The following is a 144179-nucleotide window of genomic DNA, read 5'->3' as shown; positions in this document are numbered from 1 at the left end:
AAAAATGAAATAACCACAAGAGCTATGTGGTAGCCGGGCAGTAACTCCATTTTGGTGCGAGATGGGCAAACATAGACGCTTATGCAGCTTAGTAAAAGGGCCCCATAATGTGTACAAGGGTTCTTTTCATTTTTTTGTGTGTGATTCCATATTAAACAATAGACCTGACACAATGCAGATTCACTTATAATATGGTCTAATATCTTAGACTCCAACATCCATGTTTTCCGCCTAAGAATATAATCTTAATGCCAAAATGTAAGTGTCATTTACATTCAAAGGTTATATAACACTAACACATATTCCCATGGATGTAACATTCATGCATGTAAGGGCCGGATGAATGCTAAGTGTTATTCTATAAGGGGGGTGTATATGTGGGTGGAGTATGGGTGGATCCCACTCTTAGGTGCTTAACTTTTTGAATTCTATAAGGGACCCTTTTACAAAGCGGCGGTAGGGCTAACACACATGTAGTGTGTGCCAAATCGATACTACCACCCAGTTACTCCCATCTTTAGATCATTTATAAATATGTTAAAAGCAACGGTCCCAGCACAGCCCCCTGACGAACCCCACTATCTACCCACCTCCATTGAGAATACTGACCATTTAACCCTACTCTCTGTTTTCTATCCTTTAACCAGTTTTTAATCCACAATAGGACACTACTTCCTATCCCATGACTCTCAAATTTCTTCTGGAGTCTTTCATGAGGTATTTTGTCAAACGCCTTTTGAATATCCAGATACACAATATCAACCAGCTCGCCTTTATCCACGTGTTTGTTCACCCCTTCAAAGAGATGTAATAGATCGGTAAAGCAAGATTTCCCTTCACTAAATCCATGTTGGCTTTGTCTCATTAATCCATGCTTTTTGAATATGCTCTGTAATTTTGTTCTTTATAATAGTCTCTACCGTTTTGCCCAGCACCGACGCCAGGCTCACCGGTCCATAATTTCCCAGATCCCCTCTGGTACCACGCTTGATTTTAAAGATAAATTACATATTACTAACAATACTTCCACAAGTTCATTTTTCAATTCTCTCAGTACTCAGGGATGAATACCATCCAGTCCAGGAAATTTGCTACTCTTCAATTTGTCAAATTGACCCATTACATCCTCTAGGTTTATAGAGATTTCATTCAGTTTCTCCGACTCGTCAGCTTTGAATACCATTTCTGGCATCGGTATCTCTCCCAAATCTTCCTTGGTGAAGGCTGAAGCAAAGAATTCATTTAATCTCTCCGCTATGGCTTTGTCTTCTCTGATTTCCCCTTTTACCCCTTGGTCATCTAGCGGTCCAACCGATTCTTTTGCCATCTTCTTGCTTTTAATATACCTAAAAAAAATTTTTACTATGTGTTTTTGCCTCCAACGCAATCTTTTTTTCAAAGTCCCTCTTTGCATTCCTTATCAGCGCTTTGCATTTGACTTGACATTCCTTATGCTGTTTCTTATTAATTTTAGTCGGTTCCTTCTTCCATTTTCTAAAGGATTTTCTTTTAGCTATAATAGCTTCCTTCACTTCACTTTTTAACCATGCCGACTGTCATTTGGTCTTCCTATCTCCTTTTTTAATACATGGAATATATTTGGCCTAGGCTTCCAGGATGGTATTTTTGAACAGTATCCACGCCTGATGTAAATTTTCGACCCTCGCGGCTGATCCTCAAAGTTTTTTTTTCACCATTCTTATTTTATCATAGTCTCCATTTTCAAAGTTAAACACTAATGTATTGGATTTCCTGATAATACTTACTCCAAAGCTAATATCAAATCTGATCATATTATAATCATTGTTATCAAGCGGCCCCATCACCACTACCTCCTGCACCAGATCATGTGATCCACTAAGGACTAGGTCTAGAATTTTTCCTTCTCTTGTTGGCTCCTGTACCAGCTGCTCCATAAAGCAATCCTTGATTTTGTCAAGGAATTTTACCTCCCTAGCATGCCCTGATGTTACATTTACCCAGTCAATATCGGGGCAATTGAAATCACCCATTATTATCATGTTGCTCAGTTTGTTAGCCTCCCTAATTTCCGATAACATTTCTACATCCGTCTGTTCATCCTGGCCAGGCGGACAGTAGTACACGCCTATCACTATCCTTTTCCCCTTTACACATGGAATTTCAATCCACAGGGATTCCAAGATGTGTTTTGTTTCCTGCAGAATTTTCAATCTATTTGATTCAAGGCCCTCCTTAACATACAATGCTACCCCTCCACCAATTCAATCCACCCTATCACTACGATATAATTTGTACCCCGGTATGACAGTGTCCCACTGGTTATCCTCCTTCCACCAGGTCTCAGAGATGCCTATTATATCTAATTTTTCATTTAGTGCAATATATTCTAACTATCCCATCTTATTTCTTAGGCTTCTGGCATTTCAAATTAATTAAGCAATAAAGTCCAGATAATAGATATAATAGGTAGCTAAACTTGTAGCCAGAAACTTGAGAAATTAGTAATAAAAATAACAGAACCCTTAGCAGTATTATGGTTCAGGTTCAGTACATGGGATGCTTCAAAGTAGTCTGTGTTTCTCTGTGAAGAGCCCTTCCCTCTTCTCCTGTGTAATGATTACCTCTCAGTGAGTCAGCCAAGTCCTCTATCAAAAACGTTCTGGGGCAAGCAATGCCACAGTTTGCTAAAATAATCAAATTCAGTTTGATACTACAGTCAAATTCAGCTAGAAACTAACTTTTCTCCTGTAAATTTAAATGTTTCCAATAATAGAACATTCCCTCACTCAATGTATGACTTACATAGTATACATAGGAAATCAAATACGTTAGCGTTTAACTTTAAAAAAGGAGACTATGATAAAATTAGAACGGTGAAAACAAAACTTAGAGGAGCAACTGTGAGGGTCATAAATATACATCAGGCGTGGATGCTGTTCAAAAACACCATCCTGGAAGCCCAGGCCAAATATATTCCGCATATTAAAAAAGGAGGATGGAAGACCAAACGGCAGCCGGCGTGGTTAAAAAGTGAGGTGAAGGAAGCTATTAGAGCTAAAAGACAATCCTTCAGAAAATGGAAGAAGGAACCGACTGAAAATAATAAGAAACAGCATAAGGAATGTCAAGTCAAATGCAAAGCGCTGATAAGGAAGGCAAAGAGGGACTTCGAAAGAAAGATTGCGTTGGAGGCAAAAACACATAGTAAAAATTTTTTTTAGGTATATTAAAAGCAGGAAGCTGGCAAAAGAATCGGTTGGACCGCTAGATGACTGAGGACTAAAAGGGGCGATCAGGGAAGACAAAGCCATAGCGGAGAGTTTAAATGAATTCTTTGCTTCGGTCTTCACCAAGGAAGATTTGGGTGGGATACCGGTCCCGGAAATGGTATTCGAAGCTGACGAGTCGGAGAAACTTAATGAATTCTCTGTAAACCTGGAGGATGTAATGGGGCAGTTCAACAACTGAAGAGTAGCAAATCTCCTGGACCGGATGGTATTCATCCCAGAGTATTGATAGAACTGAAAAATGAGCTTGCGGAGCTATTGTTAGAAATATGTAATTTATCCTTAAAATCGAGCATGGTACCGGAAGATTGGAGGGTGGCCAATGTAATGCCAATTTTTAAAAAAGGTTCCAGAGGAGATCCGGGAAATTATAGACTGGTGAGTCTGACGTCAGTGTCGGGCAAAATGGTAGAGACTATTATTAAGAACAAAATTACAGAGCATATTCAAAAGCATGGATTAATGAGACAAACCAGCTTATTTTTGAAAGAGAAGGATGCCCATCTTTCGACACAAATCGGGAGATGGGCGTCCTTCTCCCAAATCGATATAATCAAAAGCCAACTTTGGGCGCCCCCAACTGCAGTCCATTGCGGGGATGACCAAATTTCCCAGGGGCGTGTTGGAGGCGTAGCGAAGGCGGGACTGGGGCGTGTTTATGGGTCGAGGAGAGATGGGTGTTCTTGGCCGATAATGGAAAAAAGAAGGGCGTCCCTGGCGAGAACTTGGTCCACTCTATTTGGTCCCTTTTTTTTCAGGTCCAAGTCCCAAAAAAGTGCCCAAACTGACCAGATGACCACTGGAGGGAATCGGGGATGACCTCCCCTGACTCCCACAGTGGTCACTAACCCCCTCCCACAAAAAAAAAAACCAACTTAAAAAACTTTTTTTCCAGCCTCAATTGTAATACCCAGCTCCATGACAACAGTATGCAGGTCCCTGGAGCAGTTGTGGTGGCTGCAGTGGACTTCAGGCAGGCAGACCCAGGTCCATCCCCCACTACCTGTTACTTGTGGTGGTAAATGGGAGCCCTCCAAAACCCACCCGAAACCCACTGTATCCACATGTAGGTGCCCCCCTTCACCCCTTAGGGCTATGGTAGTAGTGGATAGTTGTGGGGAGTGGATTTGGGGGGGGGCTCAGCACTGAAGATAAGGGACCTATGTACCTGGGATCAATTTGTGGAGTCCACTGCAGTGCCCCCTAGGGTGCCCGGTTGAGTCCTGGCATGGGAGGGTGGCCAGTGCACTACGAATCTTGGCCCCTCCCACGACCAAATGCCTTGGATTTGGTCGTATTTGAGATGGGTGCCCTCGGTTTCCATTATCGGCAAAAACCGAGAGCGACCTCAGCATTTAGGTTGACCATCTCTTCGGTCGACCTAAATGTTGAGATTTGGGCATCCCCGACCGTATTATCGAAACAAAAGATGGACGCCCATCTTGTTTTGATAATACGGGATGCCCCGCCCCTTCACGGGAACATCCTCAGAGATGGGCGCCCTTAGAGATGGCCGTCTCCATTCGAAAATGCCCCTCAAAGTCAACATGGATTTAGTGAAGGAAAATCTTGCCTCACCAATCTACTACATTTCTTTGAAGGGGTGAACAAACATGTGGATAAAGGTGAGCCGGTTGATATTGTGTATCTGGATTTCCAGAAGGCGTTTGACAAAGTACCTCATGAAAGACTCCAGAGGAAATTGGAGAGTCATGGGTTAGGAGGTATTGTTCTATTGTAGATTAAAAACTGGTTAAAAGATAGAAAACATAGAGTAGGGTAAATGGTCATTATTCTCAATGGAGAAGGGTAGTTAGTGGGGTTCCCCAGGGGTCTGTGCTGGGACCGCTGCTTTTTAACATATTTATAAATGACCTAGAGATGAGAGTAACTAGTGAGGTAATTAAATTTGCTGATGACACGTTAAATCGCAGGAGGATTGTGAAAAATTACAAGAGGACCTTACGAGACTGGGAGACTGGGCATCTAAATGGCAGATGACGTTTAATGTGAGCAAGTGCAAAGTGATGCATGTGGGGAAGAGGAACCCGAATTATAGCTACGTCATGCAAGGTTCCACGTTAGGAGTCACAGACCAAGAAAGGGATCTAGGTGTCATCGTTGATGACGTTGAAACCTTCTGCTCAGTGTGCTGCTGCGGCTAAGAAAGCAAATAGAATGTTAGACAGTATTAGGAAAGGAATGGAAAACAAAAATGAGCATGTTATAATGCCTTTGTATCGCTCCATGGTGCGACCGCACCTCGAATATTGTGTTCAATTCTGGTCGCCGCATCTCAAAAAAGATATAGTGGAATTAGAAAAGGTGTAGAGAAGGGCGACGAAAATGATAAAGGGGATGGGACGATTTCCCTATGAGGAAAGGTTAAAGCGGCTAGGGCTCTTCAGCTTGGAGAAAAGGCAGCTGAGGGGAGATATGATAGAGGTCTATAAAATAATGAGTGGAGTTGAATGGGTAGATGTGAAGTGTCTGTTCACGCTTTCCAAAAATAATAGAACTAGGGGGCATGCGATGAAACTACAATGTAGTAAATTTAAAACGAATCTGAGAAAATGTTTCTTCACTCAACGTGTAATTAAACTCTGGAATTCGTTACCAGAGAATGTGGTAAAGGCGGTTAGCTTAGCAGAGTTTTAAAAAGGTTTAGACGGCTTCCTAAAGGAAAAGTCCATAGACCATTATTAAATGGGCTTGGGGAAAATTCACTATTTCTGGGATAAGCAGTATAAAATATTTTGTACTTTTTTGGGATCTTGCCAGGTATTTGTGACCTGGATTGGCCACTATTGGAAACAGGATGCTGGGCTCGTGGACCTTTGGTCCTTCCTGGTATGGCAATACTTATGTACTTACAGTGCAGTCCATACACCTTTTTGGTGGATATTCTTGATTGAATTCCCCCTACCTTGTCAGTGCCCTTTTGTATTTGGTTCCAGAACAGAACATTGTGCTCTCAGGAGATCTGTAGAGAGGGAATATTACTTTCTTACATCTGTTAGTGAAGCATATTGTATATACCCAGTTTATTATAACTTTCTCAATTGCTTTGTCAGAGATGATGACCTTGAAATATCTTTTTTTGTTTGGTGTGTGTTAGTTCATTATCTCCAAAAAGTTAAACATACTTTCATTCCATCCCTTCATCTGTCCCACTGTGTACAGAAAGCTTTGTGAGAAACACACTTTCTACTGTCCTTATTTGTTGAGGGAATCAACTTGATTGATATGGACCTTAGTTTGCCTATAATCTTAGTTGTCATCTAGACACTTACCAAACTGGAAATTTGTAGTAAGGATGAAATGGAAGGAGGTTGTTTGGATGTATGGCCTGTTCTCACAAAATAGTCTTTTTTTCTAAATTTATAAGTGTGTGTGTAAGTGTTATACTGTATATGGAGAAACAGAGACAGCCCACTGCTGGGTGCTGACTCTCTCCCTGATCCGGAGGAAGACGATCAATGTCTAAGCAAAGCTAGGCACCAAAGGCCACCCCTCCCTAATCTGTTGACTTACACACGTCCTAGCATGACCCCAGTGGCAAAATATTCATGGATAAGATGTACATGCCAACATTATATCCCTTCCTCCACAAAGCAGGGCAACTGGTCATTAGGGGTTCCTATTTATTCTCACTATCTACATTACATTTGCAACACCCCCTCTGACATTCATCCCAGGGGCTACTATCTATCATAAGGGGAGCCTGTTTCTGTGCTACATATGTCCTACCTCCATAACCGCCCCGCACCCAAGCTGTTTAACTTTTACAGGGGTGGCCTCTGTGTCAAACCTCCATAAGTTACCCCTCCCCTCAAATCAGAAAGTCTCACCTTTAAAGAAACATCTCAACACTGAATGTAGGTGTGGGCTCATCAGTTGTCTATGGATAGGAGAATAACCACCTGATAACTTCTGATCTTGGCAAGTCACTTAATCCCCCCTCCTCACCCCCGCCCGACTGCCTGAGGTACAAACTTAGACTATAAGTCCACTGGGGACAGGAAATACCTAGTGTACGTGAATGTAATTCACCTTGAGCTACTACTGAAAAGATGTGAGCTATATCCAAGTTTCTTTTTCCTCCAGCAAGGACAGCAGGTTGAGGTTCTCCTGGATGGTTTTATTGAAATTTGAGGAATGAATCTGTAGCTACGGTTACAGATGACTATCCTTGTTCAAGGGTTAGAGGTCCTCCTGTACCATCAAGGTACTAAGTAATAGCTAACTGATGTTAAGCAATCTATGATATCTGTAATTGTATATTTTAATATATGTTTCTTGTGAAACCTGCCCTGAATCTCTTGGGAGAAAGGGAGAATATAGTTGACATTTTAAATACAATTTAATTATATCATATTCAATGGGGAATACAGAAGAAAGGAGACACATAGGAACTAGTGGGAATCCAAGCCCTTGCCAATTTGCTTATGGAGAACTATAATCTTGTACCTTGTCTGGTAGCTAATCTTGTACCAGAGTGCAGGATTTTTTTTTGTTAGTTACTATGTTTTTTTGTTAGTTACTATGTTACTACTGAAAAAGGTGTGAGCAAAATCTATATAAATAATAATAATAATATGCACCCTTTTGCCTTCATAATTCTTTTGTATTTTTAAACTGAAAATTATCTTCTGAGTGCTTCTAGGTTTACAAAGCAAAGGGTAGGGTGAGGTTGGAAAGGGGAAGGAAGGGTTCATTTTTGAAAACAAACAAAAATATGACCTGCAAGTTGGAAAGCTATTGAAGCAGTGTGCATTCGGGTACTGTAGGTTCCATTGGGGCTCACAAGCTAAACCCCCCTGTTTACTAAGCCACATTGGCGGCTGCTGGTACGCTAATGCCAACACAGCCCTTTCACTTTGAATGGGCTGTGTCAGCATTGCTGCATGACAGCCACTAGTAAGTGTGTAACTGAGGCAATGGAGAGTTAAGTGACTTCCTCAAGATCCTAAGGAGCTGCAGCCAGATTTGAATTGGGCTTTTCTGGTTCTTAGCCATTAGGTTACTCATCCACTCAATTTTATCTTAACCCATTTTTCATCCTCACTCTTTTCACTCTGGTTACACAATGCTAGGTGGAGAATCTAGCTCATGGCACAATCAGGTTTAGGAAGTCTCATCACATCCTTGACATGGACAGATATAGCAATATTTTAGACCTGTCACAAATGAGTCAAGGAGTTCCCATGCTTAAGGTACCTTTGCCCATTGCTGCCTGAATAGGCAGTAAAAATGTTCTCAGGTGTTAATTATTAAACGCACAGCTGCAATCCTTAAGTATAATTCATGGGTGAGGTTAATTAGTTTACATTACATAAAGTAAATTTGATGTACAGTGTTTTAACAGTATAAAAGGTATTTCCAAATCCTTTGTATTGATTGTGAGCTTAAATTACTGGAATGCATTCCATTCAAAGGGCAGCTAGTAAAGTATTGTAACATTCCTTGGCAGGGAAGGAGGGGGAGATGATTAGATTATATGTCACTGAGCTCTCAGGAAGAAGAAGCCATGAAATAGGACAACAGCAAGAAGAATGTCTGAAAAGTGAAGTGTCATATTGCATGCAAAACACCCAGCTATAAGATCAATCCAGTTAGGAACTTCATTTGTTTTATGGCGAACAGAATACTCTCTCTGATTCTACCCTCATTGGTTGGAATATAGACATTGACTGGTCATATTCAAGGATTTTAAGGTAATCAATAAGTAGAGGAGTGTGGTAGCCGTGTTAGTCCACTCTTAAGGTTATCAATAGAAATCAAACAAAATAAAACATGGAAAAGAAAATAAGATGATACCTTTTTTATTGGACATAACTTAATACATTTCTTGATTAGCTTTCAAAGGTTGCCCTTCTTCGTCAGATTGGAAATAAGCAAATGTTGGTACAGTATATATAAGGATTTTAAGGAATTCTTTGCAGGCAGAATGTGAGACTTTTTTATTGCATCAGTATAAGAATTAGCCAAAGATGACTTACACGAGTTTTTTTAATTCATATTAGTCATCTCTGGATAATTCTCAGGTTGGTTCTTTAAAAGAATTCACAGGGCCAGCCCACTAGCTTAGTGTCAGCATTTTGCTAGGGTGGCTTAGTGTCAGCGTTTTGCTAGGGTGAAGGTCCCTGCTTTGATTTCCAAATCATACTTTCCACTCTGTGGGGTGTCTGTGGCCAGGGCTGCTGTGGAGCAGCATTCACAGCTTCCAAGGGAACGTTGATGCCCCTGTACAAGTCATTAGTGAGGCCCCACGGAGCACTGTATTCAGTTTTGGAGGCCGTATGTTGCTAGGGACATATAAAGACTTAAACAGTTCAAAGAAAAGCAAAAAAAAAAAAAAAATGATATGGCGTTTGAACCAAAAGACATACAAGAGACTCAAGACCCTGAATATGTATACCCTAGAGGAAAGGAGGGATAGGGGGAATATGATACAGACATTTAAATATTTGAAAGGTATTAATATGAAAAAAAAACTTTTTCGGAGAAGGATAAATGTAGAACTACAGGACATGAATTGAGGCTGCGCGGGGGGAGGGTCAACTTAGGAGGAATGTCAAGAATTACTTTTTCATGAAGAGGGTGGTGGATGCCTGGAATTCCCTCCCGTGGGAGGTGGTGGAGATGAAAATGGTAACGGAATTCAAGAATGTGTGGGATAAACACAGGATTCCTATATGGAAAGAGAATGTAATCAAAACAACTTAACTGTGCTCAAGTAGCAAAACCAGTAATTGAGAAGTAAGGCTAGTGCAGGGCAGACTTCTATGGTAGGTGCCATGATTATGGCTAGATAGATCTGGTTGGACTGGACTGGAGCAGGCTTTGACAGCAACTCCATTAGATGAAAATTAAGCCAATGCTGGGCAGACTTCTATGATCTGTGCCCTGAAAATGGCAAGGACAGCTCAAGATCAAGTATGCATTTATTATCATATATACTAGGAGTTTATCTTGTTGGGCAGATCTACTATTCAGCTCATTTTCGAAAGTGATCACCGGCCATCTTCTGACACAAATCGGGAGATGGCCGGTGATCTCCTGAACCCAGCCAAATCGGTATAATCGAAAGGTGATTTTGGCCGGGTTCAACTGCTTTCCGTCGCGGAGCCGGCAATACATCAAGGGGGTGTGTCGGTAGGGTAGTGAAGGCGGGACGGGGGCGTGCTCACAAGATGGCCGGCTTCGCCCAATAATGAAAAAAAAAGCCTGGCTTGTAGAGCATTTTGCTTGCTGTACTTGGTCCCTTTTTTTTGATGACCAAGCTTCAAAAAGGTGCCCCAACTCACCAGATGACCACCGGAGAGAATGGGGGATGACCCCCAGTGGTCACCAACCCCTCCCACACTAAAAAAATAAAAATAAAAACCTTTTTTGTCAGCCTGTATGTCAGCCTCAAATGTCATACCCAGCTCCCTGACAGCAGTATTCAGGTCCCTGGAACAGTTTTTGTTGGTTGCAGTGAACTTCAGGCAGGCGGACCCAGCCCCATCCCCCCTACCTGTTACACTTGTGGTGGTAAGTGTTGAGCCCTCCAAACCCCTCCCCAAAAACCCACTGTACCCACATGTAGGTGCCCCCCTTCACCCATAAGGGCTATGGTAGTGGAGTAGAGTTGTGGGTTTTAGGGGGGATTTGGGGGGCTCAGCACCCAAGGTAAGGGAGCTATGCACCTGGGAGCTATTTGTATATATATATTTTTAATTTTTAGAAGTTCCCCCTAGGATGCCCGGTTGGTGTCCTGTAATGTGAGGGGGACCAGTGCACTACAAATGCTGGCTCCTCCCACGAGCAAATGCCTTGGATTTAGCCGGGGTTGAGATGGCCGCTTTTAGTTTCCATTATCGCTGAAAAACAAAAATGGCCATCTCAAACCCGGCGAACTCTGGAATTTGGCCGGTCCAAACCGTATTATCGAAACAAAAGATGGCCGGCCATTTTTTTTGACAATACGGTTCCGGCCAGCTGTTTGCGGCGCCGCCAAAATAGATCGCTGGCAATCTATTTTGCCAGCGCCGTTCAATTGTTCCCCTCTATGTGCCTTAGTAAAAGGGCTCCTTAATGTAGCAACCACTAAAAATCAGCCTCATGTTGTAACTGAGGCAATGAAGGATGAACGTAGCTGTCCAAGGTCACAAAACGCATTAGCTGGAAAAGTGGGATCTGAACCATGGTTTTACTGGTTCTCAGCCTACTGTTCCAATTACAAGGTTATTCTTTCCCTGCACCAGAAGTGGCATTCTATAACCTCTGGATAGACTGACTCAACACAAACTACAAGACGTGAATGGATGGACTGAAAATCAACACTTAGCCTGTCCAGATGACACAGAATGAAGAGGTGACATTACCTAATGCCCTTAAACATGAGCTAAGGAGGGGGAGCGGGAAACATTTCCTTCCTGACTCAAACTTTGAACCTCCCTTTTCCAATAGATCATGTAAGAGATTTCCTTTTTACAGTAACACAAGGAACACCCATTCCTTCAAACCTTATGTTAATTACGAAATTCCAGTGCACTCCCAAGACATGTGTTCATCAAATTCTTATCACAAGCCCATAATTTCATTTTGTTTGTCCTGGGTGCAGAATTCCCCTATCTGCACAGGCTGTAGTGCTTTGTTCTTTGCAGTTGTAGAATTCATCTTTGGTTCAGTCAATCATTTGTACAGTGCCACAAAACTGCTTTTGAAAGTCTGGGTCTTATTTGGTGACTATGGAAAAACATTTGTGGTTTTAGTCCAATTCCCAATACACGAATATTCAATCACGAGAATTGCCATCATAATGAAGTTGGGTCTGTTTATCCCACTCTATAAGTATTTGTTACTATCAGTTTAACCTTTGCTTCCTACAGTTATCCCACCTAATGGGTCTATCTGGAAGAAAATCCACAAGGATATTCCAGACTTAGGTAACCCCTTTTCACTACAGAGTAACTACTAGCCTTGGTTTCTCAGGCCCTTCATATATAGAAGCCAGAAGCAGAATATGGAAGGAATCACCTACTGCCTGCAAAATCTTCTGAAATAATTATTGTATTTTATCTTATTTAATTCTTGTCAGACACCATTGTACTGTCAGAGGTGTAGTTATCAACATGGGCTACCATTAATATGGGTAATTTTACCACTAACTGGTGCTATTTTAGCATTGTTTATATAGTGAGACCTAGTTATTGATAACTGGGATTGTCTTAACACAGAAAAATGAAGGCAGATGAAGACCACATGGCCTATCCAGTCCTGCTTATCCATATAATCTCTTATCCCTTCCTCTCATCTCATGCTTTCTTGAATCCAAATACAGTCTTCATCTCTACCACCTCCACAGGGAGGCTGTTCCATGAATTAACCACCCTTTCCTTAGAATACTCCTGAGTTTGTCCCCTTTCAGCTTCATTCTATGCCCCCTTATTCCAGTACTTTCTTTCAATTGAAAGAGACTCATCTCCTGTGTATATATGCAATGGAAATATTTAAACGTCTTTATCATCTCCTCCTCTCTCACTTTTCTTCCAAAGTATACATATTGAGATCTTTAAATCAGTCCCCATATGCTTTATGATGAAGACCGTTGATCATTTTAGTAACCACCTTCTTTTTGAAGTTACGGTCTCCACAACTGAACACTGTACTCTAAATGAAGTCTCACCAGAAACATACAAAGGCATTATCACTTCCTTTTTTTCTACTGACCATTCCTCTTCCTATGCACCCAATCATCCTTCTGGCTTTTTCCATCACCTTTTCTACCTGTTAGGCCGCCTTAATGTCATCACTTATGATCACACCCAAGTCCTGCTCCTTTATTGTGCACAAAAGTACTTCATCCCCTAAAGTATACCATTCCCCCCCTGTTTTTGTAGCCCAAATACATGATCTTACATTTTTTAGTATTAAATTTTAGCTGCCAAATTCTGGACCATTCTTCAAGCTTTGGTAAGTCCTTCCTCCTGTTATTCAGAACATCAGGGGTCTCTACCTGTTGCAGATTTTGATAGCATCCACAAAGAGCCCTTCAGCAATATCGCTTACAAAAATGTTGAGTAGAACAGGATCCAGATCTGAACCACTGGTAACATCCCCTTCCTCAGAGTGAGCTTCATTTACCACTGCCCTCTGTCACCTTACACTCAACCAATTCCTAACTCAGTCAGTCACTTTAGGGCCCATACTGAGGACACTCAGCTTATTTATAAGTCATCTATGTAGAACTGTGTCAAAGGCTTTGCTAAAATCTAAATACAACGCATCTAGCGATCTCCCTCAATCCAACTCTGTAGTCACCCTGTCAAAGAAATTAATCAATGCCTCTAGTGAAACCATGCTGCCTCTGGTCCTGAAATCCATTGAATTCCAGAAATCTCACTATTCTCTGTTTTGGAAGCACTTCCATTAATTTCCTTACCACTAAGGTCAGACTAACTGGACTGTGGTTCCCAACATCCTCCTTTCTTCCGCTTTTATGAGAAGGACCACATATATCCTTCTCCAGTCCTCCAGGACCACTCCTGACTGTAGAGAAGCATTGAAAAGGTCAGCCAACAGAGCTGCTAGAACGTTTCTAAATACCTTCAATACCCTTGGATGTATGCCATCCGGACCCATTGCTTTGTCGACCTTTAGTTTTAACTAGCTCCTCACAAATGAAGTCCTCTGAAAATCATTCAGGGTGTACCACACTTCTGTTCCTATTTGTGTTTTTCTTCTGTGGTCCTTCTCCCTGCTCTTCATCTGTGAACCCAGGACAGAAATATTTATTAAGCAACTCTGCCTTGTCCTTATCAGCTTCTAAATAATCCTCTTCACCCCTGAGCCTCACAATGCCACCGTTGCACTTCCTCCTATCACTAACATATCTAAAAAATGTCAAACCCCCATTTTACAGTACTGGTTACTTTTTCTTCCATTTGCATATTTGCTTTCCAGATTACCAGCATCTTTTAGCTTTTCTCGACATTGTTGCCTCTCTTCCTCTTTCTGCAATCTTTTGTATTTATGAAGGATAACCTCTTTTCCTTACTTTTTACTACTATTTTTGAGAACCAAAGCAGCCTTCTTTTTCTTTTACTTTCCTTACAAAATGATTTGTTGTTCTTAAATTAGCTCATTTCAGTTTTGCCCATACAAGATCTTACTGTAAATCAGGAATGGGGTATACAGGACAGAAAGATCAGCAAGAAACATGGAAAGTTCATCAATAGAGGCAGAAGAAGAGGGAGGAGAAGGGTAATAAATCTGAGCAATGAATAAAGTGGAGGCATTGGAACTAAGTCGAATAAAGCAGGTATCAGAATGGGAGAGGAGGACAAGAGATAAAAGGAGACACAAAAGAAGTTAGAATAGAAACAAAATGTCCTTCTCCCCCCCCCCCCCCCCCCCCCCCCCCCCCCCCCTGTGCTTGGAAGGTCTATTATCAAAAAAGAAATTGAAGGAAGGGGATGCTTCAAGTAGGGGTATAGTTTCACTCAGACAGGTTTCTGTGAGACAAAGTAACGCAGACTATGGCAAAGAGAGTGAGGGCTTAGCAACCCAACATTGATGGGAAGATTGGAGACAGCATATGCTAGGGAAACAGGTATGAAAGAAAGCAATGGAAAACAAAAGTGAGAATATTATTATACATTTATATAGCTCCATGATGCGACCACATCTCGAATATTGTGTGCAATTTAGGTCTCTGCATCTAAAAAAAGATATAGAGGAATTAACAAAGGTACAAGTAAAGGGGATGAGATGTCTTCCCTATTAGGAAAGTTTAAAGAGGCTAGGGCTCTTCAGCTTGGAGAAGAGATGGCTGAGGGGAGATATGATACAGGTCTATAAAATACTGGGTGGAGTGGAAATACATGAATTGCTTGTTTATTCTTTCCAAAAATACAAGATCAAGGGGGCGTGCAACAAAACTGTTAAGTAGTAAATTTAAAACAAATCAATTTCTTCACTCAATGTGTAACCAAACTCTGGATTTTGTTGTCAGATAATTTGATAAAAGCAGTTAGCTTGGCAGGGTTTTAAAAGATTTGGATAATTTCCTAAAAGAAAAATCCATATCATTATTAAGGTGGACTTGGGAAAACCCACTACTTTTTTTCCCCCTACGGTAAGCAGCATAAAATCTGTCTTACAGTTTTGGTATATTGCCAGTTACTTGTGATCTAGATTGATCACTGTTGGAAACAGGATATTGGGCTTGATGGATCTTTGGTCTGTCCCAGTAAGGCAGGGCTTATATTCTTATGTACTTAACTGGCAAGAAATGGCTTCCATCCAATTAAATAGCTTGTTTGGTTGGTGCTGCTCAATATCATCACAGGCTGCTAAACTCAAAGCTGACAATTTTGGGGGTAGACTAGGGGCGTAGTCAGCACTTATGCAATTAATTGCCAATATTCAGCATTTAGGGCTCATTTTACCAAGCTGCGGTAAAAGGGGTCCTGTGGTAGCATTGGCATGTGGATCTGCTGTGCATTGAGACACCCTTTTACTGCAGCAGGTAAAAGGCTTTTTTTTAAAGGAAATGACCGTGAGGTAAGTGAACCACTTGCCGAATGGCCATTTCCCAGGGGAGCCCTTACCACTACCTATTTAGGAGGTGGTAAGGGCTCCCACGCTAACCCGGCTGTAACTGGGCAGTGTGTAGGGCTGCCCAATTACCACAGGTAAACCCCTGCACTAAAAAAATGAACATATTTTTTCAGCACCAGAAATGGTTCATGTTGGGGGCAGGCACTACCGCTGGACTCTTGCGGTAGCCCATTGGCACATGGCAAAGTGGTGGTACAGGTGCCGCCATTTTGTAAAAGGGGCCTTTAATGTCTAAGTTTAGCAGTTAAATCAGACCACATAGAACTCTGTCCTGTCTTTCTATGTCGCTTAGGCAGTTAATTGCTGAATATCGCACTAAGGGGGTCTTGTACTAAAGCTTAACTCGAGTTATCTGCAGCAGGGCCTGTAAGAATAAAATGGGCCCTGCTGCAGATAAGCTAAGCTTAGTAAATGACCCCCCTGTAATAAAAGTGAATTTTAAAAATTGTTTTTCAACTCTGCCTTGACCGACCAGTGCACTCGGGGTCTGTATCTTTTATTAGAAGTAATTCTGTTTAACTTTGTGTGAAAATAAGTTGGAATGTAGAAGATAAGACACAGCTCTAATTAATTTGATATTTATTTATTATATATTGTATCCAAGTAACAAAAATCAATGGGAAAAAAGAGCTCCGCTTGATTTGATAATATTCCAACAAAGAATAGCGGATCAAATCATACTATTGCAAGAAAATGAATTGATCATAAATGAAGGAGAGGACCTCAGACTGGTGACAACTTAATCTTGATCTTAATTAATAAGATTACATATATTGTCACCGTGTTTTAATCATAGGTCCCTGCCAACCTCCTTCCTCAGTGTTCGCACAACTATAAATGCATAAGATCAAGATTAATTGTCACCAGTCTGAGGTCCTCTCCTTCATTTATGATCAATTCATTTTCTTGCAATAGTATGATTTGATCCGCTATTCTTTGTTGGAATATTACATTTGTATCCCACATTTTCCCACCTATTTATAGGCTCAATTTGGCTTACATATTTCTGGAGCATCACTTGCGGACTCCGGTGTAGACAAAGTGATGTTGTGGTTAACTAGTTCGATATGTGAAGAGGAGGATGGTGCTTGTTTTCGAGTTCAGACTGACCACCTGGACTTGGAAACATGTGACCACATTTCCACAGTATGGCTTGTTTACCTATTCTTAAGCATTCTGTAATTTTCCTTAGCTCTGAACATGAGTCCTAAGCCTAATAAAAAGGGGAGTTTCTTTCAGTGAAATTGGGAGCTCGTCTGTGAGTAACGTACGAACTGCACAGAGAACCTTGTTTCCTGGTCAAAGAAGTTCCTCGCTTTTACTGTGAACAGGGCCCCCCAAGCTGATGATAAGAGCCTGGATGATATAAGGACCAGTGATGATTGTATATAGTGTATTATTGCTTCTTTTCTTGGTCTAGGAACTCTTAGCATTGCTTAGTTGTAGAGACCAGTGATGTAATGATTGTTTATAGACAGGTATTGTTTCTTTTTAGTTATATAGCTAATCATTGTATATGTCTTAATCACTGTATATATCTTAATCATTGTAGATTTTAGCACCTCTAATAAAGGTCTCATTTACCTAATACGAATCCAAAAGAATCCACAGTAATTACTGAGTAGTCTGTGTCAGTGAAGCAGGCTGTAAATCCATAGCAATATACCCCCTTAATTGTATAACAGATAGCCAGCTGCATTAACCTGGATATTCATTTCCAGTGAGCAGACATGGCCCAGTATTGAATATCCAGGAATAAAACCGTCGGCGGTGAAAAACAAATGCTCACTGACTGACTGAATATCGACCCCTTAGTTTTTTGTAGAATCCGTGACTTGCCTGTATAAATAGTGCAATAATTGATGCTTAGGAGTGGCCTAGTGGTTAGGGTGGTAGACTTTGGTCCTGAGGAACTGAGTTCAATTCCCACTTCAGCCACAGGCAGCTCCTTGTGACTCTGGGCAACTCACTTAACCCTCCATTGCCCCATGTAAGTTGCATTGAGCCTACCATGAGTGGGAAAGCACAGGGTACAAATGTAACAAAAAAATGCAGCTTTTTTTGTTTGCGTATCTTTATAACATGATTGTTCCTGCACACATTTGGGGGAAAATAGGCATGTATTTCATGTGCTCATATACTCGTCTTACTAAGGATTCTGAGTTAGTGAACCTTTTGTAAACCAGGCTGGTAATTGTGAATGTCCTGACCTGGATGTTCCATTTCTAGCCTAGATGCCCTGCACAAAATGCACGTGTGATAAGCAGGAATGTTTGGGGAAAAGAGGTTAAGGAAATACGTCTCAGCTCTAGTACATGATAAGCCAGTCTGAGCGACTTCAAAGTCCTCTGTGATTACACTATTGGGTCTGACCACAACCTTTCCAGTGGGTTGTGTTGCCTTTTTATTTGGCGTGATATGTGTATATGTATCGTAATATTACTGTTTATGTTGATGATTGCAAACTGCCTCAGATATATTTGATAGCTGAAGAAACAATATATAAATATTTAAAAATAAATTATATTAAACTTTTATTGGACCAATGTAAGAACAAGCCAGTGCTGAATGTTTGAGACTACTAAGGACCACTTTTACTACTACTACTACTTATCATTTCTATAGTGCTACTAGACATACGCAGTGCTGTACACTGGACATGAAGAGACAGTCCCTGCTCGACAGAGCTTACAATCTAATTAGGACAGACAAACAGGACAAATAAGAGAGAAGGGAATTACTAAGGTGGGAATCATAGGCGTAGTTTGACTGTTTCATTTGGGGGGGCAAAGAATGGGCGGAGCATATTAGCATATCATTTGCATATATACATATGCAAATGAATATGCTAATGTGGAGGAAGGAATTGAATTTACAGGCAAAATATCACAGATGCACATTTCAAAAAGCTGACACATTTCAATTAATAAATTATGAATAAAATACTTTTATCTACCTTTGTTGTCTGATCATTTAGTTTTTCTATTCGCTTTGGTCCCAGTGTCTTCTGTTTTATTCAGTGTCTTCTTTCCAGTAGGCTTCCCTCTGCTCCCCACCCCTCGCAGTCCCATCCATCTCTTGCTCCTTCCCTCTGCTCCCCACCCCTCGCAGTCCCATCCATCTCTTGCTCCTTCCCTCTGCTCCCCACCCCTCCCAGTCCCATCCATCTCCTGCTCCTTCCCTCTGCTTCCCACCCCTCCCAGTCCCATCCATCTCCTGCTCCTTCCCTCTGCTTCCCACCCCTCCCAGTCCCATTCATCTCCTGCTCCTTCCCTCTGCTCCCCACCCCTCGCAGTCCCATCCATCTCTTGCTCCTTCCCTCTGCTCCCCACCCCTCGCAGTCCCATCCATCTCTTGCTCCTTCCCTCTGCTCCCCACCCCTCCCAGTCCCATTCATCTCCTGCTCCTTCCCTCTGCTCCCCACCCCTCCCAGTCCCATTCATCTCCTGCTCCTTCCCTCTGCTTCCCACCCCTCCCAGTCCCATCCATCTTCCCTCTGCCCTGCCCCCCCCCCGCGAGGTCCAAGATGGTGACTCCGTTTACCCCCTCTCTTCCTCCCTCCCTCCGCCGCAGGCAACAGTCTTCAGCTTTTTCAGCGTTCCTGGCAGCGGTAGCGATGTACACGCTGCCTTCGGTCTGCCCCGGAAGCCTTCTCTTCAAGTTCCTGTTCCCACCTATGCGGGAACAGGAACTTGAAGAGAAGGCTTCGGGGCAGAGCCAAAGGCAGCGTGTACATCGCTACCGCTGCCAGGAACGCTGGAAAAGACTGCTGCCTGCGGCGGAGGGAGGGAGGAAGAGAGAGGGGTAGACGGACACGCTCCTCTCCGTCCGCTACTCCGCTTGGCTTCCCTGCCCTCTCTGTCTGCGTCCCGCCTTCCTCTGACGTCAGAGGAAGGCGGGACGCAGACAGAGAGAGCAGAAAAGCCAAGCGGAAGGAGAGGAGCGCGTGCGTGTATGTGTTTTTTTTTTTTAACTAATGGCGCGGCGGCGCCTCATCGTCGTTTGGGGGGGCATTGCCCCCCCTCGCCCCCCCCAGTCTACGCCTATGGTGGGAATGATAAAACATGGATACTGAACAAGTGAGTAATAGTACCAGAACCTACAAGGACTCCATTTTTCTCCAGAACCAAGTCACCAGCTAGAATTCTGTTAACTGAAGGAAGATAAATTCTGAAGAGTTTTCATTATTCCTGTTTCTTCTCTTAATAATTAAAACTGCTTTAGAATGGATAAAAACAAGCCATGGAATGGAAGCAGTGGTGTAGCCAAGGGTGGTCCCGGGTGGGCCCAGGCCCACCCAGTAGCAGCACACCTATGAAGTGTCTAGCAGGGATCCCCAAGCACCACCAGCCGAAAATTCCCAACAACTGTCCTTCCTGCATACCAGCCTTCCCTCTAATGTATTCCTGCTTATGCGGAAACAGGAAGTTGCATCAGAGGGAAGGCTGTGGAGCCAACATGAGCAGTTTGTATTATTTGCTGCTTGCTGCCAGTGAAAATCTGCTCTTTAAAAGGTATGGGGGGAGGGGGATGTTTGAGAGACCATATGGCATGCAGGGGAAAGAGGAAGAGACCAATTCACTTGTGGGACAGGGTGGAGTTCTTCTGCCCACCCATCTTGGGCCCAGGCTCACCCAAAATTGGGTGTCTGGCTACGCCCCTGTGGAAGAAACTGGCCCCTGTACCTTTTTAGTTAATGCTATATGTAGCTTGGTTTGTTTTATGAATGTTTTGCCTGTTAATACTACTACTACTTATCATTTCTATAGTGCTACTAGACGTACGCAGCGCTGTACACTTGAACATGAAGAGACAGTCCCTGCTCAACAGAGCTTACAATCTAATTAGGACAGACAAACAGGACAAACAAGAGATCAGGGAATGTTAAAGTGAGGATGATAAAATAAGGGTTCTGAACAAGTGAACAAGGGTTAGGAGTTAATCAGATAGTTGTGATGTTTTCTCATATTAGAGATGTGCAAATGGTAACATGACTAGAAAAATGTAGCACACACTAAATCAATTTAACAGCATGTTAAAATGTCTTATTAATAGGAATGTGTGAAATGAACAGAAAAATGTCCAAAATTTGAGACCAAATTCCTAAAATTACTCCACATTTTTTTCCATTCACACCCATGGTATTATAGTCATCTGCCATTTTGACCTGCACTAGGTGTATTGCAGCAGAAATATCAGCATTTCAAAATGATTTGGAGTATCAGACACAATACAAATAGCCCCTTCCATCCTGAACACAATGAAGGAGCTTCCTCAATATTGGGGGTGCTCAGCACCCACTGGATCCGTAGAGCTGGCTCTTGTGTACTGTACTGTGATATTCTGTATGATGCAATGAACATTTATTACAAAAAGAAAAAAAGCTGCTATAATTTGTCTTCTATAGACATCAGTGTAAGTTGCTAGACTTCCTTTCTGTGCCTGAGCTGCTGAGAAATCCTTGGGGAGAAGAATTCCAGGGACTCCAACTTCCTGGTTTATTTGAAGGCCAAGAAAAATGCCCGAGGGAGACTGGAATGGAATGAAGTAAGAGTCCCAGCCAACCACTCCCACCTAGCACCGCCTTGGTTAGCATTTATATACTGCTCCAGCTTAGTACTGGGGATTCAGACACAGCTCCTGACAGCATCATGATGGCAGCGGGCAGCATCAGTCTTCTCCTGGCTCTGCTTGTACTCTGCACGGACTCCTATCCTACCACACCTGACGCAGGTGAGTGAACAGGCTGAAGTCACGAAGACAGGGAGTTCTGGCTCAAATCATCTAAATGTGAGGTGTTTATCATTTGTGACCCTAATTGAGTCTTTGCCGGTGATGATATCTTTTATTGTAATGAGATGAGATTAGTCCAAATCATAGGATCCAGCTCTGGGTGTGCTTGAGCACCCCCTAATATTGAACAAACTCCTTGACTGTGTTCAACAACAGCTCCCTTTCCTACTTGTTCCAGCTGACGTCAATGTCTACATGCCGCCGTCGTGCTGGCCTTCCCCTGCCACACACACTCAGTTTTCATGCACGCATGCATGAAAACTGAGCATGCACAAAGGGGTGGGACAGCAGCATGTGGACAGTACTGCCAGTTGCAGCAAGAAGGAGAGGGGACTGTTCTTGCCTCCGGAGGACCCCCGAAGCTGGTGGGGCTTGGGGATCCCCACCAGCATAGATATTTACCGTAAAGTTTTGACTTGGCACCGGGGTGTGTGGATGTGGGGAGTGTGACTACAGTATATGTGCCCACCCAATTTGCCCAGTGGCCCATCCAAAATTTGAGGTCTGCCTAGCCTCTGAGTCCCACCTTAGTAATTCCATTATCCCTTATTTGTCCTGTTTGTCCTAATTAGATTGTAAGCTCTGTTTAGCAGGGACTGTCTTTTTATGTCCAGTGGACAGCACTGCGTACATCTTGTAGCGCTATAGAAATGATAAGTAGTAGTAGTATTCTTCCCACTATCTTCCACAACCTGATGCTCAGAACTGTCGCGGTAAGCCAACAGCGCAGAAAAAATACTGCCGGAACACAATTAACTTGTCACTGCTCAAAGGAAATGGTATGCAAATTATATGCATGCTGTTAAAGCGAAAGCAAGGAGGGGGGAACATGCTTGGTGCAGTTTCACGGTAAGCCTAGCTCCTGTGCACAAGCGCTAAGCCCTGTTTTCTGCACTTTTAAATATAAGCTTTTCAAATGTATTTAATTGGAAGGCTTATATTTAAACGCAGGAAACAGGTGTCAATGTTGTGCTTTCATGTCATGTGCAGGACGTCACTCACAGAAACAGAAGCCTGCCCTTGCAGATCAGCAACGCGACCGCGCTGGAGAAGTGGGCTTCGGCTGGCGGGGGTTAGGGACCCCGCCAGCAAAGGTACCCAACGACGGTGGCGGCAGGGGAGGGTTGGTGGCAGGGGAGGGATCGAAGGGGTTGGCGGGGGGGGGGGCCAGGGCCAAATCTACAGGGGCCCATGCCCCCGTGGCCCCACTTAGCTACGCCCCTGCTGGCACTTAGGGGCTTGCACAGCAGTGGCATAGCTATGTGGAGCCATGGGGACCTGGGCCCCCCCCCCAATTTGCTCTGGGCCCTAGTTGGCTGGCAGAGTCCCCAACCCCTGCCAGCTGAAGGCTTCATCCAGCGCTGGTCTGCAGCAGTGCTGCCACATTGCCTGCCCTGCTCTCTCTTCCCCTCATGTCCAGCACGCACCTTTTAGTGAAATTGAGCAGTTTCACTAAAAGGAGCATGCCGGATGTGAGGGGAAGAGAGAGCAGGGCAGGCAATGTGGCAACACTGCTGCAGACCAGCGCTGGATGAAGTCTACAGCTGGCGGGGGTTGGGGACCCCCACCAGCCAAGATGCACAGCGGTGAAGGAGGGTAGCTAGGCGGTGGAGGAGGGGCGGCGAGGTGGTGGTGGGGGCAGCATGGGGTGGCGACCAAAACGTGCCCCCCCCACCTTGGGTTCTGGCCCCCTCCCACCTCGAGGTCTGGCTACGCCCCTGTTGCAGGGCTTCCTTCTGCGTCCAAATTATATAACGCTTTGTAGCTATATAAATCCGATGCATTTGCCCGGCACCAACCGTATTATCGAAACAAAAGATGGACGCCCATCTTTTTCAAAAATACAGTCTGTCCCGCCCCTTCGTGTACCCGTCCTCGGAGATAGTCGCCCATGGAGATGGGCATTCGCGTTCGATTATGCCCCTCACTATGTTTTACAGTGGTAAGTCGTCTTTATTTTGTGCACTGTTCTCTGAACATTGAGAGGGAATAGGAAATGACCACATTAACATGCGTTTGACCACATTAGAATGCTATTTGCGCTAATCTCTGGCATAGTCGTTTCCCACGCCAGAGTGAATATTCTGTGCTCACTAATGCGATTGCTAGTACGGTGCGAATTTATTTATTTATTTGTTACATTTGTATCCCACATTTTCCCACCTATTTGTAGGCTCAATGTGGCTTACATAGTACTGGAGAGGCCTTTGCAGGCTCCGGTGTGAACAAATATAGGGTGATACTGTGGTAAGATCAAGTTCATGTGGCACAGCCACATTAGGGAATCGGAGAACGGAAGAGTTGTGTTATGTCCATTACGTGCTTTAGTTTTGTTGTGTTGCAGAGATCAGGCATTTATGTTGGATCGGTAGGGTATGCCTTTTTAAACAGGTTGGTTTTTAGTGATTTCCGGAAGTTTAGGTGATCGTACGTTGTTTTCAAGGCTTTTGGTAATGCGTTCCACAGTTGTGTGCTTATGTAGGAAAAACTAGATGCATAAGTTGTTTTGTATTTAAGTCCTTTGCAGTTTGGGTACTGCAGATTTAGATAAGATTGTGTTGATTCGGATGTAATGGCCGCGTTTTTGCTTCTGAGCACCAGGGCCCCATCCTCCCTCTGGTCCCATTTTTACTGTTCCTCTCTCCTGTCCACCCTTGCTCCCTAAACAGTTGTTCTCTCCTCTCACTCTCCCTTCTCATTCCCCTCTTGCTCCCTCTCCCCCTCCCCCCTTGCAGTGTTGTTCATTGCAGCAGAACCGCTTCTGCCATATTTCATTGTTTTCCGTTGTGGAATTCGTGTTTAGTCAGTGAATCATTTGCAGATTGCTACAGAATAGCTGTTGACATCCAGTGCTTATTTGGTGGCTATGGAAATAAGCTGGTGGCATTAGTCCAGTTCCCAATAGGCAGATATCCAAAGTATTACAATTCACTGCTGCTTCCCTGCTTCCCACCATTAATTGGCTCATTCTGCTCATTTGAATCAGTCAGGGACAGAGGCAAGGAAACTATAGAGAAGCTTTTGCCCTGTTGCTGCCTCTGTAGTACTGGAGGAAAGATAACAGCCACAAGGCTTGGAGATCTTGGGATCTGTTCTAGAGACAGGGCTAGTGTAAATACGCTGAAGCTCAGCGTAGAAATTGGGGATAGGGCACTTAAACTAAGGCTGTCAACTGGATCCAGATTCGCAGGACAGGGTTGATCCAGTCCTGGGTTTACTTTGTTGCATGCTGGGATTTGTTATCTTGCTTTTCATAAAGAATGCAATGGGGAAATTAGAACTACAAGTCCCTGCATGCAACAGGGTAAACCCAGGACTGGATCAACCCTGTCCTGCGAATCTGGATCCAGTTGGCAGCCTTAACTTAAACCTACCACCAGTTGGTATCTCCTTCAGCCTCATGCAGGCTTGGAGCTCACAGTTGCATGGGGGCCCAGGTCAATCGTTCTGTTTGCACCCCTATAATGCCAGACCTGCCCGGAGATCTGGAGATGAGTAAACACAGAGCTGCCAACAGTTGCAGAAGGGAAACTTGTTTTGGCCAGTCCTCAATTTAAATTTACCTCCTAAAGCAGTGGGGGATTTGCAATCCCTGTGCTGCAGGTCCCATAATGCATCAGGCTGGGGACAGGCCTAAAATCTTGTTCCTGTAACTGGGCAGCTCTGGTAACTCCAGTGAATTCCTAGGTATGCCGTAGGGTTTCAGGTCCTTCTGTGTGTTCTTTACAGGGTCTCATGTTTATCTCGGTTCCTTGGGATGAAGAGAAACTTGTTGAATAGCGGAGACCATATTTTGTTTTTCCAAGGTAGTATCCCATGATTACATCTTAAGACTTTTCTCTTTCAGAACATCCTGGTGTGTGCCCAGAACTCAGAGAATGGGAGCTGGGGAACTGTGCTATACGCTGCAAATCTGACTCTGATTGTCTGAATTATATGAAGTGCTGTGGGACAGGATGCGATGGATCCTTATGCAAACTTCCTAATGGTAATGGTCACATTTAACATAGTCCTCTATAATAGGCTACGGTAATAGGACAGGGGAAAGAGCAATGTTGGTGGGTAGGGAAGAAATTCAGATGTACAACTAACTCAGTTAAGGAAACCACTCCCTTAGCCTAGAAGTAAATATGATTTACAGAGCAGCCAAGTTACCCAGTTTTAGAAGGGAGACTATATGGCTAGTCCTGGTTTTAAACTTGCCTCGTAAAGCAATGTGGGATTTATAGTCGCTGATTCTATCCATTGAAATAGTGCTAAAAGTCCAGTGTGTGTGTGTCTCCCTCCTCCCTCCTCATAATATGATCGGATTTGATATCAACCTTGAAGTAAGTATACATAGGAAATCAAATACATTAGCGTTTAACTTTAAAAAAGGAGACTATGATAAAATGAGAAGAACGGTGAAAAAAAACTTAGAGAAGCGGCTGCGAGGGTCAAAAATTTACATCAGGCATGGATGCTATTCAAAAACACCATCCTGGAAGCCCAGGCCAAATATATTCCATGTATTAAAAAAGGAGGACGGAAGACCAAACGACAGCCGGCGTGGTTAAAAAGTGAGGTGAAGGAAGCTATTAGAGCTAAAAGAAATTCCTTCAGAAAATGGAAGAAGGAACTGATTGAAAATAATAAGATACAACATAAGGAATGTCAAGTCAAATGCAAAGCACTGATAAGGTATATTAAAAGCAGGAAGCTGGCAAAATAATCGGTTGGACTGCTAGATGACCGAGGAGTAAAAGGGGCGATCAGGGAAGACAAAGCCGTAGCGGAGAGATTAAATGAATTCTTTGCTTCGGTTTTCACCGAGGAAGATTTGTGTGATATACCGGTGCCAGAAATGGTATTCGAAGCTGAAGAGTCGGAGAAACTTAATGAATTCTCTGTAAATCTGGAGGATGTAATGGGGCAGTTGTACAAACTGAAGAGTAGCAAATCTCCTTTGTCCAGATGGTATTCATCCCAGAGTACTGATAGAACTGAAAAATGAGCTTGCGGAGCTATTGTTAGTAATATGTAATGTATCCTTAAAATCGAGCATGGTACCAAAAGATTGGAGGGTGACCAATGTAATGCCAATTTTTAAAAAAGGTTCCAGAGGAGATCCGGGAAATTATAGACCGGTGAGTCTGACGTCAGTGCCGGGCAAAATGGTAGAGACTATTAAGAATAAAATTACAGTGCATGTTCAAAAGCATGGATTAATGAGACAAAGGCAACATGGATTTAGTGAAGGGAAATCTTGCCTCACCAATCTACTACCTTTCGTTAAAGGGGTGAACAAACATGTAGATAAAGGTGAGCCGGTTGATATTGTGTATCTGGATTTTCAGAAGGCGTTTCACAAAGTACCTCATGAAAAACTCCAGAGGAAATTGGAGAGTCATGGGATAGGAGATAGTGTTCTATTGTGGATTAAAAACTGGTTAAAAGATAGAAAACAGAGAGTAGGGTTAAATGGTCAGTATTCTCAATGGAGAAGGATAGTTAGTGGGGTTCCCCAGGGGTCTGTGCTGTGATCGCTGCTTTTTAACATATTTATAAATGACCTTGAGATGGAAGTAACTAGTGAGGTAATTAAATTTGCTGATGACACAAAGTTATTCAAAGTCTTTAAATCGCAGGAGGATTGTGAAAAATTACAAGAGGACCTTACGAGACTAGGAGACTGGGCGTCTAAATGGCAGATGATATTTAATGTGTGCAAGTGCAAAGTGATGCATGTGGGAAAGAGGAGCCCGAATTATAGCTACGTCATGCAAGGTTCCACGTTTGGAGTCACAGACCAAGAAAGGGATCTAGGTGTCGTCATTGATGATACGTTGAAACCTGCTCAGTGTGCTGCTGCGGCTAAGAAAGCAAATAGACTGTTAGGTATTATTAGGAAAGGAATGGAAAACAAAAATGAGGATGTTATAATGCCTTTTTATCGCTCCATGGTGCAACCGCACCTCAAATATTGTGTTCAATTCTGGTCGCCGCATCTCAAAAAAGATATAGTGAAATTAGAAAAGGTGCAGAGAAGGGCGACGAAAATGATAAAGGGGATAGGACAACTTCCTTATGAGGAAAGGCTAAAGCAGCTAGGGTTGTTCAGCTTGGAGAATTGGTGACTGAGGGGAGATAAGATAGAGGTCTATAAAATAATGAGTGGAGTTGAACAGGTAGATGTGAAGTATCTGTTCACGCTTTCCAAAAATACTAGGACTAGGGGGCATGCGATGAAGCTACAATGTAGTAAATTTAAAACGAATTGGAGAAAATTGTTCTTCACTCAACGTGTAATTAAACTCTGGAATTCGTTGCAAGCGAATGTGGTAAAGGCGGTTAGCTTAGCGGAGTTTTAAAAAGGTTTGGACGGCTTCCTAAAGGAAAAGTCCATAGACCGTTATTAAATGGACTTGGGGAAAATCCACTATTTCTGGGATAAGCAGTATAAAATGTTTTGTACTTTTTTGGGGATCTTGCCAGGTATTTGTGACCTGGATTGACCACTGATGGAAACAGGATGCTGGGCTTGATGGACCTTTGGTCTTTCCCAGTATGGCAATATTTATGTACTTATGTACTTATATTCAAGGTGTCTTTCTGGGGACTTTCTTCTGCTGGAGAGCACCAAATAAAAGTGCAGTATTTATGCTTATGTTCTTCTTATAAGAACCTTTATGTCTACACTTTTTTGAAGGACTCTCTTGGCAGAATTTTCATATGTCAGTTTGATTTTCTGTGTATTGTTGCCACTTTTGAGATTTTAACCCACATCTGCTTACTTGTACAAATCGGATCCTGTTACCCCTGAGGCAGGCGTGTTTGATGAAACCCAGATCTGTGTGAGGTACTTGGATAACATTGCAACATCCTCTGTGGACATTTATACAGTTTTTGCTCACAGTATATGGACAATTTATGCTGAATCTATGGCTTTTTAATGATTGGCTGTTTATGGTTGTGTTCATTAAAGATTTTATATTCTCTATTCACGGTTTGGATTCCCTTGGTCCACCCCTACTTGGTTGTTTTGCTGATTACCTCTGACATAGGATGGGCATATCCTGTTTGTGCTCTTGGACTTCTGCTAAAATTTTTAATACATGCAAATCATTAACTTGTAGCTGTATGGTGGTAGCCACTGAGGGTCATCAATAATGCCCTCACAATTCTGGGAACTGCTGGGCAGGAGGAGCTTTGAGGAATTTTCAAGGAACCAGGAGGGCTAGAAAGACTTTCACTGAGAATGTAAGAAAACTAGAGATGCCAAGTTTCCAGGTGCCTTATCAAAGACCTGATCAGAGAACTCAGGGCACCAAGACACAGTGTGAAGGGGCAGGAGAGGGAGAGCTGGCTGCTAGAACAAACAAAATCCAGTTTGTGCAGCCCTTGTAAAATACAAAGGAAAACTATCTTTTAGATCAGTAATACTGAAAAAACAGGCTCAAGCAGCAGAGGGATTTATCTAAGATATCTAGTTTCTTGTTGCTTTTCTCTGCTTCATTTATTTTGAGCTTTTCAGTAAATTTCTTTTATCGTCCTAAACCTGTGTTCTATATAAACTTAGATTGCTGTAGGAGAAATGTGAGAATTTGCTGGAAGGACATGATCTCTAACAGAGTGTAGGAGACAGTGCCTGAAGTCTAAATTAAGAGCCAACAAGCAAAATATCTGAAGTGTGTACTGAAGGTAGCCCTTCTTTCTGATCTGACGAAGAAGGGCTACCTTCAAAAGCTAATCAAAAAAACGTATTGTTAGTCCAATAAAAAAGGCATCAACTTATTTTCTTTTCTATGTTTTATTTTATTCTATTTCTATTGACTGCTTTTAGAAGTGGACTAACACGGCTACCACATCTCTCTACTGGGAAAAGTTGGAATAGAGGATACATATATCATTTCCATATAAAATTTTAAATAATGTCTAGTAAAATTAAAAAATTGTTCTTGCTTCTATTGGAAGCCGGTGTAATTTAATCAGAAATCGAGTAATTCTATCACCTTTGGTCAGAGAGAACAGCAGACATACTGCTGTGTTCTGTATAGTTTGTAATGTCTTCAATAGCGACCTAGGACAATCTAAATAGATAATAATGCAATAATCTATTTGGGATAGCAATACTGCTTGCACCAAAAGACAAAAATGATATACTTTTAAATATGTATGAATATGTCTTAACTTTCTCATCAAATGATTTGGAGGAGGAGGAGGAGGAGCCCAGTGGTTAGTGCAGTGGACTTTGATCCTGGGGAACTGGGTTCAATCCCCCTGTGACTCCAGGCATGTCACTCAAACCTCTATTGCTCTATGTACAAATAAGTACCTGCATGTATTATCTAAACTGCTTTGAATGTAGTTGCAAAAAAACACAGAAATGCAGTATAGCAAGTCCCATTCCCTTTATCAATAAATTGATACAAGGCTCCAGTGATAATTTGCAATCAAATAAGACCCTTAAGATTCCGATTACAAGTGATAGAGTGTAAGCAATGCCCTTTATAGTGAGGATATGATCATAATCCACAGTGCCAGGTCCTCCCACAAATAAAAATGCTATTTTTTCTTTATTTAATTTTATTTTATATTGGGCCATCCAATTTTCAATTAAATCAACATAAGCTATCTCAGAAGATACAAGAGCCTCTTCCATCAGCGTCACTTTCTTGGAGTTCTGACAGAGTGCCTGCAAGTACCTCTCCGTAATGCCACAAGAAAGGGACTCTGACGTTTTAGCTCCTGAAGAAGCATATTGTGAAACGGAGGCGCTCTGTGAGCTAACCGAAGAAGCAAAAGTAGAATCTTTTGGAAACGGATAAGTGCCTTTTAAGTCCTAAGACTTTAATCTGAAAAGGGGGATTTGGTTTAATTAACAAGTACAAATAATGAATATATGATCAGTAAAGAAGTAAAGAAAAATATTTTGAGAAAAGGAAAAATGGGGAGGTTTTTTTAGACCTGTGAGGACAGTCGTACAGCTTTTTTGTTGGAAAACCGGAAACAACAAGCTGAGCATCTCAGATCTTTTCCTCCCTCAAAAATATTAGCCTTTTGTAAATTTAATATGAAATGACTATCAAGTAAAATCAAATGAACTTGCTATTTTTGATGATGTAAGTATCCTTAGCAGCAAGATAATTGTCATAATAGTTTTCAATTGGATTGGTAACATATAGATAGGTAAGAGAGTAAGAGGAGTTAGAAAGTAAGATTTAAAGAAAGTTGCACATGAGGTCAGAGAGATGGTTAAATATTATCTCAACTAGGATAGGAGTGGATAAACATGTCCTGCTGCAGTATGTGCAGACCGAGTCACTCCTTGTGTGTGTGAGTGAGACTAACATGTTAGTTACGTCTTTCATTAAAGCCCTGGTTGAACAGTCAAGCTTTCACCTGCTTCCTGAAGTACAGATAGTCTTGTGTTAAGTGCAGCCTTTCAGGCAGTGCATTCCAGAGTGTGGGGGCTACTCCAGAGAAGGCTCACTTGCGGGTATTTTTTTGGAGAGGGTGTGGTTAGTGGTAGTCCTTGAGAGGACCTTAGTGTCCTTAGAGATGTATAGAGGGTCACCCTGTTCTTCAAGTACTTGGGGCCATTTTCTTTAAGGGCCTTGAAGATCAGACATACAGTTTTAAATTTAGCCCTGCATTGTACTGGTAGCCAGTCTGGATGCTGAAGGTTCTGTTACTATCCCTACACCAGTTTGCCAGAAGATTCATCCATGATACTTCTCTATAAAACATTTATTTTCTGTCACTGCTTCAGATAAACCTGGTTTGTGCCCAGAAGCAATTCAAGCAGAATCGTGCCCTTCGGCGAATCAGTGCAAATCAGACAACCAGTGTCAGGGCACCCTGAAGTGCTGCCAATCCGGATGTTCTCAACTTTCATGCCAAAGCCCTACTGGTAACTATACAACACGGGTCCTATATGCTGTAGCTTATCTGATTATTATCAATAGCCAAAATGCACTAATTGATAAAGCAGTCACAAAATATTTTGAATAAATCAAAATAAAACAAGCGAAAAGAAGGATCCTCAGAACATTTGCACACCCCTTGTGCAACCAAAAATTTTAAGTTGCTAAGGGGGTTTTCTACTAAAGCCACGGTAGTGTTTTAGCTTGTGGTAGAAATCAGCTGGTGGTAAATGCTGAGCCAACCATAGGAATATAATGGGCATCTCTGATTTTACCACCAGCTGATTTCTACCTTGAGCTAAAAATGCTACCGTGGCTTAGTAGAAAATCTTCTAAATCAGGTGGCCACTTTTCAGTCACTGGTACCCTCTGAAATGTAGTGTCCTGAAAACATAAGCTCTGCAAAAAAATGTCCACATAATCATAAGCCCAGCATCCTGTCTTTGACAATGGCCAATCTGAGTCACTTGGAATAGAAAAATCTGACTCAAAAAAGATATAGTGGGATTAGAAAAGGTACAGGGAAGTGCGACAAAAATGATAAAGGGGATGGAACAACTTCCCTGTGAGGAAAGGCTGAAGCATATAGGGCTCTTCAGCTTGGAGAAAAGACAGCTGAGGGGAGATATGAATGAGTGGAGTGGAATGGGTGGACGTGAATCATTTGCTTACTCTTTCCAAAAATACTAGGATTAGGGGGCATGCGATGAAGCTACAAAGTAGGAAATTTAAAACGAATTGCAGAAACTTTTTCTTCACTCAACGTGTAAACTCTGGAATTCGTTGCCAGAGAATGTGGTAAAGGCGGTTAGCTGAGTGGGGTTTAAAAAAAAGGTCTGGATGGCTTCCTAAAGGAAAAGTCCATAGACCATTATTAAACGGACTTACGGAAAATCCACTGGGATAAGCAGCATAAAATGTATTGAAATTGTTTGGGATCTTGCCAGGTATTTGTGACCGGGATTGGCCACTGTTGGAAACAGGATGCTGGGCTTGATGGACCTTTGGTCTGTCCCAGTGTGGCAATACTTATGTACTCCCAGAACTAAGGGCCCATTTACTAAGGTGTGCTAAGCCTAATGAGGGCTAAGTTGTCAAAAAAAGACTTACTGTAGGAGGCACTACAGTGTCTTGTGGTAATTTCCTTGTTTACGAGCAGTAATCAAGTGTAAACTATTTTAAAAATATTTTTTGAGTGGGGCATGTCATGGGCAGAGAATGGACATGGACCTCTATTTGGATACAGTGCTCATATTAGGCAGTGCTAATTGAATAATGCAGGGTTAATGTGGGAGCCGTACAGCCTCCTAAATAGGAAGCAGTAAGTGCTCCCCTGTTAATTATTTGTAGTTACAGCATCGTAATGACAAAAAAATGAAGAAATGCCCTAGTTTATGGACACACTAGAAATGGGCTTAGCAAGCATGGAAAGTCTCACATTAGGACATGCTAAGCCCATTTTGTAGCAATTCTTAGTAAAAGGGACCCTAAGATGTTTATTTATTTTCAGCACTTCATATACCGCATGTGATCCCTGAAGTGACTATCAGGCTCATTTTCAAAAGAGATGGACGTCCATCTTCCGACATAAATCAGTACTTGGACGTCCATCTCTCAGAGATGTCCAAATCGGTATAATCGAAACCCGATTATGGACATCTCTAACTGAAGTCCGTCGCAAGGATGTCCAAATTTCAAGGGGGCATATTGGAGGTGTGGTGACGGCGGGACTTGGGCGTTCCTAAGACTTGGATGACTTTAAGAGTCATAATGGAAAAAAGCAGAGACGTCTATGGACGTTTTCACCCGGACCTGTTTTTATTACGAATAAGGCACAAAAAGGTGCCCGAAATGACCAGATGACCACCGGAGGGAATCAGGGATGACCTCCCCTTACTCCCCTAGTGGTCAGTAACCCCCTCCCATCTGCAAAAAACATCATTACAAATATTGATTGCCAGCCTCTATGCCAGCCTCAAATGTCATACTCAGGTCCAAGACAGCACATGCAGGTCCCTGGAACAGTTTTAGTGGGTGCAGGGCACTTCAGACAGGCAGACCCAGGCCCATACCCCCCCCCCCCACACCTGTTACATTTGTGGAGGAAACAGCGAGCTCTCCAAACCCACCAGAAACCCTCTGTACCCACATAGGTGCCCCCCTTCACCCATAAGGGCTATGGTAGTGGTGTACAGTTGGGGCTAGTGGGTTTTGGAGGGCTCAGCACACAAGGTAAGGGAGCTTTGTACCTTGGAGCATTTTATGAAGTCCACTGCAGTTCCCCCTAGGGTGCCCAATTGGTGTCCTGGCATGTCAGGGGAACCAGTACACTAGAAATGCTGGCTCCTCCCAAATGGCTTGTATTTGGACGTTTTTGATTTGGACATCTTTGGTTTCGAAAATCGCCGAAACTCGAGGACGTCCAAATCTAAGGACGTCCTTGGTATTTTCGAAACAAAAGATGGACATCCATTTTTTTTTTTCAAAAATACGGTTTTCCCCGCCTCCGGATTTGGATGTTTTACAAAGATGTCCAAATCCATTTCTTTTGAAAATGCCCCTCTATGTGGTTTACACTTTCTATTACACGTCCCTAATGGGCTCACAATATGACAGCCCAATGATCAAAACTCCAGCGTTGCATGAAACACAGATAGAGTTTACCACCACAGCAGTGCCCTAAACTAGCTCCCTCATGAACTAAGCTAATGGTATGCAAATAATATGCAAAGCAGTTGGATGGCGCCTGGCACATGCGTTCAATGGTTGTGCATTAAGCATGCCCAGGATGTGGGTTCTCAGTGTCAGCCTGGGCAGTGTCACTGGGCAAGGCACTGCCATTTTGAGGTGGTGACCGCTAAGAAGGAGAAAGTGTTATTCCCTCCTTCTCCAACTTTGAAGGTATTGGGGAGGGGGTTGGGTTGAGAGGACCCCTCCATCACTAGCCCACAAAGGGGGGGGGGGGAGGTCAGGTCAGGTCGAGCACCCTGTCATGGGCCACCCTGGACCAGTGGTGACTGGGGGTGCAGTGAGGTACAGGAAGAGCAGGAGGACAGGGGTCCCACTGGATTGTTTTTTTGTATTTGCAGATGGGGGTCCTGGCTGCATTGCCAGAGCAGGGAGATGCTCTCCCTTAACCCTAACACCAGCTCCGAGCTAATATAGGGTTAAGGCAGTAGGAGCACCAGAGTGCAGTTCTCTGATCATGGGGGGGGGGGGGGGGGGGGGGGGAATCCCAATGAGCTCATTTAAATGAACTCTGTGAAATTTCCTGGTGCGCTTGTTGTTTGCCGCACTAGAGTCCTCTGGTCATTCTGCGCAGGCAAATGCAGGTGCCTCTAGCACCCACGTTTACGTATGATCATCTGGGCCTAAGTTAGTTATTTATTGTACCTGGGGCAATGGAGCTGCAGAGGGAATTGAACCTGGTTCCCCAAGATCTGAACCCACTGCTGACAGTCGGGCAGCAATGGGAATTAAACCCGGTTCCACAGGTCCTGTAAATAATTTTCTTCAGTCCACAACCCCACCACAACCACCACTACTTAATAATGAATTAAGATCCTATCCACCAGGAAAGGGAACTGGGACTTGATATACCACCTTTCTGAGGTTTTTGCAACTACATTCAAAGCAGTTTACATATATTCAGGTACTTATTTTGTACCAGGGGCAATGGAGGGTTAAGTGACTTGCCCAGAGTCACAATGAGCTGCAGTGGGAATCAAACTCAGTTCCCCAGGATCAAAGTCCACTGCGCTAACCACTAGGCTACTCCTCCACTCCAACACTGCCAAACCCTTTCAAACTCGCCTATATTGTTAGCTTTGATCACATTTTCTACCAACAAATTCCACAGCCTGTCTGTTACATGAAAAAATGCTTTCTTAAATTTGCTTTAAGTCTGCTACTTGTTAGGTTATTGGTGTCCTAGTGATAGCACAGTTTCATAGACTATCTGCTTGTTCCATGCCACCGTTATGTTCTCTTCTATTTTGCTTTAAAATAACATTTTTCTAAAAATAAAGATCAATTATGAAATAACTCGGTTACAATTATTTTATTTATTTATTTATTCATAATTTACTATACTGCTTCATCTGATGAGGCAGGGCTAGGCGGTTCACAGACTAAAAAAATAAAAGGAAAGGAACTCTAAATAATTAACAACAGAGACTTAGTCAATCCACATGAGTTCCTCAATTATTCAATAAGCTTGGGAGTCCTTCATTGTGATTGGATGCTCAGATCCCAGACTCTTATACTTTTCATATACTTTATATACTTTTTTATATACTTTATATACTTCATATACTTTTTTATACTTTATTTTTGTCTTGGCATTTATTGAGTGAACAGGGAGAGTAAAGTGTAGTGGGCCAAGATGGGAACAAATGAAAATGTGTTAAAGGCGGTTAGCTTAGTGGGGTTTAAAAAAGGTCTGGATGGCTTCCTAAAGGAAAAGTCCAAGGATCATTATTAAAATGGGGAAAATCCACTGCTATTTCTCGGATAAGCAGCATAAAATGTATTGAACTTTTTTGGGATCTTGCCAGGTATTTGTGACCTGGATTGGCCACAGTTGGAAACAGGACGCTGGGCTTGATGGACCTTTGGACTGTCGCAAAGAGGCAATACTTATATACTGATGCAAAACAGCAGAGCTTCAAAATCAAAGGAAGAAACAATTTATTCAAGGACCTGACACGGCCCATGTTTCAGCTAATTGCCTGTGTCAGGGGTCATACGCTATCTTGAGAAGAGATGTGGACAAAAGGAAAAATACATTTAACTTTATATTTGGAGATCTTCAGACTAGTTTATTTAAGGAGGTTAACATCATACGACCCCTGATGCAGACGATTTGCTGAAATGCAAACCGTGTTCAATCCTTGAATAAATTGTTGTTTCCTCTGATTTTGAGGCTCTGCAGTTTTCATTTGCTCCCACCTGGACTTCCTACATTTCACTTTCCCTGCCAATTGATTTGTGTTGCTGTTTCCCTCGTATTTATTGAGTGGGCTACATCATAACTCGTTAAGTATAAGGGCAAAGTATTAGTGCTGATGCTCCTGAGCCAGAATTTATATGTGGAATTCATTTTGCATCACTGCTTTCTTATCGATGGTTGTTTTTCTTTACCAGCAGGGTCCAAACAGCTGTAATTAGTGTGACACCCAAACTGGAAGAATCTCCACTGACCAGAAGCATCACCCGTCCCAGGGGGTTGAAGTGTGAGAATCAGACTCTGTATTTTGCCATATGCATGAGTTAGGCGCTGTCCCTTACCTGCCAGAAGGTATTCAGCAAAACCAGCATGGATCTTCAGTGATCAAGCAGTTATTTTGCCTTGTTAATTATGAAAAGAAAGGTCCTCTGTGCATATTGGGAAAACACAGAGCAGCTCTTCTGTAGAGACTTCCTTATGTTCTTGTTCCTCTCCGACATTTAGGGGTGTGCTGCCAAAATATTATCATTTTATTTAGTTTCCTGTGTCACTTACAGGAATTTTAATTTTAATACTTTTTTTTTTTGCGGGACAATATCATAACTCTTTGCAAACAGGAAACACTATTTGCAATGAGTGTGCAGTATTGGAGAATAGTGTGCATGCTTCTGAAACAGTGCACACTATTTATAACATATGAAAAAAACCCCAAAACTTGATTTTTTTTCCTGTGGCAAAAAACAATATAACATGGGACATGCCATTGACATATCCCATGTTATTTCAAACAAATGTCCAATATGTTTTATGCAGGGGCGTAGCTACGTGGGGCCACGGGGGCATGGGCCCCCACAGATTACGCCCTGGCCCCCTCTACATCTGACCCCCCCCCCCCCGCCCTGCCACCGCATCAGGTACCTTGTTTGCTGGCGGGGGTCCCCAAACCCCACCAGCCGAAGAGTTTTCTTCAGCGCCAGTCGACTCCGGCGTCTTCGTTGTGGGATCATCTGTTTCTGACACCTTACATCCTGCACCGTGCATGTAAGGCACGTAAGGCATCATAAACAGATGATCTCACAACGAAGGTGCCAGAGTCGACTGGCGCTGAAGAAGACTCTTCGGCTGGCGGGGATTGGGGACCCCCGCCAGCAAACAAGATACCTGATGCGGCGGTGGGGCAGGCGGGGATTTGGGTTTGCGGTTGCAGCGGCGGGGGGGGGGGTCCAAGGTGGCGGGGGGAGGCGGCTAAACAGTGCCCCCCCATCTCGGGCTCTGGCCCCCCCTCCCGCCGAGGTCTGGCTACGCCTCTGGTTTTATGTGGGTAAAATGTTCTCTTTGCCTTCTTACAATGGGGCCATTTTACTAGGATATGCTAATGGATTAGAATGCATTAAGTGCTATGCAGCTCATAGGTACAATGGGCTGCGGGGCATTTAGCATGCACTAAATCCATTAGTGCATTTTAATAAAAGGACCCCGTGTGATTAGTTAGATAATACAGGCTCTGATTCCAGGAAGATTTCTCACAGTGTCTGAAAGCTTTTTTTGTACCCTAGCCTATGAAGCTTACAGTGAGAGACTGCTTAAAAGGAGTGGGAAAAATAGCTTAGTGGTTAGAGCACTAGACCTGACACCTAGAGGTGTGTGCTTCAAATCCTGCTACTCCTTGTGATCTTGGCCAAGTCACTTAGAGGTCCTTTTACAAAGGTGCACTGAAAAATGGCTTGTGGTAGTGTAGGCGTGGGTTTTGGGCACACGTCGATCCATTTTTTAGCACACCTGTAAAAAAAGGCCTTTTTTGCCGAAAATGGACGTGCGGCAAAATCAAAATTGCCATGCGTCCATTTTGGGTCTGAGACCTTACCGCCAGTCATTGACCTAGCAATAAAGAATCCGGGCGGTAATGACCTAAGCGCGTCAAATGCCACTTTGCACGCGTCCGTTACGCGCGCCCGAAAATAAAAAAATATTTTTCAGACACACGAATCGGATGCGCAACAAAAATGAAATTAGCACAAGAGCCACACGGTAGTCGGGCGTTAACTCCATTTTGGCACACGTTGGGCGCTCGTAGATGCTTACGCGGCTTAGTAAAAGGGTTCTTTAACCCTCCGTTGTTTCAAGTACAAAATTAGATTGTGAGGCCTCTAGGGACAGGGAAATAACCAGTGTGCCTGAATATATAACTCACTTTAAGCTGCTACTGAAAAAAATATGTCAGCAAGATCCCAATATATAAAATGGTCTGGTCACATTCAACAAGGGATGGCACTTTTCTGTCCTATAGACAGGCAGGGCTCACACATCCCTCAAGCTGCTAGCCCCCTTCCCCTCAGCCATTATCAAGAACAACTTCTGTAACTTCCACCAGTAATTATGGAGGGTGGGGATTAAAAGGAAAGTGATTATTACATTTCAGTTAAACAGTGTGTCCTCCAGAAATAGTCGATGTTACTTCCTAGGGTTGCCTAGTCTCTTTTTTTAATATTATAATCTGCACAGATCTGGTAACGGTATATAGCAGAATATAAATTTTTTTTATTGTATTGTATTTCTGTCTCCATTTTTACCCTAGTTGGGGTAATACTGATTTTCCAAAAGTATTTAATAAGAACAAGATTAGCTTATTGGGCAGAGGCCAAAGCAGAGAGATTAAGAAACTTGTAGAGTTAGGGATCTTTGCTGACGGCGGATGAGTTTAAGGAAAAGTTGGCGAGTGGTACTCTGCCAGTTGCATATTTATAAATGAAGAGCTTCTCTAACACATGCCAGTTGGGTGGGTGCAGTGGGTGTTGCATTTAGTTCAGCACTCCACGCACTTTCGGAAGATCCAAGGACCTAGGCAAAAAGAAATAACAAAGGTTGAGAAAATTGTGTCTTGGACAGGAGGGTTTCAGGGGATTGATTTCTAAGTTACATGATCAGCGGATAAAGGAAACACAGAAGAATAGAAGAGACACTGGAAGTTTAAAATGATTCCTGCAGTAGCTTAGCACTTCTAAAAATAATCGCATTAGTGCATCTGTTCAAGAAACAGGATCTCAAACAATGTATGGGGAGAAGGACCAAAATGTAACCTCATGCAACAGACAGATGTTAGAGAAAAGCTGGCGAAAAGGGAATAATCTTTCATATTTTGTGCAGTTGTTGGGGAAGCTTGGGTTTTTTGGAGGGATGATAAGAATGGAGACGAAACATGGAGTCGTCACTGGGGTAACTTTCCCTCGCATTTGTTGGTTATTTTTTAGGGGGTTAAGCTGTCAGGAGTGTGGGGGATCGCTTGCTTGTTTCTTACCTCCTAGTGGTATGTAGGACTAAAGTTCCCCCTCCCCCTAAACAGACCAAAAGTGGAAACGCAGTTGAACTGTGTTTGGTATATGCTAGAAATGGAAAAATTAACATCCTGCTATAGGAGAAAGATCCTTGTTTTGATTATTTGAATGGTCTTTGGACAAGTGGGATAAACCTCAATTTTGCCAGTTTGCAGCTTTTTGGATCCAATGCATCAAGATATCAATATTTATCTATAGACACTAAAGTCAATGAATTTCTCAGATTTGTGCACATGATTGAATGGGCTATCCCCACTGGCACATAAGCACCGCCATACTGGGGAAAGACCAAGGGTCCATCAAGCCCAGTATTCTGTCTCCGACAGCGGCCAATCCAGGCTTCAAGAACCCGGCACCCCCCCCCCCCCCCCCCCCCAAAAAAAAAAAAAAAAGAATTTTTTTTTTAATAATGTTCAATGGACTTTTCCTTCAGGAATCTGTCTAAACCCCCCTTAAACTCCATAAGGCCAGCTGCTGTCACTACATTCTCCGGCAACGAGTTCCAGAGTCCAACTACATGCTGAGTAAAGAAAAACTTTCTCCTATTTGCTTTAAATCTACCATATTCTAGCTTCATCTTGTATCCCCTCAGGGCCGTGCCTAGGGTCTCCGGCGCCCCCTGCAGTTGGCCCCGCCGGCGCCCCCTGCAGTTGGCCCCGCCGGCGCGCCCCCCGAAAACGATCGCTACACTACCCGCCCTCTTCTCCCCAGATCCTTTTCCTTTTTGTTTAAATTTATCTCTTCGGCACGCGGCAGCGTAGCGTTAGTGAGAAGGAGGCGGCGCTCCCCCGCCCCGACGTGTCTTCTTCCCTTTGCTCAGTGTCCCGCCTTCTTCTGACGTCATTTCTGACGTCAGAAGAAGGCAGAACCGAGCGAAGGGAAGAGACTGACACGTCGGGGCGGGGGAGCGCCGCCTCCTCACTAACGCTACGCTGCCACGCGCCGGAGAGGTAAATTTAAACAAAAAAAAAGGACAAGGATCTGGGGAGAAGAGGGTGAGGTAAGCATGGTGCGGCGGGGCGCCCCCCAAAGGATGGCACCCTCCTGCCATGCTTACCTCGCTTACCGTGTCGGCACGGCCCTGTATCCCCTGGTTCTATTATTGTTTGAAAGTGTAAACAAACGCTTCACATCTATCCACTCTACTCCGCTCATTATCTTGTAGACTTCTATCATATCACCCCTCAGCCACCTTTTCTTCAAGCTGAAGAGCCCTAACCTTCTTAGCCTTTCCTCATAGGGAAGTCGTTCCATCCCTTTTATCATTTTCGTCGCCCTTCTCTGCACCTTCTCCAATTCCTTTATATCTTTTTTGAGATGTGGCGACCAGAATTGGACACAATATTCGAGGTGCGGTCTCACCATGGAGCGATACAATGGCATTATAACATCCTTGTGTTTGTTTTCCATCCCTTTCCTAATAATACTAAACATTCTGTGCGCTTTTTTAGCCGCCGCAGCACACAGAGCAAAATTTTTCAACATCTTATCAATGATGACTCCCAGATCCCTTTCTAGGTCTGTGACTCCTAACGCGGAACCTTGCATGACGTAGCTGTAATTCGGGTTCCTCTTATCCATATGCATCACTTTGCACTTGTCAACATTGAACTTCATCTGCCACTGGCCTCACAGACAACTGTGCCAACCATCTCGGATGTGAAAAATAGGTTAATCTACTTGTTCGTAAGACCATCCATTTATCCTTGCAGCCCTTTTTACATTTCATGTCAGAGAACTTGAGACTGTTCTGATGCTTAGCATGTTCATAAGGTAATCTGATCTAAGTGACTACTCTCATAGCCAATCTGTACTCATAACACTCATGTGTTTAAAGATCTGAGATAGACACAATTAGGAAGGAGATTTATACGAATTTCATTAGGTGTTTTGCTAGTTGATTGTACAAAGATTGATTTTTGATTGTGAATGTTTAACTTAATTATTGTGTATGTATACTTACAAATTATTTAATAAAGTACAAATTAAAAAAAAAAAAGAAAATCGTGCCTTCTTTTTCAGGCAGCACACATACACTGACTCTGATTGGTCAATAGTCTGTGATGTCACCATGATACAACACAATTCCTGAACAGAACTGATTGCACACTAGGAATTTAAAGAAAAGACACCTAAGCAGAGATATTTAGAGTGCTATTTTCTAAAAATAAATTATTTAATTGTTTTGTGGAGGAGTAGCCTAGTGGTTGGATCCTGGGGAACTGGGTTCAGTTCCCACTGCAGCGCTTTGTGACTCTGGGTAAGTCACTTAACCCTCCATTGCCTGAGGTACAAATAAGGACCTGTATATACCATGTAAACTGATTTGAATGTAGTTGCAAAAACTACAAAAAGGTGGTATATCATGTCCCATTTCCCTTTCCCCTTGTCTGTCTGTGTACATATTGGGCCTGATATTCAGATTGTGGGAGGAATCCCAGCTAACTCCTGCAGTCAGCCCGGATATTCAATGCCTGGCTGTTTCCAGTGACCGGCATTGTATATCCGGGTGTTTTTTGGTCAGTTTAAATTTAACAGGCCAAGCTGATATTCAGCACTGCCTGGTTAAATTTAAACATGCCAAAGATATACCTGATATTTCAGCAGCCTAATTTGGCTGCCACACTTAGCCGGCGATGCGCTGAATATTAGCAGATAGCTGGTTATATCGTGTGATATAATTAGTTATCCACTAAGTGCTAACCGGCAGTATTCAGCAGGAGATAACTGGCAATCTCCCACTGACTATTGCTGGATAGCCGGTTAGGCAACAATTAACTGGCCAGAAGCCATTGCTGGCTGGTTAAATGGTTTTGTATATTGAGGGGAACAGCTTCCTAGCTATTCAACTTATAGCAGCCAAACTCGTAGGATAGGTGTATTTATATAAAAACTAGAAACCATAATGAAATAGTGGGCTAGCCCTGTATAAGAGGAATTAAGTGACCCTATTACTAAAGCACTAATGCATGCTTTTTACACAGGAAAAAATGCTTTAGTGTTTGGCGGTAGTTTGCCTGACAACATCAGGGCTGCCGAGAGACTAGGCCGGGCCCGGGGCAAGGCCGCCCCGCCTCCGCCCCTCGTTGCTCCCCTTGCCGCTATCGCTCCCCCTGTCGCTGCAGTCCGCGGTCTCGCCTGCCTGCCTCCACGGCTCCGGGCACCCTGCATTCAAGGCGGCAGTCGCAGATCGCCTCTCTTTTGACCTTCCCTCCCTGTGTCCTGCCCTCGTCTGATGTAAGTTCCCGGTTTCCGTGAGGGCGGGACACAGGGAGAGAAGGCCAGAAGAGAGGCAATCTGCGACTGCTGCTTCAAATGCAGAGGGCCCGGAGCCGAGGAGGCACGCAGGTGAGACCGGGAACTGCAGCGCCGCGGCCTGACCCCGGCGCCAGGCCCCCCCTTGGAGGCCCGAGGAATTTTGTCCCCCCTGCCCCCCCCTCTCAGTGGCCCTGGACAGCATACACTGATTGTGCATTATTTTGGGTTTTTTGGAAGGGGACATTCCATGGATGGAGAATGGGCATGGAAACATTATCCGCCTCTCGAGTTCACATTAGCGCAGGGTTAATGCAGGAATACTTAGCCTTAGCCTTCTTACATAGGAAACAAAATGGCTCATGGGACTTCGATTTAAGGCATGGTGAGTTGTGCATAAGTGTTAAAGTGGACATGCACCCAATTTCAATGCATAACTTAATTGAGTAACAAGCCAATCAGCACTCACAACTAGCTGACAACTATCAATTGTCAGCACTAATTGGCAATAATTAGAATTTAGAGGTGCATCTTTTTAGGTATATTATAAAAAGAGGCATGCGTAAATTCCGTGTGTAGCTGAAAAGGAGGTGTGGCCATGGGAAGTGTGTGGGCGTTGGGGGCAGTCCTCAAATTTACACAGGTGGTTATAGAATTCAGGGGAACTGCGCCAAATTTAGACATGGGTATTTACATGGGTATTTTCAGAGGTACTGAAACCTTCAAAGAGGCCCACTCCAAGAGAGTCCATTCATCCTCATCAACCTCAATCCCCAGTTCTTGCCACCGAGCTCAGTGTGCCCCCAAGTTCTCAAACATTTGTATAGACAGGAAATACCCTTCGTACCCCTAGAGTCCTCGCAGAAGTCCTCCAAAAAAGACTCCTCAGAAAGAATCTGTTTTAAAAAATACTTTAACTGGAGATAGGCAAAATGCTCATGGGGCTGCACTGAAAATTCCTCAACCAAGTCCTCAAAGGATTTAAAGACCTCATCCTCATATAACTGACCCCACATGGAAAGCCCCACTGAAGCCCAATGGAGAAAAGGCCCCGGAACGAGACCCAGTGGAAATAATGAATTGAGAGCTAAGGGGGACAAACGAGACAAAACCAAATCAGGTTTAGAAAACATACCACACCTACATGAATCACCTTATCGACCTCCCAACCAGGAACAGTTTGATGTCGTCCCGTACCTACCTTAATCTACACCTACCCAACTGGCAAAGGTATTAAGTACAAATCCTTCTACGCATCCAATTTTTCCTTTTCAGGTAGCCAGCTTTGGAATGCTCTACCAAGACCCATCCGTACCATTAACGGCCGTTTGCCCTTCAGAAAAGCACTGAAGACCCATCTCTTCAAGATAGCCTACCCTAACGATTCAAACTAACCAAAGCCTGCCCACATGATTCTTATTGATGATTATTATACATTGACCATGTTTCCCATTATCCTTATTGCTATCCCATATCCATTCCTCTCTCTCTTCCTACGCCTACCTCCCAACGCTCATTTCCTTCTGCACCCTGTTCCTTCCATGTTCAATTTACTTATCCGTTAACCCCATTAATGTTGTGTTTACCACAAATTGTATATTCTTCTTACGACTTTGTAATTATTTATATTGTTAATATGTAAGCTGCATTGAGCCTGCCATGTGTGGGAAAGCGCGGGGTATAAATGTAATAAATAAATAAATAAATACATATTTACAAGGGTATTTACATGGGTTTTCAGTGGCCTAAATGGACATGTCACATGCTTAAATGTAAGTGCATTCCCCGGACCTATGTGCTGTTCTACAAACGGTGCCTAACTTTAGGCATGGTTTATAGAATAGCACTAAGTGTTATTTTTGGATGTGTCTATGTTTTAGTTGTCATTTATAGACTCTGGCTCTTAGTGCATGGGAAGTCCTGCATTAAAATGCACTAAGCCCTAGCGTGTTTTAGTAAAAGGGTCCCTAAGGGAGTTATCCTCCTTAATCCCCCATTGTTTATTTTGCCCTCCAGACTGAAAACAAAGATTGCTGCCTCTGTAGTCAATTATTTGCATTACATATATAGGTTGACAAAATGGCCAATTTACTCATGTAAGCTAAGTGAAAAAACCACAGTGCGGCTCCAAGGAAGGGTTGACATTAAAGCAGGAGTTTTCAACCCAGTCCTTGGGGCAGGCAAGGGGTTTTTAATGGGGATTTCCATATCATCAAGCTGATCAATCCATAGACTGGTGGGTTGTGTCCATCTACCAGCAGGTGGAGATAGAGAGCAAACTTTTGCCTCCCTATATGTGGTCATGTGCTGCCGGAAACTCCTCAGTATGTTCTCTATCTCAGCAGGTGGTGGTCACACACAGCAGCAGCTCTGGCTAGGCCTCCAAGCCTAATTTTTAGGTTTTGTTGAGTGCCTGGGGTTGAGGGCTCTTTTGAGCAAGTGCAACCTGGTGGTGCCAGGTCCCTCCTTTTCTCCCCCCTCCCGCTGGCTCCGTTAAAAAAAAAAAAAAAAATTTTAAACGTCCTTAAAGGCGTTTATTTCGACGTTTATTTAAACGTTCATTGCAGCTACTCACTGGGACACCAGTTCGTTACAGCTCGGAGCGGACAGCAGGTAATTTTTACCTTTTTATAGCGGGCAGGGGGTTCCCCGATTCTTCTCCTTGTGGCATATGGCGTCGGAGGGCGAGGGCGCAAAGGGTCGCTCCCCGGATCACTTGAGCGCTTCTAGAGGGGATGCGGGGGTCTTACAGCCTGATTCGCCCTTGTTGGGTGACAGTTTCGTGACCGATGAATGTCCCGGTCCTTCCTCCGGCGTGGCGGTTTTTCCCGCCATAAACGCCCATCCCCCGCTCCTCGCCTCCGCCATCTTGGCCGGCCACGCGGCTCGGACGGCTTCTTCGTGGGCCGCCCTTGAGGTTGGAGACATTAATGCCATGAACGCCCTTAATTTGGGCGACGGCACAAAAGCGGCTAAAGTTAAGCGCCGTTCTTCCCGCGCGGCTCCTTCGCAGAGTGTCGCGCCGGACGCCATTTTGGATGCGCAGCATGTCTCTCCCCCGCTCTTGCGAGCGCCGGTTGAGGGTGCGTCTAGGGCTGTTGCCCAGGCTGCGGAAGTGCACAGTCTGGGGGGTTTCTCCCCCCGAGTTTGTTTTGCTGCTGCATCAGGCTTTCCTCATGCAAAACGCTGCCCCTGCTCCCTCGTCTGGTAAAGAGGTTGAGGTTCCCAGAGGCAAACGCCCTCGGGTTGATTCCCAGGCCTTGGAGGAATTTGTCTCCTCCGATGTAGATGAGGGCAGCGTGTCTGAGGTCTCCCAACGGTCCTTTGCGGATTCCTTGGAGGAGACAGATCCCCGCTCGGATGGAGCAGATGACCCCTCTGCAGCGCGGCTTTTTAGCCCAGAGGATTTGCCCAACCTGTTGTTACAGGCCATGGACACTTTGAAGATTTCTTCTCCGGAGGACGTCTCTCCCTCAGCCCCTGTTGGCTCTGCCATTATGCTGGGGACGAAGCGCCCGCCTAGAACCTTCCACGTGCATGATGCCATGCACACCTTAATTTCGGCTCAATGGGATGTCCCGGAAGCGAGCCTTAAAGTGGCTAGGGCTATGTCCCGCCTCTATCCTTTGGCTGTGAGTGAACGTGAGGCCTACCTGTGGCCTACCGTGGATTCTTTAATCACTGCGGTGACTAAGAAAACGGCGTTGCCGGTGGAAGGTGGCACGGCCCTAAAGGACGCCCAAGACAGAAGATTGGAGGCGGCCTTAAGGTCGTCCTTTGAGGCGGCTGCTTTAAGTTTGCAGGCCTCAGTTTGCGGCTCCTATGTGGCCAGGGCGTGCCTGACTATGGTGCAGCGGGCTTCCCCCTCGGATCATTCCTTGAGGACTGATTGGCCGGCCCTGGAATCGGGCTTAGCCTATTTGGCAGACTTGCTGTATGATGTCTTGAGGGCCTCAGCTAAAGGCATGGCTCAGACAATCTCTGCGCGGCGGTGGCTTTGGCTGAAACATTGGTCTGCTGACCACGCCTCTAAATCCCGCCTGGCTAGATTGCCTTTTAAAGGCAAGCTGCTCTTTGGGGTCGAGCTGGACAAAATCGTGACCGATCTCGGCACGTCTAAGGGCAAGAATTACCAGAGGTCAGGGCTCGGGCTAGTACTCGTCCCGGTACCTCCAGAGGACGGTTGCAGGAAGCCCGTCGGTATCGCCCGGGCAAGTCGGGTTCCTCTGCCCCCTCTTCCTTCAAGAGGAATTTCTCCCCCAAGCAGCATTCCTTTCGCAGAGACCGCCGTCCCGGAGGTGCTCACTCCGGTCCTCCCCCAGGGTCTCGTACCCAATGACGGGGCCTTGGTCCACCCCCCAGTGCAGATTGGAGGACGGCTGTCCTCGTTTCTGGGCGAGTGGACCACAATAACTTCAGACGCTTGGGTGCTGGAAGTCATCAGAGACGGCTACAAGCTAGAGTTCTGCCGACCCTTAAAAGACGGGTTTGTACTCTCCCCCTGCAAGTCTCCGGTCAAAGCTGTGGCAGTGCAGCAGACCTTGGACAATCTGATCCGCCTGGGCGCGGTCGTTCCTGTGCCAGAAAGTCAGCTTGGCAAGGGACGTTACTCCATTTACTTTGTGGTACCAAAGAAAGGAGGTTCTGTCCGGCCTATCCTCGACCTCAAAGGGGTCAATCGGGCCTTGAAAGTGCGGCACTTTCGCATGGAGACTCTCCACTCTGTTATAGCGGCAGTGAAGGCAGGAGAGTTCTTGGCTTCCCTGGACATCAAGGAAGCGTACCTGCATATTCCCATCTGGCCTCCTCATCAACGCTTTCTGCGTTTTGCAGTCCTGGGACGACACTTCCAGTTCAGAGCCCTCCCATTCGGGTTGGCTACTGCTCCGCGGACCTTTTCCAAAGTAATGGTGGTCATCGCGGCCTTCCTACGAAAGGAAGGGGTACAAGTCCATCCTTATCTGGACGACTGGTTGATCCGAGACCCCTCTTATGCAGAGTGCGGCAAAGCTGTGGACCGGGTAGTTGCTCTTTTGAGCTCCCTTGGATGGATCATCAACTGGGAGAAGAGCCAGCTGCGCCCGACTCAGTCCCTGGAGTACCTGGGAGTTCGATTCGACACCCAAGTGGGCAGAGTGTTCCTGCCAGACAATCGGATTGTCAAACTTCAGGCTCAGGTGGACCAGTTCCTGGTAGCCTCTCCTCTTCGGGCTTGGGACTATGTGCAGCTGTTGGGCTCTATGACGGCCACGATGGAAGTAGTGCCCTGGGCCAGGGCTCATATGAGACCACTTCAACACTCTTTGCTGCAGCGCTGGACTCCGATGTCGGAGGATTATGCTGTGCGACTTCCCTTGGACCCAGCAGTGCGCAAGGCGCTGAGCTGGTGGATGCAGACAGACAAGTTGTCTGCGGGAATGCCTCTGGTGACCCCAGAGTGGATTGTCGTCACGACGGACGCCTCCTTGTCGGGCTGGGGAGCCCACTGCTTGGGAAGGACAGCGCAGGGGCTCTGGTCTCCTGCAGAGGCAAAGTGGTCTATCAACCTCCTGGAACTCAGAGCCATTCGGTTGGCGCTTTTGGAGTTCATCCCGGTACTGGTGTTGAAGCCTGTACGGGTACTGTCGGACAATGCCACGGCTGTGGCCTATGTCAACCGCCAGGGAGGTACCAAGAGCGCCCCTCTAGCCAAGGAGGCTATGAATCTTTGCCAGTGGGCGGAAGCGAACCTGGAGCAGCTTTCAGCGGCCCACATTGCCGGAGTAATGAATGTCAAGGCGGACTTTCTCAGTCGCCATACCTTGGAGCCCGGAGAGTGGCAGCTATCGGCTCAGGCGTTCTTGGACATCACGAAGCGCTGGGGCCAGCCGAGCCTAGATCTGATGGCGTCATCGGCCAATTGCCAAGTGCCGAGCTTCTTCAGCAGAGGACGGGACCCTCGATCCCTGGGAGTAGATGCTCTTCTCCAACAGTGGCCGACACAAGAGCTCCTCTATGTGTTCCCGCCCTGGCCCATGTTGGGCAGGGTGCTAGACCGGGTGGCAAAGCATCCCGGCAGGGTAATCCTGGTGGGTCCGGATTGGCCCAGACGTCCCTGGTATGCGGACTTGATCAGGCTCTCAGTCGACGATCCTCTGCGGCTGCCAGTGGAGCAGGGCCTGTTACATCAGGGTCCTATGGTGATGGAGGATCCCTCCCCCTTTGGTCTTACGGCCTGGCTATTGAGCGGCAGCGTCTGAGGAAGAAGGGCTTCTCAGACAAGGTCATCGCCACTATGTTGAGAGCGAGGAAGCGCTCTACTTCTACTGCTTACGCCAGGGTTTGGCGTATCTTTGCAGCGTGGTGTGAAGCAGGCTCACTTTCTCCCTTCACTGCTCCAATTGCTTCAGTGTTGGCGTTCCTGCAAGAAGGTCTGGAGAAAGGCCTGTCGCTCAGTTCCCTTAAAGTCCAGGTAGCGGCTCTGGCTTGCTTCAGGGGCCGCCTGAAGGGTGCTTCCCTGGCTTCACAGCCAGATGTGGTGCGCTTTCTCAAGGGAGTTAATCACCTGCGCCCTCCTCTGCACTCAGTGGTGCCTGCGTGGAATCTCAACCTGGTGCTAAGAGCATTGCAGAAGCCGCCTTTTGAACCCTTGTCGAGGGCATCTCTGAAAGACCTGACGTTGAAAGCAGTCTTTTTGGTGGCTATCACTTCAGCCAGAAGAGTTTCCGAGCTCCAGGCGCTCTCATGTCGAGAGCCTTTTCTGCAGTTCACTGAGGCAGGAGTGACTATTCGCACAGTGCCTTCCTTCCTGCCCAAGATTGTTTCTCGCTTCCATGTGAATCAGCAGCTCTGTCTCCCTTCCTTTCGTAGGGAGGACTACCCAGAGGAGTACTCTGCTCTTAAATATCTGGATGTGAGACGAATCATCATCAGATACTTGGAAGTGACCAATGATTTCCGGAAATCGGATCATCTGTTTGTCCTGTTTGCAGGTCCTCGTAAGGGTCTGCAGGCTGCTAAGCCTACAGTGGCAAGATGGGTCAAGGAAGCCATTGCAGCGGCTTATGTGGCCGCGGGGAAGGTGCCGCCTATCCAGCTGAAGGCTCACTCCACGAGAGCTCAGGCGGCCTCGATGGCAGAGGCCGGATCCGTCTCCTTGGAAGAGATATGCAAGGCGGCAACTTGGGCTTCGGCTCATACATTCTCCAAGCATTACCGTTTGACTGTGGCTGCACGGGCGGAGGCCCGGTTTGGAGCTTCAGTGTTGAGGTCATGGATTTCTATGTCCCGCCCTGGGTGAGTACTGCTTCGGTACATCCCACCAGTCTATGGATTGATCAGCTTGATGATATGGAAGGTAAAATTATGTATAATCATACCTGATAATTTTCTTTCCATTAATCATAGCTGATCATCCATAGCCCCTACCAGATATCTGTACTGTTTTTATTCTGGTTGCATTTCAGGTTCAAGTTTAGTCTTCAGTTACTTCAGAAAGACTTCGCGTTCAAGTTCTTCCTTCACTTGGATTCTTCAAGAGTTGAGACGAGTTTGTGTTACAGTGAGCTGCTGCATTCCTCTCCCCTCCATTTTACGGGGCTGGATTGAGATTTAAATTCTGCCGGCACTCCCTCCCGCTTCGTGCGGCTGTAGGGCAGCTTTGTACCCCTCCCGCTTCGGCGGTGTTCGGGTCAGTCAGCTCCTCCCGCGGTTGCGGTTGCAGGATAAGCCAGATCCCCCCGCATCGGCGGGTGTGGTGTCCCTCCCCCGCTCCGCGGGGATGAGCTGGACGGATTCCCCTCCCCCACTTGTGTGGGGATGAGCTGGGTTACTTCCCCTCCCCCGTTTCGGCGGTGGTGAGCTGGGCAGAGTGTCCCTTTGTGGGTGTAATTCTCTAAGTGCTGAGTCCTGCGGATGGAGCTTTGATATCGACATACTGAGGAGTTTCCGGCAGCACATGACCACATATAGGGAGGCAAAAGTTTGCTCTCTATCTCCACCTGCTGGTAGATGGACACAACCCACCAGTCTATGGATTGATCAGCTATGATTAATGGAAAGAAAATTATCAGGTATGATTATACATAATTTTACCATTCTGTACATAAGTATTGCCATACTGGGACAGACCAAAGGTCCATCAAGCCCAGCATCCTGTTTCTAACAGTGTCCAATCCAGGTCACAAATATCTGGCAAAATCCCCCAAAAAGTACAAAACATTTTATGCTGCCCATCCCAGAAACAAGCAGTGGATTTTCCCCAAGTCCATTTTAATAATGGTCTATGGACTTTTCCCTTAGGAAGCCATCCAGACCTTTTTTAAACTCCGCTAAGCTAACCGCCTTTACCACATTCTCTGACAACAAATTCCAGAGTTTAATTACACATTGATTGAAGAGACATTTTCTCTAATTTGTTTTACATTTCTTATTTTGTAGCTGCATCGCATGCTCCCTAGTCCTAGTATTTTTGGAAAGAGTAAACAAACGATTCACATCTACCCGTTCCACTCCACTCATTATTTTATAGACCTCTATCATATCTCCCCCCAGCCGTCTTTTCTCCAAGCTGAAGAGCCCTAGCTGCTTTAGCCTTTCCTCATAGGTAAGTCGTCCCATCCCCTTTATCATGGGGATGGGACTGTGTGTGTGCTCCGAGGACTGGGTTGACAACTTCTGATCTAAAGTTTATTAAAGGATCCGGCTTGGGCTGCTCAGTAGGGTAGATGAACAGTCTGTTGTTAGACAGTCTTGGAAACATTTTTTTTTAGTAGCTGTACAGATTATTTATTTGCACATTTATACCCCACATTTTTCCACAGGGATGCAGACTCAAAGTGGCTTACAAGGGTGTACAAATACAATTACATGAAATAGGAGGGAAGGAACAGAGTTAGAAGGCACAGGGAAAGGGTAAGAGAGACTATCTGAAGATGGCAGTCAGAGATAGGCTGGTCTGTGTAGGACTCCAGATGCTGAGACGGCGCAGAGTAGCTTGTACATCTGTATGCAAGGCAATCCAGATTAGCCACATTATTTTAACTTGTTTGTATTGGCAACACTTATTGATCTTTGAAGAAACAAAGGGCTTACCTTGACAACCCCTGCCACAGATGCTTTGCTGAAACACGGTCTGTGTCGGGTTCTTTTACAAACTTTAGATATCAATCCATCCTTGAAGGCCCACTGTGCTTTTTTCTCTAGGCTTGATTTCTTGTGCTTTGGACTCCCTCTTTCCTGTTCAATACACATGTAAGTGCCAGCTACACCTGTACGTGTCAAAGCTTCCTCTGCTGATTTATTTCCACTTCCATATTTGTAAAATGGCTACTCCTGATGCTCCTGCTGACAAACACACATCACTCCTGCAGGTACTTGGCTATATGTTAGCAGATCCTTTGCTAAAACATCACCAGAATTGAATACACCCCAGCGTGGATGTCACAATTTCGAGCTCTACATTCTAGATGTTCTCAATGAAGGCAACATCAACAAAAACATGAAGGGTAAATTTATAACAGGATTTATAAAGACACATAAGCACCAAAATGTCGCCATAAAATATTAGCATAAGTCCTGCAGAAATTGTGTCTAGAGATTAAGCCATGGCCATGCAAGCCTGCTTGGGAGCAGGTGTAAGTATGAATATATGTGTGTATTTTTGTATAAAAATCGCAACACTGTCCAAAACCCACCCCTGAATACATAAGCACCCTAGTCAATTAAAAGCACACACCTTCTTGTCCCTACACACTCTTTTGCAAGTGTTAGGCCTGAGCCCTTTTATGTGTGTAAAAAGGCCTTTTATATGAGAAAAATCCTTTGCCGGCCAATCATTAATTTATACCTTCAATTTATAATCAGCACAGAAAGAATGAGGCCATATACAAAGATAAATTATTAAAATTCAATCAAAAGTCATAAAACCAGGCACGGCCATGTTTTGACACATGCCTTTCTCAGGGGTATATAAAAAGTTGGTCAAATCTTCACAGTAAAACAAATCTACTATGGACTTTTCAGACAAAATATTTTTTAATGTAAACCAGCAATAGGTGGACCAAATCATCTGAACCAGATACCTCAAGCACAAAGGTTGTCCCCATTGAAACATAGAAACATGACGGCAGATAAAGGTCATATGACCCATCCAGTCTGCCCATCCTCTGTAACCCCTAATTCTTCCTGTTCCTAAGCGATCCCACATGCTTATCCCATGCCTTTTTAAATTCTGGAACAGTCCTCGACTCCACTACCATGCCCCCACCACCCTTTCTATGAAATAATACTTCCTTAGGTTACTCCTAAGCCTATTCCCTCTTAACTTTGTCATATTGGAACTGAGTTCGATTTCCACTTCAGGCACAGGCAGCTCCTTGTGACTCTGGGCAAGTCACTTAACCCTCCATTGCCCCAGGTACAAATAAGTACCTGTATACAATAAGTAAGCCGCATTGAGCCTGCTATGAGTGGGAAAGCGCGGGGTACAAATGTAACAAAAATAAAATAAATAAAAAATATGCCCCCTCATTCCAGAGCTCTCCTTCATTTGAAAAAGGCTCTCTTCCTGTACATAAATGCCCTTGAGATATTTAAAGGTTTCTATCATGTCTCCTCTCTCCCTCCTCTCTTCCAGCGTATACATGTTGAGGTTCATAAGCCTGTCCCTATAATTTTTGCATTCAAGACCGCTTACTAATTTCGTAGCCACCTTCTGGACCGACTCCATCCTGTTTATATCTTTCCTACAACATGTCAGGCAGTTACACACACGGGTTACAGAATGCTATCTTTTATGTACCTGTCGGCATGAGCATTTACACCAGCAGACTGACACTCCTATTTTATTTTATTAAGGCAGATGTGTCATTATAGAACGCACGCTTAGCGCTTGTATTTCTTCAGGTTAGAGATTTAGTAATGCAGCTAAACTTTCACAATCAGAGCTCTAGCTTTATGGGAGGTAAGGTTCAAATATTTACAGATAGATTTACGTAAGGAAACACAGTAGAGGAAGAAACCATTCCTGGCTTTGTGCCCAACGTTTTATCTCTTGTAGGTAACTTTGTTCTACATTTTCCTTGTAAGCTTTTAAAGTAGCAGAGTAATTCCTGCTGTGCTTTTCCCTGTATGGTGTACAGCGCTGCGTGTGCCTTGTAGCGCTATAGAAATGATAAGTAGTAGTAGTAGTGATAGCAGAGAGTGAGGCCCTAGCAGGTTTCTAATGAATGGGTTTTGCTGGCTTGAGAAATTGGAGGTAAATGGGTTGCTCCTTTCTCCCCCCATCTATCTCAGTCACCCACATTGCAGGCTAATCCCTCTTTCTATAATGCGAGAGCCTAAATGTAAATGCTACTTGTACACTCAGCCAGAAGCGAAGCCAGGTCGAGGGCACAGGGGGAGCGGAAAGTGGACTGATGATGGCGCCAATGTGTATTTTAAATGTGACTAATCACGTGAAAAATAGGCGCCGGTGCCTTCGGAAGTCCGTTTGGGGGAGCGGCCGCTCCCCTGGTGACCCACCTAGCTATGCTTCTGCACTCAGCACTTATGCTTGAATGCGTAACATTCACACTTGTAACTGCTAATTGAGTGCCAAGCGGTAATTTTTTATTCTTTAGCATGCAACTTGCAGACCATTCAAATGTTAAGGGTGTTGTTCACGTAGGTAGGTCATGAGCATCTCCCACAATTACTTGAATTTAGGCACATGCATTTACACATGACATAAACATGGCATACATAAGCATGCCTAAATGTTGGCAGATATATGCCAACTTATGCTAGTATTCTATGCATACATTAATTCTAGATATGACTATCATCTATGCAGGAATCACAAAATTCATCTTAAAACATCTACAAACTCTCCAAAATCCAGCTGCTAAAATACTTTGTTGGGCCAAATGTTTACGATCATGCTACCCTATTATTGAAATATCGACATTGGTTACCTATAGAATACAGAGTTCAGTACAAAGTACTGACACTAACCCATAAGGTTCTCCATACTGGTACACCAATGTATTTATCTTCACTTAATATTCCCTATACACCTGCACATGCTCTTCGGTCTTTGAATGACAATAGACTTATAATTCCTCACGCTCATAAGCAAATTGGGCCTCTACTTGAAGGTCAGCATTTTATTTTTTGGCGCCGGCATTATGGAACTCTTTGGCTAAGCACTTACATTTGGAACATTCTTATAATACATTCCGTTCTGAATTAAAGACTTGTTTGTTTGAGTTAGCTTTTACAGCTCCTTATATTTGATCTGGATTGGGAGTCATGGCAGCGTATAGTGATGAGACTACAGTTTGTAAATGAACAAGACTTTTATCTTTTGGATTTTCCAGAGAAGGGAAAATGGTAAAACTAGAGGTCATGAATTGAGGTTGAGAGTGATACTTAGGGGTAATGTCAAAAAATTCTTTTTTTTATGGTCGTTGATGCCTGGAATGTCCTCCTGAGGGAGATGGTGGAGAAACTGTGGTGGAATTCAAAAAGGCATGGGATGAACACAGAGGATCTCTAATTAGAAAATGAATGGTATAAAAAACACAATTTTACATGTCAAATGGTGCTTAGATGGCAACTCTGGCTGATGCTGGGCTGGATTCTATCATCTGAGTCTCGCACATAGCAATCTGGTTGTAGGATATAACTTAATTGGCCCTTGTCAGTTAACTGGCACTAATTTACAGCTATGTGCATAACCCTATTCTATAAACTGTGCATGTAAATAAACTGACAAAGGGCGTTTATGTAGGATGCACATGCAAGGGTCAGGTCATTCTGACTAGTCTTGCACGCACTTTCTAGAATGTTCTCATTTACATGTGCAACTGCTGCATTTAGGCAAACATTTACACCTGCCATAGGGAAGGTGTAAGCCTAGCTTTAAGTGCATCATAACTGACTCAGGGTAGAATTCTGTAATGGCTTTGGTACGTAAATTTGCCAGCGCCCTTTTACTAAAGGGTGATACAAAGGCATTATAACATTCTCATTTTTGCTTCCCAATCCTTGCCTAATTCCTAACATTCTGTTTGCTTTCTTAGCTGCCACCACTGCACACAGAGCAGAGGGTTTCAACCTATCATCAATTATGACACCTCAATCCCTTTCCTGGTTGGTGACTCCTAGTGTGGAACATTGCATGACGTAGCTATAGTTCGGGTTCCTCTTTTGCATATGCATCACTTTGCACTTGCTCACATTAAACATCATCTGCCATTTGGATGCCCAGTCGCCCAGTCTCATAAGGTTCTCTTGCGATTAACAACTTTTAATAACTTTTAGTAGTCAGCAAATTTAATTACCTCACTAGTTACTCCCATCTCTACATCATTTATCATTTATGTAAAAAGCAGTGTTCCCAGCACGGAACCCCACTATCTACCCTTCTCCATTGAGAATACCGACCATTTAACCCTACTCTCTGTTTTCTATCTTTTAACCTGTTTTTAATCCACAATAGAACACTACCTCCTGACTCTCCAATTTCCTCTGGAGTCCTTCATGAGGTACTTTGTCAAATGCCTTTTGAAAATCCAGATACACAATATCGACCAGCTCACCTTTACCCATATGTTTGTTCACCCTTCAAAGAAATGTAAAAGATTGACGAGATGAGATTTCCCTTCACTAAATCCATGTTGGCTTTGTCTCATTAATCCATGCTTTTGAATATGCCCTGTAATTTTGTTCTTTATAATAGTCTCTACCATTTTGCCTGGCACCGACATCAGGAAACCTAAGGGGAATAAAGTTGGCTGTTAATTAGGAAAATTCATAGCTATTTTTCCCATCTTAATAAAGGGGATAGAGTTGTCAGTTTATGGTGGATGCAGGAAGTTTACAGGTGAGAACTGGGAGTGATAGGAATCAATGGTTAGTGACTAGTCCAGGAGCAACACTAGTGGGGAAGAAATGGCTTATAACTAGCTGTTGCTATATGGTTTGAGGGGGGGGTGGGGGGGTGGGGGGTGTTTTCTGTTTTATTGTAAAATTTGAATGAGAATTGTATTTGTTTCTATGCTATATTTGTGAGGATATAAACTGCTTTGGTTGGATTCACAGTCTGTGTATAAGCAAACTAAGCAAGGAAATAAAAGAATATTAAATTAAATTCAAAAGTATTTGCACAGTTCCAAATCTGCCTAAACCCATCCCCCTAGGACCACCTTCCTCCTAGCAGCTACTGTGAAACAAGGGTGTACTCATATCCTATATAATAATTCTCACCACCAACTTTCTAAAGTAGCTGCCTGTGTCTGTGGCTCCTGTAGTTGCTGAGCTAGGCTCCATAGGTCACTCACAGCTGATTCCCAGGCAGGGGGAGTAGTAGGGAAAAACATGGAGCGTGTTTCCCTACTCCTCCCCTTGCCTAGGAATCAGCTGTTAGTGCCCCCCCCCTTGGCGCATCAACCAAGCCCCCCCCCCCCCCCCCCCGGATACATCAACCCTCTCGCCACCCGCAGCTGCAAATGGTAACGCTGTCCGGCCGCTGCTGCTTCTCCTGCTGAGCAGCAGCGGCTGCTACAAAAACCCCCATCCCCACCGCAGACAACCCCCCCCCTGCCAACATCAACCCCCTCACCACACGCAGCTACCAATGGTAACGCTGTCCGGCAACAGGAGAAGCAGCAGCGGCCGCTACAAAAAAGAAAAAAACCCAAAAATGTTTTTAAATCTGAAACGCGGCACCGTAGACAGCCATCTGGCATTGGCTGTCGTCTCTGCAGCCGCTCCTCCTCTCTCCTCCACGTCACTGCCCCTGGAGTAAGACCCTGGAGGAGCGGCCAGATGGCTGTCTACGGTGCCGCATTTCAGGTTTAAAAACATTTTTTAGGTTTTTTCTTTTTTTGTACCGGCTGCTGCTGCTCAACAGAAGCAGCAGCGGCCGGACAGCGTTACCATTGGCAGCTGCAGGTGCCGAGGGGGTTGATGTGCTGAGGGGGGGGCAGGGGGGAGGGTCGATGGACATGGGTGGCTGCAGGGGGAGCAGGGGAGAGGGAGGTGGGAAGGAGGTCCTGAGACCAGATGGGTGGCTGCAGGGGAGACAGGAGGGACGCTACACATGCGTGTCTGCAGGGGGAGAGGAGGGTCACTGGACATGGGTGGCTGCAGGGGGGCAGGGGGAGAGGAGGGTCGCTGGACATGGGTGGCTTCAGGGGGGGCAGGGGAGAGGAGGGTCGCTGGGTGGCTGCACGGGGGGCAGGGGGAGAGGAGGGTCGCTGCACATGCGTAGCTGCAGGGGGAGAGGAGGGTCGCTGGACAGGGGTGGCTGCAGGAGGGGCAGGGGGAGAGGAGGGTCACTGCACATGGGTGGCTGCAGGGGGGAGGAGGGTCGCTGGACACGGGTGGCTGCAGGGGGGCAGGGGGAGAGGAGGGTCGTTAGACATGGGTGGCTGCAGGGGGGCAGGGGGAGAGGAGGGTCGCTGGACATGGGTGGCTGCAGGGGGACAGGGGAGAGGAAGGTCGCTGGACATGGGTGGCTGCACGGGGGGCAGGGGAGAGAGGAGGGACACTGCACATGCATAGCTGCAGGGGGAGAGGAGGGTCGCTGGACATGGGTGGCTGCAGGGGGGGCAGGAGGAGAGGAGGATCGTTGGACATGGGTGGCTACAGGGGGGGCAGGGGGAGAGGAGGGTCGCTGGACATGGGTGGCTGCAGGGGGGGCAGGAGGGTCACTGCACTTGGGTGGCTGCAGGGGGAGAAAGGGGTCGAGACCAGTCACTCACTCACTCTCTGTTTAAAAATGTTTTTATAGAGCAGTGTTATTTGTGTTCTAAGTGAGACAAAGCCTCACCAATCTACTATATTCCTTTGAAGGGGTGAATAGAGCCGGTTGATATTTTCCAGCTGGATTTTTAAAAAGCATTTGACAAAGTATCCCATGAAAGACTCCAGAGAAAATTGGCGAGTCATGGGATAGGAGGTAGTGTTCTATTGTGGATTAAAAACTGGTTAAAAGATAGAAAACGGAGTTAAATGGTCAGTATTCTCAATGGAGAAGGGTAGACAGAGGGGTTCCCCAGGGGTTGGTGCTGAGACCACTGCTTTTTAACATACTGTATTTATAAATGATCTAGAGATGGGAGTAACTAGTGAGGTAATTACTACTACGACTACTTATCACTTCTCTAGCGCTGGGACCGATTCTGTTCAATATATTTGTGAGTGACATTGCCGAAGGGTTAGAAGGTAAAGTTTGCCTATTTGCGGATGATACTAAGATCTGTAACAGAGTGGACACCCGGGAGGGAGTAGAAAACATGAAAAAGGATCTGAGGAAGCTAGAAGAATGGTCTAAGGTTTGGCAATTAAAATTCAATGCGAAGAAATGCAAAATGATGCACTTAGGGAATAGAAATCCTCGGGAGACGTATGTGTTAGGCGGGGAGAATCTGATAGGTACGGATGGGGAGAGGGATCTTGGGGTGATAGTTTCTGAGGATCTGAAGGCAACGAAACAGTGTGACAAGGCAGTGGCCGTAGCTAGAAGGTTGTTAGGCTGTATAGAGAGAGGTGTGACCAGAAGAAAGGGGGTGTTGATGCCCTTGTATAAGTCGTTGGTGAAGCCCCACCTAGAGTATTGTGTTCAGTTTTGGAGGCCGTATCTTGCTAAGGATGTAAAAAGAATTGAAGCAAAGAAAAGCTACGAGAATGGTAAGGGATTTGCGTTACAAGACGTATGAGGAGAGACTTGATGACCTGAATATGTATACTCTGGAAGAAAGGAGAAACAGGGGTGATATGATACAGACGTTCAAATATTTGAAAAGTATAAATCCGCAAACGAACCTTTTCTGGAGGTGCGAAGGAGGTAGAACAAGAGGACATGAAATGAGATTGAAGGGGGGCAGACTCAAGAAAAATGTCAGGAAGTATTTTTTCACGGAGAGAGTAGTGGATGCTTGGAATGCCCTCCCGCGGGAGGTGGTGGAAATGAAAACGGTAACAGAATTCAAACATGCGTGGGATAAACATAAAGGAATCCTGTTCAGAAGGAATGGATCCTAAGGAGCTTAGCCGAGATTGGGTGGTAGAGCCGGTGGCGGGAGGCGGGGATAGTGCTGGGCAGACTTATACGGTCTGTGCCAGAGCCGGTGGTGGGAGGCGGGGACAGTGCTGGGCAGACTTACACGGTCTGTGCCCTGAAAAGGACAGGTACAAATCAAGGTAAGGTATACACAAAAAGTAGCACATATGAGTTTATCTTGTTGGGCAGACTGGATGGACCGTGCAGGTCTTTTTCTGCCGTCATTTACTATGTTACTATGTTACAAGGCATAAGCAGCGCTGTACACCATACATGAAAAGACAGTCCCTGCTCAGAGAGCTCACAATCTAAATAGGACAGACAGAACAACTAAGAGGTAAGGGAATTAAGGAGGTGGGGATAAAAGGGTACAGGGCAAGTGAGTAGTGGTTAGGAGTCAAAAGCAGCGTTAAAGAGGTGGGCTTTTAGCCTGGATTTGAAAAAGGCCAAAGATGGGGCTAGACATACAAGCTCGGGAAGTCTATTCCAGGCGTGAGGTGCAGCAAGATAAAAAAAACGGAGTCTGGAATTAGCAGTAGAGGAGAAGGGGACAGACAAGAGAGATTTATCCACAGAACAGAGTACCCAAGGGGGGAGGGGCGTAGGGAGAGACAAGAGTGGAGAGCTACTGGGGAGCGGTAGAGTGAATGCACTTATAGGTCAGTAAGAGAAGTTTGAATTGAATGCGGAAACGGATAGGGAGCCAGTGAAGTGACTTGAGGAGAAGGCTAATGTGAGCATAGTGACTCTGGCGAAAAATGAGTCGCGCAGCAGAGTTTTGGACTGATTGAAGAGGAGAGAGATGGCTAAGTGGAGGCCAGTGAGAAGCAGGTTGCACTAATCTAGGCGAGAGGTGACAAGTGTGGATAAGGGTTCTGATAGAGTGCTCAGAGAGGAAGGGATGGCTTTTGCTGATGTTATAGAGAAAGAAAGGTTTTGGCAAGCTGCTGAATGTGAGCAGAGAAGGAGAGAGAGGAGTCGAAGATGTTAATTAATGGGCAGATGATCAAAAGCCCCACGCTGTTCCAAACAGCACTCTAAAATTAGTGCTGGAAGAGCACAGGGCTTTACCGCCCCTATAATCAGAGATACTATAATGCAAATTTAAGCCCACTATTCACTCAGATCATAAGGTAAAAGTGCGGGAGGATTGTGTCTGAGCACGCACTCAGGACACAGTCCTCCCGCAATTGTTTGACAGGTCTAGGCTGTCAAAAGCCCAGACCTGTAAAAAACACTGGGGCTGGTCCTTGGGACTACCAGACCCCTCCCCCCAAAGTACCCCCACCCTGAGTCAAGCGACGTGGGGGGCTGGAGGTCTGGCATGTGGGAAAGAGGAACCCGAACTATAGCTACCTGATGCAAGGTTCCACATTAGGTGTCCTCATTGACAATATGTTGAAACCCTCTGCTCAGGAAGCTCTAGAAGGAGGGATCATGGGATAAAGGCGAAACTAACCTAAGGAAATCTTTCTTTACAGAGAGGGTGGTGGACAATGGACCAGGCTCCCAGGGAGGGTAGAGGAGAAAAGGATATCAGAATTTAAGAAAGCACACAGGGTCTCCGACAGCCCAATGCTTAGAACTACTGCAGTAAGCCAACAGCTCAGAAAATTAGTTTGCTAATGCTCAAAGGACATGGTATGCAAATGAAATGCACATTGTTAAAGTAAAAACAAGGAGGGGGGGGGGGGCGTATTTGGTCCACACACAGAAAGAGTTTTGCAGTACGCCTAGCTCCTGTGCACATACTCCAGGCAAAACACAAACATGAAGCACACATTTGTATCTGTATTCTACAACTTAAAAAAAAAAAAAATGAAAAGCTTATATTTAAATGCAGGAAACAGGCCTCAATGTTCGCTTTCACGTTTGCTCGGACTCGCGCACAGTTCTCACGATTGGTGCTTAGGGGCTTGCAAAGGCTTCCTTCTGCATCCAACTTATATAAAAACTGGCAGATTTTAAAGAAGGAATCACAAGAAATCGTCTCTTCAGACACCTTAACGCCTGCCACAAACTGGAATTATTTTATTACAGCAGTAAGGCAGCTTTATTTTGTGTGCTGTTCTCTGAGCATCAGGAGGGAATAGGAAATGACCTCATTAACATGCATTTGACTACATTAGAATGTTATTTGTGCTAATCTCTGGCATGCTTGTTTCCTGTGCCAGAGCATTTTGTGCTTACAAATGCAGGCGCTAACAGCCTCTAGCACCCGTATTTGCTTCCGAGCATTGCAGCACAAGAAAATGAGATTGTAGAACTGAGCAGGCAATATGGATGGGTAGACTGCATGGGTTGTATGTTCTTTAGCTGCCATCATGCTCTCTGATCTGATGGATTCGTTATCATTGAATATGCCTAGTGCCAGGGTTGGAGGGGTGTTGAAGCATTTAAAATTGAATTAAACTTGCTCTATAGCCAGAGAGTATGAGCACCTCCAGTTGTATGGTATGAATATTACCATCATGGAATAATTGGAGGGGGGGTGATAAAAAGCAGGTGCTTGGCATCTTTTGAGTAGAATCACATGAGAAGATGGGTTTGAACCAAGTCTATTTAATTTCTGTTTGTTTAACAGGCCTTAGAGTTTTTTCTGGGCTGTTTTTTTTTAGCAATGATATCACATACAAGTCTCGAGTGATTACTCCTTCCCAAAAACCCAACGCATAACTTCAGCATTCATTTTCATTACGATGAGTTTGTTTCTAAGGCTTGAGTAGTGGCACAAAGCGTAAGGGTGAGCGTGAACTTTGTTTGGAGTCACAACTCAAACCAGGCACCCTGGAGCCTGGTTCAAATTTCACAAAATTGGTGGTTTGTCAGAGTTCAATTCTAATGTCAGTAAAAATCTGTTGCAGATCTGATGAAAGCTGCATCAATCCTCAAGAAAGTCTGCTAGCAACCACCATCTTTCTTGAAAAACAAGGCACAAACAAATTCAATAAATCCATGAATTTTGCTTGGGGGGGGGGGGAGGGGGGCGCTTGTCTTTTTAAAAGTTCAAAGAGGATGTGCTGCAGAGGCCTCTCAGCTCAGGACAGATACAACTAAGGTAGCTTTGGGAGGATGTGTGGACTGGTACCTCAAACAGAGTGCCCTCAGCCCCTGGCTTCACTGAAGCAAGTTGGAAAAAAAAATGCACACAGTCTGAACACCTGGTTTATTTTTTAAGTCTAACATCTCAAGTGCACAGCTGTTTATTTATTTTTTGCTGCTACAAGTATATCAATATTTCACATGGGTAACATTGAATTATGTTTTCCTGAACTACATCTTGAGGACACCTATCTGTAAAATGTGTTGAGTGGTTGCAACATGGACCTGTGAGGTTTGGCACCATTGAATCTGGAGATTATTTTCATTTCAATCACCCCAGGGTCCAGGCTTGTACTGTATCGCATTGCAGCAACCAGAGCAGATGGAATACTGAAGCAGTTAACATTTTGTCTGTGCTTTGAATCATCTTGGAGAATTCAGGACTTTCTACATACAGGCCTTAAGGCACTTCAAAGGAGACTGGCTTTCAGGATGCTGACCATGATTAAAATCCAGGGCCTGGACCCAAGGACTGCTACATTAGAGCTAAACTCATGGTGGCCCTGTAACATACTCCACATACCTCCCCCCCTCCCCCCCCCAGGCCGCTGTATCTGCCTGATACAAGTAGTTTTATTCTCCATTGGGCCAATATTTAAACTACAACATTCATGATTTTTTAACAATATAAATCTGGATAGTGACACTAGCTCGTGAGCATTGCTGAATATCCTGATAGTAAGTACACTTAAACGATATAAAATGGCTCAAGTCATCCACTATCTTTTAAACAGTCACAAATCTAAAGTAGATTTAAACGTTCACTGGAATGTGTAATAACCGGGGGAAAAGATCTCATATTGGTCAGTGGGATCTGTTACTTAATGGTAATGCTGTAGCATATAAAATCCCATATTGTGACATGGTTCACCATTGACCAGAAAACCGTTCCACAATATGGGATTTTATATGCTACAGCATTACCACTAACAGATCCCAGTGACCAATACGAGACCTTTTCCCCCCGGTTATTACACATTCCAGTGAACATTAAGTCCACTTTAGGTTTGTGAATAGCCTTATAGAGCAGACAATTTAAATTTAAACCAAATCAGAGAAAATATTTCTTCACCCAACGCATAATTAAACTCTGGAATTCGTTGCCAGAGAACGTGGTGAAGGCGGTTAGCTTAGCAGAGTTTAAAAAGTGGTTAGACGGTTTCCTAAAGGACAAGTCCATAAACCACTACTAAATGGACTTGGGAAAAATCCACAATTCCAGGAATAACAAGTATAGAATGTTTGTACATTTGGGAAGCTTGCCAGGTGCCTTGGCCTGGATTGGCCGCTGTTGTGGACAGGATGCTCGGCTCGATGGACCCTTGATCTTTTCCCAGTGTGGAATTACTTATGTACTTATGACAATGTCACCATTCTCTAGGCAGCAGTACTATTCAGGCCCGTATCCAGATCAAGTAAGGTTAGACCTAAGCTATCCAGATAGTGAACTGAATATCCCTGCAATCCAGACTTGCCTCTGCCCTACCCTTATCCTGGTAGCAAAAGGGCAGTTTAATTATTTTCAGATAGTACAATTAAAAATCAAGAAACAGCACCAGTCAGTGCAATTTATGTGGAGAGCGGGTACTGCTATTTGGACAAATGGTTTTGAAAAGCTTGCCATGTGGCAACAAGCACAGGCCTTAGCTCCCCACTAAATCTGTGCTAATTATACATTTCTCTCTTCTCATTCACATTTTCAGTAGCTGTCGGGGAGGGCTAAAGTGATGGAAACAGAGGCAGGACCGGAGACCTGAGAAATCCTTCACATCATAGGCAGAACACTGCTGGACTGGTCTTCGGGTTTTATCTTCTGGCAGGGGATGGAAGGGGATTGAATTACACTGATGGCAAGTGATGTAAACGCCAAGAACCATTCTCCAGTGGCCTCTGAAAAGAGGCATTGTCTTGTTCTAAGAAACCACCTTGGTGTGTACATAGAGGACCCAAACACGAAGCCACAGCGCCCTCTGGCACCAGAAGGTTCTAAGGACTCACCAACATCATCATATAGCCAATGTGGCATAAACTCATCCAGAGAAGTGAATAAGTGTATCTAGATAAAATAAAATCATAACTGGGTGAGAAATTTCTAAAAAAAAAAACCCCAAAATGGAGCTCATGTAGACTTGCAAATTATTAAAAACAAAAGTTCTAGTTTAAGAATCCTTACAAAAGACAGGATAAAAGGAATTTAGCCTGTGACACATCCAAATATCAAAAATAAAAAACGGTGTTCCCTCTGCAGCTTGGTGTTACCGTGATGCTTAGGGCAAGTGTAGTGCGACTGCTTCAGTTTCCATTTCTCTAAAACCAGATGAGCTTTAAAGGCACAAAAACCACACTCAGAAGCGAAAGTGTTACTAGTTTACTCCCAGCTCAGTACATCAACTACTAATTAAACATTTTCCCTAATAAATAATCTTCTGTTTTAAAAGGCTACCACCAACATTTCAGCTCTAGAAAAGTCCATGCTAAAAACAGTGGCAGAGGTTGTTGTCAGGCACTGGCAGATACCAGCCTGCTTAGGCCTCGGAAGTAGGCCCTCTCTCTCTCGCTCATCACCTCGAAGTGTAGGGGCCTGCGACAGAAGTTGCATTCAGCAGATGAATGAGGCTTCAGCTCCAAGCCAACACTCTGCCAGGCGAGCAGCAGCTTTTCTGTTACAAAAGAGGAGCAAAGAAATGACATGTAACATTTATGGCTTTTGGAATCAGTGTTCCAATCTCTAAGACTTGAAATAATACACTGCCGTGTCAACAGGCCTTAAAAGCAATGCACGACTTAACAGCATTCCAGAAGTTACTGAAGACTAACCTATTCAAGAAGACATACCATAATGACCCATCATCATTGACCTAACATCTAAACTCTATCAGAACCAGATAAAAGTGAATGCTCTTCTTCTGATTGCTTCAATCAATTTGCCACCAGTGAACATTAACGATTTACCCCATTATCTCTTATACCGAAATGAAATGATTATCTAGCTTACTTTATATTGTACTTTAACATTTATGAACTTTAATGTAACACCACTCTGTATTTCTCATGCCGGAAATGGCGATCGCCACTACGGCATAATGTAAGCCACATTGAGCCTGCAAAGAGGTGGGAAAATGTGGGATACAAATGCAACAAATAAATAAAATATTCAAAAAGGCAGTTATACATTCAGCATGGTGCAAAACATTTTAACTGCTTTTCTGAAAAAAAAAAAATTCAGGGGCATTCTATGTATAATGTTATAGGTATTATTAGTTATATGTATAACACTGTACAGATAGTGAAGAGGACAGAGTGGGGGATATACTGGGGCAGGACTGCAGATCCATAAAACTTATAGATCCAGGCACCAAGATGTGGCTCCTATATGAATACTGTAGATTATGTGTTTGGCTCAAATATGGAAAAAAAATCAGGTAAACTTTGGGTGTCCAAATCAAACGTATAACCTGGAGGGTAGCTATTCAAATGGGATTAATGAGTAGGAAATCGAATACATACCTGTAGTAGGTGTTCTCCGAGGACAGCAGGCTGATTGTTCTCACGACTGGGTTGACGTCCACGGCAGCCCCCACCAACCGGAACAAAACTTTGCGCGGCCGTCTTCCCGCCCGTGCGCGACCGTTCCCGCTCAGTTGAATGACAAGCAAAAATGAGTAAAAACGCAACTCCAAAGGGGAGGAGGGAGGGTAGGTGAGAACAATCAGCCTGCTGTCCTCGGAGAACACCTGCTACAGGTATGTATCATTCGCTTTCTCCGAGGACAAGCAGGCTGCTTGTTCTCATGACTGGGGTATCCCTAGCTCTCAGGCTCACTCAAAACAAGAACCCAGGTCAATTGAACCTCGCAACGGCGAGGGTATAACAGAAATTGACCTACGAAGAACAACTAACTGAGAGTGCAGCCTGACCAGAATAAATTCGGGTCCTGGAGGGTGGAGTTGGATTTAAACCCCAAACAGATTCTGCAGCACCGACTGCCCGAACCGACTGTCGCGTCGGGTATCCTGCTGGAGGCAGTAATGCGATGTGAATGTGTGGACAGATGACCACGTCGCAGCCTTGCAGATCTCTTCAATAGTGGCTGACTTCAAGTGGGCCACCGACGCTGCCATGGCTCTGACACTATGAGCCGTGACATGACCCTCAAGAGTCAGCCCAGCCTGGGCGTAAGTGAAGGAAATGCAATCTGCTAGCCAATTGGAGATGGTGCGTTTCCCGACAGCGATCCCTTTCCTATTGGGTCGAAAGAAACAAACAATTGGGCGGACTGTCTGTGGGGCTGTGTCTGCTCCAAATAGATGGCCAACGCTCGCTTCAAGTCCAATGTGTGCAACTGACGTTCAGCAGGGCGGGTATGCGGTCTGGGAAAGAATGTTGGCAAGACAATTGACTGGTTAAGATGGAACTCCTATACCACCTTTGGCAGGAACTTAGGGTGAGTGCGGAGCACTACTCTGTTATGATGAAATTTAGTATACGGAGCATGAGCTACTAGGGCTTGAAGCTCACTGACCCTACGAGCTGAAGTAACTGCCACCAAGAAAATGACCTTCCAGGTCAAGTACTTCAGATGACATGAATTCAGTGGCTCAAAAGGAGGTTTCATCAGCTGGGTGAGGATGACGTTGAGATCCCATGACACTGCTGGAGGCTTGACAGGGGGCCTTGACAAAAGCAAGCCTCTCATGAATCGAACGACTAAAGTCTCTTCAGAGATGGATTTACCCTCTACACGATAATGGTAAGCACTAATCGCACTAAGGTGATTCCTTACTGAGTTGGTCTTGAGGCCAGACTCTGATAAGTGCAGAAGGTATTCAAGCAGGTTCTGTGCAGGACAAGAGCGGGGTTCTAGGGCCTTGCTCTCACACCAAACGACAAACCTCCTCCACTTGAAAAAGTAACTCTTTTTAGTGGAATCCTTTCTAGAGGCAAGCAAGACACGGGAGACACCCTCAGACAGACCCAACGAAGCGAAGTCTATGCCTTCAACATCCAGGCCGTGAGAGCCAGAGACTGAAGGTTGGGGTGCAGAAGCGCTCCGTCGTCCTGCGAAATGAGAGTCGGAAAACACTCCAATCTCCACGGTTCTTCGGAGGACAACTCCAGAAGAAGAGGGAACCAGATCTGGCGGGGCCAAAAAGGCGCTATCAGAATCATGGAGCCGTGGTCTTGCTTGAGCTTCAGTAAGGTCTTCCCCACCAAAGGTATGGGAGGATAAGCATACAGGAGGCCGGTCCCCCAATGGAGGAGAAAGGCATCCAACGCTAGTCTGCCGAGTGCCTGTAGTCTGGAACAGAACAGAGGCAGCTTGCGGTTGGTCTGAGAGGCAAAAAGGTCCACCGAGGGGGTGCCCCACTCTCGGAAGATCTTGCGTACCACTCTGGAATGGAGCGACCACTCGTGCGGTTGCATGACTCTGCTCAGTCTGTCGGCCAGACTGTTGTTTACACCTGCCAGGTATGTGGCTTGGAGAAGCATGCCGAACTGGCAAGCCCAACGCCACATCCCGACGGCTTCCTGACACAGGGGGCGAGATCCGGTGCCCCCCTGCTTGTTGATGTAATACATTGCAACCTGATTGTCTGTCCGAATTTGGATAATTTGACAGGATAGCCGATCTCTGAAGGCCTTCAGTGCATTCCAGACTGCTCGGAGCTCCAGGAGGTTGATCTGAAGATCTTGTTCCTGGAGAGACCACAGTCCCTGGGTGTGAAGCCCATCGACATGAGCTCCCCACCCCAGGCGAGATGCATCCGTCGTTAGCACTTTCGTGGGCTGTGGAATTTGGAATGGGCGTCCCAGGGTCAAATTGGTCCGAATGGTCCACCAGTGCAGTGAAGTGCGGCAACTGGTGGAGAGGCGGATGACATCTTCTAGATTCCCGGTGGCTTGGTACCACTGGGAAGCTAGGGTCCATTGAGCAGATCTCATGTGAAGACGAGCCATGGGAGTCACATGAACTGTAGAGGCCATATGACCTAGGAGTCTCAACATCTGCCGAGATGTGACCTGCTGAGACGCTCTGGTCTGGGAAGCGAGGGACAGGAGGTTGTTGGCCCTCGCTTCGGGAAGGAAGGCCTGAGCCGTCTGAGTATTCAGCAGAGCTCCTATGAATTCCAGAGATTGGACTGGCTGGAGCTGGGACTTTGGGTAATTTATCACAAAACCCAGCAGCTCCAGGAGGTGAATAGTGCACTGCATGGACCAGAGAGCTCCTGCCTCCGAGGTGTTCTTGACCAGCCAATCGTCGAGATATGGGAACACGTGCACTCCCAGCTTGCGTAGATACGCCACACCACGAGGCACTTCGTGAACACCCGTGGGGCAGAGGCGAGCCCAAAGGGCAGCACACAATACTGAAAGTGCCTTGTGCCCAGGCGGAATCTGAGATACAGTCTGTGAGCTGGCAGTATCGGGATGTGAGTGTATGCGTCCTTTAAATCCAGGGAACATAGCCAATCGTTTTTCTGAATCATTGGCAGAAGGGTGCCCAAGGAAAGCATCCTGAAATTCTCTTTGATCAGGTATTTGTTCAGGCCTCTCAGGTCTAGGATGGGGCGCATCCCCCCTGTTTTCTTTTCCACAAGGAAGTACCTGGAATAGAATCCCTGCCCTTCCTGCCCGGGTGGCACGAGCTCGACCGCATTGGCGCTGAGAAGGGCGGAGAGTTCCTCTGCAAGTACCTGCCTGTGGTGGGAGCTGAAGGATTGGGCTCCCGGAGGACAATTTGGTGGAGGGGAGGCCAAATTTAGGGCGTATCCGCACCGCACTATTTGGAGAACCCACTGGTCGGAGGTTATAAGAGGCCACCTTTGGTGAAAAAATTTTAACCTCCCCCCGACTGGCAGATCGTCCGGTACAGACACTTTGATGGCGGCTATGTTCCCATGGATCCAGTCAAAAGCCTGTCCCCGGCTTTTGCTGTGGAGGCGCAGGGGGCTGCTTAGGCGCACGCTGTTGACGGGAACGAGCACGCTGGGGCTGTCCCTGTGCCTGGTGAGGCCTTCGGGCCGGCTGGGTGTACCTACGCTTGTTGTAGGCGTAGGGCGCAGCCTGCCTGGCCCGGGAAAAACGTCCACCTGCTGAGGTGGATGCTGAAGGCGCCCGGTGGGAGAGTTTGTCGAGGGCGGTTTCCCGCTGATGTAGTTGGTCCACCAACTGCTCGACCTTCTCACCAAAAATATTATCCCCCCGGCAAGGGACATCAGCCAGCCTCTGCTGGGTGCGGTTGTCCAGGTCAGAGGCACGCAGCCATGAGAGCCTGCGCATCACTATACCTTGGGCCGCAGCACGAGATGCCACATCACAGGTGTCATATATACCCCTGGACAGGAACTTTCTGCACGACTTCAGCTGCCTGACCACCTCCTGAAACGGCCTGGACTGCTCTGGGGGGAGCTTGTCAACCAGGTCCACCAGTTGCTTCACATTATTCCGCATGTGTATGCTCGTGTAGAGCTGGTAGGACTGGATGCGGGTCACGAGCATTGAAGATTGGTAGGCCTTCCTCCCAAACGAGTCCAGAGTGCGAGACTCCCGCCCCGGGGGCGCCGAGGCGGTATCCCTCGAACTCCGTGCCCTCTTGAGAGCAGAGTCCACGACCGCCGAGTCATGAGGCAATTGAGGCCGCATTAACTCTGGGTCCGAGTGGATCCTGTATTGGGACTCCGCTTTCTTGGGGATGGTGGGATTAGATAATGGTCTCAACCAGTTCCGAAGCAGTGTCTCTTTGAGGACATTGTGCAACGGCACTGTGGAGGACTCTCTAGGTGGTGATGGATAGTCGAGGACCTCGAGCATCTCAGCCCTCGGCTCATCCACAGAGACCACGGGGAAGGGAATGCAAATCGACATATCCCTGACGGAGGCAAAGGAGAGGCTCTCAGGTGGCGAGAGCTTTCTCTCTGGTGAAGGAGTGGGGTCGGAGGGAAGGCCCACAGACTCCTCTGAGGAGAAATATCTGGGGTCCTCCTCCTCCCCCCACGAGGCCTCTTCCTCGGTGTCGGACATGAGCTTCTGTAGCTCAGTCCTCAACCGGGCCCGGCTCGACTTCGAGGCACCGAGGCCTCGGTGGCGTCGTCGAGCGGTGGACTCCCGCGCCGGCGGGCATGAAGCTCCCTCCATCGACGGGGACTCCACCTGCGTGGGGGTTGAGACCGGCGCCGCAAGCGGCGTTGGCGTCGAAGGCCTCGGCACCGGGCTACAGCATGGAGGTGGCACAGTCTGGCGCATCAGCCCTTCCAGGATCCCCGGAAGGATGGCTCGGAGGCACTCGTCCAGGCCCGCTGTCGGGAAAGGCGAAGGGGCCGGTAGAGGTGTCGGTGCCGGAAGCTGTTCGGGTCCAGGAGACGGCACCGAAGTGCTGGCACCCTGGCGTGACGATACCTACATAAGTACATAAGTACATAAGTAGTGCCATACTGGGAAAGACCAAAGGTCCATCTAGCCCAGCATCCTGTCACCGACAGTGGCCAATCCAGGTCAAGGGCACCTGGCACGCTCCCCAAACGTAAAAACATTCCAGACAAGTTATACCTAAAAATGAGGAATTTTTCCAGTCCATTTAATAGCGGTCTATGGACTTGTCCTTTAGGAATCTATCTAACCCCTTTTTAAACTCCGTCAAGCTAACCGCCCGTACCACGTTCTCCGGCAATGAATTCCAGAGTCTAATTACACGTTGGGTGAAGAAAAATTTTCTCCGATTCGTTTTAAATTTACCACACTGTAGCTTCAACTCATGCCCTCTAGTCCTAGTATTTTTGGATAGCGTGAACAGTCGCTTCACATCCACCCGATCCATTCCACTCATTACTACAGAGGGGGACCGCTCCTCTCGGCGCTGCCGCTTCCTCGGCGTCGAATCATCTCTGGCGCCGGGAACCATATGCGCCATGGGCGACCAATGACGGTGCTTTTTTGTCTTTTTCCGGTGCCCGTCATCGGCGCTCGGTGGTATTGAAGAGGAGGAAGTAGATCCCCCTCGGCCTCGAGGGATTGGGTCAGACAGGGTTCGGTCCCGAGGGCCCTGGGTAGAGGGAGTGACCGGGGCCGATTGCCCACGCGGCCGCTCACCCCTGCCGTCTCCGGAAGACTGGCGGGCCGATGGGACCTGTGCTCCTGGGGTCGGTGCCGATTTCGTGGACATCGGTACCGGTACCGAAGATCCGGCAGTCGACGTCGAGGGGCCGGCGCAAGTTCCAAAAAGATGGTCCCGTAGAACTTGCCTCGCCATCTGTGTCCGTTTCCGTAAACCGAGACACAAGGTGCACGTCTTGGTATCGTGCTCCGGCCCGAGGCACTGGAGGCACCAAGCGTGAGTGTCGGTCTGCGAGATATGCCGGCCGCACCGACCACACTTCTTAAATCCAGTCGGGACCTTCGAGGACATCGACGGAAAAATCGCGTTGGCGAAGTCAAAGTCGTCGATGGTGGCGGTAAAATTCACACCTCGAAAAATAACTCGACCGTGCGGCCACAAGGCCGCAACGAGACGCCTCCTCTAAAAAGACGAGGGAAAACAAAGTTCTTTTTTTTTTACGAAAGTAAAACAGAGAATAAAACAGAACGAAGAAAAATCTCGCGGCGAACGCGCGATCCGGTTTCCGGGGCTGACAGAGCGAGAGACGAACGCGGCTCTCTCCAGCACGGAAAAGAAAAGACTGAGCGGGAACGGTCGCGCACGGGCGGGAAGACGGCCGCGCATGCGCGGTGGGCGTGCCCTGCGTGCGGGACCGCCCGCAAAGTTTTGTTCCAGTTGGTGGGGGCTGCCGTGGACGTCAACCCAGTCGTGAGAACAAGCAGCCTGCTTGTCCTCGGAGAAGGCCAAATATCATCACAGACCACCATGGCACTATATTGTTAAAGCTAGACTCAATAAATGGTACCCAAAATTAGACACAGAAATAATCTGCCTTAAGCCAGTATTCTGTAAAGGGCGCTTTGAACAGACTGCAGTGGAACCATGCCCGTTTCCTCAACTATGAAACGGGCCCTAGGAAGGCTGTCATGTAAGCTTTTTCTCTCTTCCCTGCCCTCCCCTCCATGTCCATCAATTTTCCTCTGCCCTGCCCTCCCTTTCCTCTCCCCTCGATGTCCCGCGATTCTCTCCTCGATTTGTACCTGAACGTTCTCTGTCTGGCTGATGCTGGTTTCCGTTCTGTAACATCCCTCCGGACATCAGCTCGCCTCCAGCGTTCCCTTCCCTCTGTTCCGCCCTCTGACGTCATTGCGTCTTGACGCGAGGGCGGGACAGTGAGGGGGAATGGAACGCTGGAGACTGGCTGACGTCAGGAGATGTTACGAACCCAAGCAGCCAGACATGGAACGTTGGAGGTGCAAATTATTATATTGGACTAGTTTAACATGCATTTTGCACCCAACTGTGGGCATGAGCATTTATGCCTGCCAAAGGCTGGTGTAAATGCTGGAACCCAGCTGATGTATTTGCGCACCTAACATCACACCTCACCCGACCATGCCCCTCCCATGGCCATGAACCCTCTGGAGATGCACTCTGAAATTTAGGCACACATGTTATAGAATAGGGCATAGGGCAGATAAGCACATCATCCAATTACCACTTGTTAGCGCATAATTGACTAATTTATGCACGGATCTGAGATCCATGTCCAAATTTGGGCAACCTATACAGAATGCAAGGGTGGTCTGTCGCAAAGTCACAAAGGTGCCGGGTTTTACTCAGTTAACGATGATCTTCAGTCTGCTGACCAGATCAAGTGTCTGGATAAAGTTAGGACAGGAAAAAGGCTGAATATCAGCCAGTAACAGGACAGCTACCAGGGGTTGGACATACCCAGATATTCAATGCCAGAGTAATATATTACACTGAACATTACTTTTATTAAAAAGAGTAAATAGTAAGTTACTGTGACAATATCAAATAATGCAACATTGAGTGCTTTGAAAATGAGCCCCAGACTTACAAAGTTCCATAGGTTACTATGAGGTGTATTTTCAAAACAATTAGGGGCCCTTTTACTAAGGTGCGTCGGCACCTACGTGTGCCAAGTTGGAACTACCGTCAGCCCCAGGTGGTAATTCCATTTTTTTTTTTTTTACACGCATCCAATACGCGTGGCAGAAAAAAAATATATATATTTTTTTTCTACCGTGTGGTGCTAACTGGGCAGTAATTGGCAATATACAGTGGTGGAAATAAGTATTTGATCCCTTGCTGATTTTGTAAGTTTGCCCACTGACAAAGACATGAGCAGCCCATAATTGAAGGGTAGGTTATTGGTAACAGTGAGAGATAGCACATCACAAATTAAATCCGGAAAATCACATTGTGGAAAGTATATGAATTTATTTGCATTCTGCAGAGGGAAATAAGTATTTGATCCCCCACCAACCAGTAAGAGATCTGGCCCCTACAGACCAGGTAGATGCTCCAAATCAACTCGTTACCTGCATGACAGACAGCTGTCGGCAATGGTCACCTGTATGAAAGACACCTGTCCACAGACTCAGTGAATCAGTCAGACTCTAACCTCTACAAAATGGCCAAGAGCAAGGAGCTGTCTAAGGATGTCATGGACAAGATCATACACCTGCACAAGGCTGGAATGGGCTACAAAACCATCAGTAAGACGCTGGGCGAGAAGGAGACAACTGTTGGTGCCATAGTAAGAAAATGGAAGAAGTACAAAATGACTGTCAATCGACAAAGATCTGGGGCTCCACGCAAAATCTCACCTCGTGGGGTATCCTTGATCATGAGGAAGGTTAGAAATCAGCCTACAACTACAAGGGGGGAACTTGTCAATGATCTCAAGGCAGCTGGGACCACTGTCACCACGAAAACCATTGGTAACACATTACGACATAACGGATTGCAATCCTGCAGTGCCCGCAAGGTCCCCCTGCTCCGGAAGGCACATGTGACGGCCCGTCTGAAGTTTGCCAGTGAACACCTGGATGATGCCGAGAGTGATTGGGAGAAGGTGCTGTGGTCAGATGAGACAAAAATTGAGCTCTTTGGCATGAACTCAACTCGCCGTGTTTGGAGGAAGAGAAATGCTGCCTATGACCCAAAGAACACCGTCCCCACTGTCAAGCATGGAGGTGGAAATGTTATGTTTTGGGGGTGTTTCTCTGCTAAGGGCACAGGACTACTTCACCGCATCAATGGGAGAATGGATGGGGCCATGTACCGTACAATTCTGAGTGACAACCTCCTTCCCTCCGCCAGGGACTTAAAAATGGGTCGTGGCTGGGTCTTCCAGCACGACAATGACCCAAAACATACAGCCAAGGCAACAAAGGAGTGGCTCAGGAAGAAGCACATTAGGGTCATGGAGTGGCCTAGCCAGTCACCAGACCTTAATCCCATTGAAAACTTATGGAGGGAGCTGAAGCTGCGAGTTGCCAAGCGACAGCCCAGAACTCTTAATGATTTAGAGATGATCTGCAAAGAGGAGTGGACCAAAATTTCTCCTGACATGTGTGCAAACCTCATCATCAACTACAGAAGACGTCTGACCGCTGTGCTTGCCAACAAGGGTTTTGCCACCAAGTATTAGGTCTTGTTTGCCAGAGGGATTAAATACTTATTTCCCTCTGCAGAATGCAAATAAATTCATATACTTTCCACAATGTGATTTTCCGGATTTAATTTGTGATGTGCTATCTCTCACTGTTACCAATAACCTACCCTTCAATTATGGGCTGCTCATGTCTTTGTCAGTGGGCAAACTTACAAAATCAGCAAGGGATCAAATACTTATTTCCACCACTGTATGTACGCTGACGATCACTGCCCAATTAACACGTGAGACCTTACTGCTAAGTCAATGCCCAAAATGAACATGCACCAATTTTTATTTTGACGCATGTCCATTTTCGGCAAAAAAAAAAAAAAAAAAAAAGGCCTTTATTGCAGGTGCGCTACAAAATGGACTTCCGTGTGTCCAACACATGCATCTACACCAGTGCAGGCCACCTTTCAGTGCCTTAGGACTCCTTAGAATTAAAGAGACGCGTATTTTCATAGCACTTAGACTTATAAAGTTCCATAGGTTACAATCAGGCTCATTTTCGAAAGAGAAGGATGCCCATCTTTCGACACAAATCGGAAGCTGGGCATCCTTCTCCCAGGGTCGTCCAAATCGGTATAATCGAAAGCCGATTTTGGAATTCCCCAACTGCTTTCCGTCGCAGGGATGACCAAAGTTTAAGGGGGCGTATCGGAGGTGTAGCGAAGGAGGGACTTGGGAGTGCCTAACACATGTACGTCCTTGACCCCTAATCGAAAAAAAAAAGGGCGTCCCTGACGAGAACTTGGATGACTTTACCTGGTTGTGTTTTTCTTACGACCAAGGCACAAAAAGGTGGCCGAAATGACCAGCTGACCACCGGAGAGAATCAGGGATGACCTCCCCTTACTCCCCCAGTGGTCACTGACCTCCTCCCACCCTCAAAAAACATCTGCCAGCCTCAGATGTCATACTCAGCTCCATCACAGCAGTATGCAGGTACCTGGAGCAGTTTTAGTGGGTGCAGCGCACTTCAGACAGGCGGACCCAGGCCCATCCCCCCCCCCCCCCCCCCCGTTATGTTTGTAGAGGAAACAGCGAGCGAGACTTTACAAAGCCAAAAGTCTCTCACGTATTCATAAATCCTTCTTACTGTATTTATTGCACTAGATGTTAGGGAGTATGTCCAGTGCCAGGCAGACTTCTACAGTTTGTGCCTTGAAACTAGCAGGGACAGATCAAGAATATATATATGTTACATTGCATTGTATGCTAGGATTATCTTATTGGGCAGACTGGATAGATACCTGCCATTATTTGCTGTGTTACTATCGTACAAGATGCAATACCAGCTTTTAAAGCCTTATAAAGGAAGCTCTTTCAGCTTATAAATCTTCCTGAAGTGCTTCGAAAAGGTAAATGCAACAAGAATTTATTCATATATATCTTGCCCACTCAATTGAAATCTTTCCCAAAACCACTCATCTTAGCTCACAAAAACCCATTTAACTGAGTTTCAGCAAACGCTGTCCGTTCATTAGAGCTGTCCTAAGTATACAATATTATCCACCAGTTAAACAAGCAGAGGTCAGATCACCAATGTGATCGTGTTTCCAGCAAATCCACAGCTCTGCTTCAGGGTGAATGACGCATTAATCATACGTCCAGTTCAAAATTTTTTTTTACTCAATAACTGCTACATTTCAAAATGGCTTTGAAGGCTGATATTGCTTCTTATATCATGGTCCAATATTTAAGAAGTACCAGGGACTTTCGATTTTTGCATAATAGCTGTATGTTCTGAGATCTTTTCTGATTACTATTAGTCTTTATAAAATAAGTTGTTTTTTTTTTTAGTCTTTTTAATAATTGACCTGTCATAAAATTACCCCTTAGGATAAGTCCTGTAGGGACAAGGAAATACCTACTGAACCTGAATGTAACACCCCTTGAGTTACTGATGAAAAGGTGTGAACTTAACCCAAATACTTACAATTCAAACAGCCAATATTTACTCATTCCACTCAGCCCAGCTGAACTGCTACTCAGAAGAGTTGTGTCAACTTTTTCTACTTTTAGCAAATATCATGGGCCCTGTGAGGCTCTCACTCAGGTGATAGGTTTCACAATGAAAGTAAATATCATGGCATAATCGATTCCACCCTTTTTATCTAGTACTATTAAAGATCTGTACGGTATAAATTATCAACATTTGTTAAGGGATAGTCTTCTGGTCTGTCTTGGAAGCTAACTCATTTTAGTGCCAGAAATACTCTGAAGTACAAAGTTCATCCAAAGGGTAACCCAAAATAGGTTTAAAATTGTCTTGAACTATACCAGGTGATCGAAAAAAGGTCCCTGTGCACTTGTGCAAATCAAATATACCATAAAAAACAACCCCATTCTTGGAAAAAAAACAGCTTATGTCGCTTTCAACATGTGGTAACGACTTTCAGTAACCTTCTCACCTTACTCCCCTCTGCTTTTAAAACTGAAATACATTACCACAATAATGGGTCTTACTGTTTCAGGGTTTTTCAGTCCAGTCCTCAGGGAACCCAAGCCAGTCTGTTTTTATTTCAAGATATCCGCAATGAACATGCTTGAGATACATCTGCATACAATGGAGGCAAGTACATGAAAACATCTCATACATAGCCTGGTTTTCAAGATCTCATGCATCATGGATATCTGGAAAGCCAGACTACCTTGGGGTTCCCCGAAGAGACTGGGTTCAGAGACCCTGCTAGAAACTCATTTCTTCAGTGTATTCTAGGTCAGTGCTCAGAGCACTCCTATCCAGTCAGGTTTCCAAGATATCCACAATGAATATGAACAAGATAGAGTTGCTTACTTGGTATGCAAATTTCTTCCGTATTCATTGAGGATATCCTGGAAACAGACTAATATTCAAATAGACAGTATGGGCTGTTAATCCTACTTCCGTAATCTAATACAGCAAAAACTGACAAACAGCCAATCACAATCCCAAAGGGTTGTATAGAGTGAACATTCAACAATAATGAAAAAATGGGAATTACCCTCAGAAACTAAGGCTTCCACCAAGGTCTGACCAACAAGACACTGATATAAGATTTTTGTGTGGTCTAGTGGTCTAGTCTACTACTATTTAGCATTTCTATAGCGCTACAAAGCGTACGCAGCGCTGCATAAACATAGAAGAAAGACAGTCCCTGCTCAAAGAGCTTACAATCTACTCTTTCATAGGGTAAAACTTTCCCACTTACTTTCAATCGAAACTGCTCTTATTTGAACATAAATTTCAAAACATTACTGAGTATACAAATATTCCCAAGCTACAGCATAGCATGAATAAACTTAGCTTTCTCTTAGCTGGCTTGGTAACCCCATATTCCTTGGTTTCTGAGGGTAATTCCCATTTTTTCGTTATTGTTGTATGTTCACTCTATACAACCCTTTGGGATTGTGATTGGCTGTTTGTCAGTTTTTGCGATATCCTGGAAACCTAACTGGATGGGTATGCCCCAAGGACTGTTTTAGGTGTAGAAGAACTTCAATCAACCTGGTCAACATTAGTCAAACATAGAACCCAAAATGTTACTAGTGGAAAAACTCAGCAACCACCAGGGTGTTTTTCAGTCTTGAAAACTGAGCACACGCAGAATGCCGTAATCTGTTTAAGAATTCTCAGGTAGTCCTACCGAGGAAATAACTCATCATCTGTGGCGTATGGTGTGGCGTGGGGGCAATGCGCAGGAGCTCTTCTCCCCGGGGCACTGTGGGGTAGTTGATGGCTTGCACGTAAATACTGTGTTTACTCATTAACTCGTCACACACTTTTGTGTTCTTTTCAGCATCCGCCACCTGCACAAAGGGAAATATAGAACAGATGAACAGCTTATCGGACCTTAGCACACCTGCGGGTTGCGGCGAACAAAGTCCAGCTGCACAGGGAGTTCACTGCTTTCACGTCTTACAGAAAACCAGCGAGATACGATTCTCTTCCTCTCTACAATTCCCTAATGTGTCTGTACATACGAACCTTATTCTACCACAACATTACTGTATTTGTTCATACTGGAATTGGCAAACGCCTTTATGGTACTATGTAAGCCACATTGAGCCTGCAAATAGGTGGGAAAATGTGGGATAGAAATGTAAGAAATAAATAAATAAAATAGGGGGAAGAACTCCAGCTGTTGAATACTGGAAGCTGGTTAGATTTTCAAGATAACCACCTTTAATATGCATGAATTGCCTTTATATGTGCTGCCTCTATTACAGGCAAATGCACTTCATACATACTCAGTGTGGAGATGCTGAAAACCCAGCTGGGTTGTGGCACTTGAGGGCTGCAGTTTCCTAAGGCCTGAATTGTATTCCTTTGGTCATTTTGCCACTTTACAAACAAACAAAAAGGTTTAACTGAACACATTGGCATACCCAGCACTGTTACCTTTAAGCTGAGCAGGACTCCTCCACCTGCACTGCTGCCAGTGGGAGGTGCTGCTTCAATATTGTGTTTCCAATCATTAGAAACTGGCAGATCTCCTAGGGGCCCTTTTACTAAGCTGTGTAGACACCTACGTGCGTCCAACGCGCGTCAATTTTGAGTTACTGCCCGGCTACCGTGTGGCCCTCGCGGTAATTTCATTTTTGACGCGCGTCTGCTAGGCGCGATGGAAATTATTTTTATTATCTGGCGCACAGGTGGTAATAGTCATTCTATGTACGTAGACCATTACTGCCCGGTTACCGCGAAAGAGACCTTACTGCTAGGTCAATGGCTAGCAGAACGGTCTCAGACCCAAAATGGATGTGCAGCAATTTTCATTTTGCCACACCCCACTGCCCCCGTCTCTGATTAACAGTCCTTATCTGGAACAAAAATTGAAACGTCATGTTTCCCAGACCCAACCAATTCAAGTTTCCATCTGGACCAGGCTTCCCATCCAACAGAACATCAAATTTGTGCCTGTTCAGCCGTTAATGTGCATTTACAAACTGACTGATAAAACTCTAGTTAAAGCGTGTGTGTGTGTCTTACCCTGATTGGGATGATATGGCTGGGGCAGTGCACTACAGGAAGCCCGGCATCCATCAGCATCTGTCTGAGAAGTTTGACGTTGCGCTGGTGCCGACGTCGCAGAGTCTGCCCTTCCCCGCTCTTCAGGATCCGGACAGATTCCAGTGCGCCATTTAAAAGCATAGGGGGTAGGGAAGTGGTGAAAATAAAGCCGGCAGCATAGGAACGAACGGTGTCGATCAAAGAGCTGGTGCTGGCGATGTAGCCCCCAACACAACCAAACGCTTTGCCTGGGGACAGAGAAACACAATGTGGTTTTTCAGATAAAGAATTTCACAGAGATACCTTCAAATTTCTTGGGTCAAGCTGTGGCATTTTTTTTTTGTTGTTTTTAAATATGCATATTCAGTGCCACTATCTGAAGAGAAAGCTCTGCTGAATAGAGGTGTGAAGAACAATTCTATAACTAGGTGTGTCTTGTGCATGCAAGTGCTAGAAAAGTGAGCCTTCACCCCAAGCTAAGCTTCACGACTATCATAACCCTCTTGCTTATTTTCTGTTCTCTGTTCTTGCTGCTTGCACTGTGATTTGTACAGCTGCTACAGCTCATGGCTCCATGTAGCTCAAAATTAAAGAAAGCCACTTGGAGCAAGCCATTACAGTAGCTGTACCTGGAATGGGAAAGCAAACATCTGTGCGGGGTCATAAGGAGAGAGGAAGGATTTTTTTTTTTTTTTTTTTTTTTGGGGGGGGGGGGGGGGGAGGGGGGGTGTTGTGAAAGAACTGATGATGGCAGTGTTCCTCCAGTGTTTGAATCACATACACCCACAGGGTGTTAATCCGCATTTTTCAGATGCAAGACAAACACTGAATGCTAGAAACAGAGCTGTAAAATAAATTTCCTCTTTCCTAAAGATATAAGAGGGGAAATCACATTTTTAATAAAATCGAGCAAAAAAAAACAAAAACCCCTGCTGATTTATGACTAGACAAAGCAAAACCTACTTGCAGCCACCCACTTGCTTCACTTCTGCATTGTCACACCACCCTCCCCACCACCTCCCACCCAGCCCAATTCAGAGCATCTTCCAAGCACTTGGCTCCAGATGTTTGAGGCTGTCCTGAAAGGGCACCGAACAGCTGCTATGGTCTTAAAGCAGCATCTCGACACATTCAAAAATTAGCTTGGATGAAATGCCTAACTGCTGCTGTAGCACTACCAGCCACCCTACAAGGGAACTGTGCCTTTATTTATAGGCTGGAACTTCCTCTGTGTTGCTGTGCTCAGTTTCAGGTTTGCTCCGAAAACAAAGCATCCTGCCAGGAACCAGGAGGTGGAAAATCTAACAGAGAAGGGTAGTGGTAATCCTAATGTGCAGACCAATAGGGGTTAAGAGAAATGTTAGACTCTGATATAATCATAAGGGAGCACTTTTAACTCATATGACCTTTTTGATCAGCTGTAAACGAAGGTTTTAGAATATCTCTCTACAGTACATGGCCATCTTTCCCTGCTTCTCTTAACTCCCCCGACATGAGATATGAGAAGGACAAGTTGGAAGATAATGCAAGCATTCTCGTCAGCCCTTGCTCTTTGCCAAGCTGCCTGCCTGACTCTTGGCTAGGCTCAAAGGACAAGCTGAGAGCTCAAGGCCAGAAAGTTACAAGCTCTCAGTCGTCAGAGCTGCAGCAAACTGGTCTGTGGTCCCTACACTCTACTCAGGAGCAGGTCATGCCACATCTCCGTCCACTTTCTCCCACCACTGGTTAAATCACAAATGAACCTCTCTCATGCTCTCAACCTATTCTTCCTCATTTGTTCCCTCTTCTCTTCACTTTTGGGGGTCAATTTTCTTAAAATGCTGAGGATTAAAAGTTTAGGTTCCTAAATTTTGATACATTCGGAGTTGAATTTAGAAAGCAACAGATCTAGCCATCACACTGTATTATTTACCAATAATACAGCTTAACATGGCATTTTGTACTTCAAAACATCTTAAATACTGAGTTGCAAAGCATACAAATTAATGCAAAACAGCTTACTATGCAAGATAATTATGCAACTTGATTTAAACCTTACAAGCTGTGCTATTTACAGAAAATACTGTACCACCACCATCAAAAGAAGCAACTTAGATAGGCCAGTGGCTTGTTTAAAAAACACACACACACAACCCTCCCACCACCCCTAATCCTCTTTTCATAACTTCAATCCCCAATCTCCTCTCCCCAGCACTTACCACAAGTCAAGTGAACCCCATGGGAAATTTTGCATGGACTGCCATTTTAACACAGGCTACTAAAGAGACCTTTAAGGTTTCAGCTGAAAATTCTAAACTTCGGATCCGAAAATGTAACTCCCAAAATTTAAGCCTATAATTTGCCTAAGTTTAGAAACTCAAGGGGTTAGTGATGAAAAAAATCCTCTCCTCCCATGACTCAGTAGCATAGCCAAGGGTGGGCCCAGGCCCACCCAATAGCAGAGATCCCCAATAGCAGAGATCCCCAAGCCCCACCAGCCGAAAACGCCCAACAACTGTCCCTCCTGAATAACTTGTAAATAGAAGATCTTGGCCTGCAGCGACTGACACATAATGTTCACACCAGCCCCACAGCCTCCCCCCTTTGATGTATTCCTGCCTATGTGGAAACAGGAAGTTGCATCAGAGAAAAGGCTGTGGAGCCAACATGAGCAGTGCGTATTAGTTGCTGTTTGCTGCCAATGAAAATCTGCTATTTAAAAGGTATGCAGGGAAGGGGGGATGTTTGAGAGACCATATCGCATGCAGGCGAGAGAGGGAGAGATCAAATCACTCGTTGGACAGGGTGGAGTTCTGCCCACTTATCTTGGGCCCAAGCCCACCCAAAATTGGGTGTCTGGCTACGCCCCTGCCACGACTGCCCTCATTTTAGACAAAATGGTAGAGACTATTATAAGGAACAAAATTACAGAGCACGCAAATAAGCATGGATTAATGAGACACAGAGGGGCATTTTCGATATGATATCTAAGTCCAACTTTGGATGCTTTGCACAAAACATCCAAAATCCAAATAGGAAAGGAGGTCATTTTCGAAAATGAAAAATGTCTGGGGTTTTTTTTCCAAAAATACTGTGTCTAACAAGGTTTAGTGCTTTGGACTTTTGTTTTTTTGGTCCATTTTCAAAAAAAAAAAAAAAAATGCAAAAACAGAGATTCATGCCAATGAGATGTAGGGGGAGCCAGCATTTTTAGTACACTGGTCCCCCAGACATCCCAGGAGAGCAATGGTGCACCCTTGAGAGCACTTTTGTGCACTTTATAAAAATGCTCCCAGGTACACATCTCACCTTTACTCCCTTATCATCCTCTGAGACCTCCAAACCCCACTATCCACCACTACAATAGCCCCTATGGGTGAAAGGGTCACAGTTTCCACCACAACAGTGACAGGTAGAGGGAGATAGGGACCAGAGCCCCCCACTCCATAGTGCACTGCACCGTCCACTACACTATTCCAGGACCTGCGTGCTGCTCTAATAGACCCAACTTTAATATATGAAGCTGTCCTTGAGGCTGGTAAGTCATACTTTTATTCACATTTTTTTAGGGGGGGGGGGGGGAGGTCACCCCTGATTACCTCCAGTGGTCATTTGGTCATTTAGAGAACCTTTTGTACCTTAATCATTACAAAACTAGATCTAGACTAAAATGTTGAAGTTTCAGCCCTAGACGTTTTGGTTTTGTTCCACTATGGCTGAAAAACATCCAAGTCTTAGGAACATCCACATCCTGCCCTCTTGAGATCTGAACGCACTGCAGAAGAACAGCATAGAAAAAACATCTGAAAAATAGGTTTTGAAAATATTAAATAGGACGTTTTTGTGAGAAACGAATGTCCAAATGCTGCTTTATGCCACTTTTTAGACTTTTTCTCTTTTGAAAATGAGTCCCACAGCCAACATGGTCAAAGGAAATCTTGCCTCACCATTTTGCATTTCCTTGAAGTGTGAACAAACGTGAATAAAGGTGAGCAGAATGATATTGTGTATCTGAATTTGTGCAGGGGAAAGTCAGGTGCAGCCACCCTCCCTCTTCCCACTAACATTTCCTGATAGTACACAACTACACACTGACAGAAATGTACTCTTGCTGCCTAGAGCCCTTCCTCCACTCACTACACTGGGATTTTCCCCAACTAGTTTCCTGGTGTTTCCTCAGTATGTACAAATGTAGCTTTGCAGTTCAAGCAGCTTACACAAGAGCTGGTGTGCAGTACAGGTTGGGCCCAGCCTGTAGACCTAAAGGTACATGCGCTTTACTTCAGATCAACATCTGTAAGCATTTACTTGCAGTTGGATTTTCAATCTCAGCGCTGCCTATAGGTAGCCTGATCTTTAAGGAGCTTATCAGACAAAGATGTTATACTGAGGGCCTTCAATCATCACAAACCCCTCATGGAACAATTTTTACTTGATACTCCTAAAGCCCATTATCCCTTGCCAAAACATGCTATCCTCTTATGTCGTAAGTAGAACCTGTTGGCCCGGAAAGCTATTCTACAATATTGGACATCACCAGACCCTCCGGCATTTTGGCACTGGAGGAATCAGGTGCACCTTTTGGCCACTTGGGAGGCTATGGAAGCTAGAGGGTCCCCCAAACGTAGGAAGACCTTTTCGCTGATTTGGAACCCATATCAGCAAATCTTAAGCCCTCGGGGGCACAGCCTTATTACCTTTAACAGACATATTTGGCACCACAACTCCTGCTAATTTATTTCACTTTGCCTTGTCAGCTTCTACTGGGGTGGGGGGCGGCGGGGAGATACTCAGAGATTAACGAGTCAAGGTGCTACCAGAACCCAAAGAGACATCGAGGTTTTTTTTGTGTCTTTTTTTTTTTTTTGGGAGGGGAGACGTTACTAGCACTTAGTTTAGGCTAAATTATACTGTGTGTAGTGGGGTAGTGGAGATGGGGGTATGGTTGGGACTTCATTAAAAATGTAGTTGATGGCTTAGATTGTTTGTTGCATTAGTTTCTACTGTTCACAATGCTCTGCTTACTTGTTTTGTTGTTTGTATTCATTTCTTTCATTGCGATTGCCATCAATAAAAAATGGGGAAAAAACGCCTCAAAAATTGTTTAGGACAGCATTTAAAAATGGAGACGTTTGATGATGAAGTCAGTATCTTGTGACCTCTTATTAGCCCTTTAGGTGCCATCGTCCCCCCACCCACACCATGTATAGTGAGAGCCTGCATCTCTAGTCTCCACACTTGTACCAGCTCTGAGGGCAATACTGCACCCGAGGAATAACTCTGGTTATAAAAGCTGTTAAGACTTTGCCATGCTCCGACTGGTCAAGATCTGCAAATTGCTTTTATAGAAACCTCATATCTGTACTGTTACAATGAAATGCACTAGAACTAAAACAGACAACAGGGGAAAACACAGGGGGCTCTTGTGATATGAATATCAAAAGCAGAGAATGAGAAGTCATTCTATATTACATATTTTCTAGCCTAGAAGTTCATGAGTGACAAAATCTTGAAGTCATCATGCTAAGAACGCTCCTACCCGTATCTCTTGTTTCATAGGCGGTGCAATATAATGCAATTAAAACAAACAGATTTTCAACTGAACTGAGCTCAGACACCATCGCTACAGTTTATTGCATAACCGTGACTAGCAGGGAAACATATTCAGGCTCTTTCTACACTTCCTCATTCCTAGCTGGGTTTATGTTGTTTCGCCACTCTGATCACTGACAGAGAACCTTCTGCAGGAAACACTTTTTGCACATTTTATTCCACCCCCACCCCTTCAGTTTTCATAGAAACACAGAAAAATGTACGCAAATAAAGACCATATGGCCTATCCAGCCTATCTTCTCTCCCTATAACTCCCTTACAGATCTTATATACTTCCAAGCTCTCTTGAATACAGATACCGTTTGTGTCTCCACCAATTCCACCGGGAGGCTGTTCCACAAATTCACAACCCTTTCTGTGAAGTATTTCCTTAAATTACTCCAGTCTATCCCTTTTCACCTTCATCCTATGCCCCCTCATTCCAGAGCTTCCTTTCAATTGAAAGACTCACCTCCTCTGCATTTATGCCACATAGGTATTTACATAAGTATTGCCAAACTGGGAAAGACCAAAGGTCTATCAAGCCCAGCATCCTGTTTCCAACAGTGGCCAATCCAGGTCACAAATACCTGGCAAGATCCCAAAAAAGTACAAAACATTTTATACAGCTTACCCCAGAAATAATGGATTTTCCCCAAGTCCATTTAATAATGGTCTATGGACTTTTCCTTTAGGAAGCTGTCCAAACCTTTTTTAAACTCCGCTAAGCTAACCGCCTTTACCACATTCTCTGGCAACGAATTGCAGAGTTTAATTACACACTGAGTGAAGAAAAATTTTCTCCGATTCGTTTTAAAATTTACTACATTGTAGCTTCATCGCATGCCCCCTAGTCCTAGTATTTTTAGAAAGCGTAAACAGATGCTTCACATCTACCCGTTCAGCTCCACTCATTATTTTATAGACCTCTCTCATATCTCCCCTCAGCCGCCTTTTCTCCAAGCTGAAGAGCCCTAGCCGCTTTAGCCTTTCCTCTCTATCATATCTCCCCTCTCCCACCTTTCTTACAAAATATACATATTGATATTTTTAAGTCTGTCCCCATATGCTTTATGATGAAGACCACTGATCATTTTAGTAGCCGCCATCTGGACTGACTCCATCCTGGTTATATCTTTTTTTAAAGTACATTCTCCAGAATTGTACACAATACATATCAGACTAAACCCCTAAAATACTACTGGTATATTGATGACATTTTTATGATTTGGAGTGCGGGAGAAAAGACTCTCAAACAATTTCACACTTCTTTCAATACATACCATCCTACAATCAAATTCAAAATGGACTACTCCCCAGAAAGAGCCAAATTTTTTAGACACCACAGTTTCCATCAGCAATAGCTATATATATACAAAACCCTACGGACAGATACAGCTACCTCCACAACTCCAGCTTCTACCCTTCACACACAAAAAAGTTCATTATACACAGCCAAGCCACAAAATATTATCGTACTTGCTCCGACCCAAGAGATAGAGGTAAACACCTCAAAATCCTGACAGATTCCTTCAAACAAAAAGGCTACAACCTCAAAATAATCTCCATGAATGTGGCCTCTTCCCTTAAAATACCCAGGGAAAACCTATTGCAGTACAGGGAAAACAAAAGGCACAGACAGAATCCCCCTTGCAGTGACATACAATCCAGAGCTAGAAAAATGGTGACGATTCAAAAAAGGATCGTCAGCCACTATTCCAGGAGGATGAACTACTGAAAGTGATATTCCCAGCCCCACCAGTGCTGGTCTTCGGACAGCCACCCAATTTAAAACACAAAATTAGTGAAAAGCAAGTTCTCGATAGAAGCTCAAAAAGAAGAGAGTGGAACACATCCCTGCAACATATCTAGTTACAAACTGTGTCGACACATTTCACAGGATCCCACAGTGAATGGGAAAGACATTCAGCATAAGGGAATCCTTCACATACTCATCTTCAAATGTAGTATATATCATTCAATGTAAAATGTGTGAAAAAGGGTGCTATATTGGAGAAACAAGCCAGATGCTAAAGATGAGGTTTCACCTACAAAGACATCATATGCAACGTAACAATGCCAACCAGGATGCCACCTCTGTGGGACAGCACTTTACAAAACCAGAACACTGCATTAATGATTTTACAGAGAGAATACTAAAAGGAAAAATGTTAAGACAATCCAGGAATGTAAGACCTTAGAAGTCAAAATGATGAAGTTTTTCGACACCCCCCAGACAGGACTTTCTGGGTTTTCTAGCCCATTATAAACCATAAAATTCTACTGCATTGTCACCCTCTAATCAGCCATGAATCTCTCCCCATCTCTCACCCACCCAGTTCTTCCTGCTTCTAACCTAACCCACTCCACCCTCTTCCTGCGAGACGGTTCATTGGAATGCTTTTGTTTTTCACTTACATATTCTGATATTTGTCAACATTTGCTTATTTCTGATCTGAAGGGTTACATTTGAAAGCTAAATTTTAAAAAAATGCATTTAAGTTCATCCAATAAAAACAAGGTATCATCTTATTTTTTTTTTCTCTGTTTTGTTTTATTTATTATACAATATTCTAAATAGTCTTTAGTCTTATATAGGAGCATCATCACCTCCTTTTTCCTACTGGCCATTCCTCTCCCTATGCACTCAAGCATCCTTCTAGCTTTCGCCATCACCTTTTCTAAGTATTTGGCCACCTTAAAATCACATCCAAGTCCCACTCCTCTTTCATGCACAAAAGTTCTTCACCCCCTAAACGGTACCCTTCCCTCTGGTTTTTGCAACCCAAAATGACCCTGCATTTTTAAATATTAAATCTTAGCTGCAAAATTCCAGACCATACCTCTAGCTTACTCAAGTCCTTCCTTATGTTTATCCATACCATCAGGGGCGTCTACCCTGTTGTATATTTTTGGTATCATCTGCAAAGAGAGAAAACTTACCAGACAACCCTTTAGCAATATCACTTACAAAAATGTTAAAAAGAACTGGCCCAAAAATCGAACCTTGTGGCACTCCACCGGCAACATCCTTTTCCTCAGAATGAGCTCCATTTACCACTACCCTCTGTCTTCCACTTAACCAGTTCCTAACCCAGTCAGTCACTTTAGGGCCCATACTGAGGGCACTCAGTTTATTTCTTAGTTGTCTATGCGGAACCATGACAAAGGCTTTGCCAAAATCTAAATACACCACATCTAGCGCTCTCCCTCAATCCTACCCTCTGGTCACCCAAAGAAAATCAGATTTGTCTGACAGGACCTGTCTTTAGTGAAACCATGTTGCCTCGGGGCCTGTAATCCATTAGATTCCAAAAACTTTTCTTTCCAAAGACTGAAGACCTTGGGCACTTTGGCGTTCCTTTCATTGCCATCAAGTCCAGAAGTGGAGAACCCCATTGGTCCACTATATGCTGAAAACCTTGGCTGGATAGCTCCCATTCTCCCTGGTCCAATGAGTGTCTGCTGAAAAAGTCCACCTCCACATTCCAGGACTCAGCAATGAGAGCTGCCGACAAGCAGAGAAGATTTTTCTCTGAATAACTCATGAGGCCACCTTCATATTCTGCCTTGTTTGTTGATATAAGCCACTGCCATCACCCTGCCGGAGAAACTTGGACTTGAGTCCCTGCCAGAAAGAGCATAAAGTCACATAAGGCATTCTGCACTGCCCTGAGCTCCAAGCTATTTATCAACCATTGAGATTCCCGTTTCGTCCAGGCACCCTGTGCCAAATGAAATGAGCTCGCCAACCTGACTTGCCGGCGTCCAATGTCACCAATTCCCATTGCCTTATCAGAAAGGGAGATTGGACAGTCGAATTCCTGGATGATAACCACCACTACATACTCTGTCTGGTAACCAGTATCTAAGGAAGATGAAGGTCATACTTCTGACACCACAGACTAGTGCCTGAGAAGAGACTCCTGTAATGGCCACATACAAGCCCTTGCCCATGGCATCACTTCCATCATCGCCGTCATTGACCCTAGAACCTGAACATGGCAGACTCAGGGTCTGGGACTGCTTGACTGAAGACAAGTCTGTTGAACCAGCCCTCTTGTATTCAGTGAGAAATACCCTCTCCCTTACTGTGTCAATAGAACACCCAGATACTCCAGTGTCTGCGATCTAGTCAGTCTGACCTTCTCGAAATTGATCACTCAATGACGGCAGAAGATGAACAACTTTGTCCATTGTCACCATGTTGAATAGGATGATGCATGAAATAAGCCAGTTGTCAAGATACAGGTAAATTCAATTCCCTGGTGCCGAAGTAAGGCTGCCGCCACCACCATCATCATAACCTTGGTAAATGTTCTTGGTACCATGGCAAGTCTGAAGAGCACAGCCCTGAACTGGAAGCGACTGTCTAACACCGCAAATGTAGAAACCTATGATGTAGCAGCCATATGGGTATATGCGAGTATGCCTCCTTGAGATTGAGGGCAGTGAGAAATTCTTCTGCTTGAACCGAGATCATGATTACTCTTGTATTTCCGTGCAAAAGTGGGACACTCTGAGACAGCGGGTTAGACCTTTGAGATCTAAGACCAGATGAAAGGTGTCTTCCTTCTTTTGGACAATGAAGTAGATGGAGTATCTTCCATGTCCTTGTTCGGCCTGGAACAATGGCCTGGAGTGCCAGCAAGGAATCTATTGTGGCCTGAATCTCGACTGCCTTGGTTCCCATTCAACAAAGAGACTGCAAGGAGAGAGAGGTGACCAGAATGGAGAACTCCAACTTGCAATCTTCTGTAAGAAGATCCAGAACCCACTCCTCCCAAAGATATTCTCCCACTGGAGGGAGAAATCAGTGGACCAGCCTCATATTATTGTGACGCTCAGGAGGCACTGGGTGCTGTAGCTGACAGAGGACATCCTGGTCTGCATGAAAAGAAGACTGGCATGTCTGAAAGCGTGTCTGACCATCAGGTCGGTGTTGTCTGCTATCTCGAAACAAAGATTGAAAGCCTCCTGAAGACGGACAACTAGAGGCTTCCGGCTTATCCTCTGGCTTAGTTTCTCCCAGTTCTTTCACCAAATCACTGAGATCTTCTCCAAATAGTAATTTGCCCCAAAAGGGCAGTTTAATTAGATGTGACTGATGCTGTATCCACTGCCCAATGCTGTAACTAAAGTCGCTGGTGTGCCATGAAAGCCACCCAAAGACATAATGTGGGCCGTAGCATCTGCCCAAGTAGGCGGACCCCACTTCCAGCTAGGCATTAAGACACGCGTCTTTTGTTGCAGATTGCTGATGCCACTTCAGGCATGCTCGTGCCACGAATGAGCTGCACACTGTTGCTTGAAGGCGCAAAGAGGCCACTTCAAAGGCTTGTTTCAGTAAGCCTTCTAGCTTTCAATCCTGTAGGTCTTTTAAAGCAATGCCCCCTTCCACTGGCAAGGTGGTCTGCTTATTCACTGCTATAACCAGTGAGTTCACCCTGGGAAGCTGCAATTTATCATAAGCATTTTGAAATGATGCCTCATTAAAATACTAGTAGAAAAATTACTAAAAGAAAATTTTGTGGAAAGAAAAAATAAAAAATCCTCTTTCATGGGGGGGGGGGGTTGTTATCCTAACAACAACAACAACAACAACAAGATGACCTTTGTTTGGGATGTTTTTATACTATACCATGTTCTTTTTAAAGCAGGCAGACTTCTAATAGGTAAAGACAAGTTAAGAATCAACTTCAAACAGTTCTCTCGGATACGCTGCTTCAATCTACTCAATTTGCGGGCTAAGTCATTCAAATATATTCAGTGACTATACAAAAGGGCTCCATGGGAGTCACTCAGTGGCTGACATCACTACGTGATGAAATCGCAATGTCCAATATCTGTGTCTGAAAGAATCAGTTGAAGCTGAGCTCACTGCTCTTTTTTTCATCACCTCGAGTGGTTGTATTTTGGGAGACACATGTCACTTAATTTCCATGCCTGGGACAGTAGACAATTATAGTCTATAAATGAGTTCAAACATATCTGCAGAGAGATCAGCCCAGGACAGGCTGCAATGAACACCTCCCTATGACGTGAATAAAGGGAGCAAAAAGAAACCTCATTTTCCAGTACAAACGTGAAGTTTAATGCCTCATTTAATAGCATTACCGAACTCAAAACATACTTGTTTTATATACATATTTTTTTTTAATTAATGCATAAGCAGCAAGGGGAAGGCGATTGTTAGAGGCTTACTGAATTTTGGTTTTGGCACTGAAACCAACTCAAAATCTGGATTCAGGTTTCAGCTGAAAATGCTTGTGCATTTTTGGTTGAAACAAACTCTTCCCCCCACCCCAATCACTCTGCCTCTTCTAGGGTGGGAGGGTGCAAGTGGTAGTGACAGCTAGCCTAAGGGACCTGCGAGGCATTGTTTTTGGTTTCAATTCCAGCCAAAACCAAGTGGCAAATTTAAGCCACAGCTTCGGTTTAGCCTTGAACCAAAACCACCAGTTTCGCTCAGCCTCTAAATTCTACAACACTATATTTATATATCCAGAAGGAGCCTATTCTATAGAGAAAATTGGTGCCTACTTTTCTTCATAGAATGCCTGCTCAAAATGCTTCAGTGCCAGAGATACGCAGGCAACTTATAGTTTAGGGCTGCCCTTACGACTCATCTGTTCTCTAGGGCCTATAGAGATACCACATCAGCTGGATCACATATGATAGTGACACATACTCTATCCTCCTTCTCTGTCTACCTCTTCATTTTTCTTTTCTATGATTTTTTTTTTTAGTGTATACTGCTTTCTTGTGTTAATCAAAAGGCAGTACATTAAACACAAAACAAACATGCATAAGTGTGAGTCCTACCCTTGCCCTGCCAGACTCTGCCCATGTATAGGTCTACCTGTTAAATCTCCGGACTATATGCTCAATCTGATTGACCTTCCCTCCAGAAACATGTCTGTAACTTCGCAAACTTACATTACCCTAATTGCAAAAGACTCAAGTACAAAACCTACTATGGATCCAACTTCTCCTTTTTAGGCAGCCAACTCTAGAATGCACTCCCCAGACCTATCCGATCAATCAGTAACTATATACCCTTCTGGAAATCACTAAAAACCCATCTGTTCAAACAAGCCTACTCAAATGATCTAGACTAATCCTATTTTCCCATCTACCCAACACATATCCAGGAGACAATGACAAATGACTTAGACTACATCTCCCACCAAATTTCCCTTTGCATATCCCATGTCCCATCCCCCTCCGGCCTCCTCTATCCCTCCTCCAATGCTCACCTACCCTTGCTCTTACCTCTCCTACTCCCTCCACCCTTGCCCATCTCTACCAGCCTCTCTCTTACTATTCTTTATCAATACTTTGTAATCCCTATTACTATGTAAGCCGCATTGAACCTGCTTTTGAGTGGGAAAGCGCGGGGTACAAATGTAAAGCGAATGCTACATACCTGTAGAAGGTATTCTCCGAGGACAGCAGGCTGATTGTTCTCACTGATGGGTGACGTCCACGGCAGCCCCTCCAATCGGAATCTTCACTAGCAAAGTCCTTTGCTAGTCCTCGCGCGCCCGCGCGCACCGTGCATGCGCAGCCGTCTTCCCGCCCGAAACCGGCTCGAGCCGGCCAGTCCAGTATGTAGCAAGACAATACAAGGGAAGACAACTCCAAAGGGGAGGCGGGCGGGTTTGTGAGAACAATCAGCCTGCTGTTCTCGGAGAATACCTTCTACAGGTATGTAGCATTCGCTTTCTCCGAGGACAAGCAGGCTGCTTGTTCTCACTGATGGGGTATCCCTAGCCCCCAGGCTCACTCAAAACAACAACCATGGTCAATTGGGCCTCGCAACGGCGAGGACATAACTGAGATTGACCTAAAAAATTTACCAACTAACTGAGAGTGCAGCCTGGAACAGAACAAACAGGGCCCTCGGGGGGTGGAGTTGGATCCTAAAGCCCAAACAGGTTCTGAAGAACTGACTGCCCGAACCGACTGTCGCGTCGGGTATCCTGCTGCAGGCAGTAATGAGATGTAAATGTGTGGACAGATGACCACGTCGCAGCTTTGCAAATTTCTTCAATAGAGGCTGACTTCAAGTGAGCTACCGACGCAGCCATGGCTCTAACATTATGAGCCGTGACATGACCCTCAAGAGCCAGCCCCGCCTGGGCGTAAGTGAAGGAAATGCAATCTGCTAGCCAATTGGATATGGTGCGTTTCCCCACAGCCACTCCCCTCCTATTGGGATCAAAAGAAACAAACAATTGGGCGGACTGTCTGTTGGGCTGTGTCCGCTCCAAATAGAAGGCCAATGCTCTCTTGCAGTCCAATGTGTGCAGCTGACGTTCAGCAGGGCAGGAATGAGGACGGGGAAAGAATGTTGGCAAGACAATTGACTGGTTCAGATGGAACTCAGACACGACCTTTGGCAAGAACTTAGGGTGAGTGCGGAGGACTACTCTGTTATGATGAAATTTGGTGTAAGGGGCCTGGGCTACCAGGGCCTGAAGCTCACTGACTCTACGAGCTGAAGTAACTGCCACCAAGAAAATGACCTTCCAGGTCAAGTACTTCAGATGGCAGGAATTCAGTGGCTCAAAAGGAGGTTTCATCAGCTGGGTGAGAACGACATTGAGATCCCATGACACTGTAGGAGGCTTGACAGGGGGCTTTGACAAAAGCAAACCTCTCATGAAGCGAACAACTAAAGGCTGTCCTGAGATCGGCTTACCTTCCACACGGTAATGGTATGCACTGATTGCACTAAGGTGAACCCTTACAGAGTTGGTCTTGAGACCGGACTCAGACAAGTGCATAAGGTATTCAAGCAGGGTCTGTGTAGGACAAGAGCGAGGATCTAGGGCCTTGCTGTCACACCAGACGGCAAACCTCCTCCATAGAAAAAAGTAACTCCTCTTAGTGGAATCTTTTCTGGAAGCAAGCAAGATACGGGAGACACCCTCTGACAGACCCAAAGAGGCAAAGTCTACGCTCTCAACATCCAGGCCGTGAGAGCCAGGGATCGGAGGTTGGGATGCAGAAGAGCCCCTTCGTCCTGCGTGATGAGGGTCGGAAAACACTCCAATCTCCACGGTTCTCCGGAGGATAACTCCAGAAGAAGAGGGAACCAGATCTGACGCGGCCAAAAAGGAGCAATCAGAATCATGGTGCCTCGGTCTTGCTTGAGTTTCAACAAAGTCTTCCCTACCAGAGGAATGGGAGGATAAGCATACAGCAGGCCCTCCCCCCAATCCAGGAGGAAGGCATCCGATGCCAGTCTGCCGGGGGCCTGAAGCCTGGAACAGAACTGAGGGAGTTTGTGGTTCGCTCGAGATGCGAAGAGATCCACCAAGGGGGTGCCCCACGCTTGGAAGATCTGGCGCACCACTCGGGAGTTGAGCGACCACTCGTGAGGTTGCATAATCCTGCTCAGTCTGTCGGCCAGACTGTTGTTTACGCCTGCCAGATATGTGGCTTGGAGCCCCATGCCGTGACGGCGAGCCCAGAGCCACATGCTGACGGCTTCCTGACACAGGGGGCGAGATCCGGTGCCCCCCTGCTTGTTGACATAGTACATGGCAACCTGGTTGTCTGTCTGAATTTGGATAATTTGGTGGGACAGCCGATCTCTAAAAGCCTTCAGAGCGTTCCAGATCGCTCGCAACTCCAGGAGATTGATCTGTAGACCGCGTTCCTGGAGGGACCAGCTTCCTTGGGTGTGAAGCCCATCGACATGAGCTCCCCATCCCAGGAGAGACGCATCTGTGGTCAGCACTTTTTGTGGCTGAGGAATTTGGAAAGGACGTCCCAGAGTCAAATTGGACCAAATCGTCCACCAATACAGGGATTCGAGAAAACTCGTGGACAGGTGGATCACGTCTTCTAGATCCCCAGCAGCCTGAAACCACTGAGAAGCTAGGGTCCATTGAGCAGATCTCATGTGAAGGCGGGCCATGGGAGTCACATGAACTGTGGAGGCCATGTGGCCCAGCAATCTCAACATCTGCCGAGCTGTGATCTGCTGGGACGTTCGCACCCGCGAGACGAGGGACAACAAGTTGTTGGCTCTCGTCTCTGGGAGATAGGCGCGAGCCGTCCGAGAATCCAGCAGAGCTCCTATGAATTCGAGTCTCTGTGCTGGGAGAAGATGGGACTTTGGGTAATTTATCACAAACCCCAGTAGCTCCAGGAGGCGAATAGTCATCTGCATGGACTGCAGGGCTCCTGCCTCGGACGTGTTCTTCACCAGCCAATCGTCGAGATATGGGAAGACGTGCACCCCCAGCCTGCGAAGTGCTGCTGCTACTACAGCCAAGCACTTTGTGAACACCCTGGGCGCAGACGCGAGCCCAAAGGGTAGCACACAGTACTGGAAGTGACGTGTGCCCAGCTGAAATCGCAGATACTGTCTGTGAGCTGGCAGTATCGGGATGTGTGTGTAGGCATCCTTCAAGTCCAGAGAGCATAGCCAATCGTTTTCCTGAATCATGGGAAGTAGGGTGCCCAGGGAAAGCATCCTGAACTTTTCTTTTACGAGATATTTGTTCAGGGCCCTTAGGTCTAGGATGGGACGCATCCCCCCTGTTTTCTTTTCTACAAGGAAGTACCTGGAATAGAATCCCAGCCCTTCTTGCCCGGATGGCACGGGCTCGACCGCATTGGCGCTGAGAAGGGCGGAGAGTTCCTCTGCAAGTACCTGCTTGTGCTGGAAGCTGTAAGACTGAGCTCCCGGTGGACAATTTGGAGGTTTTGAGGCCAAATTGAGGGTGTATCCTTGCCGGACTATTTGCAGAACCCACTGATCGGAGGTTATGAGAGGCCACCTTTGGTGAAAAGCTTTCAACCTCCCTCCGACAGGCAGGTCGCCCGGCACGGACACTTGGATGTCGGCTATGCTCTGCTGGAGCCAGTCAAAAGCTCGCCCCTTGTTTTTTCTGGGGAGCCGCGGGGCCTTGCTGAGGCGCACGCTGCTGACGAGAGCGAGCGCGCTGGGGCTTAGCCTGGGCCGCAGGCTGTCGAGAAGGGGGATTGTACCTACGCTTGCCAGAAGAGTAGGGAACAGTCCTCCTTCCCCAAAAAAATCTTCTACCTGTAGAGGTAGAGGCTGAAGGCTGCCGGCGGGAGAACTTGTCGAATGCGGTGTCCCGCTGGTGGAGATGCTCTACCACCTGCTCGACCTTCTCTCCAAAAATATTGTCCGCACGGCAAGGCGAGTCCGCAATCCGCTGCTGGAGTCTATTCTCCAGGTCGGAGGCACGCAGCCATGAGAGCCTGCGCATCACCACACCTTGAGCAGCGGCCCTGGACGCAACATCAAAGGTGTCATACACCCCTCTGGCCAGGAATTTTCTGCACGCCTTCAGCTGCCTGACCACCTCCTGAAAAGGCTTGGCTTGCTCAGGGGGGAGCGCATCAACCAAGCCCGCCAACTGCCGCACATTGTTCTGCATGTGTATGCTCATGTAGAGCTGGTAAGACTGGATTTTGGCCACGAGCATAGAGGAATGGTAGGCCTTCCTCCCAAAGGAGTCTAAGGTTCTAGAGTCTTTGCCTGGGGGCGCCGAAGCATGCTCCCTAGAACTCTTAGCCTTCTTTAGGGCCAGATCCACAACTCCAGAGTCGTGAGGCAACTGGGTGCGCATCAGCTCTGGGTCCCCATGGATCCGGTACTGGGACTCGATCTTCTTGGGAATGTGGGGATTACTTAATGGCTTGGTCCAGTTCGCAAGCAATGTCTTTTTCAGGACATGGTGCAAGGGAACAGTGGACGCTTCCTTAGGTGGAGAAGGATAGTCCAGGAGCTCAAACATTTCAGCCCTGGGCTCGTCCTCCACAACCACCGGGAAGGGGATGGCCGTAGACATCTCCCGGACAAAGGAAGCGAAAGACAGACTCTCAGGAGGAGAAAGCTGTCTTTCAGGGGAGGGAGTGGGATCAGAAGGAAGACCCTCAGACTCCTCGTCAGAGAAATATCTGGGGTCTTCCTCTTCTTCCCACGAGGCCTCACCTTCGGTGTCAGACACAAGTTCACGAACCTGTGTCTGCAACCTCGCCCGGCTCGACTCAGTGGAGCCACGTCCACGATGGGGGCGTCGAGAGGTAGACTCCCTCGCCCACATCGGCGAAGCTCCCTCCGCCGACGTAGTCGGGGAGCCTTCCTGGGAGGTGGCCGCAGTCGGCACCGCACGCGGTACCGACGTCGGGGACCTCACCCCGGGCGATGGGCCAGCCGGCGCCACGCTCGACGGTACCGGAGGCGCAAGCACCACCGGTACCGGAGGGGTAGGGCGCAACAGCTCTCCCAGAATCTCTGGGAGAACGGCCCGGAGGCTCTCGTTCAGAGCGGCTGCAGAGAAAGGCATGGAGGTCGATGCAGGCGTCGATGTCAGAACCTGTTCCGGGCGTGGAGGCTGTTCCGGGCTGTCCAGAGTGGAGCGCATCGACACCTCCTGAACAGAGGGTGAGCGGTCCTCTCGGTGCCGATGCCTGCTGGGTGCCGACTCCCTCGGCGACCCAGAGCTCTCGGTGCCGACGCGGGGAGGAGACCGGTGTCGATGCTTCTTCGACTTCTTCCGAAGCATGTTACCGGAGCTCCCCGGCACCGACGAGGAGGACGTAGAATCCAGCCGTCGCTTCCTCGGGGCCGAGGTCGAAGGAGGTCGATCTCGGGGGGGCTGTACCGCAGGAGCCCTCAGGGTAGGGGGAGACCCACCCGAAGGCTCACCGCCACCAGCAGGGGAATGGACAGCCCTCACCTGCACTCCTGACGATGCACCACCGTCCGACGACATCAGCAGACGAGGTCCCGGTACCACAGACGTTGATGCAGCTATCCGATGTCTCGGCGCCGATGCAGAGGGCCGATGCCTCGATGCACTCGATGCACTGGCGGCCGAGGATGAAGGTCTGGACGCTGACGACGTCGATGCACTCGATGACCTTGGTGTCGATGCCGACGAAGAGCCCGAGAACAAAACGTTCCACTGGGCCAATCTCGCTACCTGAGTCCGCCTTTGTAACAGGGAGCACAGACTACAGTTCTGAGGACGGTGCTCGGCCCCCAGACACTGAAGACACGACGAGTGCCTATCAGTGAGCGAGATTACCCGGGCGCACTGGGTGCACTTCTTGAAGCCGCTGGAAGGCTTCGATGTCTTGGGCGGAAAAATCACGCCAGCGAAATCAAAATCCGAAATGGCGAATTTGAGCACCAAAAAGTTTTAGGGAGAAAATCTCGACCGAGGCCGAAAGAGGCCTACCCCGACGACGAAAGAAAACTTACCGGGGCAAAGACTGAAAAATACGGGAAGGGACAAACGAAGCCCGGGGGGCTTCCGGAGCACTTCCCAACAATTTTTTTAAGATTTTCCGAAGAAAACACACGTCTACGAAAAAAGGACGCGCGAGGTAGACTTTCCGGGGCTCGACACGGCGAAAACACAACCGTACCGAGTGCGGACAAAAGAAGACTGGCCGGCTCGAGCCGGTTTCGGCCGGGAAGACGGCCGCGCATGCGCGGTGCGCGCGGGCGCGCGAGGACTAGCAAAGGACTTTGCTAGTGAAGATTCCGATTGGAGGGGCTGCCGTGGACGTCACCCATCAGTGAGAACAAGCAGCCTGCTTGTCCTCGGAGAATAATAAATATGCTTATATAGGGAATGTGCATATATTACTGGTTCTCTAAGACTGTGTGTTTTGGGTTTTTTCTTCCTTTTTTGATGTATATTCTGTGTTTTTGAAAATAAAATTATTTGACGTAGAAAATAAAATTATTTGAAGTAAAAAATAAAAAAGAGATAGATATGTGCTTATTTACAGAGTAGGGCTTCAGTGGAATTCTGGCACGTGTGTGTGATCGGTGTGTAAATGTTAGTGCTCATTTTATAGAGCCATCACATAAATGGATAATCCTACATGGAGCCACCTAGATTTAGGTGGTAAGAAAGTGGGTAAATTCTGCTATTTTAGTGATTTGTGTGTCTAAGGGCCCCTTTTACTAAGCTGTGTAAGCATCTACTCGCGCGCCGAAATGGACTAACTGCCCGACTACGGCATGATTCTTGCGGTAATTTCATTTTTGGCGCACGTCCACTACACGCATCTGAAAAATATTTTTTTATTTTCTGGCGCACATAATGGACGCGTGCCAAGTGGCATCTGAGGCGCGTAGGTCATTACCGCACAAATTCTTTACCACTCGGTCTATGGCTGGCGGTAAGGTCTGAGACCCAAAATGGACGCGCGACAATTTTGATTTTGTCGCATGTCTATTTTTTTTTTTGGGGGGGGGGGGGGGGGGGGGAAGAGGAAAAAAAAAAAGGTTTTTTTTTTTTTTAAAGGGGCGCTGAAAAATAATTCTGCGCGCACCCATAACCCGCACCTACACTACCGCAGGCCACTTTTTACCGTGGCTTAGTAAAAGGACCCCTAAGTTTCAAGTTAAGTGGTATCTTCAAAGGAACACACATCTGTGGAGCTTGGACAGAGGCATGATTATGCGTGTAAATTATACAATGCTATAATTTATACATATTGTAGAATGATCTAGGAGCAAGCATTTACACCTACTTTTCTTTATAGCACAGGAGGAGTGGCCTAGTGGTTAGAGTGGTGGATTTTGGTCCTGGGGAACTGGGTTCGATTCCCACTGCAGGCACAGGCAGCTCCTTGTGACTCTGGGCAAGTCACTTAACCCTCCATTGCTCCAGGTACAAATAAGTACCTGTATATAATATGTAAGCCGCATTGAGCCTGCCATGAGTGGGAAAGCGCGGGGTACAAATGTAATAAAAATAAGTGCATTCTTGGGGCCCAAAAATAAGCATTTATTGATAGGATTACCCTCTAAATGGTGGTAGTGGTGGGGGGGGGGGGGGGGGGGGGGGGGGGGGGGGGGGGGGTATTGCAAGGTTCCATCCACTCCTAGGTCCTAGGTCCTGTAGGGGTGAATTTCTGACTTCCTACCAATAAGTAGGAGTCTACCTCAATAGGCAGGTTGGTCATGGCTCCTCACATCATGGCTGCTGTTTCTGCCAGAGGCCATCTTGTTCCTGTCTGGAATCTTATATGAATCAAGTTGGTGCGTGGTAACTCTATAAAGACGGCTCCAACAATGCATGTAAAATGACCATAATACAAGCACATAAGTGCATCAATGCTAATATTCTAGCTCTGTGCTAAATGAAATTGCATGTAGCTTAAAGTTGGGTGTACATATGGATGGAGTGTTAGTGGTGAACAGCTGCACATGTCAATTATAGAATACATGCATTTTTTGTGATCTAGATGCAAGTATTTACATCAGCTCTATGGATGGTGTGAGTGATTGCACACACATAACCAACATGTTACCTTTCACTACATACAGCGACTGTTCTCAACTGGAGGTCACAAAAATGTGGCTCCCTCCAGAAAAGCTGGCCATTAGGGGTCACTGCTGAGCAATGGCTGAGAATGCTGTCACTAAAGTATCCCTAGCTCTGACCCACACAGGGAGCAGAAGTTGGACCTGGAAACCGAGACTCCCTTTTACTAAGGTGCGCGCTAAATGTTAGAGACGCCAACGCATTCCTATGGGCGTCTCTAATATTTAGCCCGTGCTAAAAACGTGGATGTGCCTTAGTAAAAGACCCCCTGAGCCAGGTCTTCTGATGGCAGCATATAGCACTTGCTACTGAACCAACTGAAATATCACTCTCTACATAAAATAAGACCAAATTAATTTTAACATTTTTAGCATGCCATTCCAATTACTGTTTATAACTTCTTTACTAGCCAACAAGTAGTATCCATCTTTCAATCAATCCACATTCATAACTGAGTGGTTTACAAGGAATCCAAAAACTGACTGTACCAAGTGTTCCAGAAATGATGTCCATTTTATGCATGACGCCATCTCGATCTCCTATGCCACCCCCTCGAGATCCGTAAAGTCCTACAGCATGGACTTCATCCACAAAGGTGATGGCACCATACTCGTGGGCCACGTCACACATTTCTTCCAGTGGACAAACTGCACCTGCAACAAAAGCAGGGATTAGTGGCAAACAGCAGGATGACAAAGGTGAGAGTTGGATACATTGAAACTCAGGGAGAATGTCTGAAATCTAGAGCGGGGGGGGGGGGGGGGGGGCTCTTTTGGAATAACCCTTGTGACTAGCAAAGTATGTCGACACTTGGAGGAGGGGGGGGGACTCAGTAAAGGTTGCCCAAAGTTGGGCACAGATCACTGATCTGGCAGTAAACCAATTAAGCTAATTGGTTGCATCTGCCTTCCACCCTAACACATCTCCGCCTAAATTTCATAGCGTGGAACTCCAAAGGAGATGTGGCCATGGTTGGGTCAAGGGCGTTCCCAGAATTTTATGTGCAATGTTATAGAATATCTGCATTTGCACACTAACTGCCATTAGTTGGGCGCACTTCACATCAGCCTTTGGCAGGTGTAAATGCTCATGCCCAAAATTAGGCGCTTAGGACCAGATTCTATATATGGTGTTTTAAAAATCCGAATGGCAAACATTTCCACCTAAGCATATTCTATAAGATTTAGGCGCGGTATAGAAACACACTTGGTTGATATCCCAGAGCCTAAACTACGTGCTTCCATTTACACCAACGAAAACGTGGTGTAAATCCCTGGGTATAGATTTACGCGCACTGGGCCATATTCTATAACTACGCGCATAAATTTTGGAATGACCATGACTTCGCACCTACTGAACTGCGCACATTAAAATTTAGGCGCAGTTCATTACAGAATACGCTTAGCAAGTTGCATATGCAAATTCTAATTATTGCTTGTTAAGTGCTGTTATGAATGCTGATTAGCTTAAGTCAATTTAAGTTACGCACATTGTTATGGAACATGCTTAGATTTCAGCAAGGAACCCTAGGCGCACTACATAGAATCCAGGGGTTAATGCGTGCTAAGCTAGTATTCTGTAAAGGTAGTCAGAACACACTTTAAAGAATATTAGCTTAGCGTGGCTTGTCCCAGGGCCTAACTTTGGATGCCCTGTATTGAACTGCACCCCTTGTAAATACGCACTAGGTAAGTTGTGGGCAGTGGCGTAGCTACGTGGGGCCATGGGGGCCTGGGCCCCTGTAAATTTGGCCCTGGACCCCCTTGCCGATGACCCTCTCAACCCCTCTCCCGCCGCCAACCCTTGCTGGCGGGGGACCCCAACCCCCACCAGCCAAGGTCCTCTTTTTCTGGCGCAAGGCTTCATTCTGTTTCCGAGTCTGATGTCCTGCACGTTGTATGTGCAGGACGTCAGACTCAGAAACAGAACGAAGCCTTGCGCTGGAAGAAGATGATGTGTTAAGTGTGCACATACACACATAATTGTTAGTATTCTAAACATTTATACATGGAACACGTGTAAATGCTAGCACTCAAGTTTACAGAGCTGCCGCCTTAACCCATATATGGTCCAGTTTCTCCCCCTGGATCACCCACAAAGTGTGTGCATTCAGTATTCACTGTGTGAATTTTGCACCTTCTGCTTAGGTGCAAAACTCTGCTGCCTGTCTCGTCTTCCGCCAGGGTCGCTTTACTCATACTACCCTTTCTCCTCAAGACCCTTCACTGGCTCCCTATCCGTTTTCGCATCCTGTTCAAACTTCTTCTACTAACCTATAAATGCACTCACTCCGCTGCTCCCCAGTATCTCTCCACACTCATCTTTCCCTACACCCCTTCCCGTGCACTCCGCTCCATGGATAAATCCTTCTTATCTGTTCCCTTCTCCACTACTGCCAACTCCAGACTTCGCGCCTTCTGTCTCGCTGCACCCTACGCCTGGAATAAACTTCCTGAGCCCCTACGTCTTGCCCCATCCTTGGCCACCTTTAAATCTAGACTGAAAGCCCACCTCTTTAACATTGTTTTTGACTCGTAACCACTTGTAACCACTCGCCTCCACCTACCTTCCTCTCTTCCTTCCCGTTCACATTAATTGATTTGATTTGCTTACTTTATTTATTTTTTGTCTATTAGATTGTAAGCTCTTTGAGCAGGGACTGTCTTTCTTCTATGTTTGTGCAGCGCTGCGTACGCCTTGTAGCGCTATAGAAATGCTAAATAGTAGTAGTAGTAGTAGGTGTGGAGTTGGACGCAAAATAGCGCCTATAGGGTTGGCCCTAGCACTAGGCAGCTGCCTAGGGTGGTCTAATTAATTTTTTTTTTTTTTTTTTAGAGGTGTCCATCTCTCCTACTCTCCCCCCCATCTGCGGTGTAGCATCTCTCTCTCCCTTATCCCCACCCCCTCCCTCTATCCAGCATCTCCCCCTTGGAGGAAGTGGGACACGTCAGAGGGAAGGCTTCCAGGGCCAGCAGGCATTTGTGAATTGCTGCAACTGCTCTCGACTTCTACAGTATAACAAGTTTGAAGGTAATCAGAGGGGTGGGGGTAGAGGTGCAGGACACAGGAGGGACAGAAGAAGAGAAGGAGATACTCTGGACAGAGGTGACAAGTGGATTGTGACATGAAGTGAATCAATAGAAATAAAACATGGAAAAGAAAATAAGTTATGTCCAATAAAAAAAGGTATCTTAACACATTTCTTGATTAGCTTTCAAAGGTCCGATCTTACGAAGAAGGGCAACCTTCGAAAGCTAATCAAGAAATGTATTAGTTATGTCCAATAAAAAAAAGATATCATCTTATTTTCTTTTCCGTGTTTTATTTCTATTGATTACCTTTAAAAGTGGACTAACACGGCTACCACACCTCTCTGACATGAAGTGAGAAAGACTGGGGAGAGGGGGAAGAAGCTGCACTGTTGGGGGAAGGAGAGAGGGAACGAGGAGCTGCTAGACTAGACTACAATGGGGGGGGAGGGGGGGACAGCATGTTCCAGGTTAGCCGAGTACATACACGTTTGAAAATCATAAGTATGCATGTTCTAGGCCCTTGATCTACATGTACCTCAGGAAATACCTCTTAATCCCAGCTTCAAACATCAAAAATCCTGATTATTCAGACATAACATGCAAGATACAGCCTAATGTCCTTGGGAAAAGTTACCCCAATATTTCAAGCACTTGCTAAAAGTATGTCTGAAATGTCCCTGGCCTTGAGGGAGCTGAAAATTCCTGAAAAATTACCACTGTTCTGCACTGCTAAGTTCCAGCAAGTTTTCAAAACAGGCGTTTCAGTCTTCCCCCCTGTCTCTCCCAGAAAAATAAAAGCAAATTCTTGCTTCCAACAACAAAGACACTCTCCAGACTGTACAACAGAGATGCAAATAACAGATTATTTCTGTTAATGTTCAAGGCTAGAAACAGTTCCATCAATTACAGAAGACTGGTTCCCCCCCCCCCCCCCCCAATCCTATTGTTTGAAAAAAATATTTTGTTTGTATGGATCTTACCATCCATGGAGTGAACTGTTTCAAAAGCTACAATCTTGGGAACCGAGGGATCAGACTTCTTCAGGAGCTCTCGAAGGTGGCCGACATCATTATGCCGGAAGATATACTTGGGAACTCCACTGTTTCGAATCCCCTGGATCATAGAGGCATGGTTTCCAGAATCTGAGTAAATCTCGCAGCCTGCGGAACAGAAAAAAAAAAATGAACCTCTTGGGCACACCAGCACCATGATATCATGACAAAGACAGGGGCACAATTTCATCAAACTTGCAAAACATCTGGAGGATTTAGATTGATTCCTTCCAAACTTTCTTGCTTTTCTGAGCTGGAATATCTGTCAAAGCAGAAAATTTATTCAGTCTATGTCTATTCCGATACATCCTATGATCCTTCTAGGAAACTGCTGGTCAGCAAATTGGAGAGGGAAGATACATAGAAAATGTCAGGAAGATAGAGAAATTATAAAAAAAATGTGGGATATGCAAACTGGAATTCAGAATCCTAAGAGATCATAATAAAAGCTAGACAATAACAGTCTGCCACATATCTCAATATACACCCGATGACTTACAAGTATAGTGTGCCAATGCAACTATTCAGATATCCCAGCGGCAATACTACATGTGCTGCTAAGCAAGTGACCTAATAAATTTTTATTCCAGAGTCTAGCTAGTGACATCTAGTGGCCAGGGTTAGTGTGCATGAGGCTGTCCAACTGGCTACCCCCCATTACAAAGCCGCGCTAGCGGCTGGCGGTGTGGTAATGCCAACACACAGCCTAGTCAAAGCAAATGGGCTGTGTTAGAATTACCGCACGGCTTTGTATAAAAAAAAAAAAGGGGGGGGGGGTAAATCAGAGAAGGTGTTATGTGATGGGGAAGAAGTGCTCTGAGCCAACTTAGGGTCATTTAGCTCTGTACAAATTGGTTCTGACTGGGCTGGAAATGAAAGAGGCAGAAGGAAACTGATATGCCAAAAAAAAAAAAAATGTATGCTTGAATCCTATTTATTTTTTTAGAGGGAAGGACAATTCTTCAGGCAAACCAGGTCCCTTTCAGTGCTGCTATTACGCCAGCAAGGGTCACCTGTGCAGCAATAGTTTTCCCTCCTGCCTCAAAGCCTGGGGGGGGGGGGGGGGGGGGGATAAATCTGTGACACACCGGAATCTTGCAGGACAAGAAACTGAAGCAGGGCTCTATGTTACAGGATAGAACTGTACTAAAAAAAAAAAAAAAAAAAAAGAGCCCCCTCCTAAAACTGTAATTAAAATAAATAAAAAAACCTGCCCCTTCTATTTAAAATTTTGGAAAGGAAAAGAGTTGCTGGGATGAGCTAAACCTTTTCAGATATTTTTTATATGGTAACGATGTAATTTATGAATTCTAAAATTATACATTAATGTAATTATTGTGTTCCTATTATATTTTACATTTTTTGAGTTATCTAATTTTGATTCATTAACTACTTTTGATGTCAACTCTGTGAAATTTTAACATTTCTCTGCACTGATAGACAATTTAAAAAAGACAGAATAATGTTATAAAATCATCTTTTTTACATATATGGGTCACATAAACAGACACGTTACCACATACTTAGCCAGTAAGCATGTATCGGGACAGTTTGGGCAGAGTACAGGTGGATACTGAAAGGACAAATGTAGATGATAAAAATATACTATAATCACATACATGTTTAAAATCAAGACAAAGACATTTACAACTGCTCTCAAGATAATGTGTGTTCACTCAAGTTAGTATTGTGTAGACACCTAGATGCCTATCTGTCCCCAAAGCTAGCCACCTCCTTATAAAATGACCCTCCATGTGTCTCTAAATGCTGGCAAGACCCTCTGTGGCCGAGATGCTTTGGGGTAAGGCTCTGAATAAGGAGGTGAAAGTGAAGCAGCTGCTTTAGTTTTCTTTAAGGAAAAAAGCTGGTTATTACTCTGGGTGGGTTTTCCTGGTTTTGTTTTGGAAGGCGGTACATTTGTACGAGCAGGGAAGAATGATGCTACGTCAGTCAAGTTTTTTTACAGGCTAGGAAGGAGCAGAGTGGTTGCTGTGTTGGGTGGTGCAGGCAAGAAGCTGTCAGTCCTGTTTTGGATTTCTGGAAACGTAGAGGTGAATTTTCAGGAACATTTAGCACGAGAAGGATGTATTTGGTACTTTGGGGGAGGTGCGGCCTGAAGCTGCAGATCCGGTTGTTGCCGTGAGAAGTCAGGAGGTACTCTACACCTTTTCTATTTGTGGAAAGGCAGCTTTGTGCTGGAAGCTGAGGTGGGGCAGTCAGTGCAGCTATGACTTATTTGGTACTTTGGGGGAGGTGCCAACAGGTATGTGAAAGGGATGGGTTCATGTTTTGGGCTGGGTGGTGCAGCCTGAAGCTGTAGATCCGGCTGTTGCAGTGAGAAGTCAGGAGGTACTCTACACCTTTTCTATTTGTGGGAAGGCAGATCTCTGTGCTGGAAGATGAGGTGGGGCAGTCAGTGCAGCTAGGGAGAGTGTGTGTAAACACATCAAAAGCAGCAGACAATGCCTCAGATATTACACCAAAAGTGTTTCAATTCTGGGCGCTCTCTCCAAACTGCCCCTTCCTCAAAACTATGGCCTAATATTAACTCATAGCGTCTTTTATGAGCCACATTACCTATTACCCATCACCCTTACTGATACCACACACTTCTATTTGCCAAAGGATATTTGTTTCTTTGAGGTCACAGATAAACACAGAGGCAAGCGTAGTAACCTTAAATTTAAGGCAGCTTTGGAAACCTGCCAGTTTCTTCATGCTTTTCAAGGTTACACCTAATCAAATACTATTTGATATGCCTTGGCTGCGGGCAGGCCCTTGATGTGTTTTTAGTATTCTACAGAGCTGGTTCCCCTCGTAATCATTTGCTGCTAGACCAGCGATTTTCAACCGGTGTGCCACGGATGGTCCGCAGGACTCATACTGGCTGTGGTGGGTGGTAGGGCTCTCCAAGCCCTGCCAAATGAAGATGTCCTCGAAGGTGCCCAGAAGCTCCTATGCACAAGCTTGGTAGTCAGCAAAGCTGTTGTCGAAGCCTCTTTCTCCTGCAGTTGACTGCTGGATTTTTCATCCTGCCCCCCCCCCCCCCCCCCCATTTCTTAGGAGTTCTTACATTTTTGCCTTTATCAAACAATATCATAGACTAGTGTTATTTTTAATAAGCTAAGGATATGTGTGTGTGTGAGGGGGGTGGTGGAAGAAAGCAACTCAAGAGAATGGGACAGGGTGGGGAAGGGGTGGAGAGGACATATAACCTTAAAAAAAAAAAACTGATGGTGTGACTTAATTTTAGCACCTTGTCAGTGTGGCGTGAGATGAAAAAGTTTGAAAATCTCTGTCCTAGACCCTTTACAGGATCCCTTAGATGAGTGCAACTTTTACATATAGGTGTCCTGTCTTATTCCCCCCTCTATGTGACTGAATCCAGTTTGTCAAATTATGTGCTTAAAAAGGGAATACACATTTATATGGAAAAAGCTCCTGGTCAGGTTTACACCATCTCAAAGGCACACACTGAGCTTTAAGAAATGCTGGATTCAGGCAGGGCTTTAAGGAGAATGAATCCCTTGGGTAATCCCCTATTTCGACCTCCATAACAAAGAAAAATAAAAATTACATCCTCAGTACTTAATTGGCTTTCCTTAACACGTAGGTTTATAAAATAGGACAGCTACACATGGAAGCAACATCATCTATATATGGAAGTTGTGAAATTTAAAACTATGTGGAAGCAGCTGGGTTTTTAATACATATGGAAAAATGAGCAGCAATCTATAAAATGACTGCTCTCACCATTCAAGCCAGCAAACACACCTGCACTCCTACATGTACTTATAGCTATTTTATAAAAAGCTCCGTGCTGAGAGCCTTTTGTAAAACACAGCTGGAAATGAGCATGTCCTGACCTGGATGTCTGAATTCAGATCTCAAAGCTTTACGTAAAATGGGCCTTCATACCTTCACTTTAGTGATCAATAGCATCAGAAGTACCAGGCTGGGCGAGTGAAATGCCCCAGGACCACCAGTGATATATGGCTGAGGAACAACTATCAGAACCTGCATCGGCAATATTATATCTTCAGGACCTGCCTCGACAAGCATTACACCTCACCCACATTATTGCCAAGCAGTCCATGACCTCTGCCACTTCAGCATCCATATTCCTTTGCATTCAGGACTGTACCTGGCAGCATTTTTGCCAATGTGAAGAGGGTGGAATCGTTTGCCACAAAGCACGAAGAAAACAGCAACGACGCATCTTTGTCATGCAGGTCTGCCAGCTCACGCTCCAAATCGACATGGAATTTACTTGTTCCCGAAATGTTCCTGGTGCCCCCTGCACCAGCACCGTGCTGCTTCAGTGTCTCTCTAAAAGAGGTTATGGAAGAAAAGATATGTAGGACACAAGTCTTAAGTTTAAGCACATGTACAAAGACAAGGAATAACTCTAATCTACAGATCAGCAGAGCTCAAACACATGCTTATTAACAATACTATTTTTTATTCCAGAATTTGGTGACACTTAAATGGGCCTGGCCCAATGATTCTGTGGTAGGACATATGACCATACAGACGATTAGTGGATACGACAGCAGGCCAAGAACCAGGGTTCAGATTTTGCTTAAGGAGTGTCAATGAGTTAAGACCTCGCAAAAATGTAAGTGACTTGCCCCTCAGGATTTATGTATTTAGATGGTAAACTCCCTGGGGAAGGAAGGGACTTCTGCACCTGAAAACATCACCAACGTACATGACGGCATAATTCCCCATATCTACCATCTACTGATCAGACCAATAGTAGCTTAGAGATTTAATGAAAAGCAGTGTTCACAGTTCAGAAGGGGAAGATTTCCCACTGCCACAGTGATACCTCTGGCAGTGGGAGGAGAAAAATAAGAGGACATCTTTATCAGATTCTGAAGTGCATTGTGGACCATGGCCCCATTTTTAGGGTTATTGCTGTGATATTATATAGAGGAAAGAATTAAAAATTGTGGCAGAGGGCTGGCCCCTTGGCATGGGCTGCAGCCATCCAATCAATCACAGTTGGCAGGTCTTGAGCTCTCACGCTCAGAGAGGGAAGACAGAGAGAAAGGCCTCAAAGGAGACATCTCCCTGGACCTCCCAGCTGGGTGGGTAGAGTTGTAGGTTTCTGGCATTGTGCCCCACAGTAGACATCCGTGCACAGCTCTGCATTGCTACAGGGTAACTAATAAGCTCCTACAATGCTGTGTACTGATGTCTTCCCTGGGAGTAACGCAGAACCCCTTTTATAAGCAGCAGTCATTAACGAGCAGGTCAACTGCTTGTTAACTGCATGCTGCAGCTCGTGCTAGCTTTCTGCATCGGCCCCTTAATCGGACTGAAAACAGAGCAACTGTGCCATGTGAAGCAATGAAGTCACATTTGTCCTCTACATGTTAAGCAAATTGATGTGATCATATATGTAATCCCAATATCTATGCTGCTGCTCGGGACCTACCTGCATATGACCATTCACAGGCTCTCTTTAGAGAAAAACACATTTTAGCTAAGTAAATGGTTCTCTTGTATCTTTTAGGAGATGGGGGGAGCATTTTCAATATGATGTCTAAGTCCGATTTTGGAACATCCAATGAAGGTCATTTTCAGAAAAAGGAAAAAAAGGTGTGTGTGTGGGGGGGGGGGGGGGGGAATCCCGAAAATACCGTTTTTAACAAGGTTTTGTGATTGACATTTTCCCCCAAAAAGTGGACCAAAAAACAAAAAGTCCAAGTGCAAAACACACAAAAATCAAAACCATTGGGATGTAGGAGGAGCCAGCATTTTTAGTAGACTGGTCCCCCAAACATCCCAGGAAAGCAATAAGGCACTCTAGGGGGCACTGCAGTACACTTCATAAAATGCTCCCATGTACACATCTCACCATTGCTCCTTTATCTTGTCTGCCGAGCCTCCCCAAAACCCACTAACCCCAACTGTAGACCACTACAAAAGCAATTATGGGTGAAGGAGGCACCTATATGTGGGTATAGTGGGTTCCTGTGAGTTTTGGAGGGCTCACAGTTTCCACCATAAGTGTAACAGGTAGGGGAGGTATGGGCCTGGGTCCACCTGTCTGCACCCACCACTACACTACTCCAGGGATGCTGCTCTAATGGAGCTGAGTAAAACATCTGAGGCTGGCATACAGGCAAGTAATATTTTTATTCACATTTTTTTTTTTTGGGGGGGGGGGGGGGGGGGAGGTCATCCCTTATTCCCTCTAGTAGTCATCTGGTCATTTAGGGCACCCTTTTGTGCTTTATCCATTATAAAAACGGGTCTAGCTCAAAACGTCTAAGTTTTAAGTCCTAGACGATTTTGTTTTTTTCCATTATGGCAGAAAAACGTCCAAGTGTTAGGAACACACAGATCCCACCCTTAACATATCCGACATACCCCCTTGTGATTTGAACGCCTTTCTGATGAACTTCATAGCAAAACGTCTAAAAATAGGTTATGAAAACAACAATGTGGATGTTTTTGTGAGAAAAATGTCCAAATGCTGCTTTATGTCACTTTTTCTCTTTTGAAAATGAGCCCAAAAGCATCTCTTGCAATAAAGACCAAGAAAAGTTCTAACAATGCGTGAAGACTAAGGAGATGAGAGTACTCACATCACAGCCCCTAGGACACGAGGGTGCCGGCTCATCCCAAGATAGTCATTGCTGCACCAGACGGACACTGGCTTACTAACTACAGAATCCGAGTAGTCATCTGCCATAGGGAAAACGGTGGCCCGCCGGTTCACAGTTTTAAACACACGGTATGTGTGGTCACTTTTCTTTTCCTCGATCTTTCTCTCAAAAAACTGATCATACTGGAACGTACTTACAGCTAAAAACAAAATTAAAAAGAGAAATGGTGGGCACAAATGGCAAGAAATAAACTCACTAACTCCAAGCTGTGTTAGTTAAGAGTGATGTCCTCATTTTAGATTTTGTAAATTGTTGCCTCATTTATTTTCTACATATTCAATCTAGTTTTTTGACCAATTTATTGATACGGTAAGGTTCAGGTTAATAAGATATTTGTATCATCGTTGTACTTCTCCTAGTGATGGACTAGCTTTTTTGCTTACACTGTAATCCGCATTGATCTTTTGTGGGTAGGTAGCAGAATATAAATGTTATTGTATTGTAAATGAAGGCAGATAAAGACCTGTACGGTCCATTCAGTCTGCCCAAGATAAACTCATCGCATAAAGTATGATGTGATACTACATATATATATATATATATATATATATATATATATATATATATATATATATATATATATATATATATACACACATATACTTGATCTTGATTTGTCCTTGCCGTTCTCAGGGCACAGACTGTAAATGTCTGCCCAGCACTGGCCTTATTTCTGAATTACTGGTGTTGCCATCTAATTACTACCAAGCTTGTTTTGTTCCATGCCTTCTTACAGGATTCCTTTGTGTTTATCCCATGCATTTTGGAATTCCGTTAGCATCCAGAAGTGGATGTTATAAGGGGCTAAGATGAATCCATGCAGGCCATGTGGACTTTGCAATGATGGCAGGTGAGTGATCACAGAATGGCTGCATTCCCCGGGAGCCTGAGAATATCACTCTATGAAGACTGATCACCTGCGGCATTCATTCCCATCCCCACCAGCAAAAAGCTAAAACACTAGAAACGTGGATAGAGTGAAAGCAGAAAAAGCACAAAATAGCACTACAGAATAGTTGCTTGGCGTAGACAACTTCTAGTACTACATGTGGAGATGATCCTTAAGCACAACCAGTGCAACTGGAGCCCAAGAAAATGATACAACTCAGAGAATTTCTGTATTGGGCACTACCAATTCCTAAGCATATCTTGATATGTTGTCTGTACATTTTACATCTTTTATAAACTCCACAGACAACAGCAGGAGAGTAAACTACAGCTTTATTGGCACAATCAATATTATGCTGGGCTTAGAGACCGAGAGCATACCCAACAGTTTGGCTATGGAATAAGCTTTGTTCCTGCCATAGTGTCAATTAACCCATCTGGAGGGCTACCACTAGAGTATCTGGATAGGACCAGTAGCAATGCAACCAAAAACAGCGGTGATGGCTCAAAAAAAAAAAAAAGACTTGAGTACAGATCAAATCACACAAAGACCTTTACTGACCAAGAGACCCAACATAGCCGTGTTTCGGTACAATGCCTGCTTCAGGGGTCAGGACTAGGACCTGTTCCTTGCCAAAAAGTCAATGACTACAAATGTAAAATGTTTCAGTTTTAAAATAAATTCATATTTGTACTCCTTGGCAAGAAACAGACCCTAGTCCTGACCTCTGATGCAAGCACTGTGCTGTTACATGGCCGTGTCGGGTCTCTTGGTCAATAAAGGTCCTTGTGCAATTTGATCTGCACTCCTCTTTTTTTTGGGGGGGGGGGGGGGGCACTCCGCTTTTATTTTTTTTTTGATTGGTCTATCTGCGAAAAGTCTGCCTTTTTGGTTTCTTTTCAGTAGCAATGCGTACAGCACACCTAGGTCTAATTTCCAAGACTCTATACCTCATATTGGCTAAGCCTGGACAAAATGTGGTGTTAGCATTCAAGCCCTGGGAAAGGGAATTTCAGCATTATGCAGAAGTGATGCCTACTCAATTGCAATAGGTTCTGGAAGGCATTGCAATCTGTGCCTTCAACTTGAAGTACCGATATGATTACTGGCCTAGATGCTAGGGAGTTAGAAGTGGGTGAACACTGACTGCTGTGAATGAAGGCTCTTGGTAGCACAGACCTACCAGGAATCTCTTCATCGAGATTAAGTTGAGCCTAAACAGTTGGCCTCAGCTACACATTGCAGAGCATTAGAACTGCTAACATGAAAAAGTAAGAGTAAGGAGGACAAAACAAGACGGTCCCGAGAACAGGTGAACAACATGGGGTAAGAGAAGGGTATGAAGAATGAAAAGCAAATCAGGGATACAACTTACTAACTTGGACTGACTGTTTCCTCAAAACAAGTCAACATTTTCCACAAAATCTTACAATTCGTAGAGCAGTAATGTTGATATTTAATTTTTCCTGAAGAATTTCCTCTTTAACTTGCCAAGCCAACTAACACCATTCCAGTTGGTTTGGAGGAAGGAGAAACTCCAAACCAACTGGAGTTGCATTCTTACATTTTGGCATATTATCCTGAAGAAGGTGGGACACTTTCTCCGGTCTTTGTTTCATGACATCTTGAAAGTTCTTCAGCAAGCTGGTCTGCTTCTGACCATCTACTGCTGGATTAGTCACTTTGGGACGAACCGTAGTTTTGGCCAGCTCTGCAAGGTAAATGGAACCTAGTCAATGGTCAGGCTTCGGTGAAGTACTGAGAAACATAACCTGACAATTTATCCAGCTACAGGAAGGGAATGAAACATTAAAAGATTTCCAGCAGGAAATGCTGGTTCCCTTCAAAGGGTCCAGGACATTGCTTAAGTAGCCCATAATGATGCTCTACAAGAACATTTTTACTACATTTAGAACCAGGGTTTATCTAGTTCCATAAACACTTGCTAGGAGCATGCAATTTATTCAGCTGCATCTAAAAAAAAAATCGCCTTTTAAAACAATTGCACAACAAATGAGTGCTTAGAAGCAAAGTAACAAGTGTGGAGGTTCCAGTATGCCAGTTGAATTACGAGAACTTCCTTCCTTATCTTGAAACACCCCACATGGACAGACCCTCACCCTGTTACCTTTTCTCACTGTTTGCATTTCCTGCACATCTTCTTGGAGCTCAAGGCTTGCCTTGCAGAAAACATTACTGCTCCCATGGCTCATCTCTGCAGCTAGGAATGGGCATTTTGAGCCACTGCCCTGGGCAGCAACTGGCACTGGGTGACCTGATGGTAGATGATGTTCAGAGTTTGGCTGACCCACGGTTTTGGCACCACTGGCATCTGTTAAAAGATAAAAGATGCTGTTTATGTCTCTTCCGCTCACGTGTTAAGTTATACAGTGCATGCACCAGGAATTCAGTTGAATGAAAAGAAGGACTGCATCACAGGAGATCACTAATATACAACTGTTTTACAGAGTTGTCAGTTTTGCTAAGGAAGAAGCAATGCACTGAAAAAGATTAATTTATTAGTAGCAGCCTTTACCCACATCCGTGTTAATCTCTGTGGCCAGGTTATATGGGGACGAACTCCTGTTGGCCTGACTTGAACATGCCACGTAATTCCACTGGGTTTAATCTTTCACTAAAGCTTTTAACTGTTTCAAAAGTCAATCTCATGTCCCTTTGCTCTGTTAGGAAAAACAGACAGTACAATGACTTTTGAAACTGTTCAGAAAAGCCAACAAGATTAATCCCAATGGATTTTCTTGGCATATTTAAGATAAACTAGTGTGGTTGCCTGTTTATACACATGGATATGTAGAAATAATTGTCAACAAAACAGCTGTAGGTAAAAGTTGTGTACAGGACATTGAGAGCTTGAGTCTCTGCAGAATGAGTTGGGGAAAAGAATTCAGTTCTGTCAAACTAAGGTTAGCAGATGATTCAATGAATATTGGAACTTGATATATCCTTTTGTTTTTAACCCTCGCTTAACACAATCTGGGACTTGTAAGTTGCTTTTGTTAGAAACAGGTCTGCAGACCCTAAGATGAAGCAGGGTGAGAGGTGAAGTCAGGACCACAGCAACTGTACAGATGTCCAATGAGACACTGAGGAAGCTTATTTTCAAAGCACTTAAAAGTTACATTGTAATCTATGGAACTTTGTAAGGCTAAGTGCTTTGAAAATGAGCCCCCCTGGTCACCCTAACAGCCAGTCCTGTTGATCAAAGAAAACCGTTCAGCACTCTAATAAAGGCTTTCAGACAGAGCCAAAACCCTGACTGCATCCTTCGAACAGAAAGGCTACAACCCCAAAATAATCTGCAAGAATATTGCCTCCTCCCTTAAAACACCCAGGGAAAATCTGCTACAATACAAAGAAAAAAAAAAAAGCCAAAGACAGAATCCCCTTATAGTGACATACAACCCAGAGCTGGAAAAATTAAGAAAAATCATAAAGATCTGCAGCCTCTACTCCAGGAGGATGAATTACTGAAAGAGATATTCCCATCCCCACCAGTGCTGGCCTTCCAACAGCCACCCAACTTAAAACACAAGTTAATTATTATTAGCATTTGTATAGCGCTACCAGACGCACGCAGCGCTGAACACCTGATTAGAAGTAAGCTCCCAACACAGACTCAAAAAGAAAAGAATGGCACACATCCTTGCAATATATCCAGCTGCAAACTATGCCAAAACATTTCGCAGGGCCCCACGGTCATTCACAAAGGAAAAATATTCAACATTAAGGAATCTTTCACATGCTCATCTTCCAATGTGGTATATATCATTCAGTGTAAAAAATGCAACGAAGGCTGCTACATTGGAGAAACCAGTTAGATGCTAAAAAAAAAAGAGAGATTTAATTTACACAGACACCATATGAAAAATGCCAGTACTAATAAAGATGTCACACCTGTGGGGCAGCACTTTACAAAACCAGAACACTGTACCAGTGATTTCATGGTAAGAATCTTAAAAGGGAACTTTAAAACAATACAGGAATGCAAGACCTTTGAAGTCAGAATGATTAACTATTTCGACATCCACCAGTCAGGACTTAAACATCTGGGTTTTCTAGCCCATTATAAACCATAAAAATGTACTGCTTTGAAAATCGTACTGCTTTGTCCCCCTCCTGCCTCCATGCATCTCTCACCTCTCCACCCCCACCCTGTTAAGACTGTCACTGGAATGCTTGATGTTTCACTTATATATACTGTCATCTACCAACATTTGCTTATTTCCGATCTGACGACGAAGGGCAACCTTCGAAAGCTAATCAAGAAATGTCTTATGTCCAATAAAAAAAGGTATCATCTTATTTTCTTTTCCATGTTTTATTTCTATTGATTATACCTCAGACAGAGCCACTAAAATGATGGTACAATGAAAGAAATTGGAAGTTTTCTATATCTAGAGTGATCAAATCTGCTCCAAACTTTGTATTACAAGTTCAAGTGTAGGTACTGGCCAACAAGATGGGACAACTACCTTGCATAGTAAAACCTTTTTATGTTATAAAAAGGGCTTACTGGTGACACTCTGTAGGTTATAAACAGCTCTTAAAGCGGTTCTTGTGTAGTTTTGTGCAGGGGTTTGAAGAACAACTGATGTCCATTCCCTGCACTCAGGAGGTAACATGTGTCATTCTCACATGGATCAATTTCATTCGGTCCCTATGTCATCCAACCTTTCTTTCTGTTTTGAAGTGACTGCTAAAGAATAAAACTTAGAAAAAGAGGGAAGAAGTAACTGAGCAGGTCTCATTCTATTTCCTGGGATTTTGGAGGAAAACCTGAATTTTGATACAAAGGTCTAATTTCACATATGGAGGACTGTGGACATCACTCCTACCTCCCAATCCTTCCTTTACTGTGTGCTGAAGTCACACAGGAAAGGGGGGGAGGGGAAGGATGAAGGCCTCTTCTTGCTCTTCTCTGCCCCCTACACTCCCAAGATGATTTATTAACTAACTTTAAACCATCAAGGCCAGATATCAGGACTTAAACAGCACTGTGGGTAAGAGGGGGAGGCAGGAGAGAAAAATCTGGAAGGGAAAGCCTGCCTCATTAACAAACCCATCAGAGTGGATGGGACAGGGCTTCTATATCAAAGGCAAACTACAAGGGCAGACCCCCTCTCCAACATTTAATTCTTTAAACAGTTTTATACATAAGATCTGTAAAAATATAGAAAGCAGATGTAAAAATTAATTGTTCATTGAAAGGTATATAGTTAACATTTTCAAAAGCCTCCGAGTTCTGTAATTCTCTCTAATTAACAGAAAAATTCTTGTTTTCACCCAGTGCCTGGGAGAAATGAAGGGCCTTGGTTTTACAAGGCCCCTCTATATCTGCAATAATTAGCAATGTGACAGTACTCAGGAGTTAGGCCCGGGCTGGTTAGTCTGACTTCAGCCTCACATTGTCATCCCTTTCTTCAGTAATGCAAAGTGGAATGATCTCATCAGCCATATTCTCTAAATGAAGTTGTGGTGTTTGTCCACGTAAATACAGAAAAATAATCGCCAGCAAAAGTCTTGAAGTAATAATCAGGCTAAAGACAGTATGATTAGTTCTGAGGTTTAATAATCCCTTCCAGAGTCAGTGATGTAATGATGACACTGTTCAAATAAGAAACCCATTTATTAGGATTTATATCTCACCGAGTGAAAGGCTAGAAAAGAAAAATGGACGCGAAATGATTTCTGTCCCTCTGTCCTTTCACCAAATAATTTACTTAATTACAATAAGTACTTCCCTGTCCCCAGAAGGCTAACGATCTAAGAGCCAAATTTATTAATCTGTGTTAAACTCACTAGCACACGTTAATTCGAGAGTAAAGGCCAACTAACTTGGTGCCTGCGTTTACACTCCCATTGTATGCACTTCTGTGGGTTAAGTGCTAACAGGGTGCCTAAGAGCTACTCTACCTGGAATAACAAACACAGTAACTGTTGAGAATGTAAATGAGAAAAGTCCCAAAACTGGTTTGTTTGAATAAATCTCCATGATATAATTGTTGACCAAACTAATCCAGTACTGTGCTCCAGCTTAACATATCTCCTATTTTTCAAGAGATACTGGGGCCGATATTCAGACCGTGGAAGGCAGCACGGCTAACTCTTGCAGTTGGCAGCGACACTGGACATTCAATGCCGGTCACCAGAAACGACGAGCATTGAATATCCAGTTTATTTTTGGCAGGTTTAAACTTAACTGGCCAAGCCAATTTTCAGCGCTGGCTGGTTAAGTTTAAACAGGCCAAAGATAGGCCTGCTATTTTGACAGCCCGATTTGGCCGCCAAACGTACCAGTGACATGCTGAATATTAACAGACAGCCGGTTAACTGCTATTTAACCGGCCAGGAGCCGTTCCTGGACGGTTAAATAGCGCTGAATATTGTTTTTTTTTGGGGGGGGGGGGGGGGGGCAGAGACTGTTTTAGACTTTTGCTACAGGCTTGAAAATGCATTCGAACATTAAGTGGCTTCTTTATCAAGAAATACACAGTAACTACAGGACCTCTGGTGAGTTAGCTTAGTTTCAACAAAAATTTGAGTTACTGTGATCTGGCTTTTCTGTAAAGGCGTGTGTAATTTAAAAGGGGGTGTATACATGAATAGAGCTCTATTAGAACACAAAGTTGTGTGTGTCTGATGCATTTAGGTGCCCATAGTTTCACCAGGTCTGTGGCTAGTGTAACCGTGGGTGCGTCAATGTAAGGCACACTGAAGCCAGGTTACACTGGTGCTCTATAATGCAATCTTGGTAACCAGATGCTATTCTAGAATATTCTCACTGCATAGCATCAAGGCCCCAATTATAGAACTGCCTCCTTCATGTGCATTATTTGCAAGTCATTATTAAAAATTAAAAAACGCCCACTAAGTGGAAAGGGACTGTCTAAAAATGGGGAAAAATGTCTCAATCAATCTGTGGCAAATAAAAAATTATTTCATCACCGCGCCCTCGAGATCAAAAGACAGCATTACTGTCTTTTGATCTCGAGGGCGTGGACATTTGATGAATTCTACAAGGTTGTGTGTTTGTATCCTCAGAGTTCTATATTTTGCGGTGTGGTTCCCTGCAGAAGCAAAGCGAAATGGGACTGTACGTTCATTCATCTATGAGCTGAAACAGACCACTTCGCACACAACAGAACTGAAGAGTCTGAGATAAGTTGTATTTCTTCCTTTTTTTGATATTCTAGATTGAAAATGGAGAAATTGTTGTTTTTCAAAATTCTCCCTCGAGTTGGTGTGTTAAATGCATATAAAATGAAGTTATAAAAAATATTTTTTTAAAAACCAAATTTTTTTGATGATTACTTATGATACTGTGTGCAGAAACAATTTTTTTATTTATTTGCCACACATTGATAAGACATTTTTCCCCTTTTTTGGACAAAGTCACTTTCCACTGTAGTGGGTATTTTTTTTGACATTGATCAGTATTGTGGTACAGTGGGGTTGATCTGTGGGGTTTTTTACTTTTTATTATTAAAATCAGCCAGATAGTCAAAGGAACTTGTACATCTAACAGCTGTCATCAAGTCTAAAGTTCCCATATAGGGTAACTGAAAACTTCCTGAGCTTTCTGTATGGAGCGAGGGTGTCCTGCAGCAATATTTACTCACCATCCATACAGTTAAGCAGCCTCTACTTAAATGACTTAGCTTTGGGGTACTTTTCTTAAGACTCTTTTGCATGTACATGCCAGTCAGCCTGTGTAAAATGCCTCTTATAAATGACTCCAGAATGCACGTACTTGTGTGACTTGGATGTAGGTGCATTTGGGGACACATTTTATGCACAGACTCACAATTTGGTGCTTCCAAGCAGGCATAATTGTTTCCAGTTTCACTGTAGACATGATTCATGAAGTGATGGTGTGAGTATTTTATAAAGGTGCATAAGTGTCTTGTCTGTTTTAAGAAAATAGGTCACAATAAATGCCCTCCTTGCCTTTCAACTTATTTATTTTATTTATTTGGATTTTGCTCATACCTTTTTCAGTAGTAGCTCAAGGTGAGTTACATTCAGGTACACTGGATATTTCTCTGTCCCAGGAAGGCTCACAATCTAAGTTTGTACCTGAGGCAATGGAGGGTTAAGTGACTTGCCCAAGATCACAAGGAGCAGCAGTGGGATTTGAACTGGCCACCTCTGGATTGCAAGACCGGTGCTCTAACCACTAGGCCACTCCTCCACTCCACTTAAGTGACTTGTTATAAAATTACCCTCTGCATGTACAGTGGCTGCCTACTGCTGTCATACAACTAGCAGTTGTGGTGCTGCTAAACTATATCCAGTGCTGCTGCCTATCTGAATTGTGGTGCTGAATATGTACATTTTTTTTTTAATGCTGCGGGAGGTGTTAAAAAAAATGCTCACCGTCCTGTTTGAATATTGACTTAGCTGGGGATTATTAAATCCCATTAAAGTGCAATAATGCCTAACCCAGGTTAGTAATTCCAGCCCTTTATTTATGCATGAGGCAGTGGAGGGGGCAATTCACAAGGTGCATTGGCAGGATTTGAACCCTCGCTTTGCTGCTGCTCAAGCTACTTCTCCACTCCTAACTTAATCCACAGCTTGCTTATGCATTCAGATAGCCTCTTCCATGGCACTTTTCACACTAGTGTGATGGCAGTGTAATTCTCAGAAGGTTGCTGTGAAGACAGAAATGATGCAATCTGAAACACTCAAGTGACCATCAACTTTGGGAAGGTTATGTTGCTTTAAAACATAAGGAAGCTAGTCACAAATATATTAGTCTAGTTCAATTAAAAAAAAAAACAATCACCTGCAGACCGTCCCAGCCTTCAATCTCACACCATCACTAAATACTGCAGCTCGAAACTCATTTTACCTTCTCAAAACATCCACCTGCCTGCCGCACCTACCAGCTGACTCACAGCACTGTACCAGCCCTAGTTTGGAAATGTTTCCCATCCCACCTATGTCCTAAGAACTCTCTAGCTATTAAAAGATCTTTCCCTTATCTCGGCATACTTCCTCCAAGGAAAGCTGTCCCAGTAGATACTTAGCCTCAGTAAGTCAGCTCCTTTCTTCCCCGCCTGTATTAGTGGGGAATAACAGTCAATCAGGCCTCTAGGGCCTTACTGAAAAAGGATTTTTCTCCATTGCCTGCAAATGGGAAAACTTGTTACTGAATAGTAATAATTTTAGCCAGCTCTTCCAAATGAAGCTTGAGTGGTTAGTACTTCTGAATTACTGTGAATATTGTTAAGTCCCATGGTACTACTTTCCACTGTGATCTTCATCACCTTTCAAATGAAATGCGAAAGAGCATCCGCGATGGGCCAAACCAAAATAATGTTTTTCACTAAAACTTCACCATCCAGTGGATGGAAGCGACATGATGAAAGAATTGGGCCTGCTGTTTTACTGGAAGATGCAGGAAAAGTACCCATTAATCCCAGACCACTGCTTCAGCTTACAACGAACTCACCCTTATTCTTAATTTTCTGTGTACTCCCCCTGAGCTTTGCCACTGCAAGGGAAGAGACTCCTAACCCTTACTCACTTGTTCAGTGCCCATGTTTTATCATTCCCACCTTAGAAATTCCCTTATTTGTCCTGTTCGTCTGTCCTAATTAGATTGTAAGCTCTGTCGAGCAGGGACGTCTCTTCATGTCCAGTGTACAGTGCTGCGTACATCTAGTAGCGCTATAGAAATGATAAGTAGTAGTTAGTACCAGTAGTAGACACTGAAGTGGTTACACCTGCTGTTATAAAATTAACTTTAATGATAGCTTTTATATGCCACCCTTTGGCCAACAGAGCAGTTTACTATGTCAAAATGAAAGGAAACAGAAAACACAGTAATTTAACAACTGGTAGCACAACTTAATAGACAAAAGGTAGGGAACCCCCCCCCCCCCCCCCCCCCAGGAGTTGCTTTAAACAGCCAGTCATGAAAATGAAAGTAATAGTTTTCTTAATTGATATCTCAGTCCCCAGGCTCCAACCCTGAATGAAAATCATGTGCTGTCAGACATTATTTCATGCTATATTACAGGAGTCACAGTAAACCTCTTGAAAAAAGGATCTTTTAAGATCGCACTTAAATTTCTTAGAACTGGACTCCAGTCTAAAGTTCTGTGGCAATCTTATCTTGATTAGAAAAACATTTATATTATTCTAGCAATGATTGCATGTGTATACACAAAGGCCCAGATGCACTAAACCTAAAGAGCCAGCAATGTGGTTTTTATACCAGTTCTAGCCGGTTTAGCGAGCAAGGAGTAAAACCAGACATGCACAAAAGATTCTCCGAGCTCTTCTCCTATCACGGTAGCAGCTAATGGAATATTACAATGAGCTAATTATTATACAAATGTGCATGCCAAGCAATGTACAGCCATTTTCTGAGCGAATGCACAGAAACAGCCCCTACTTTTCGCGCTGGAGCTCAAAACCACTGAAAACACGATTGCAAGAAGTGAAGACGTCAACTGTAGTGCCCAGCATCCACAACACAGCAGAAGAAGGGTTAAAGGGCAAAGTCTTGCAATTTCCCCTTCTCCCACCTTTCACGGAGGGCGGCCTCTGCCATCGGGGCATGTATCTGACAAACTGATGTGATATCAGATACCGAAACTGTGCCCAATAATGATAAATTAGGGGAAATCGCAGGTCTCATGGCTGCTCTTGACTTCAAAAGCCTAAAAGCAGCCTGTAGTTGTACATCTCCTGTAGCCATCAAGATACCTGCCTTTTTCTCCAACCCCCACAGAGACTGTGGCTAATTAATATAAATAAGGAAGGGGCTACAGGAGGAGACCGAAGGCAAGAAAAACTGGAGATAGTTCTTGCTGTGTTGTAAGAAGAAAGCTGATTTCTCTTTGCCAACTGAGCGAGAAACAAAATAGGGCTACCCGTTTTCATACACACAGCTTATCTGCGTATACGAAAAGCCGTCTGTGGCATGTGCAGAGCAGCCAAGCTTAGCGATGGGCTGCTCTAGACTGGCTTCCCCCATATCGCATGCAAATAAGCCTGTTCCAGGGTTGCCAGGTGGAAAGTTTTTTTCCCACCCAAACCAGCCTAAATCCAGCCCAAAACCCTCCCAAACTCAAACCCCGCCCCTGACACCCCCACCCCGCCCCCATCAACCCCACCTCCCCCCGTCACCGGCCCCGCCCAGGTCACTAACCCCGCCCCCTGCGGCCAAAAAAACCGCCTGAAAACCGCCCAAAAGAAAAAAAAGCAGCCCAAAAAACCACAACCCGCTGTGGGCAAAAATTTCCTGCGGCGGGTCGCGGAAAACCGCCCAATTGGGCGGTAAAACCGCCCACCTGGCAACACTGGCCTGTTCACAAAAGCAATGAGCAGCTCATCTGCATGCGATTCTCAGATGGATTCTTAAAGGGACCTTGGTGCATCTGGGTCAAACAGAGAAAACAGAAATCTTTCCATGATCTAGTACATTACTTGACACCTCCCTTCTAATTGTGAGATTTAAAGTTAATCTCAGAGTAGCCTATTGTTCAGAACAGTGGGCTAGGAACGAAACCCAACACTGGCTCCTTGGGATCTGGAAAAAAAGTCACAACCTTTTGACCTCAGGTACAAACTTAGGAGCATGTTTACTAAGGTGTACTAAGCACTTAATGCGAGTTTTAGTGCAAGCCCATGGTAACATCTAGTGTAGTAAAAGTCCTGTGCTAACTGGTTAGCGCGGAAAGGGGCAGAGACTGCACATTGCAAAAAACTTCAGGGGGAATGCTGGACATGCCCTCAACATCTGCTGCAGAATCTTTGCGCCTATTCTCCACCCATGATGTCCCCTCCAAAAAGCATTTTAATATACCTAGAGTGTGCTACCAGGCAAAATATTGCCAAACGCTTACTGTGTTTTGCGGTAGTTTTTGTAATGTAAAAAACACGTTAGGGCTTAACGCTCTTTAGTAAAAGAGTCCCAAGTTTTCAGCTAAAATTCTTCTTAATTTAAGCCTACAATTCTTTTTCCTATTTAAGAGGAACCTTGTATACTGCTCCACTGTACCTATATGATTCATCTGCTTTTTACCAGGCTGATGATCTAGTCTCTGCTGGAGAGAATATTGCTCCCTGGGTTTTTATATCCTTATGATGGCTTTTATCTAACCCTTCTCAAAAGTAGTTTCATATGCTATGAACTTCCTATAAAGAACACTTCTAAAACTTTATATCCACAGTAAACCAGCGTTTGCCAAGGCAACTTGGTGAATGAGGCTTACTTGCTACTCCTGCCTCTTTCTCCGCAAGGTCCCTTCCACATTCAGAGAGACCATTGCTCAAAGTGTACAACACAAAAGCCTGTAACACAACAGCAATGTAAAAAAAAATAGCAAAACAATGCGCAAATCATGTGCAAAATGATTTGTGCAGTTAATTTGCACTAACAAATTGGCAGGGAGAAATGTGCCTGGCACATGCGTACAAAGGATTTACAGTAAGAGCGGATCTTGTGTGCTTGCACTTTGTTTTGTTTGAGCATGTGTACATCAGCGTTATTCTTCTGCGCTTTTAAATATGAACCTTTCAGAAGTTGTGTGCACTTGAAATTTTTGAAAGGCTCATATTTAAGCACAGAAAACCAGGCACTGTTGTGCTCGGACTCACACCCATTTGCTTCTCTCAGCACTTAAAGTTTCACAAGCTTCCTTCCACTTGCAAAAAGAAGAAAAAAACCCACAGATCAATGTGAAAAATTAAAAAGAAATCTTCCCTTGAAAACCTTCAATGCTGCCCCTGACGTTCTAGGGCCATCATTTCCTTCTGTGCATTGCGATACTTCCATTCGAGCCTTGTGAAGGAATGCTTCATGACCTCATTAATATCCATTGAGATACATTGGAGTACAATTTACGGCCATCTTTAGCGCACACGTTAACACCCATGCATGAGCCCTTTGAGTGTGTAAATCTGGCACTAACTGATTTTTAACGCAGGTGTTACTTTTGAGCATTGGCCCTTCAGAGTGTTACAAGGTCTTAAAGTCTTACAAGGCCCACCAGCCCAAACAGAAGACAACAGAGGAGGAAGCTGAAGGATACTGTAAAGAGGAAGAGATAGCTGAATACCTTGAATAGGGTTTTTGAGAGAGAGATAGATGAGAAAAAGTGTGCAAAAGAAGGCATGATTATGCCAGGGAGGGAGAAGGAAAGGAAAGGAAGCACTGCCTTGAGTGAATTCCTTCAAAAAAGGCAGTAAATAATCCTAATAAATAAAAAAGATAATTAGACTAAGGGCAGGGAATAAATATAACTATATGTGAGGGGGAGAGGGAAGGTGATTTTGCTTTGGGATAGAAGGGGAAGGGGAGGTGATAATGTTGAAGGGAAGATACTGATCCGCCAAGATGAAATGAACCCAGTGCTGAGTGTGTCATGGTGTGAAGAGGGTTGAGAACATACAGCTGCCTCTTCCAGCAATGCAAGGCTAGAAGATTCAAAGTAAATCTACAACCTCAGTTCTCCAAGACACCAAAAGTAGAATTTAAAATTGCTATTTTAGGCATATACATCCCTTGCTTTTCATTGCCATTTATCCATAAATCCATAACAACTTGTGTAATAAATTCAGTACCCTATTCTTCAACAGGCATTCTGCGAAGTATACAGCATGAGTTATGCCTTTTAAAGTGACTATAAAAAAATACAATGACACATCTCATGATTAGGTCATATACAGTACATTATAAAAACTCTCTCACCATATATTACATGTACAATAATTTATTTTGCTATAGCTGGGTACCCAACAAGTGCATCTTGCTACATTAATGATATTTGTGCATTCTTAATCAGAAGACAGTCATTTGATCTACATATGACATTAGATGTAAATTTTATTACACCCAAGTACATTCTCTCTGATATGGGAAGTAGCGTACAGTACCAGAAGCTATTCTGCAGAGTATGACAACAATGATAATACAATCAAATCATATGACTACTGATCAACATGAGTTTTCTAGGTTACTGCTACTACTAATCATTTCTATAGCGCTACTAGATGTAAGCAACTCTGTACACATATATGCAGGTCCTTTCTCTGTCCCTAGAGGGCTCACAATCTAAGTTTTTGTACCTGGGGCAATGGAGGGGTTAAGTGACTTGCTCAAGGTCACAAGGAGCTGCAGTGGGAATCGAACCGAAGTTGCCAGGATCAAAGCCTGCAGCAATAACCATCTGGCTACTTCTCCACTCTGTTTATCTTGATGGGCAGACTGGATGGACAACCTCAGCTCTCCCAGACACCAAAAGTGGAACTTAAAGATAAAGACCTGTATGGTCCATTAGGCTACTCCTCCACTCTGGTTTCAAGTGAAATGTTTTGTTCTTTGAAATAATTAACATTTTTTCATTAAGAACTCTATTGATCTCAAAGTCTGACATAACCCCAAATTCTATAAAACTTGCTAAAATCTGCACGTGCAAATTTGTGCACACAATTCAATAACGAGCCAATTAGTGCTAATAACTGAGATCTTAAGCAATTATTGGTGCTAACTGGATATAATTAAAATTGACACACAAATTTTACACACGGTCCAAAAAGCAGGTGCGGCCATGGGAGGGGCCAAAGGTGGATCAGGGGTGTTTGTTCCTTTAATTTACGTGTGTTATAGAATAAAAGGGATCTGCACCTAATTTAGGCATGAGGATTTATACAAAGGTTTCACTGGTGTTAAGTGGTCAAACAAATTCAGTTGCCGTTCCTGGTGCAAAGCGCTATCCTACAAATAGTACTTAACTTTAAGCACAGTTTCTAGAATAGCGCTAAGCGCTATTTTTTTGGGGGGTACCGGTTTTTTAGGTGCCATTTACATAGTAACATAGTAAATGACGGCAGATAAAGACCTGAACGGTCCATCCAGTCTGCTCAATAAGATAAACTCATTTTGCATAGTATGCAATACTTTATATACCCGTTTGATTTGTCCTTGCCTTTTTCAGGGCAGACTAAAAGTTCTGAAGCCAACGTCGAAGCCCCTTAAAATTTACACTCCAGCCCATCCATATCTATTTAGTCATGATTAAAGGCACATAGGTCTGCCCAGCATCGGTTTTGCTTCCAAATTTCCGGTGTTGCCACCCAATCACCGCTAAGATTCCATGGATCCATTCCTTCTAAACAGGATTCCTTTGCGTTTATCCCACGCATGTTTCAATTCCATTACCATTTTCATCTCCACCACCTCCCACAGGAGGGCATTCCACGTATCCACCACCTTCTCTGTGAAAAAATACTTCCTGACATTACTCCTGAGTCTGCCCCCTTCAAGCTCAATTCACGTCCTCTAGTTCTACCACCTTCCCATCTCCAGAAAAGGTTTGTTTGCAGATTACTACCTTTCAAATATTTGAACGTTTGTATCATGTCACCCCTGTTTCTCCTTTCTTCCAAGCTATACATGTTCAGGTCAGCAAGTCTCTCCTACAGTTTACAGAATTTAGTCCATAACGTGTTGCATAACTAAGATCGATGCATACCTTTGCTTTAACAGAACTGTTCCACCTACAGTGTGTTCACCAGAAACTGAACACAGCAACCCTCTTATACTAGCAGGCACTCATGCAAAGAACATATTCACTTTGCAATCGGTCAAGAAGGTGCACTGGCAGCATATAAACGTTCTTAAATAAAGTAAGGCTTCCTGGAACTTGCCTCCGAGGTCAAAGCTCTAGCCTATTCCAACCTTTAATAACAAACATTAGGCATTTTATGCTGCAGCTGACATGGTGGACAGCATCAGAAGGACAACAAATGAGAAGATTGCACTTATTACAGCAGGTATGGATAATGCTTTGACTGTAATTAATATTAATGTATCCACTTCCTGACCTTGGAGGAAATATCACGACCACAAACAGTAATAATAAATGTTAACCTGCCGGAGATAGAGTAATACAGTGATGCTCTGTTGCCCCTATCAATAAGGTTATCAATAGAAATCAAAAAATAAACATGGAAAAGAAAATAAGATACCTTTTTTTATTGGACATAATACATTTCTTGATTAGCTTTCGAAGGTTGCCCTTCTTCGTCAGATCAGAAATAAGCAAATGTGGTAGCAGATAGTATATATAAGAGAAACATCAAAGCATTACTTTGACAGTCTGACAGAGTGCGAGGGTGGGGGTATGCATGGGGACATCAAAGCATTTCATTGATATTATACCCCCACCCTCGCACTCTGTCAGACTGTCAAAGTAATGCTTTGATGTTTCTCTTATATATACTATCTGCTACCACATTTGCTTATTTCTGATCTGACGAAGAAGGGCAACCTTCGAAAGCTAATCAAGAAATGTATTATGTCCAATAAAAAAGGTATCATCTTATTTTCATTTCCATGTTTTATTTTGTTTGATTTCTATTGATAACCTTTAAGAGTGGACTAACACAGCTACCACACCTCCCTATCAATAATAAATAGGACTCCATAGACTGCTTTAATGTACAGGAGAGATCTTGGCAGTGCTGGTACAATCTAACCAGTGCATTTTTTCTAGCAAAAAAGGTGCCAGTACTTACATGCTAGGCCACCTTTCAGGGGTGGGGTGATCACTGAGGACCCACCCTACAATAGCCAGGCTCCCCTGCAACCAGTCACTGAATCTATGACAAGACAGAATTGGTGTGCAGAGCCTGAGCTCTTTCATTAAAACTTGGGGATCGGTCAATTTTAGCAGACAATGGAAAAGGTGCCGGTACTCAGTACCCCCAAATACCCCCTCAAAAAAAGCCCTGAATCTAACTATCCTCCTTCCTCAGGGAGGGTGGGTAGATGTGTGTGGGGAATTATTTGCCCCCACCCTGGATTTCTCAGCCACTCACTGCTACCTGCTATTGCTTCTACTCCCTTCCTCTCAAGCACCCCTCCTCTCCCCCCCCCCCCCCCTTCACTACCGTTTCGCATCAGCTGATCACCACACTATGAATGAGGTGAAGCGGCAGAGTAAGCGTTTTCTTACCCTGGCAGCCCGCGCCACGCTCCTTCGCTTCCTGGCACTGGGTCGCCGAGGTGCCCAGTGCTCGGGCGGTCAACCCCTTCATCATCTCCGGGCAGTTCTGGGCATAGATGAGGAGGGACTTGCCGGCTTTCTGCAGGAAGGCCTGTGATACCCGGGATAGGAAAGGGCAGCGTCGCACCACCGCCTCCATGGTCTTCGTCTCAGGTGAAAAGATAAAAAGCACAACTACACTGGCTGAGCTGACCTCTCCAGTAAATGCTGTTCTCCAGACTCCGGCTCCCCAAGATTAATCCTCTGTGCCCCGCCCCCGGCCACTCCATTGGCTTCGGGAAATTCCATCCGGAAACGGGGCTTAGCTGCTGACGTAAGCAGCTTCATCTCCGCCAAGGAGGTTGGATGAAAACAGGAGCCGGGATAACGTCAAAACGTTGAAGCCAAATTAGGTTAAGCTCTCTTTCCCCTCCACCGCGCGCGTAGCCGTCATCCCATTGCCCCGTTGTGCAGCATGCGCGGATGTACACAGAGTAAGTATAATAACGGAATAACTTTTTATAAGTAGAGTAGTAAATTTCTTATAAATCGTAATCAATGTCATTTGGAGGGGCTGGTTATAGGAACGTCCTAGCACGTGTTATATTTTCTCCTGGTAAAGGGTCACTAAAACAGTCATGTTATGAGAATCAGGTGCTCAGCATTTAGAGTTTCAATCTATTTATATACTTATTTAAGACATTTATATGCCAAATCAAACATGAATTAGGTTGAAACCTGGGAGCTGTTAAAAATCTTTTTTTCCCTGTGCCTAGATCAAAGGAGATAGATGGTTTGTGGGAACTTGCTCCTTTTGTTTTGTGGGATTTAGTGCATTTAAGACAGTGCAGCAGGCAATTATGGGCCTCATAGAAGGCCCCACAAAAATGTGAACACCTTCTAGTGGGCAACTACCAACCAGGGGCGTAGCCAGACCTCGAGGTGGGAGGGGGCCTGAGCCCAAGGTGGGGGGCACATTTTGGTTGCTGCCATGCCATAGCACCCCTTCACTGACCCCTCCCCCGCCGCCCACTGCCACCGCAAATAACTTGGCTGCCGCCAGCTGAAGACTTTGTCCAGCGCTGGTCTCTGGCACTGCCACATTGCCTGCCCTGCTCTCTCTTCCCCTCACGTCGGGCATGCTCCGACCCTCTTTTGTGGTATGGGAAGTCTCACTCCCTTCCCTCCTCCCTTCCCCTTCCCATGGTCTGGCATCGCTCTTCTTCCTTGACCCCACCCTACCCCACAGGCAGTCTGGCATCTCTCTTTTTCCCTTCCCGCCACCTGTTTGGTATCTCTATCCTTCCCTCTCCCCCCCCCCCCCCCCCTCCCCAGCAATCCAACAATGATGTGGTGGCTCTTTCTCCCTTCTACCCTCCCAGTCCACCCTCCATACCCAGAATGATTCACAGTCTCTTCTTCCCCATTCCTCTGTGCCCAGTGTGGCCTCAAACTCCCCTTCCACCATATCCAGCACGTTCCTCTAATCTCTCCTCCAGTGTCACCTTCCTCCCTATCCAGAATGTCACCCTGATCTCCCTTTCCCACCTTCCTCCATGCCCAGCTTGTCCTCTGAGCTCCCCCTCTACCCTCCCCATGCCAAGCATGTCCCTCCAATTTCCCCTTCCCACTTTCCTTGCCACTGCCTGCTGAGCTGCAACATATCAAGCAGCAGCGATCCCCTGCTGCCCATGCCGGCTCCACTCCACAGTTTAAAATGGCAGCTGCGACTTCTTGCAGTAGTCTTGCAAACATTCACGGCCCACCATTTTAAACAACACCAGCAGCAGTGGCTGGGGATTGCTGCCACCTGACCAGATGTCAAAGTCGCCTCCTCTCAATGCGTGAGAGGAGGGGGGTTGTGTCTTGTGAGCTGGAGCCCAATTCGGGTGTCACATTCAAAATGCATGTGATTTGGTATGTCTGCAGCAGTAGAAGAGTTGGAGCTGAATGACATGTATGTTTTCCAAATGGTGATGCATAGCTTGATGGATTTTCTTTGTTGTAAGACCAGAGTAAATCATTTCTTAGCTTCTTGTTTAAAATCAAGGAGGAACAAACCTGATGCAGGGGAAATGAGTCAGCATGAGTTCAGCAAACAAAATCTAGCCTTAAAACTATTAGCTGGTTGATATTCAGCAGAAGTTAACCAAGTCGGCTTCAAGCTTCCTAATATGATTTGATAACAGCATTTTCCCAGTTATTACCCAAATGTGAACACAATTATAATGTTAATTATACGACCATGTCTGCCTCTGATGGTATTTAGGCTAACCCAGCAATTCCCAAACCTGGGCAGTCAGGTTTTCAGGATATCCACAATGAATATTCATGAGAGAGATTTGCATGCAGTAGAGGCAGTTCATGCAAATATCTCATGGATATTCATTGTGGATATCCTGAAAATCTGACTGCCTGGAGTACCTCCAGGACCAGGTTGGGAACCATTGGGCTAACCCATTCATACAACAGTAACCGCAGTCCATAATTTGGTAATTGTCACATGTTCTTGGCTTATTTATATATTATTACATTTGTATCCCGCATTTTCCCACCAATTGGTAGGTTCATGGAGGTTAGATTGAGAACAGGAAATGGCATGAGCCTATCTAGCCTATTTATGGGGGCTGAAGTAAGATGGAGCTTACTGCCATTTTAGTTCACCCAATTATTTTCTTTACCTTTGTTGTATGGCCATTTACTTTTTCTAATTGTGTTGCTCCCAGTCTCTTGATTCTTCTTTCCTTCGTTTTCTCAACTCATTTGCCAGGGTTTCCTAGCCATTTGTCATTTTTCTCTCCTTTTTCTTTACTTTCTTCAATATTTTTCTGCCTCTCTCTGTCCAGATTTAATTCATTCTTACTATCCATTCTTTAATTTCCTTCTTTTTACTTCATCTACCAATGGCTTTTCCACACCTTTGTTCTCCCTTTGCCCCTTCCTCTTATTCTCCAGTCTTTCACTACTCCCCTTTTCCATCCAGCAGCTCTCCTCTTTCTCTCCCCATCCTTTCAGTGTCTCTCCTCTTTCTTTCTGCATCCTTCCATCCAGCGTCTCCTCTTTCTCCCTACCCTTCCATCCAGTGTCTCCTCTTTCTCCCTACCCATCCATCCAGCGTCTTCCCTCTTTCTCTCCCCATCCTTCCACCCATCTACCCTCTCTCCTGATCCTTCCATTTAATGTCTCTCTCCCCCTCCTTCTATCCAGTGTCTCTCTATCTCTCTACCCTTTTCAGTGTCCCTTCTCTCTCCACATCCTTCCAGTCTCTCCCCTTTCTCTCTGTATCCTTTCATCTATCTTTCTCTCCCTATCCTTCCATCCAGCGTCTTTCTCTCCCCATCCTTCCATCTGTTTTCCCTCTTTCTCTCCCCATCCTTCCATCCGTCTTCCCTCTTTCTCTCCTGATCTTTCCATCCAGTGTGTCGCTCTCTCTCTATCCCCTACTTTCCATCCAATGTCTCTCTCTCTCTCTACCCTTTTACATTCATCATTTCCTCCCTCTTTCTCCCCATCCTTCAATGTCTCTGCTTCTCTCCCTACCCTTCTTTCCAGCGTCTTCCCTCTTTCTGATCTCAGCCAGGATCACCCCCTTTCTCCCTATCCTTTCACCAGCAGCTTCTCTCTTCTCCAGCCCTTCTCCATCTCCTCTCCTTCTCTCCTCACTCTCTCTATCTTACCTCCTGCTCCTCCTTCCACCAGATCTTCGTTTCTTGGCCACTGCTGCTTCTCCTGTTGAGCAGCAGCGGCCGCTACAAAAAAAAAGAGCTAACAAAATTTTTTTTTAAAAAGCAAGTGTGGCACCGCAGGCAGCCTTCAGGCATTGGCTGTTGGCTCTGCAGCCTCTCCTCTCTCCTCTCACTGTCCCCGGAGGAGCGCAGCGTAGCAGGAAGTCGATCTCAACTTCCTGTGCCAGGGGCAGTGACATGAGCGGCGAGAGGAGCGGCTGCAGAGCCGACAGCCAATGCCTGAAGGCTGCCTGCGGTGCCGCGCTTGCTTTAACAAAATTTTTTTTGTTTGTTAGCTCTTACTTATTTAAAAGCTTCCTATATCAATATCATCTCCATATATCCTATATCTAGATATAAATATCATATATAAGTAGATATAAGTATCTTGTCTTAGGCGCTAATGCACAAAGACACCCTTAAAATATGGCTACCTTGATAAAATTTAGTGACTCACAAACAGCGAGTGATGCACAAAGAGGATCGCATACAGATGAACTGCACAGATCCTCCTTTGTGCATGGCTTGCTGTTTGCAAGTCCAAGCTGTTAAATGCATTTGACAGCTCCGATGTACCGTACCCCCACCCCCCCCCCCCCCCCCAGCACACCGACAAAATTCTATGGTGGTCCGGTGGACCCCTGACCCCCCCCCCCCCCCCCCCCCCCCCCCGACAAAATTCCCTGGTGGTTCAGTGGATCGCATACCCCCTTCCTCGATGCTTCCCAACCTCCCCAACAAAATTCCCTGGTGGTCCAGTGGATCGCATGCCCCCTTCCTCGATGCTTCCCAACCTCCCCAACAAAATTCCCTGGTGGTCCAGTGGATCACACCCCAGCAAATGACCCTGGTGGTCTAGTGACCCCGCTCCTCCCCTTCCCTCCCCGATACCTTAAAAAAGTTTGGGCAGAGCAACAGCTCGTCTCTCCTGCCTCAGCACAGCCGCTTTCAAAATGGTGGGCCCAGCCCCTGCCCTGTGCATTCTGGGATGCACTGGGCGGGACTAAACAACATTGTTTAGTGTTGTTTAGCCCTGCCCAGTGCATCCCATAATGCACCGGGCAGGTGCTAGGTACTGCTATTTTGAAAGCAGAGATGCCAAGGCGCTTTTGCCAAAGTTCTTGTGCCCACTCTGCTGAACGCCTTTGGCTTAAATCTCGTGCCCATGCTGATTTCATACACTTCAAATTCTTGCTGACCTCCTTCCAATCTGCTCTCCAACTTGCCAAACAGGATTATTATATCCAATTGACTAACTCTATTGGTTCGAACCCTCGACGTCTCTTTGCCACGCTAAACTCTCTCCTCAAAGTGCCTTCTCCTCTAACTCCCCCTTCACTTTCTCCCCAGACTTTGGCTGATTACTTTCACGATAAGGTTCACAAGATTAAACTTGAATTTGCAACCAGCTCTCCTCCACCCCCTCTTCCCTTAGTCCACTCTCTCAACCCTCTTACCCCTGCCTCCTTTTCTTCCTTTTCCAAAATCACTGAAGAAGAAACTTTACTTCTTCTTTCATCCTCAGAACTATCCACCTGCCCCACTGACCCTATCCCCATTCATCTACTCAACACTATCTCTCCTGCTGTCACCCCTTTCATCTGTCATATCTTCAATCTGTCACTTTCCACTGCGACTGTCCCTGATGCCTTCAAACATGCCATAGTCACCCCACTCCTCAAAAAACTTCTCTGGATCCTACCTCTCCTTCCAACTATCGCCCCATCTCCCTCCTCCCTTTCTTATCCAAGATACTAGAACATGCTGTCCACCGTCGCTGCCTCGACTTTCTTTCTTCTCAAGCTATTCTTGATCCACTCCAATCTGGCTTTCGCCCCCTTCATTCAACTGAAACAGCACTTCCTAAAGTCTCCAATGATCTATTCCTGGCTAAATCCAAAGGGCTCTACTCTATCCTCATTCTTCTCGATCTCTCTGCTGCTTTTGACACTGTTGATCACAGCCTACTCCTTGGCACGCTGTCCTCACTTGGATTTCAGAACTCTGCTCTTTCCTGGTTTTCTTCTTATCTCTGTCAGCGTACTTTTAGTGTATACTCTGGTGGATCCTCCTATTCCTCTATCGCGCTCTCAGTGGGTGTACCTCAAGGATCTGTCCTAGGACCTCTCCTTTTCTCTATCTATACTTCCTCCCTTGGTGTCCTGATCTCAGACCACGGTTTTCAATATCACCTTTACGCTGATGACTCCCAGATCTACTTCTCCACACCAGAAATCTCGGCAGAAATCCAGGCCAAGATATCTGCCTGCCTGTCTGACATTGCTGCCTGGATGTCTCACTGCCATCTGAAGCTCAATATGTCCAAAACTGAGCTCCTTATCTTCCCACCTAAACCAACCTCTCCCCTTCCCCCACTCTCTATTTCTGTCGACAATATGCTCATTCTTCCTGTCTCATCTGCTCGTAACCTTGGGGTCATCTTCGATTCCTCCCTCTCCTTCTCTGCACATATTCAACAGATTGCTAAAACTTGTCATTTCTTCCTCTATAGTAACGCCAAAGTTCGCCCTCTCCTTTCTGAGCACGCTACCAGAACCCTCATCCACACTCTCATCACCTCTCTCTTGGACTACTGCAACTTGCTTCTCACAGGTCTTCCACTCAGCCATCTCTCTCCTCTTCAATCTGTTCAAAATTCTGCTGCACAATTAATATTTCGCCAAAGTCACTATGGCCATATCAGCCCTCTTATGAAGTCACTTCACTGGCTCCCTATCCGTTTCCGTATACAATTCAAGCTCCTCTTATTAACCTATAAGTGCATTCACTCTGCTGCCCCTCACTACCTCTCTACCCTCATCTCTTCCTACACTCCTTCCCAGGAACTCCGTTCACTAGGCAAATCTCTCCTAATTGCACCCTTCTCCTCCATTGCTAACTCCAAACTCCGTTCCTTTTATCTCGCCGCACCTTACGCCTGGAATAGACGTCCTGAGCCATTATGTCAAGCTCCATCCCTGGCCGCCTTCAAATCCAGGCTAAAGGCCTACCTGTTTGATGCTGCTTTTAATTCCTAACTTGTCACCTGCTCGTAACCTTTATCTTGTCTTCTTCTCTTCAATAGTCCTTTTCCCTATGTGTCCTATCTGTCTGTCCTACCCTTATCCCTTTTGTCCTGTCTGTCTGTCCTGATTTAGATTGTAAGCTCTTTAGAGCAGGGACTGTCTTTTCTTCATGTTCAACTGTGAAGCGCTGCGTACAACTGGTAGCGCTATAGAAATGATTTGGAGGAGGAGGAGGAGGGAGGAGCTGTTGCTCCTGCCCAATTTTTTTTAAGGTACTGGGGAGGGGAAGGGAGAAGGGAGGTCTCTAGACCACCAGGGTCAGTTGCTGGGTTGCAGGGGGCTGTGCGGTCCACTGGACCACCAGGGATTTTTGTCAGGGACAGGGGGTCAGAAAGCATGGGGGGGGTGCAGTCCACTGGACCACCAGGGAATATTTTCAGAGGGGGGGGTCTGGGGTCCACTGGACCACAATGGAATTGCCTGCAGGTTAGGGGGAGAGGTAGGGAGCCTTTGCAGCTGTCTGCTTGTGTTTCCTTCCTCTTCTGACAGCTCCAATGCAGCCATAAAATTAGCTCCTTATAACTAGGCGCTCTGGAGCTGTGCATCGCCCAGTATGTTCATTAAAATATTATTGAACTCATTTGCTTGGGGTTCTCGGTGGCTGCTAACAGCATAGAGCAACGGAAAACCCCTTTGTGCATTGCTCGCAAAATAATGTTTGCTTTAGTCTGGCCGGAACCAATATAAAGCATACATTAACAGCACGGTAAGCCTTGTGTATCGGGCCCCAAGTGGTTCTGACTGCATAGAAGAAATCAGCATGAAAAAAGCAATGCACTCCACTTTTCCCTGCTGAATGAAGACCCGATGCACACGGGGTGGGGAAGATAGATGGAATGGCAGTGCATCTGGCACAAAGAACAGCACCAAGGGCCTTAAAAAGAGGGACACAGTTCTTTAATTATAAACCTTTATAAAACAGTCTTTGAAAAAGACCCCACACGGCACTCATATAGTGAAAAGCTAATGCTCTCTTTTGATATTGGTGTCCAAAAAGATAAACGGGAAATATCAATATCAAAGGAAAGCGTTAGCTTTTCACTATATCAGTGCCATTCTCCTACATGTGTGGAGCAGGGGTGTAGCTACGTGGGGCCACGGAGGCCTGGCCCCCCTGCCGCCGTTGACCCTTTCGACCCCCTCTTCCCGCCGCCACCAACCCTCCCCCGCCACAACCGTCGGGTACCTGGACGACTCACACAGAACCAGAATCCTAGGCTTCCACATCAGCTGCAGCAACGCGCCGGCCCGGAGACTGGCTGAAGAGGACTTCGGCTGGCAGGGGTTGGGGACCCCCGCCAGCACAGGTACCCGATGGCAGCGGGGGAGGGTTGGCAAGGTAGGAAGGAAGGGGAGGGGCGCCGGGGGAGGGTCAAAAGTGATGGCGGGGTGCCGGGGAGGTCAAAGGTGGCGGGGGGGTCCACGGCGCCGGGGAGGCTAAAATGTGCCCCCTCACCTTGTGCTCTGGCCCCCCTCCCGCCGACGTCTGGCTACGCCCCTGGTGCGGAGGAACACATATCGCAGTTACACTCATCATCCTTGCTAAGTTACTGCACATTATTTTCCTCGCCATCATTGTGACCCTTGACGCAGGCGCGGAGCACCGAAACACGGCCCGTGTCGGGACTTTTTCAAAGACTGTTTTATAAAGATTTATAATTAAAGAACTATGTCCCTCTTTTTAAGGCCCTTGGTGCTGTTCTTTGTGTTTGGACTTTTGCTTGTACTTTGTTCCCTCTCTCTGCAATACCACAGTGTATCTGGCACAACATGTTCTTTCTGCCACAGTTGACTTAGCAGGACAAAAATCTGCCTTGGGAACCTAAATTACCTTATTTGACAAGGCTCCTTAAATGTTTAGACCCAAGGCACATGCCTAGTTTTCCCATGGCTTAATCCTGCCCTGATCTTGGTGCTATCCAGAACATATTCCTATTTTTTCTTTGGTGTTGCTCTTCAAACTGTATTTGCTTTACTGTATGTTTTTTGTCATAAAAGGAATGTATAGATGTGAGTCCTGGTTTTGAACTTATATCCAAAAACACTGTGGTATTGGGTAGTTCCTGATTCTTCCCATTGAAATCAGTGCTGCTGCTTCCACAATGGAACAAGATGGGGCTGTCAGAAATCAAGTACTGGCTTAAAATGCCCTTACTGGAATTGGGTAAATTGACAACACTGTTATTGTGGCCACACTCTTTTCTAGGGTTTTCTCCCTTCCCTTCCTCATGACATTTGCCTGGTTGAACTAAATCTTTTGTGATTTGATCTTTAGCAGTGCATTTTTTTCTAGCAAAAAAGGTGCCAGTACTGAAATGCGAGGCCAACCCTCAGGGCTGGGGTGATCACTGAGGAACCCACCCCACAATAGCCAGGCCCTCTGCAACCAGTCAGAATCTATGACAAGGCAGAATTGATATGTACTGTCTGAGCTCTTTCATTAAAACTTGGGGTCCATGGGTCAATTTTAGCAGACAATGGAAAAGGTGCTGGTACTCAGTACCCCCAAGTACCCCCTCAAAAAAAAGCCCTGATCTTTAGCGTTCTCCCAGGTTAAAGATCAAATCCTATACAGAGTTGCCCTAGAGTGCTTCCTTTCTTGCTCCCTTGCTCCATTTTGCAATCTGAGCATATTGCCTCTACAACTTTCCCAAGTCCAGTCCTGGAGTACCCCTTGCCAGTCAGGTTTTCAGAATATCCAGAATGAATATGCATGAACTTGATTTGCATACACTGCCTCTATTATATGCAGATCTCTTCATGCATATTCATGGTGGATATCCTGACTGGCAAAGAGTACTCCAGGACCGGATTTATGAAGCACTGCTTTACTACTTACTTTTGTTCTGCCAACCTCAGTTTAGACATGGGCTCCTGCAATGCAGTGCATAACCCTACACTTATGCCATGGGACAAATGCTATGCCAAAAGCCTTAATAACTATTTCAAACTGAAATATAAATCTGATACAAAAGGATGTTATTGTTTGTTTTAGCGTCTTTTTCCCACAGTACTGCTACTGGTAATGATTCAAGAAGATTAAGATTATAGCATAAAAAACCCATTCTTCCTAGTTCTGGAACCTTCTGCTGTTTTCTTTTCAATGTACTTTTGTATATTGTTTTTCATTGCATGCTTTTTAAAAATTCTGTTACTATTGTTGTTTATTTATATAATTCTGTCTTGGCCATCTTCCAAATACTAAAACAGTAAAACACATATAAAATACAGTTTAAAAGAGGCTAGCATTCAGGGCTGGTGCAACTAGGCAGTTGCCTAGATTGCCAAACTTTGGTGGGTATCCTACTTCTTTGTAACAGCGGCACTTCCTTGACTTAAACAACCTGTGTATACAAATTCTCAAGGGTACTTTTTGAACCTGAAATCTTCCTAACTAAAGAGGAGAAAGATCTCAGATCATCAGCAATCGCAGTTTCCAGCTTGCAGCATATCAGCTGTTTTTGTAAGTTAATTTCTTCGTCACTGATCTTAGAAAACCCCTAAAAAAAATTTTAATTTACCTATTTGGGGGGTTTTTGTTGTTGTTTTTTTTACTATATTTTCTTTTCAATGTACTTTTGGATATTGTTTTTCATTGCATGCTTTTTAAACATTCTGTTACTATTTTAATTCTGTTGGCTATCTTCTAAATACTAAAACTTTGGTGGGTGACAGAAAGTGTTCTCCCAAAAGAACCTACGGCAGTGGTTGTCAAACGTGTCCTGGGGGAACCCTAGCCAATTGGGATTTCAGGATATCCACAATGAATATCCATGAGATCGATTTGCATACACTGACTCCTTGATATGCAGATCTGTCTCATCCCTATTCATTGTGGAGATTCTTAAAACCTGATTGGCTGGGGTTCCTCAAGGACAAGGTTGCCCTGTGATGATGGCTTCCATTTCACTTTTTCCCAAGTTGGGGCAGGCAATTGGGAAGCATTACAGTAGCATCTCCTCTCCAACTTCTTGCCCTGTCCCCATCCAGTCTCACTTCCACCCCTGTGTCCACCAGGCCACCATTACCTCTGATTATTGCTGGTATATCTGCTTTGGAGCTGCAACAACAACTATGGTCATAAAACAGAAAGGAAGCATAGCACAGGGCCTTTGAACCCATTTGCGCTCTGAATACCCAGCTACGCCCCACCCCCATACAAGCAGAAAGTCTGTGTTGGAGTAGATGGGTCATGGCTGGTGAGAGTTCACAGTGCACTTGGATTCCAAGGCTTTGTGCTACACTTCCTGTGTATGTCCATTGTTCCCACACAGATGTGGCAGTGGCAACAGCAGTAGTGATAAGGGCATGGGATAGAGATAGCTGGTGTGGAGTTGATAAGGAAGGGGATGCAAGAATGAAGGTTTGCCTAGAGCACCTAATATTCTTGCACTGGCCTGCCAAGATTTGAATAACAGCTGAGCCCAAAGCCGTAAACATCTTACCAGCATTTTCCATCAGATTGCTATGAAGAACAGAGCAGTATGAGTGATTTCACTGAGGTGCACCCACAACATCAGTAAAGGGCAGGAGCTGTAGTATGCAGCCATATTTGCTCAACCATGGTCATGTGCCTGAAGGGCCATAATCAAAAGGATGTACCTCTTTGGAGACTCCTGAAGAATCAAGAACTGTGAGCACTTTTAACTTGAACTATGTCTCCTTTTGTGGGTTTCTGGATAATGGGGAAAATAAAGGCTAAAATCAAGGAGGAGTCAAATCAACCTACGCATCCAGTTTTTCCTACATAAGCACACACCTGTGGAACGCATTACCAAAAGCCTTGAAAACTATGTACGATCACCTAAACGTCCGGAAAACACTAAAAACTAACCTGTTTAAAAATGCATACCCTACCGATCCAACATAAATGCCTGATCTCTGCAACACAACAAAACTAAAGTACGTAATGGACATAACACAACTCTTCCGTTATATGATGCCCTAATGTGGCTGTGCTACATGAACTTTATCTTACCACAACATCAATATGTATTTGTTCACACCGGAGTTTGCAAACGCCTCTCCGGTACTATGTAAGCCACATTGAGCCTACAAATAGGTGGGAAAATGTGGGATACAAATGTAACAAATATAATACATTATGGCATAAAAATATCCAAGTTTTGAAAACGGCCAAATCCTGCCCTGACATACTAGCCTAGTGGTTAGTGCAGTGGACTTTGATCCTGGGGAACTGAGTTCAATTCCCACTGCAGCTCCTTGTGACTCTGGGCAAGTCACTTAACCCTCCATTGCCCCTAGTACAAAAATAAGTACCTGAATATATGTAAACCACTTTGAATGTAGTTGCAAAAACCTCAGAAAGGCAGTATATCAAGTCCCATTTCCCTTCCCTGTCATTTACTATGTAAATGGCACTGCATAGAAGAATGTCTTACAATGGGTATCGAAACTAGTGATTTGGACATTTTGTAAAAAAAATATGGTTAGCTGCTGCTTTGTGCTGCTTTTTGGATGTGTTTTTTCTGTGTTGAAAATGAGCCCCTTAAGATGTCAGAATTTTTTAACCAGGCTGTAATAAAAGGGAGTGTGGCTCTGGCAACTAAGCTGGAGAAGCTGAAAAATGTGTTTCATTATTATAATTTATGCTTTCTTGAATTTTCCATATTGTAAATATATCTATCTGAATTGCTAGAGAATAACTTACTGAAGTTTTGCATTTAGATTCAAATTCCCTCCCTTTTATTACTAAAGCCTATTATGTCCCAAGTTCACTTAGATGTCTAACTGAGAATAATGGGGGGATGGATCACTTTGAGTCTGTTTATCTATGATGTTGGATACCTCTGTGGAAGAGTCCCCCAGAAGGGTAACCCTGGTGGTGCCATTTGCATTGACTTCAGATAAAGACAAGATATTGAATCTTTCTTACTAGCCGTTGAGCCCGTAAAAACGGGCTAGTAAAGGAAGGGGGGGGTTGAAAGCCCCCCCCCCCAGATAGGTCGCCGCCGCCACCCCTCCCCCCCCGGAGTCGCCGCCGCCGCCGTCCCCCCCCCCCCCCCCCCGGAGTCCCCTCTGCCACCCCTCCACCCGGGCCGGGTACCTGGCTTCACTATTCAAACCGTCGGAACGCAGCACACAGCTAATCTGAGCTACCGTCGGCCTTCCTTCTTCTCTGCGTGTGTTCCGCCCTCGTGTGACGTAATGGCGGTGAGGGCGGGACACAGGCAGGTAAGGAAGGCCAACGGCAGCTCAGATGAACTGTGTGCTGCGTTCCGGCGGGTTGAATAGTGAAGCCAGGTACCCGGGCCGGGTGGAGGGTGAGTGGCGGCGGCGGCGGCGACTCTGGTGGTGAGTGCGTGGGGGGGAGCAGTAGCGCAACCCTGGGGGGGGGAGCGGTGGCGACGGCGGTTCCCTCACTCGCAGGTGCGCAGGTTCCCTCTCTGTCACGCCCCCGTCATCACGTATAGACGCGGGGGTTGGACAGAGAGGGTCTCTACTGCGCATTTGCGAGTGAGTACGCCTCTTGCCATTTATATGTTTGATATGCTGAATTAGTTTGGTTTCAAGTACATAGAATTCAAGTTTACTGGTTGTTTCCCTTAAAACTAGAGCATAACCACAGGTGGGCTCCTCCAAATTCCTTGCGCCGGTGGGGATCCCTGCCCCCCTCCCCCCCCCCCAGCTGAATTGTTCTGGAGTCTGCTTATTTTGATGTGCAGCCTGCACCGAGAGCATGTTGGGATCTCCTGGGTGGCACATCCCATTCATGATCTCATGAGATTATGGGTGGGGCATGTGGTCCACAAGATTTCAGGTTGTTGGCTACTCATTAGGGTAGGAAAGGAGACAGGAATGGAGTTGGAGACTCCTGCTGCTAATTGATGGGTGAGTGGCATGTGGTGTCAGAGGGGAAGGGAGAGGAGGCTTAGCGTCCCATGAAATTGACCTTGGTTCCCCTTCCAAAAAAAAGACCTCTGGCTATGCCACTGCTTAAAACATATATGG

General features: G+C 45.0%; 2 protein-coding genes across 3 annotated transcripts; one reads left to right on the top strand and one right to left on the bottom strand.

The window, feature by feature from the left end:
• The first annotated feature begins 21480 nt into the window (after positions 1-21480).
• On the top strand, positions 21481-36814 carry LOC115472037 (WAP four-disulfide core domain protein 2-like). 2 transcript variants are annotated; one of them, XM_030206075.1, is made up of 4 exons: positions 21481-21614; positions 25522-25662; positions 31426-31566; positions 36728-36814. In XM_030206075.1, the coding sequence occupies exons 1-4, from the start codon at positions 21533-21535 to the stop codon at positions 36742-36744; spliced, it is 381 nt and encodes a 126-aa protein (XP_030061935.1). In that variant the 5' UTR covers positions 21481-21532; the 3' UTR covers positions 36745-36814. The 2 variants fall into 2 exon arrangements, with proteins under 2 accessions (XP_030061935.1, XP_030061934.1); XM_030206074.1 differs by having other exon boundaries at positions 21482-21614; positions 36725-36811.
• Positions 36815-65598: 28784 nt separating this feature from the next.
• On the bottom strand, positions 65599-130651 carry ALAS1 (5'-aminolevulinate synthase 1). The gene is made up of 10 exons (XM_030208152.1): positions 130367-130651; positions 115498-115701; positions 114934-115080; positions 112400-112619; positions 109945-110129; positions 105729-105908; positions 102205-102369; positions 80784-81052; positions 79438-79600; positions 65599-65905 (listed from the first exon to the last, which is right to left on the bottom strand). The coding sequence occupies exons 1-10, from the start codon at positions 130554-130556 to the stop codon at positions 65745-65747; spliced, it is 1884 nt and encodes a 627-aa protein (XP_030064012.1). The 5' UTR covers positions 130557-130651; the 3' UTR covers positions 65599-65744.
• Between the last annotated feature and the right edge of the window lie 13528 nt (positions 130652-144179).

This window comes from Microcaecilia unicolor, chromosome 6 (assembly GCF_901765095.1).
Source record: "Microcaecilia unicolor chromosome 6, aMicUni1.1, whole genome shotgun sequence".
NCBI lineage: Eukaryota > Metazoa > Chordata > Amphibia > Gymnophiona > Siphonopidae > Microcaecilia > Microcaecilia unicolor.
The sequence above is the reverse complement of the archived record's forward strand: the minus strand, read 5'-3'. Positions and strand labels throughout refer to the sequence as shown.

Excerpts from the sequence above, each read along its gene's own strand:
- LOC115472037 (XM_030206074.1), top strand. The coding sequence starts at position 21,533 with ATGATGGCAGCGGGCAGCATCAGTCTTCTCCTGGCTCTGCTTGTACTC. Across the intron at positions 21,615-25,521 it reads TCCTACCACACCTGACGCAG|AACATCCTGGTGTGTGCCCA; the intron begins GTGAGTGAACAG and ends TTTCTCTTTCAG. Across the intron at positions 31,567-36,724 it reads TTCATGCCAAAGCCCTACTG|CAGGGTCCAAACAGCTGTAA; the intron begins GTAACTATACAA and ends TTTCTTTACCAG.
- ALAS1 (XM_030208152.1), bottom strand. The coding sequence starts at position 130,556 with ATGGAGGCGGTGGTGCGACGCTGCCCTTTCCTATCCCGGGTATCACAG. Across the intron at positions 115,081-115,497 it reads AATGCAAACAGTGAGAAAAG|AGCTGGCCAAAACTACGGTT; the intron begins GTAACAGGGTGA and ends TTTACCTTGCAG. Across the intron at positions 105,909-109,944 it reads ATTGGCAAAAATGCTGCCAG|GCTGCGAGATTTACTCAGAT; the intron begins GTACAGTCCTGA and ends TCTGTTCCGCAG.